This window comes from Sminthopsis crassicaudata, chromosome 2 (assembly GCF_048593235.1).
Source record: "Sminthopsis crassicaudata isolate SCR6 chromosome 2, ASM4859323v1, whole genome shotgun sequence".
Classification (NCBI taxonomy): domain Eukaryota; kingdom Metazoa; phylum Chordata; class Mammalia; order Dasyuromorphia; family Dasyuridae; genus Sminthopsis; species Sminthopsis crassicaudata.
In genome coordinates, this window is record NC_133618.1 from 234386647 (window position 1) to 234530825 (window position 144179).

Sequence of the window (144179 nt, forward strand, 5' to 3'; positions counted from 1 at the left end):
TGTGTGTGTGTGTGTGTTTCTATATATATGATATAGGTTCAAGTGTAACCTATATCAGATTGATTGCTATCTGGGGCAAAATGAGGGGAGGAGAGAAAAAAATGGAAATCAAAATCCCATAAAGTTAAATGTCAAAATTCCATAGACTGGGAAAGTAACGTGTCATTCCCATCAATAAAGAACTATGGAAATTGAATCTGAATAGAAGCATACTACTTTCACTTTTTTTCCCCTTCTTGTTTTTGTCTCTTTTGGTTTGATTTTTTTTTTTTCATAACATGTCAGACATGATAACATATTTAAAATGATTGTACATGTATCATCTATATCAGATTGCTTGGAGAGGAAAGAGAGGAGGGGAAAAATTTGGAACTCAAAATCTTATAAAAATGAATGTTGAAAACTATCTTAACATGTAATTGTAAACATAAAATACTACTGAGAAAAAAAGAAAAAAGCAAATGTCATAAACTAACAAATTTCAAAAGAAAAATTCAACTTGCTTGTAAAAACTTAAGAGGATACTGAATGCTCAAGAACAATATGGAATCTCATAAAGCAGAAAAAAGGAGAGAAAAGAATAATATGCCACCAAATGAATGAATCAGTTGGTATGTGTTAAACATCTACTTTATACCCAGTATTGCATTATATGCTGGAGTCAAAGACAAAATGGTTGCTGCCCTCCAGTAGTTTACATTCTGTTAAAGGAGATTATATGTACACACAAGTATATTAAAAATACAAACAAAGCAGACACAAGTAATCTTGGATGGGAAGATACATGTTTCTGACTAATCTACAAAATGGGGCATTTGAGATGAATCTGGAAGAGAATTAGGGACTTTAAGGGGCTAGAGGAAGGAAGGAGAACATTCCTAGCTGTGGAGTACATGGCAACAGGACATTTATCAGTTATCGTAATTAATTCATCACTTAGAAATTCATATTGGGTACTTAGGGTATTCAGGGCATTGTATCAGACCTATTTGGAGAGATAATAGGTTTGATAAGACAGTCCCATGCCCAGGTAGAGATTAAAGTCTCCCCAGTCATGCTCCTCAGGTTCCTCTGAAGCTGCTATTACCTGGTTTGTTGGGTTTCTGTTATATAGTCCCTTTTTCTAATTATAGCTTATCAACAGCACCTAGATTTTGGATTTGACAGCTATATTTGGCCTATTGTACTGTTTCCTTGCCCCCCCCCCACCCAAAAAAAAAAAAAAAGTCACAAGGAAATGGGAAAAGAAGGTTGGACAGGGATGGAGGAAGTGAATGCAGCAAAAGGGATTTTATTCCAATGAGTTCAATGATAACATCTCAAATGCAGGAAATGAAAATAAAGTTGTCAGAGCTGGGACAACAGGAAAGCATTAGGATTAGCACGAGGGCTCAGAAAGAAAGATAAAACCACCTTTGGCCCTGAGTTTGAATACAAACCCCAGCCCACATTATACATAGGCACACCTAGCTTATTTATTACTGGGGGATGGAAACCACAAAAAGACTTATTTCCTGAGTCAGCTAATAGAGAGATGGCATAGAATCTAGGGTGTGGACACCAGGTCTCAATGAACATTATTTTCACCAGCAAATTCTCATTAGTCCCTACCTAGTGGCCACAGCATCCACATTTCCCCACTCCATCTCTTTACCACATCCAAATCAAATTGGGTTGTTGGATACAATTCTACATTTCAGTTAGACCATCTGAATTTGAGGTCTAGTTCTCACCCTAACTAGCTGTGCAAACTCAGTAATCTTTTTGAACTTCAGTGTTATCTATAAAATGGTTATAATCTTATTTGTCCCACATCTTAGGACTATTGTGAGTAGTGGTGAAGAGGGCTAATATATATATAATAACTGGTAACTAAAAGTTATCTAAAATGAATATTTAGTCTGCACACTAAAATATAAACCATCCTGGAGGCAGGAATTATAGGGGTTAAGGGTAAGAGTATTTAGATTCCATGGGTTCTTAATCCTTAGTTAACTAATGGAAATCCTATGATCTCTTGGGCAGTTCTTGGAGAGGCAGCAGAGTAGACAGCAATATTAGATTCAGGTTCAGATCTTGATCCAAATCCTAATCATGTGACTTCAGGCAAGACAATTCTTCTTTTCTGAAAAATAAAGATTATCATGCTTTATACTATCAATTTTACTGGGTTATCCCAGTAAAGTTAGCTATTCTCTCTACCTACCATGTTCTCCCCAAACCTTTCTGTTTGAATGTCTACCCATCCAAAAACTCCAATTTTCTTCCAAGTAGCCTCCTTGGAGTTCCATATTCCTTTGCCTCTTCAGATTTCACAGAATATTTTGTCCTTCTCTTAAACTCCATAAGAGTAAGTGGCCATATCCTGAGAGGCTGCCAGTCACCATTACTTTTATTCATTCTTCTTCACTAGAGGGAACTTCCTAGAGGGAAGACTTTTTTTTGTCTTTGCCTGCCTCTCACAGTCTTGGTATATATAATGGGTGTTGAATGAATGTCTGCTTGATTGATCACAAACTGCTGTATAATATAGACTAAGTGTCCTTCCAACCTGATTCCTTAAGGAACTGAAATCATTTACTCTCACACCGTTTTGACTGGGTCATAGCTACGTAGACATGGTGCTTTATGCAAAACCTTATCTCTATAGTAGCATTCTCCCTCTGTACTTGGGAACTGGGCCTCTAGCCAGTTCTCAGTAATTCCTAATTGGCCTGAAGAGAAAACTTCTGGGTTAGGCCCAAAGACACATCCCTACCTAGTAAAGAGACCCAGCTCTTATTATTTAGATGTCAGTCACCAGGTATTAGACTTAATACTTCTGTGGTTTGAATCAACCCACCAGGCCCCACCCTGTTTCTGAAAACAGATCTTTCCAGAAAAGATCATGACCCAATACTGAAAGATAACCATGTGGGACATCCAAAGCACTGAGCATTGCTGTACACTGCCTAGGAAGAGACTGGGCAGCCACTGTCACCACGGGCTTCTGGTCATTGCTGATAAGGAAGTAGTATAAAGGCTAGACTTATGGCCAGAGGCAGAGGAGACATAGAATATCATCATGACTTGGGCCTTCTGCCATAGAGCTTTGGGGTTGGCAAGAACTAGTACAATTCTAAATAATAAGTGAGTAGCACCTTGCCTTTTTATAGCACTTAGTAACTTACAATTTACTTTTCTTCAGAATTCTGGCTTATTCTTGTCCCTATTTTACAGATACGGGCACTGAGGCTTAGACAATGACTCACTTACATAGATAATTACTAATGATGGAATTCAAATCTATGCCCCCAGATTCAAAGGCCAGAGTTCTACCAGCCCCATACCCTGCCACATATCTTTTTGTTTCAGCAAGTATAAAAGATGAGGAGGAAATCTCATCGTTTGATACTGTACCCCAAACACAAAACTCCAATTATTTGGGCAAGTTATTCCAAATGGAGCTTGGGAGAAGCCTGGAAGTCAGGAGGATGGGACAGAATTTGAGAAGTCAGCTCAATTGAAAGGAAGGATATGGCTGCTTGAGGCAGTAGACCACCTAAGATGAATGAATCCAAGCAGGTTCCTTGGAAAAGCATTCATCTTCAACCTAGATCTTTACTATTTCAGGAAAATGTATGACTAGATGTCTGTGATTACATCAATACTGATGTTTTGCATTATATTGGAAACTGAAACTAGATCTACTCTTTGGTAGAGTGGGAACAAAAGAGAACAACAGAACTTACAGCTAAATGACAAAGTAGATAGAGCACTAGGTCCGGAGTCAAGAAGACCTGTGTTCAAATATGGCCTCAGGAACTTACTAGCTGTGTAACCCCAAGCAAGACCCTTATTCTCTGCCTGCCTCAGTTTCCTCATCCGTAAAATGGGGATAATAATAACACCTACCTCACAGGATTGTTGGGAAACTCAAATAGGATATTTATAAAGCATTTATAAACAACATGTTTCTGGAACAATAGTAGGTACTATATAAATATTATAAAAGTTATTATTCACTTACATTTGAATAGCACTTCAAAAATTCAAAGTACTTTTAACAGGGATTGCTTCATTTTTATTTATATATCTTATTACAGTATAAAGCACAGCAGATGCAAATGCTTATAAATTGATTGACCACTACTATAGTAGGTGGCTACTCCTCTAGGATGGTACAGACAAAATATCCTATTTGAAAAAGTGAGGAGCCCAGACCTGGAAGGCTCTTTTAGCAGATTCCTCGGCAGAGCCCATCCTACCTGAGAAATGAGGCAATATAGTGGAAACAATCTAGATTTGGATCATTTTGCCTCTCTGTCTTAGTTCCCTCATCTGTAACAGGGGGAGAAGCGCACTCCCCACTTCACAGTAACTCACTCTGTAGTCCATGTGGAGCTGGAAGATCATCTAGCCCAAACTCTTCACTTCACCGTTGAGAAATCTGAGGTCCAGTTATGACAAATGATAACCAAGATCCTATAGTTGTACAGCAGAAGTTCCAGGAGTAAAAGCCAGGTGTCTCGACTCCCAGACCACTGTTCTGTCCACTTTACCAAAGATGTTTTTCTCTATTTTTATTTGGAATAGGAAGAAGAATAATGAAATGGGCATTAGAAAACTGAGCTTAAATACTAACTCATACTATATAAAATGGGAACAATAATCCTTGAACAATCTACTTCATAGAATTGTGAGAAATTTTAAAAACCTTAAAGTAAAAGTAATTTTAAAACTCAAACTGTTTCCTACAGATGCCTTAATAATTTAAACCTGTATTAGGACTTTTGGGACACCTTGTATTAAGCCATTAAAGCTTAAACCCAAATCATAACTCTTAAGATATCCTATATATGTGAGTTATTTGTGAATCAAGAAACTCTGATAATATCTGGCATCTTCCCAACATTCTTGAGGCTCTCTAAGTGCTAGTAACTTATGTTGTAACTACAGAGAAATAAATAATCTGCAAAGAGTTTTTGGAAGGAAATTCATTTAAACAACAACAATATCATTAGCTTTCCTCAGAATCATTTGATAACAACAACAAGAAGTCACCTTAGGCAAGAAGGTTGACTGTTCCCTAAGTCTGACCAAATTAATCCACCATCATCTAATAGAAAAGAAATTCAATCTGTCATTTGACCCTATTTATAAATTATTTTCACAACCTAAGTGATGGAGAGTTAAGAATTGTACAAATATATTGGTTGTGCTGTGAACTGATATGGGCATTCTGGAAAGTAATTTAGAATCATACTCAAATCTGTAAGGAATCTATGACCCAGTGATACCACTACTAGGTCTATTCCCCAAAGAAAAAGTAAAAAAGGAAGAAACCTATGTACAAAAATACTCATGGCAGTTCTTTTTGTAGTGACAAGGAAGTGGGAATTAAGGGAATGTGTACATCCACAGAGGAATGGCTGAAATAGTATGTGAATTGATACTATATCCTAAGAAATAATCAGGGACTATTTCAGACAAACCTGGAAAGGCATATGAATTGAAGCAGAACCCAGAAAACTACAATAACAAAGTTGTAAAGAAAAGTTGTCAAGATCACCAACAAAATCCAACAGCAAGAGATACAAAGAGAAATTCCATTTAAAATGACTGTTGATAATATAAAATATTTTGGAGTCTATCTGCCAAGGGAAAGTCAGGAACTATATGAGCAAAACTACAAAACACTTTCCACAGAAATAAAATTGTCAGATCTAAACAATTGGAAAAATATTAAGTGCTCTTGGATAGGACTAACGAATATAATAAAGATGACAATACTATCTAAACTAATCTGTCTATTTAGTGCTACACCAATCAGACTCCCAAGAAACTATTTTAATGACCTAGGAAAAATAACAACAAAATTCATCTGGAAAAACAAGGTCAAGAATTTCAAGGGAACTAATGGGGAAAAAAAAAAATCAAGTGAAGGTGGCCTAGCTGTGCCTGATCTAAAACTGTATTATAAAGCAGCAGTCACCGAAACCATCTGATATTGGCTAAGAAACAGACTAGTTGATCAGTGGAATAGGTTAGGTTCACAGAACAAAATAGTCAATGACTATAGCAATCTAATGTTAGACAAACCCAAAGATCCCAACTTTTGGGATAAGAATTCACTATTTGATAAAAACTGCTGGGAAAACTGGAAATTAGTATGGCAGAAACTAGGCATGGACCAACACTTAATACTGTACACTAAGATACGCACCTGTCCGATTGGCTAAGAAAACAGGAAAAGATAATGATGAATGTTGGAGGGGATGTGGGAAAACTAGGACACTGATACTGATGCATTGTTGGTGGAGTTGTGATCCAACCATTCTGGAGAGTGATTTGGAACTATGTTCAAAAAGTCATCAAACTGGGCATACCCTTTGGTCCAGCAGTGTTACTACTGGGCTTATATCCCAAAGAAGGATATAAAGGAGGGAAAGAGACTCATGTGTGCCAAAATGTTTGTGGCAGTCCTCCTTGTAGTGGACAGAAGCTGGAAACTGAATGGATGCCCATCAATTGGAGAATAGCTGAATAAATTGTGGTATATGAATATTATGGAATATTATTGCTCTGTAAGAAATGACCAGCAGGAGGGATACAGAGAGGCTTGGAGAGACTTACATGAACTGATGCTAAGTGAAATAAGCAGAACCAGGAGATCATTATACACTTCAATAACAATACTGTATGAGGATCAATTCTGATGGAAGTGGATATCTTCAACAAAGAAAAAATCCAGTTCAGTTCCAATTGATCAGTGATGAACAGTACCAGCTGGGTTACACTCAGAGAAAGAACACTGGGAAATGAGTGTGAACTGTTTGCATTCTTGTTTTTCTTCCCAGGTTATTTTCACCTTTCTAAATCTAATTTTTCTTGTGCAACAAGAGAACTATATAAATATGTACACATATATTATATTTAAAGATATCCTTTAACATGTTTAGCATATATGAGACTGCCTGCCATCTAGGGGAGGGGGGAAAAGTTGGAACAGAAGTGATTGCAAGGGCTGATGTTGAAAAATTACCCAATTATATGTTCTGTCAATAAAAAGGTATTAAAAAAAAAAACAAACAAGACTTAAATACTATAATCGATGATTTGGCTAGTCATAATTTCCAGAGTACCAAGAATGAAGCGCCTTAACCACTTCCTGACAATGAGATGATAAAACACAAAATGCTGAATGAGACATGCATCATTTTGCACATGATTAATGATGTTTTGCTTTAACTATGCATATATAATACAAGAGTTTGTTTTTTTATTTTTTCAAATTGTGGTACAAGGGGAGGACTTACATAGAATAGGTCTAAAAAGAGGCTTGCCAAATGGGGAAAAAAACAAACTAGTAAAAAAATTGTGATATCAAGGGATCAAAAATTAAAAGGATAGTCATAAATTGGGCAATGGCTAAAACGTTGTAGTATGTGAATATGTTGGTATACCATTATGCTTTAAGAAATGAAGGGGACAATTTCAGAGAAACCTGGGAAGAATTGTATGAAGTAATACAAAGTGACACAAGCAGAACAATTTATACAGTAACAATAATCTCTTAAGATTTAGGAAGTGGTCAGCACAATGACCAACCACAATTCTGGAGGATTCATGATGAAAAATAACCACTTTCTACCCATCTCCAGAGAGACATGATGAGCAAAGTGCCAACTGAAACATTTTGGTTTTGGAAATTACTTTAGTGGGAGTTGGTTTTGCTTGACTATACATATGGTGTGACAGGTTTAAACATTTAAAATAAAGGCACAAAAGAGAAAAAACTTTGAAAATAACATGTTGAATTTATGCTATATTTGGAGAACCAAACAATACAAGGTATACTTAAAAATGTATAAACTTTTTTTCTGTACTGCTTTGTATACAGAAACAATTTAATTTTGGTGTTTAAATTTAGAATAAAAAAAGACTAAAAAATAAAAATAAAAAAGAACTGTACAAAGAAGCCAAAAAAATCTTAATATTTTGTCAAACCCTACATATTTTAAAGAGTTGAAGCAGATGAAGACAATGGAAATAATTACAATTTTTAAAAGAATAATCTTTAGTTCTTTCATGACCATTATCCTGTGTGATGCTCAACCTCTAACTTTCTAGCTCTATAAGGAATTACAGATAAGGAAACTGAGGAATGAGAGTTGAAGTGACTTGTCCAAGGTCATGTAAGAGTTCTACCTGCCCAAGGTTGCAAAGATTGAACAATTGAACAAGATCCAGGTCTCCTGTTTCCAACTATTACAGTGTTTCTTTCTCCTACCCTATGGAGGAAGGGCAGGTGGTAAGTTCCCTTCATAAAGCAGAATATATTTTATGATTCATGTTTGAGTCCTATTTATCTTCACAGGGAGTGCCTGAAGCAAGGGCAAACCATACAGGAAAGGTTATATATCATTTGTGCAATATCTTGGAGCAGCTGCGGGCAGACTGCTTTCTCTAGCATTCTTTAATTGCTTCTTGAATCACACCCTCAAATTTATTTCCCGTAGCCCAAAGACAGAAAGGTCTTTCCTCTTTCCACCTCCTCATTCCTATAGTAGAGCTTGGGCTTCTGCCAAGGAAAGAGTGTAGGTGGCCTTACAAAATGAGGCAGTAGCAGAATTACCAGGTGGCTAAAGGAGAAGGAAGGGGAAAGGGCAGTGATTCTCTCAAAAGCACAGATTTTACAGTCAGACAAAGACAATATGTTTTATTGGAATAAGCCCCAAGTTCCAAAGCCAGCTGGTCTACCATTGCTGCATGTGTGACTTTGGAAAAGCCATTACCTCCCTCCTCCCACCTTCTACTCTTCACCAGCCTCGGTTTACTCAGTTTCTGACTCTGTATAGAGGGCATTGACAGAAATCATGGACAGATGAATCTTTCTATAAGACAGGCCAATTAGAAAGCAAAGTCATTCCAAGGCCCTAAATATCAAGTTAATATTAGTGCAAAATATTTTTCATCATGTGTGGGGAATGGTAGAACAGAATCTGATTCTTAAACTTAAAACTAATTGTCCTAAAAACTAAGAAGAATTCCAAAAAATATTGAATGGCTCATAGAACAACAGAACTGGATGAAACCTTAAATCTTTTCCCCTTATTTTGTAGAAAAGGAAACTGGGTGTAAAGGGAAGATAATACCAGGACCAAGGCTATCCTACAAATTAATGAGAGTACAGACTAGTATACAAGACTCCCTATTCCCAATGCAGGAAGACTGTGATTCTCAGTTCACCTTTCTCTCCCTGGCAAACAGTAATATTCTACCCCTTTATCTCTGAAAATAAGCCCTGTTCATATTTGGATCAATAGTTCAATCATACAAAAAAAAGGAGCAAGCTTCCTAGAGTTGATTAAAATCTGATTGACTCAATATTTTTGTGCCACAGACGAATATGGAAATATGGTTTTTTAATTAATTATTTTTTGCAAAAATTTTATGCATTGGTAATTTTCAAGCACTGACAATTGCAAAACCTTTTGTTTCAACTTTTCCCCTCCTTTCCCCCACCCTTTCTCCCAGAAAACAGGTTGATATGGAAATATGTTTAGAAGAATTGCCCATTTTTAACTTTTACTGAATTGTTTGCTATCTTGAGGAGGTAGAAGGGGGTAAAGGGGAAGAGGGAAAAAAAATTTGGAATATAAGATTTTGCAAAGATGATTGTTGAAAACTATGTTTGTATGTATTTGGAAAATTAAAACACTATTAAAAAATCTGATTGACCCAGGAAAGAAAATGGAAATACCTCACCCTAGCACAGCTTGTCTCAAGAGTGCAGAATTGAATCAGGAAGATTTGAGTTCAAATCCTGCTTCAGATACTTAGCTGTATGGTTCTGAGCAAAATTCCCTCAGCATCTCTCAATCTCAATATAAAATGGAGATAACAGGGTTCTTGTGAGGATCAGAAATTATAATTTTTTTCATTATAAAGCTCTCAAATGTAAGAATTTTTCTCATTAATCAATCCTAAATCAACTAGTTCCCTTCTTTCAATCCTGTCCCTAAATGAAAAGAGGTAAACAAAAACTCTAGTGGCAAATATGCAAAAGAAATCCCCACACTGGCATATTGGCTATATGATCAAATAAAATGCCTTTCATTCTGCCCCTTGAGTCCATCTCTAGAATACTCTAGAAGGAACTTTTGGAGATCGTCTTATTTAGTTCCTCACATTTTTCAGAGAATACAATGGAGACCAGAGAAAGGAACTTTCCCAAGATCGAATCAATATACCAGGGCTAGAATAGGGGGGGGTCTTTGAGCTTTCCAGCTCAAGTTTCTTTCTACTACAATAGGCTGCCTGCCTGCCTCTGTAATCAGGAAACAGTCTACTTCTCTCGTGGACTTCCCTCTTGCCTCTGACTAGGAAACAGCCTGATACTAGTTGTGCTTCATGCAGATTAGTGACTGGTTCAGAATAAGCACTTGAATGTTTGCAGACTATACTACTCAGGTCTATTTGTCACTCTGTCTGAAATATGTTCTGAATGCACTGATCCCAGCTCCAACAAGAGAAAGGGTAAATGCTGTGTAACCTGCAAAATGAAGACAAAACCAGTTTCAGGGATCCAAAGAGCTGGAACAAGATGAAAATCTGCAAAAAAAGTGATAATGGACAAACATCCAAAGCAGAACACAAAGTGATGACACCAAAGTCTCATTCTTGAATATGCATTTTTTTTTTACTGAAAAAATCATTCATAAATTAACATACAAAAATGTACAAACACATGAGTAAATAAGATAATGACAAAGGACTACTTTTGTGAAAAGTGTGTGGTCTGTTTTTTTTTTTTAAACAACTTTAGAGTTCAGTGCAAAAATGTACCCCTGGCACCTCTTAAAAACATAAAGGGCAAGTTCAAAAAACCAAGTGATGGACAAAAGTGATCTACATGATGCCATCAGAAATGGTGACTATAAGCCATATTGGGAGCTCCTGTTCAGCTGTAATAAGTGAAAGAATCTTTGGCAAAGATTCTAAACCAACTCAGAATCAAATAGTTTTTAGCCCATAGAATCCTCATATAAATTTGTAATGGGGCAAAAGTTTGAGAAGTTGTGACAGGGGAAGTAATTTCCTTTTCTCATGTGTTCCCTCCTCTTCGGTCTCCTGAAGGAGGGGGTTCATCATTGGCTGTGTAGAATTCCAGCAGCCAAAATCTCTATGAGATAGGTTTGGATTTTACGTGGCTGGTGGCTTGCATTTTTAAAATGAACCTTTCTTTTACAACATTAAGAAAACATCCACTTGCCTGTACGTTTTTGTTTGTTTTCTTAAGAATCAGTCATTCTTACTACATTTGACTTCTGGGATAAATGACTAAACAGTGCAACATTAACAAATCCCACCTTTACCAACCAAAATAACAAAGAAAGAAATCCGTGATTGCAAATAAATACAAGCAATTCCACTTTATGCAATAAAACAGACCTTTTCAGATTGTATCTCAATCTGCTCTTTCAACTCCTTCCCCAATAAAGTGAAACTTTGGGGCAAGATGGTAAATATTCTCAAAACAGAACTTTGTTACTAATATAAATCAGTTTAAAATCCTGGTATGTATATATACATTACCCACCAGAAAATATTTAAATTAAAAAACTGAAGAGCAAATCAATCCAAAAATCTTCGACCATCACATTAGATACAGGGCTCATACTTTCAATACCAATTTGAAAAGGGTCTTTGCATTTCTTGAGGGGAAGGGGTGGAAAGGAAGGGAACAAAATCAACTCTTTATTGCTATATGCTCCATGAACAAAAATCCTGTGTATCATGTTCCCTCATAAAGTTGTCGTAAAGCACGTGTGTTCAAAACACTTTAAAAAAACATGACAGCTTACCAGCTTTCTCAAGAACAGTTTCCTGCACTCTCATACAAGCTGATAAGTAGGACAATCTATAATACCACTACCAATTGAGTCCCCAAGAGACAAAAAAAAAACAGAAACAACCAGACTTGGCCAATCACACCCACAGCCCATGGGCGAGGGGATCATATATCCATGAAACCAAATACATGCAACAATGGAAAAAATAATTCTGACATATGTACACACTTATGTAAACCATGAAAGTTATGGAGGCAAACTAAGGCAAATAAAGAAAAGGAAAACATGAAGTACTCTTCAGAGAGGATTCCCAATCACAATATATAAATATATTTTTGTTAAAAAAAAATAATAAATCTGATGCTTCCCAGAACAGACATTTTGGGAGATTTTTTCAGGTCCTATAGAAATCAGTGAGTTGTACGCAAAGAAGATTTAAGATGTACTGACCAAAGTGTAATTTGGAATCAGGCCTCAAAATATAGGAGATATGAAAAGAGCACTTTCATTCTCATATTTCAAAGTTTTCTTTAACTATTGGTCAACATTGTCCTTTTAGTTGTGCTTTTGCTCACTGAAATCTATATATCATCTGCTCCCTGGCTGTATTTTAAAGATTTCAAAAATTTGTTAATGTGAAAATAACTAAAACAATTCCTTTGAGAAGAAAAAAGAGCAAAATGAAGAGAAACCACTGAAGCCACTGGTAATTTAGAATAAGCTAGTGTGATTAGTTGATTTCCGGAGAGCCCGGACTTCTCTGACAGAGCACAGATGGGCGATGGTGTCAAAGAGAGTCTTGTAGGGATCTGGCTCTGGGCAGGCACGGTCATATTTCACACCCTCCAGGGGTGGGGGAAATGATTAAGAAAGGGGGAAGGGGGAGGGGAAAGCAGAGTAAGAGTCAACATCAAAAGCCAGGACCAGCAAGGGGAAATAAGAGGAGATATCAGCTACCAAAAATATGAAACTGATAAATCAGACATTTTGTTCATTTTTGAAATGTCTCCCCACAAAGCCAAGAATTTTGATGATAAAAGACACATTACAATTACACTTAAAATAAGCCTGGCACCTGTCAACTAAATAAGTGATTGAATATGTAAACTCTCTGCTTGAATCCAAGTCAACAGTAAAATTAAATTAAAAAAAGAAGAGGCAATTTACACAGCTTATTTACATTTTCACTTCTTCAAGAAGTGAATTATATATCTCTATGTACCCTCCCCCTCTTCCCCCCCTCCCAATGTAATTAAAAAATAAAACAAAAACACCACAAATGTAGCAGGATGGATGAGGAGTGGTTCTTTTGCTCTTTCATAAAGGCAGCTGCCCTAGTAGTGGGATTAGTTCTTTGCCTCCACAAGCAAAGAAGATGAAGATATCATTCAGAAGAACAAGCTCGTGGCAGGACAACGGCCATGTTTGATCACAGTTCTGGTCCTGGAGATTGTGGCTGAGATATAGGGACTGGAGAGGTGGGGGGGAGGGGGGGTGCAGGAGAGAGAAGAGCAGCAGGATAGACCACCATCATTGGAAAATAGAAAGCAAGTCTTGATGATTGAGGCTCCCAAACTTGCTACACAATCAAACCGGAACTGGAGAGCAGATATTTTGTGTGTGAATTTTGCAATATTATTCTTCAAACCCTGTGATTCCTTCATTAGCCACTGTATTCTTGTTTTCTTCCTGTGCAGATTCACAAAACATCTCACCAGGTTATCTTGGTGATGGGTAAAGCAAACTTATCTTCTCTCCTCTCAATATTCATTCACCTGAGCCAGCTCTGGTGTCAAGTTTACAGTTATATTTTTATACAAAGCGTCATATGTGATGTTTGCAAAGTAGTTCAAGTTATTGAGGCCATCCAGAGCTTGTCTTTCCTTTGATTTTCTCAGCAGTGCATACCTGTTCAAGGAAGAAATACCAACATGTTCAGCTCTAAAGTTAAGTCCAATACTGATCTCTACATACACATATGTCACCAGGAAAGGTAATGGAGAAGATAATAGAACAGGTAACATAAAACTCAGCAAAGGGTAGCATTTTAATTTGTTTTGAAGATACCATAATGATTCTGACCAATGAGATGTATAAAATAACTATAATCAACTGAAAAGAGAGACAAAATAAAAAATAAAATTCATACTTTCTGTGAAATAGCAAAAGCTAAGCTACCAGTAGAAAAGACAATAACAAGGACACCAGAAGATCTGGATGATTGCTGAGATTTGTGAGATACACACACACATACATTACACACACCCCGTTATGGGCCAGGATGAGGTATGGAAAGATCTTCATTTTATTTGAACCTCGATAAATTCTCAAAAGATGGCACAAATGACAAAATGTGAGAAATGGAATGACTATCTTCCTTGAAAGATTTCACTGTCAATTTTCATTAACAGTCTGATACACAAGCCAGCCTTGTACTTAAAAAAAAAAAAGAAATTCAGGTAAAATAAGAGAATTGTGGGACAGCTGCCATTAAATGGATCTTAGAGGCAGAAGTGAATTAAGGCCTTTAGGAACAGATAGTATTGAGGATGTGATGAACAAAGAAATTACATTTACCTCCCTAGAAACTGCACTTCTCCTCGATGGTGATGAGGGATAGATTTATACTTTCCAGTGTCACCTTCTGGCCGGCTCACTGAGTAGCCTGCATTCTGTACTCTGAAAGACAAAAGACTGGATTTAGATTGCAGCAGAGATGTTAAAGAGAAAAGAGAAAGGGGGAGGGGAAAAGGGGGGAGAGAGAGAGAGAGACAGAGACAGAGAAACAGAAATAGAAGAGAGAGCTAAAGAGTTCAAATCACAGTTAAGTGGCTACTTCAATTTGGAGCAAATTCAAGGATCAGGTAAACTCCAAAGAAACTCCTGGTTTCTTTCAAAATTCCTGGTACTAAATTTTAATTCAGAGTTAATGACCACTCAGCATAAAAGGAATACTAGCAAGTTCTACAATAAGTAACACAACATATCTTACCCCTGATTGTACTGATAATGTATTAATAAGGCTAACACAAACTTCCCTGGCCTTAGTTAGCCTGATTCAGAGTTACAGAATCAAACATAAAAAGCCATTTACAAATTCGTTCTGTCTCCCAGCCTCACCATTCACTGAAATTACTCCTTCCAAAGCTGTTAACATTTTTGTTATTGGTGGTTGTTAAGTGATTTGCTCAAGATCACAAAGCTAATAAGTGCCTGAGACCAGATAGGAACTCAGATCCTCCTGACTCCAGATGTTTAAGGTAAATACAACTTTTGTAGAATAGCCATTTGAGCTACTTATATAAAGCCCTAGATTGTTTTGTTTTGTTTTTTAAATTAAAGCTTTTTATTTACAAAGATATGCATGGGTAATTTTTCCAACACTGACCCTTGCAAAATCTTTAGTTTGAAATTTTCCCCTGCTTTCCCCCACCACCTCCTCTAGCTAGAAGGTAGTCTTAATACATGTCAAATATGTTGAAATACATGTTAAAATTAAATATCAAATCAAAAAGGAAGAAAATGAAAGACTGTGAAAGAAAACAAAATGCAAGCAAATATAACAAAGAGAGTGAGAATGCTATGTTGTGTTCCACATTCTGTTCCCATGGTTTTCTCTCTGGGTGCAGATGGAGACCTTCATCACTGAACAATTGGAAATGGTTTGAATCATCTCATTATTGAAGAGAGCCATGTGCATCAGATTTGATCATTTGATCATTGTTAATTGCCATGTAAAATGATCTCCTGGTTCTGCTCATTTCACTTAGCATCAGTTCATGTAAGTCCTCTCCAGGCCTCTGCAGGCCTCTCTGAAATCATCCTGCTGGTTGTCTCTTACTGAACAATAATATTCCATAATATTCATATACCACAATTTATTCAGCCATTCTCCAATTGATTGGTATCCATTCAGTTTCCAGTTTCTTGCCACTACAAAGAAGGCTGCCACAAACATTTTTGCATATGTGGGTCCCTTTCCCGCCTTTAAGATCTCTTTGGGATTATAACCCAGTAGAAACACTGCTGGGTCAAAGGGTATGCACAATTTGATAACTTTTTGAGCATAGTTACAAATTGTTCTCCAGAATGGTTGGATGCATTCACAGTTCCAACAATGTATCAATGTCCCAGTTTTTCCACATCCCCTTCAACATTCATTATCTTTTCCTGTCATCTTAGCCAATCTGAGGGATATATAGTAGTATCTCAGAGCTGTCTTAATTTGCATTTTTCTGATCAATAGTGATTTGGAGCACCTTTTCATATGAATAGAAATAGTTCCAATTTTATCATCTGAAAATTGTCTGTTCTTATCCTTTGACCATTTATCAATTGGAGAATGGCTTGAATTATAAATTTGAGTCAGTTCTCTATATATTTTAGAAATGAGGCCTTTATCAGATCCGTTGGATGTAAAAATGTTTTCCCAGTTTATTGCTTCCCTTCTAATCTTGTCTGCATTTTGTTTGTACAAAAAAAATTTTAACTGAATACGATCAAACTTATCTATTTTATGATTAATAATGATCTCTATTCTTTGGTCACAAATTCCTTCCTCTTCCACAAATCTGAAAGATAAACTATCCTATGTTCTTTTAATTTGTGTATAATCTCATTCTTTATGTTTAGATCATGGACTCATTTCGATCTTATCTTGGTATACAGTGTTAAGTGTGGGTCAATGCCTAGTCTCTGCCATACTAGTTTCCATGCAAGCAATTTTTGTCAAATAGTGAATTCTTATCCCAAAAGCTGGGGTCTTTGGGCTTATCAAATACTAGAATACTATAGTCATTGACTATTTTGTTCTGTGAACCTAACCTATTCCACTGATCAACTTCTCTATTTCTTAGCCAGTACCCAGTGGTTTTGATGACCATTGCTTTATAATATAGTTTTAGATCTGATGCAGTCAGGCCACCTTCATTTGCTTTTCTCTTCATTAATTCCTTTGAACTTCTTAACTTTTTGTTCTTCCAGGTGAATTTTGCTGTTATTTTTTATAGGTCAATAAAATAATTTCTTGGGAGTTTGGTATAGTATTGTCATCTTTATCATATTTGCTCGACCTATCCATGAGCACTTGATATTTTTCCAATTGCTTATATCTGACTTTATTTGTGTGGAAAGTGTTTTGTTGTTTTGCTTATATAGTTCTTGACTTTTTTTTTTGGCAGATACAGATTCCCAAATATTTTATACTATCGACAGTTATTTTAAATGGAATTTCTCTTGCTATTGAATTTTGTTAGTGATGTATAAGAATGCTGATGATTTATGTGGATTTATTTTGTATCCTGCAACTTTGCTGAAGTTGTGGATTGCTTCTAACAGTTTTTTAGTTTAGAGATTGTTATCTAATATTTTATAATTGCCCTAATTCATCTTGTGAAATAAATGAAAATTTTTTTCATTTTATATTTTCTCATACATTTTCCATATGCCATTCTAAATTACTAATATCTGTGTTTAGGTCCACACTGTGATATCAATGAGGGCAGATTAATTACATTATCTACACTTTATACTTCTCCCAATTCTGCTTGCAAGAGAAACAAAAATGGGTGTGTATATAATAATTTGCCAAAAATTAAACATTTCCATTTGCAAGGTCCACATAGCTAAAATCTTTGATAGTCATCAAAAAAAACAATACCTGTTCCAGAGGTCATCATCTTCTCCACCCCAACCCCAGAATGCATTAGGAAAGCCATTAATTTTCTGAAACTGCTCTACTGTTAAGCCGCTCACTCCACCAAAAAATTCATTATAAGGGAGCCTAGAAGAGAAATCAAACTATTAATATTAGGTATTTTTATTTATTTAATCAGTCACTTTTCCCCAGAGTAGGATTGTTAGTATCCACTTGGTTCCAACTACAACAAAGTTTCAGCTCTCGAGCTACACAGTGAGTAACCATCTCAATTTTTCTCTTGTGCCGCTTAATATCTTCCTTCTTCCCCTGTACTCTTTATATTAAACTAAGAGAAAGTTTGATACTATCTGGTTATCATTGACTCTCAGCTTCTCCTCTATCCAGCCCCACAGCAAGTTACTAAGTTTCTAGTGATCCCATCTTCAAAATATTGTTGACATTTATTCTCTCAATGCCACTGCCACCCTAACCTAAGCTCTCTTTATCACCTGATTAGATTACTGCAATAGTCTCCAAATAAGCCATTCTAAGTCCAAACCATCCTTCACAAGCTGCCTATAAGGCCATCATTCCCCTCCTCTGGAGTAAAGTAAAATGGATTTTCTTGGCATTCAAAGGCTTCTGTAGTCCAGCAGCAGCCTTCTCTTCATATAACTACCTCCAAAGCATTCTATATGCCAACCAAATCAGACTACTCTCTTTTTCTCCAAAAATATCCTACACTTTTTGTTCACAGTTGGCCATATCTAGAATGCCCTCCCTTTGAAGACTGACTCAGATACCAACTCCTTCATGAAATCTTTCCTCATTATACACTAGTAACCTTTAATCTTGGCCTCACAAAAAGTGTGATTTTTCCAATATTTAGTGTGTTATTGCTAATAATAGTCACACGTATTTGTGTCTATCTGTGACCTCCATTAGGGCAAGAATCAGATCTTAAATATCATTTGTATAATCCTTCCCTCCCTTCACTGCTAAGCATGCTAGATATATTTAAATTGATACTCACAGATACATATATTTATCTAGCTTGGTTGCAAAATGCCTTGGCATTTGCCCACATCCATAATAGTTGCGATCATTTTCTGGTATGTGATCCACATCATGAAAAATCAAACAATCCCAATTCAAATCTCTCATTGCTTCACGAAAGCCAACGTTAAAAAGCATGGCACGATTGAAGGGTTGAGTACCGGCCTGTAAAGTAAAGTTTTGTTTTTCAGTGGATTCTCATTATACACATTACTGTCCTGGTTTTGTAAAGGAAAGTATGGTATATTATAAGCTCTGTCTCTGGTCTTGTTGATCCCTGAGGTATTTACTGGATGACTTAGGTCAAAGTCACTTGAGTTCAATTTTATGAGATACAAATTCAGGATAAGTACTTGTGCTACCTATATCACAAGGCTATTGCAAAAAGAAAAAAGAAAACAAAAAAAAACAAAACAAAAACAGGTCTAATGATACAATGGACAAGTATTTTGAAAAGCACAGAATACTATACAACTGTAAATTACAACTATTATTTCTGCTCCACATAGTCATGCTTCCACTTCATCTCTTATCATATGGGATTTGACATTCATTCTATTCAGGGTAAGTCTAATGGGGGAGGACAGATATAGAAAGGCAGAGCAAAGATGAGTCCTTCAAGAATTTGTTTCATTCTTTTTCACAAGAAAATCTGTGAAATTCATCAAGTAAAATGACAAGTTTTATGCCTCAACAGCAAAAAGACAGGGCCTTAAAAGAATTGGGAAACATAGTCTTACTTAATAAATGGTTAATAGTAAAGGTAGGGAATTTTTTCTGATTATTTCTTCCTTCAAGATATCTCCATTATGTCCATTTATTATGAGTCAGGAAGCTACAATGAAGATGCAGCATAGGTTGAGTTAACCTTGCCTATAAGAAGACTAACCTGAAACTCAGCTGAGTGCCATTTGAGCAAGGAAAATATGTATAAGGAAGCAAAAGGTTTCCAAGTCCCATAGAATCTCCTTTTGGGATCAACTTGGGTGTCATCGAATATGTTTTATGAAAGACAGAGGATGTGCTTATTTATGCCACTCCTTAGTCAAGTAACTGTTTTTCTGAATGAACCTCCAAGCTCCCAGTAATCTATTACATAGACCCAGAACATCTTTTGAGATAACACGTAATCTTTCATTCCATTTACAGATTGCACATTAATTACCTTAGAGATCTAGTGTTAAGGACTTCATTTTATGGATGAAAAAAAAAGAGACTCAAAGAGAGGAGACTTGATTAAGACTCCAAAGTTATATCTAGAACCAGGTTACCTCGGAATGAGCACAGTTCCTCTCTTTATATTGCAAGGACTCCTGTCATCTTAAAAGAGCTCCTGGAAATATGTACTTAGATACACCACCCAAAGCAACAAAGAACAGTCTTTAGCCCCAACATCACACAAGAAGCTTTTGTTTCTGGGTCACAGTTACATGATGCTAGGCAAACAAATCATCTGTCTCTTCAGAGATTTATCATCAATAAGCAACAGAAACCAGTCAGGATTATGGAACTTCTTGCTTTCCTAGAAGTCCTGTGATTGTTCAGTGGCACAGTCTACTAACAAGAGCAGAACCCACTTACTTGTTCAATAACATAGAATGCAAACTGCAGACGCTGACGTTGTAGCATAGGAATTAGGTGCCGGAAAAGAACAGGGAGATGCTCATAACGGTTTCTGAATGGAATAAGAATTGCCACCTAAAGAGACAGGAGTGCACAGTTAATCCATAACTCATTTGCCAACTTTGCATGGAAGAATGGTAGGAATCAATGACCTGTCCATAGTAAAGTTCAACTCAATTCAAACACTTATGAAGGCTTTATTTCACAGTGGGTGCTAAGGATGCGAAAATGAAAATAAGAACTTTAACATATTTAACATGTATTGGTCAACTTGCCATCTGAGGGAGGGAAAAATTGGAACAAAAGGTTTGGCTGTAAAATTACATGCATTTATTTAGTAAATAAAAAGCCATATTAAAAAAAAAAAAAAAAAAGAAAAGAAAAAAGAAAAAGAAAGTGGAAATAAGATAAGTTCCTAACTCGATGAAGCTTTAAAAAAACAACAACAACAAAAGGATGGGAAAGGGGGTGAAGAAAGACCAATGTGCATGGTGATAAGTGTAAACATCCAAGGTGTTTAATAAAACTTATAGCAGAAGGAAAAGGGTAATTGTTGAAAAGCAGGGGGAAATTGGAGAAGGCCTCCAAGTAAAGCTACCTAAGACAGGCCTTGGACCCTTTCTAGACTTTAAGTGAATTTCAAATGCTGGAAAATCAGCTCTTGGAACCTAGACTGATTTCACCCTAAATATGACCCAGCTTAGTACAATATCGTCCTCTAAGTTTATAATATTCTCCACTAGTTATCTCTATGTCTGGGCCAAAACAATATACTAATTTTTCTCTGGCATCTTTCCTAATACCAATGACTAGGACACAGCATCCATCTATCAAACTGACATCCTTCTTTTTTAAAATGGTGGAGGAAAAAGAATTCCAAAATTTTAGTGCAAAGTCACTAAACCAATTTCTGTTCATGAACAAGACAGATCTGGTTCCTGTTCTTCAGATTATATTCAGCTTTTCCATTACTAATGTTTTGTTCCCAAATGATCATTATAACACTTTGAATCTCTGGGAAGAAGTGAAAAGGTTACTGGGCATACATAGGTCATAAGGTAAAATATTTTTAAAGGAATCCTGACACTTATCTTACACCAAGTGGGGCAAAGTTTAAGCAAGTCAAATTCTTTGCATAAAAGGGTCACTGGTCAAAAATTATTTGCCCTGGAACTATCCTATCAAAACCATTAAATTTTTGTTCTTGGATCATTTGCAGTTAAGTAAATGACCAAATAGTAGTTGTAGTTTGATAATGGCAGGAAGAATTAGACTTCAGAGATCCGAATTCAAATCTGTGACATATACTAACTACACGAATATCAGTTTCTTTACCTAAAAAATGAGGATACTAATATTCAGTACCAAACACAAACGACTGTTGCAGGAAAATTTAACTTTAAAGCACCAAGAAATGAGAAATGTATTATATTATCAGGAGTATCCATAATATAAGTGAGTCCCCTAAACTGGTTTACCTAAGCCAGTTTACCTAAACACTCTAAATTTACCTTCCAACGAGGCATGCAATCACTGGGCTTCCAATGACCTCCAAGTTTGATGGCAGGGTCTCTAGAGAAGAATTCATGGATGTCATCCATTCTGATTTCACTCATATTTATATCTATTGGGCCCTCTGAGAGTAGAAAAAGAAAAAACTGAGAGTTCAGAAAATCCACATACTAATATACCTCTCTGCAGAAATCTAAAATTTTTTCAAGAACTTGAAAAAAAAAAATGCTGGAAATCTCTCATTTCCAACTCATGTGCAGCTTAATCTCTGGCTACATCTCCCACAGGATCATGACTAAGACAAACCAATATAGCACCTGAAAATGATTGCTCAATTCTCTTTTTCCCATAACCAGAAAAACCGAATTTTCTCATTCATGTCAAGTTGGTAGGAACCCTACCCAAAATCATTAATTAAGATTACTATCTGAAAAGGCAGTAATAAATACACAATAATCTAGCAGTTGAAGCAAAAGTCTGGAGTTTCTGGAGTCATGCTCTAGTGAGTCCTGAGCTCAAGGCACCAAGACTCACACATAGATTTACTATATCATTTTTTTTCTGAGGAATAAGTAGAGTTGTCAAGCAAACTGGAAAAAAGTGAAGACTATAATATAGATAACACAGATTTTGCCCTTGTAAATGACACTGTGTTTGGGTTAGGCTAAAAATAATAAAGATAGCAAATAAATTCTGGCAGCAGTTTTTAGGGAAAAAAAACCTGCCTAACCTAGTTGTTTTAGGTATCCTTGGACAAGCCACAAAGGAGACAAAATTGCCAAAATCAAAAGGGGGCTATCATTTAAACTCAAGTGCACACCCGCTGAAAGGCTTAATATATGCTATTCAAATAATGCTTTGCCTAAGTCTCTAATCCCAAGATGTCAGGATCATAAACACCCACACTTTGCTTAACCATACACATAAATCTTTCCCTATAGCGCAATGCTTCATTATGGCATATAAGTAAATTCTTGATTTCTCAGGCACACAGTATGGGCTCTGGCAGTTTTGATCAAAGTAGAAAGGCTTGGAATAAGCCTAGGAAAGGCTCATTATCATTCTTTCTGTCATCATATGTTTTTTTTCCTATTTTCAGTGACTCATGCAGCCCATCTACTAAGGTAAAAAAGAAAAGCAGACTGAGCTTTGGGTTGAGGGAATGCCCAAAGACTTTTGGGGGTACTGTATTTTTTTGGAGCATATGTATGTGCACACATTCATATGTGCATACTTATGCACTTTGAGAATCCAAAAGTTTTTTGCCTAGGGGCAAGCCCTGTGTATACTTTTTTTTTTGGGGGGGAAGGGGGTACAGAGGCAATTGGGGTTAAGTGACTTGCCCAGGGTCACACAACCAGGAAGTGTTAATTGTCTAATCCAGACTTGAACTCAGCTTCTCCTGACTTCAGGGCTAGTGCTCTATCCACTATGTCATCTAGTTGCCCCCTTCTATATTTTTAAGTATTTAATATTTCCTCTTTTGGGGGTTATTTCTACCTTGGTAGGATCTGTCACAAATTGTGCTCTGCAGGTGTTAACTTTGAATAAGCTAGAGATCCCTTCATACCATAAAGACAAAAAGGAACTTTTGAGAAGCTTTAGGGAGTAGACAGCTTAAAACCTAGGAAAAATATACACAATAACTAAAACTTATAAAGGAAAACATTAAAAGGCAGCTATATAAAGATTAAATATCATGGCCAATCTCGGTTCTAGGATTCATTATGAAATGTACTTCCATCCTATCAGAAGAAAGACAAGAGACAAGTCCGCCAGTCACTCAATTGGTTATGTTCAACTGCCTTTCTTTGCTGCAACAGAGGGCTCTATGGACATAAGTGAATATTGGGAATTACCTGTGTTGTAAAAAACAGAAGGAAATGATACAACTTTTTTTTTCCAAGAGAGTTTGTTTAAAGAAATCAAATTCAGGGAAGACTCTAGCTGGTGGAAATGTAGGAAAATGAGAGATAGGGCATTACTCACTCATAGAAGGGAGTCTTTCAGGGCAGGTATGGTTTGCAAAGTATGTAAAGTCTTCAGGAAGAAAAGTTGTGGTTTGCAGGAAGGTTTCACTGTGATTCAAGTCAAGAGGATAATCTGGAGGGAAGGAGGAGTGGGGGAAAAGGGGAGAGAAAAAAGCAAGTTCAAATGAGAAATTTTTGATATCCTGTGCCTTTTTCATACAAAAGATAAGAAGTTTTCTTTAGATAGTATTCAGGCAGAAACAGGTATTTCCCTCAAACAGGTAACATTTGTAACATATTAGATGACCAAAAAACTTAGTTATTGATAATAATATTTGAAACAGTTTTAAATATACTTACCATTTTATAATAATGACTGTTAGTCAATCACAGCACAGGATAATACCAATTTTGCTAGCTATTTCTATTTCAGTCTCTTTCCCAGACTATTTTGCTTTTAATGTTCAACTTATTTTTTTCTGAATTCTGAATCTTATCATTAAAATTACATGAAAAATAAATGGTTCCTTATTCTTTGCTTTTTTAATTTTGTTTTGTAAGGTGGGGGCAACATGGCTAATGTTGAACTACGTTTTGCATGACTTCACAATATAATTGATATCATTATTACTTGTCTTCTAAATAGATGGCAGACAGGTTAGAGGGAGTCAAAGAATTTAGTATTGAAAAAAAAAATTGGAGAAATAAGGGGAAACAAAGTATATAAATGGCTGTCTGCCTTTCCTTCTAACCCTTGAATTCTAGTACCATATTTACAATATGGATATGGTGAGAAATACAAGGAAGAAAGTTTCACCATTAAAGTATCTGACCTGCTGCTGAACCCTCCTATACATGTGCTATATTGCCCAATCAGATTGTAAACTCCTTGAGAATAAGCATTGTTTTGTTTTTTTCCTATTTATATCCCCATCATTTATGGCAAAGTACTTCACATATCATAAGCTTGTAATAAATTTTGATTGACTGATTCACTTACTCACTCACTAGGCCAAAGGATAATTTCTCTCCCACAGAAGAAATGACCTTTCCCCGCTGCCCCCTTCAGCTGTTGCATAAGATTTTTTAGTTTCTCGTTTAAATTTTTGTTTTCATTATAAATAATGTGTAAGTTATAGTTTTCTTGCAAGGCTATAAGCCCTTTGTCTTATTTATCTCAGTATTGCAATCCTAGCACAGGGGCCTGCACAGAGAGATCCTTTAAAATCATTCTGACAGAAGGGTACCCATTTATTTCAACTTACTACTCCCCACAAGTGCTGAGAGAAGGGAAGGAAATTCAAAGAAGAATCTACTTGCAGAGAATTTTAGAGGGACAACTTAGAGAGACTAAGGGAATTCTACACATTTAAAAAAAAGTTTTTCCTGGGACAACAAAGCAGTGCCTGGCCCAGAGTCAAGCAATCACTCCAAATCTGGCAAGGAATAATTCATACAAAGAACAAGAGACACTGAAAGGGAAGGGAGAACTGTTTGCACACCATCCTCTTGAGGATCTTTAGTTGTCATATCCTAGAGTCCTAGGATCATAAAGTTCATAGTCCACATAATGAACTCCCACTACTATTTTGATAAATTAGATAACATGTCTCTGTTTCTGCTTATTCTTTTAATTGATTTTGTGATTCATGCTTTGTCCTAGTACAGAATACAGTATAAGTTATTCCTAGCCTCATCCTCTGCTGACTTCTCTACATCAGGAGAGTGAGACAGGCAAAGGGAGAAAGAGCCATTCTCCAACAGGCAAGGCAACCCTGTCCAGGTCCCAACTCCAATTGGGCAAGTCAGAAACTCTCAAGAGGTCCAGGTAACTTCCCCAAGCTATATACATGGCACAACAGGTCCTGACAGGCTTCAGTGGGGAAAACTTCCCTGGGGAAGAGGAAAACCACAGGTCAGGCACTCTTCAGGCCTGCCTGGGCCCAAGTACTCCCACTGCCCCTCAGGATTAGAAGAGAGCTCCCCAGGCTCATGATCTACCTCAAGCCCTCTCCTTCAGGTATAATCTTTTCCAGTTAGAGGCTGAGATCCCAGAGTGCTATTTTTCTGCTCTGGTTTGGTTTACCCCAAACAGCATAATACCAGGCATACAAAAGGAGCTTAAATGCTTACTGATTGCCTGGACCAAAAAATAAAATTTTAAAAATTAGGAAAAACAAGACAATTAAAATATGATTAAATGGGAAGAGTACAAAGTCTCAGGCTTTGTGTGAAGGAGAGATCACTTCAAGCAGAGCGAACCAAGAAGTCTTTGAATTTCAGAAAACTTGCAGAGGTAATTTTCTTGAAAAGGAAAAAAAAAAAATTGCCATAATTACATTTCGCTTATATTGGACAAAACATCTAATACTAAAAATTAAAATAGTAAACATTCTTCATGAACAAACTAATCAACATAAAACAATGGTTTCTAAGCTTCAGAACCATAACCAACAGGAAATAGAAAAAGGGCACAATTTCCCCCAAGAACTTATCTGTAGTTAATGTACCTACAATTTTGGGGCTGGATTTTAGGTGAAAATTCCTGTATTGAAAGTCTCCTGGGGACAAGGGAGAATAATAAGCTAGATACAAAGTAGACAGAGCAGTGACCCTAAATCTGACCTCAGATATTTGACACTTACTTTGTGGGCCTGGGGAAGGAGGCAAGGAAGAGGACAAAATTCTTAAATTTTGGAAGGAGCTCTCTGAGGACACAAAGTCCATGAATCCCCTTCTACTTGTGTGAATGAATTCTTGGATAGTTGTCTAGGTTATGTTTCAAGTTTACCAGTTGCAGATTCTCTCCCAAAGCAACATGAGAATTGGTGAGCAGCTCTAATTACTAAGAAGATCCTTATGTTGAGGTAACATCTGCCTTATGAAACCTTTGCTGGTCTTAGACTCAACTCATTAGGACAAAGCACAAGACTGATTTCACTCTCATCTAAATCTTCCAAAGGAACCCTTCCCACATGCTATTCAACTCTTTAAGGATCGAGGGGGAGGAAGAATTAAGTTCATCGATTGCATTGTAAAGTAGCTTCTTTGTACATGGTTAATTGGTGGTAGGCCTACACACCTCTCAAGCAACAAAAAAACTATCAGGGAATTAAAAAAATTCAGTTGCATATCCTCTAAGTAGCACTTATCTCATCTTTGTATTCCCAAACCCAGAATGTTACCTTAAACATAGTTTTACTATGTTCAAATTTTTAAAATCTGTTCTCTACTTTTCTTTGGCAACAAACTGCATTTACTGCATGGGTGACATTTTGAAGATTTCTGAACTTTTAACCTAATCTTCCTTCCTTCTTTCCTTTCTTTTCAGAACTGAACAAGATGAGGTAAGATCTCTCAGGACAGTTGTGAAAATCGAGTAAGGCTTCATCTACTTCAGAGTTAGAGTAGACCTGAAGGTCTTTGAGCATTGATTCAAGGACATACTTAAGTCCCATGACATCATTTTCTCCCTATTTCAATCAAATATGGGCAACTATGTATTTATTAGTCAAGTTTAATTTTTTGGGTAGTTCCTGCACTTATATTCTGTTAAGACTCTCAGCCAATGAGGATGAGGGTCAGTAGTGGGAGGGGCATTTGCATTAGGGATTTAAGTGTCAAACCTGTCCCAGAAGGTGCCTCCTTCTCCTCCATTGCCTGCTTTGGGCCATACAATAAACTTTTGTTTTGCTCCTAGAGATCTCTCCAGCCTTTTTTTTTTTTTTTTTTTTTTTTTTAAATGGTGACCCCTCATCATTTCTGAGCCATACAGAACCAAGAGAAGAACATTGTACACAGTAATAATAAGATTATGTAATGATCAATTGTAATGACTTGGCTCTTTTTAACAATGAAGTGATTTAAGGCAATTCCAATAGACTTGATGGGAAAAGCCATCTGCATTCAGAGAAAGATTGAATGTGGATCAAAGCATAGTATTTTTACTTCTTTGTTTTTAACTTTTTATTCCTTTTTAATTTTGCTTTTGAACTGATTTTTTAAGTAGCATGACAAATATGGAAATATCTTTTAGAAGAACTGCACATGTTTAACCCATATTGAATTGTTTGCTGTCTAGAAGAGTATTTGGAAAAATGAAATACTATTTTTTAAAAAAGAGAGAAGAGGTCTTCTCACCTAAAGGAACACATAGTCACCATGTGGCTAATGCTAATAGCCTCACACACAAAGCTACTTCTCATTCATACCAACCATATGTGAAGTCTATGCCATGAAATAAATCTGTTTTTGGCAACTATTCCTTCTAGTATGTTACTTAAAACAATAGACAGTGATGAATGGAAAATGATAAATGATGATTCCAAGTCCATCATCTCTCCTCAGACTCCAATGTGGACAGCTCAAGGCCCTGAACACAAGAGCCTTGGAAACAGCAGTGTCCCCCAAACTATCAGACTTACTTCCAGTCCAGCTTCTGAAAGTCATAACTGAGGAAAGAAATGACTGAGGAGGAACCTACCTTTCTTATTACAACCACCACCCACTGCTGACCAACTGCCATCAACAAGCAGATAGGCACAAGAGCCCTAGATAGTAGTATTCCTTTCCCCCAGACTATGGGTCTTGCTTCTAAACCTATGCCCACAACCTTGTATGGGAAAGCAATGCCTGTAAAGAAGAAGCCAGCCAATCTCACCAACTTCCAACTAACCATTTTCACAAGTCTGGCAGCCAGTGTGGCTGATGCTAGGAAGGCATCCTGAGGGACAGATAATAGGCAGCATGTGCCAGATCAAGTCAAACCACTACCAACACCTTGACTACCATCTTCCTTTGGACTGTGATGGAGATAATCTAGGCAGCCTAGACTTCTCTCACAAGTAGCTGCCACAGTCACATCTTTTGAAGAACCAGAAAAGAAATTTCACACCACCTAACTCCTTGGAACTGTCAAATGGCTCATCATCAGAAAATGATAAGGATTTATCAGTGGAAATGACATAAAAGAAGCATTAACACCTATTCTGCAGTAGTATACCATGGACTGTGGATCCTTTCTATCCAAATTGTATCTTAAACCTTCCCGATGAGTATTAGCCCCATTTAGGATATGTGTTCCTTGAGAGTGTCTTACTTTTTTTTTTTTGTATTCTCAATATTTAGCACAATACTTAATATTTGTAAGCAATAATAAATTACTAATTCATCATTTAAGAACCCTCTTTATTGAAAAGCAAACAATTTCATTTCAGAATAAGATGCCACAAGATTAAAAATCATAAAATGTCAAGAGCTGGAAGGAACTAGACATCATCTAGTTCAAATCCCTTCATTTTAAAGATGAGAACAATTAGCCACAGAAAGTGGGCAAGGTGATTTGGCCAAGGTTATGCAATCTATTAGTGCCCCCAGGGCTGACCTAGAACCAAGGGCTCCTGATCCTTAATTCAATGCTCTTCCCATTAGCAGAGATTTAACTGGTCTAATGACCTTTTAAAAAGTCTGACTCATAATCTAAAAGCAGGTTAATGGAAGATAATAAAAAGTTATTAGGAATAATAATAACCAATTGGTAAGTAAAGATAAAAAGAAAAAATATGTTTGGAATTTGAAACTATCCTGGTGCAAGAGTTATTTCCTTATATTTTAGGAAGTATCAAGAACTTGTCTTTCCTACAAATACAGATATTTCTTAATGTCAGCAGAAAAAAATACTACTATTATTCATGTAAGTATATACTGCTGGGGAAAGACAGAATTACAAATTTAATACAGTATCTCCCCTCATTTTGATCCCTCACTGCTGTTCAGCTCTACAGTTATTTCAAATCTATTCTACCTTCAAGTCCCTAAGATCTACAATCACTTTCTTCCTACTTTACATCCATTGAATGTAATTTCCCCCCTTTCTGCCTAATACACCAAGCATTCAGAGAGTTATTCTAACATTAAGGAGAGGGGTGGTAGGTACTGAGAAGGGATGCTAACAATTAGAGTTGTAAAAAGTTATATCCCTTGACTTCCTACTCGGGGTCTCTTGGAGACCATTAATTTCTAGAGAAATGTTTGACAAAGAAAAAAATTTTTAAAGCTATATTTAATGTAGCTTATTATGGGGGCAGTTAGGTGGCCCAGTAGATAGAACATACTCCTGCAGTCAGGCAGACCTGAGTTCAAATGTGATCTCAAACATTTGGCACTAGCTGGGTGATCTTATGCAAGTCACTTAGCCTGGACTGCCATGACCAAAAATAGTAAAAAAAAATATGTAACTTATTACATATGCACAGAATGAACAATAAGTTTTCTAAACAAAGGAGTTAAAGATACCCCTAACTTTCATATTCAACAATTTGTGATAAAAGGTCCTTTTCCTATCAGAATTTCTAAATCTAATATATCAGGAAAACTACAGTACTGATAGGTTAACTCAGTAGTTAAGACAAAAGGCTCAACTTTCAGAAGCAGAGCTTTCCAACATCCTACATGTAGGTTAAGTATCTTCTAAAGTGTCCTTATTTTCATTTTGTGTTAGCCTGAACTTACAGATCATCATTTAAGAGTACTTCACTGGAAGAAATACCAAATACTTTCCTAATCACTTGCACAAGTTTCAAAAGAGCCTAGAACTTTATTTTAATTTTATCCAACTATCCCAACCCCATACACACATCCTTCCATGCTCTTCAAATCTTATAAGGTTATCAGATCCTAATTACAGAATAACTTATAATTTCTTAAATTTGAAAATTTATGCACAACACTTTGCCAACCTTGAGCCACCATGTAAATGCCAGCTTTTTTTTTTTTTTTTTTTTTTTTAATGCTAGCTTTTATTATTGGCTTTATTATTATTTCAACATGATGAAAAGAAACAAGGAGGGGAAAAAAGGGAAGGGTAAGAAAAGGAAGGGGAGGGCAAGGGAGGGGAAGAAAAGGAAAGATATCCTTTTTTCCATGCTCCATATTTTCCCCACGACTAAAAGACCAGAGAAGAGACACCTCAGAAATGTAGCAAGCAATGTGCCTTGCATTGTATCTGGCCTGAATGGGGTTTTCTTGTCCAGTGATTCCTACTTCTAACTTGCGGGTTTTTTTCCTGTTACTGTTCCTACAATTTTCAATGACCAAACAATTATTTATTGAGTACCTATACTGTGTCTGACACTGCATTATGTTAAATGGTCCATATTTCAGCTCTCTGTAACTCTAGATATACTGCTGATCTCTTTGCCCTTAGACTCCTCCAATTTGGTGGCGACAAGGACATAATGGAAACAATGTGTCCATCCTGCAAACCCTCTCGATCTCATCCATCATGTTTCCATGTGCAAACCCCATACCCACACACTCCATATTATAAGATTCCCTGAAAAAAGCACCCCTTTCATTATACTGACTATATAATAAGCTTGGAAGACAAGCAAAGTCAGAAAAGGCTCTTCAAGAATGTGAGTACAACTCTGCAAAGTATTAGAAAAGGATTGTTTGATTAACTGAAATTATACCATGGGGGAAATCCCAGATGCAAGGGGGGAATGTAGACTTTAGATATAATCATTAAGGTTTTTCCTCCAGGGAAGTATTCTATTTTATTTCCATGATCTAGGATGTTACCTCAAGACTACATGGCTATCATTAGCTAGAAACCAGCAAGAAGCTAAATAGCAATCTGCATGGAGCAGGGGTAAACTTTCTAGAGTGAACATTCAATTCAACCAGCATTTACTTGTTATTGTTCAGTCATGTCTGACCCTTCAGGAAATACTCAAGTGGTTTGTCATTGCTTCCTCCATTGTATAGCTCATTATACAGATAAGAAAACATAGGCAAACAGGATTAAGTGACTTGCTCAAGGTCACACTGAGCCTTCCTGACTCCAGGCTCTGTACTCTATCCACTACGGCACTTAACTACCCCAAGCATTTATTAAATAACTACAATAGATGTACACTAGGGACTGAACTAATTGTTAGAAATAATAAGACAAAAACCAGTTTTTTTCTTCAAAGAACTTATATTTCATTGTAGAAAAAAACAACATGTAGAGATACAAATACTGGAATAAAAACCAAGTAAAAGAGGGGAAAGGATGAGGTAGAGAAGAGACTACCACTTGAGGATATCAGGACAGGCTTTGTGTTGGAGGTTGCACTTGAGTTGAGACTAAAAGGGGTGGGGCAGCTAGGTGTGGATAGAGTGGATAGTGGATAGAGCACCAGCCTTGAATTCAGGAGGACCCCAGTTCAAATTTGGTCTCAGACACTTAACACTTCCTAGCTCTGTGACCCTGGGCAAGTCACTTAACCCCAGCCTCAGAAAAAAAAAAAAAGAAAAAAAAAAAAAGAGAGAGAGAAACTAAAAGGAAACTAAAGATTTCAAGAGGAACAAGAGAAACAAAAGCATTTCAAGAAATATGTTTAATTAAGTCATAGGCACCATAAACCTCTCAATGCTTAGGAAGCCATCCTTGTAATGGTCTTAAAAGCCCTTACAGCCCCAGAAAGGAGATGATGTCTTGGAACTATCTAGTACTATTTAGGATTATAAGCAAATCAAAAGCTCTCTCAAAAGCTATTTTTATTAGGACATTAAGTTCTTCCAAATTCTCCTCTTCAGCCTGTACCTTTTTCCTTCAAAGGTCATTATTTAAACCAAATTTACCTTTACTAGGAAGAGGACTTCTAATCACCCGAGCTTCTTAGTGAAAATATACCTGAGTCATTTACACTGCTATTCCTCCTGGCATAGGCACTCCGTACCACCTGCTCATACACCTGAGCGCCTATTGTTCTCATGTTGTCTCGGATCAGAATGCCTTGGGCTTGCATCATGAAGAGGTAGGTGTTCACTGTAGAAAACAGAAAATGAAAGAAAAAAAGGAAAATAAGTTAGTTCAAGGACAGACATTTAGCTTCATTTCAATAATCAATAAGATTCTTTTCCAATTATCTAAAATTCCAAATCTATGTGCTGGGGCCAAGATTTATAGGGTATCAACCACTGCTGGGCTGCTGCCTAGGTTCTGAGGAAGTTCTGAAAATATCTGAAAACTTACAGCTTTCTGAAAACATATTCCCTTCTGCTTTTAAAATAAAGCAATGTCCATTATTTTGATTTTTAAACATTTTGATGATCTGAAGGCAAATATAAAAGTAAGCAATGACAACTAAAATAGAATGAACTGAGGCAAGCTTTTATTTCAGGTTGACCGTGGGATTTATCATTCTTTTGGTCTTAGCAACCACCAAATTGAATTTCTTCTCTAAATGTTTGTATTACTATTTAGAGAATTATGCTACTATCCTTCCAGTAACCCAGGTTTACAAACAAGTTTTTTACTTTTTCCTCTCGCAAAGACTCCATATCGAACAGACAATATTAAGTCTCAAGTTTAAAGTTTCAGCAATCCTACCTCGACACATCTGAAATCTGGCCTCTTCTTTCTACTCCTGAAACTAATAATAACCTAGCTGAAGTACTTTACAATCGATGTAAAGATTGTAAGATTACTTTGGATCTACTTTGTTATATATCTTGTAAGTATAAAGGTCTTTGCTCCTTTGCTCCAAGCTAGTTTCCTACTGCTTCCCAAAGAAATAAATCTCTAAACAAACTACAATGCCCAAGAAAAACAAACAAACAAACAAACAAACCCTAACCTGACATTTAAATCTCTCCACAATGCTGCTTCCACTTACTTTTTCAGATTTATTTCATGTTATTTCACTTCACACACTCTATATTCTGATCAAATTGGCCATTAAGCTGTTTCCTGAACATTCCATCTTCTGAATTTGCAAAATGTCCTCCATGTCTAGAATATACTCCTTCCTCACTTCTGCCTCAGTGAATCCCTAGTCTCATTCAATTCTCAAATATGGCACGCCAGAGCTATTTATAGATTTTTGCCAATGTCCCCCACAATTGCTAGCATTCAGTCCCTCTGGAAGTTAATTTGTAATCTGTAATACATGTCTGTATATAGGTTAAATCTTCACCCCCAAGTAGCAAAACAAAGTTTCTTAAGGGTGGAGACTATTTTGGTTTTGCCTTTGTATACCCAACACTTACCATTGTCCTTTGAACATGACAGATAAGCTTAAATAAATGTTGAATAGAAGGTAAGGATTATAAAAGGGATTTACAAGGTAAAGAAATGGACAGAAGGACAAAAAAAAGTCATGGTTGCTAGATAAGATGATGATACCTAAAGATGCAGAGATCTTCTCAACTTTCATTTTACTTTTTATTTTCTTGGAAAAACTGGAGAGAAAGTGGTTAATGGGAAGCATCAGTAAAAGAATAGCCAGTTAAAGTCAAAGGCATCCTCAGGCTCTGAAATAAGGAGATGTGATTGTCAATTTGCTCTGCAAAAACTGAGAACTGAAATCAGAAAAGAACTAACATCCCTCTTTTCAAATAAGGAAACGGTGTTAAAAGCTGCAAACTATCGGCCATTAAACCTACATTAAACGAATGGAAAAGTTCAACATATAAAGGAATAATTTGTGAAAATCTAGAAGAAATCATCTTGAACCTCTGCCTTTCAATGGCTCATTCATTGTTACTATTGACACATATACTCATCTCCCCCTTCCTAAAAACCAAAAACCAAAAAAGCAAATGTCCCCAATCATTGTATTACATTTTCACATGCCAAATTCCTAAAACAAAAAAGCTAACAGCTCTGTCTCCACTTTTTGTCTTATTTCCTTCCACTCAGTTCTTTGAAATCTGACTTTCTGACCTTACTCAACTGAAATTACTCCCTCCAAAATTAATAATAAAGTCTTAATTACCAAGACTGATGGGCTTTTCTCAATCCTTATTCTTGATCTCTCTGCATTTGACACAGTTGAACAAGCTCTCCTAGATACTCCCTTCCTTTCTGTGTTTTCATGAATCTGCTTTCTCTTGATGTTTATCCTACCTATCTGGCCTGCTCTCAGGCTCTGCTGCTGGATCATCATATTTACATCCCTCAACTGAGAATATATTCTCAGGGTTTTGTCCTGATCTCTCTTCTCTTTCTCATGGTGACCTCATCAGCTCCAAAGGCTTTAAGTACTATCACCATGAAGATGACTCCTAGATTTGTATAGCCAGCCTAAGACTCTCTGCTGGGATTCAATCCCCCATCACTAACTTGTTCTTGGACTCCAACTCAACAAGTACAAAAACAAACCCATTATCCCTACTATCCACCACCTCATCCTGCCCTTCTCTCCCAATTCTTCTTCAGAACTTTCCCTTTTCTGCTGAGGGCCCTACCATCCTTCCAAGTCATCCAGGTCCACAACCTCTTTTTCATACCAATCCCTTACTTTCCTTCAACCCTCATCTTCAATTAATTATTGCTAAGTCTTGTCAATTCTACCAGACTTCTCTAGTCTCTCCCTATAGATCTACACATTAGAACTGCCATTTTCTTTCAGGACCTCATTATCTCTTTTTATTGTTAGAATAGCCTTTTAATTGTCTTCACAACCTAATCCATTCTCTATGAAACTGCCAAAGTAATATTGCTAAAGCTCACCTCCCACCTGAGCTTTAAACTACATTAGCCTCCTATACTTCTAAGATAAAATATAAACTCAATCTGGCTCCAATCTACATTTACAGCTTTATTATATATTATTTCCCTTCAGTCATTAAAGAGTCTACTAGCTATTCTTAGCACATTATCTGGCAGAAAGAGTATAATAAATACTTGTTGACTTGACTTTGAACTCTTGTTCCTCACACATGACAATTCATCTTCAGTCTAAGTCTAATACACATTCTATTTCCCAAGCCTCGAATGCACTTTTTGACCACTTTCTCTTGAATAGTTTCTTTAGAAATTCAGCTCAACAGCCATATTATACAAGAGGTCTTCCATGTGTCTTCCACCTATTAGCTATGTACCCCCAACTCACACATAAATTACTCCGTATTTTGTGTTCTTTTATATATATAAAACCTTGTATACATACATTTTCTTTCTCCCAACAGAATGTAGATTCTTGAGGGTAAGAGTTATTTCATTTTTGCTTTGTATTCCCAAGATTTTAGATGACACAAATCTAAGAGGGATAGCTAACACAATGGAAACACGATCCAAAAATATTTCAACAAGCTTGAATACCTCACTGAATCTAATAAAATGAACTTTTAACAGGAATAAAATTAAAATCATATTGATTCAAGAATTCCAAAAGCATAAAATGGGAAAGGTTCACATAAAAATAGTTCTTCACTACACTCCTTTGAAGAGTCAGAAGGACTACAAGTGTTGCACATTACACAAATTTTCATTTTTCTGATGTACTGATAAATTATATTGGGTTGGGGCAGTGAATTGATTAGGAAGATATTTTTAAAAAGGACTGCTTGCCTTGCTACAGTAAGGACCCAGTTGAAATTATATAACATAAATTTGTAGTGGGCTCAGTCAACACTATTTGGGACTTTCTCCAGTTTTTTCCAGCATCATGTGAGTGGGAGTCAAGGTAGAGAATGGTGAGAATAATCCAAGGCTGGAGTTTGGCAGAGCAAATCTTTGATCAGATAAAGGGGCAAGGAAATCATGAGAAGAGGACAGTGTAGAGCTGAACTGATTTACCAAGAAGTCAAGATGGGGAAGGAAGAAAGTCTACCCGCTGTAGGGATGATAGCCTGGAAAAGAATTGAGGGTAGAATGATTTTAGAGATTGATGTGACGATGAAGAACAGTGTTTGGAGTTATAAGGTGATCTGCAGAAGATAAATGTCGAAGTAGAGAAATGAAGAAAATTTAAAAATAATTCATTAGATTTGGCAATTAAGAGATCTTTGGTAGCTTTGAAGATGTGGTAGAAAGCTGAATGATGAGTAGGAAGTCAGAATGAAGAATCCAGTAAAGAATGAGAGGAAAGGAAGCAGAGACACCAATTATAGAGGCTTTCCTATAGATTTTATCCAAAAAAGAGAAGAGAAATATAGGATGGTATCTAGCAAGAATGAATGGATCCTATGAGTTTTTTTGAGAATAGGAAGACTTGGGGCTGTTTGTAGGCATTTCAGAAGTAGTTAATGTGAGGAATACAGAGATATGACTGAGTTTTTGTTCTTAAGAACCTTACAAAGTTAGGAGAGGAAGTTGACTCTCAGACACTTTGCCTACTTAGATGTGCTCTTCAGATATGTGAGGTAAACTGAAAAGAACTTTTTCTCTCAGTCATAAGTCTTTGAGACTCACTGTTTTCCTTTATCCACTATAGTCCCCAGGGCTAAGTAATAAGCATTATATTTAGCTTTAGATTTTCAGCACTTACAGATTTGTCCCAGCTTTTATCATGATTTGGATAGTTTCTGATTTGGGGATGTTTTTTTTTTTTTTTTTTGGAAGATTACTTTCAACAAGATTTTCAGGCATAGATTGTCGGAAATGACCATGCTTTGATTTTTTTGAGCTGATGTTGTCTTTCATAATAAACTAGAATCTACATATAAGCCCAGAATGTGCCATTGGTAATAGCACGTCAGCACAGATTTTTAAGTACAATAATCTTGAAAATGATTAGTGAGAGCAGCAATGTTGGGGAAACAAAAAGATGGGAAAGTTTCACAAGGATTTGCTATTGTTTGTACTTCAGGGACTGGAAGAGGGCCAAATGTATATAATTACCATAATATAAACTATCCTCCTCCTTCTCTTCTCTCCCATTCTGATTTATAAAAAACTTAAATGGTAGCATGTAGTTGGTCTAATTTTCATGTTGGTCACTCTTACCACCCTCATCCTTTCAAACATATCTCACATTAGACAACCAATCTATATTCCAAGGGTAGTCTAATAATGATAACATTGTGATTTTCTCATTCAAGATGTATACATTGAGTTCCAGTTCTGTACCCTGTGTCACCTTTTAAGGAAGCATAAGACCAGCTTCCAGAAACTTTCATGTGCCAGTTTGACAATAGGGCAAGTCCATATATGCAATCAATGAAAAAACTGAGGCCATTCACCAAGAGCTCCCTCTCCTCTTCTTAACACACGTCACTCAGATGCCTCCGGCCTGCCAGATGCCTACTTCTCTTCTTTCACCCATTTCAAATGAAGAAATGGTTTTCTTGCTATAACAAGCCCTTCTTTCACACAAATGATTTCATTCCATACTGTCTTCTTAGTCTCTCTATCTTTACCATTTGTATACTGCTGCTTCCCTACTATATAGAAACATGCTAATGTCTTTTCCATCCTCAAAAAAGCCTCACTTAACTCCACCTACCTATATTATCTTCTTTCTCCCCTCTTTTGTGCTAAACACTTTGAGAAAAGCATCTATAATTAATGCCTCCATTTCATCTCCTCTCACTCTCTTAACTCTTTATAGTCTGACTTAAAACATCTTAACTGAAATTGCTCTCTAAAGTTACCAATGATATTTTAATGGCCAAATCTAATCTTTATCTTTTGTGACCTCTCTGCAGTCTTTCACATAGTCAATCCCCCCCCCCCCTTCTTGAAACTCTCTTCTTTAGGTTTTCATGACACTACTCTCTCCTGTTTTTTTTGTGGCATTGTTGTTGGTTTTCTTCCATCTTATTGCCTTAAATCTCATTCTATATCTCCTTTGTAAATCTCCATCCTTTAGCAAGGAGGTCCTCCAAAGCTCTTTCCTGGGCACTCTGTTTCACTTGGTGATCTTTTTAACTCCCATGGTTTCTAGTCTCTCTACACAGATGACTTTCAAATCTACCTGTCCAGCCCTCATGTCTCTCCTGATCTCCAGTCTCACATGTCCAATTGCTTACTGAATATCTTGAATTGAATGTCCCATAAATATTGAACACAATGTGTCCCAAACTGAACTCATTATCTTTTCTGCATTACCTCCCCACCCCCCACCTCCAAACTTCCCAAATATGTCAAGAGTACCATCATCCTCCCAGTCACTCAGGCTCCCAAACTAGATACCATCCTTGACTCTTAATTCTCCAATCAGTTGTCAAGTCCTGCCATTGCAAGCCTCTTTCTTGGTACAGTCCATCATCACTTCACATGAGGACCACTTCAATGTAAAATTGTTGTTTGGTTTCCCTGCTTCAAGTCTTGTCTCCATTTCAGTCCATTCTCCACTTAAATGTTAAAAAGATGTCCTATGACACAATTCTGCTGGCCATTCTTCCCACCTTTCCATTCACTAAAACCCAGTGGCTTCCTATTACCTGAAAATCCTCTACTCGTCTTTTTTAAATCCTTCAAAATATTACCCTTTACTACTTTTCCAGTTTTCTTCCATCTTATTTCCCTTCACGTAATTGTGATGTTACTGGCTTCCTTGCTGTTCTTCACACATAACGATCTCATAATTGGGCATTTTCACTTGCTATTCTCAATATCTAGAAATCATTTCCTCTGCATCTGATTTCCCTAAAGTCTCTTCTTCTGCAACGAATCTGTCTAGTACTCCTTAATGTTTTCTCTCTGTTTATTATGTATAATTAATTTTTTATACATTTTGTTTGTATGGAGCTCACATTAGGCTGCAAGTTCTTTAAAAACAGGAACAGTTTTTTTTTTTTCTTTCTTGATAGTCCCAGGGCTTGCCACAGTGCCTTGTCTATAGTAGGCACTTAATAAATGCTTTTTTGACTTGACTCTTTTTTATACATGGGTCTTGGTTCTCCATGCTCCAAAAGGTATTCACTAACTATTGGAATTCTCTCCATTTCCTTTCATCAAAACCTCCTGGCTGTACAAAATAAAACTAAAGACCATCATCAAAAGCTCTTATGGTGACAGGGATACTTGAGTGACAAACTTACAAAACCAGAATGACATCAACACATGAAGTAATTGGAGATTGAGCTCAACTAGCATTCCCAAAATCAAGCAAGAGTTTATAACAAAAAGCTAAAATGCTTTTAGAAACAAAATGAGAGCTCTTGAGGAAAAAACTAGAAACTAAATAAGAACTATAAAAGAAAGAAAGAACAGGAAAGGGAATTAACAGTTTGGCACAAAAGGCAAAAAACTTTGTCCACACTCCCCGGAAATTAGAATAGACCAAATAGAAACCAATAATTTCATGAGACAACAAGAAATATCAAAACAAAGTCAAAAGACAAGGAAGAGGAGGAAGAAAAGGAGGAAGAGGAAGAGAAAAGAGAGGAAGAGGAAAAAAATGTACTTATAGCAAAAACAATGATCTAGAAAACAGACTGAGGAGAAAAACCTTAAGAATCACTAGACTATCTAAATTATCTAGACATTATAGTTCAAAAAAATCATAAAATAAAACTATCCAAATTTCTTAAAACTCTCAGCAACATTACAGACAAAATCCAGAATTTAGTTTCTAAGTCAGAGAAAAAATACTACAAGCATCCAGAAAGATAGAATTCAGAATCCCAAGAGACACAATAATGATCACGATGATTTAGCAGCTGATACTATAAAAGAGTAGAGATCTTGGAATGCACTAATACCAGAAGGCAAAGGATATGGGTTTACAATAAAAATAACACTCAGTAAAATTAAATATAATGATACAAGGGGAAAAAATGGACCTTTAATGAAATAAAGAACTTTCATATATTCCTGATGAAAAGACCAGAGCTGTAAAGAAAAAATGAATGAACAAAGATAAAGAACCCCTCTCTGAACCCTTGCATCATTTGGGGTCACAGGTAAGGCCTGACTGAGGAAAAATAAAGCAGAATTACAAAAAATTCTTCAATAATTTCTTTTCTTCCTTTTAACAATATAACTGCTAATTCTCTGCCTCCTCCCAGCCCCTCCCCCCTCACATCCATGCAGCAAATATGAATGTCAAGCAAAAAATCCACATTAACCAAAATATCTCCCTCATTCTATATCTAGCTGCTGTTTCATATTTGTTTTCAAATCCACAGGGCCCCAATGAGTTACCTTGCCATAGAAGATGATATGTACTGAATTGAAAGGAATGAGATTTTTTAGATGCAAAGGGTATTCGAAATAACAGTCAGAAGGATCCTTAAAAATCCACTAGTCCTCATTTTTATAGATAAAGAAACTGAGGTAGTGAGAAAAGAACTGATTTGTCATACAGTGATACAGTTACAGTGCCAGAAAGGAAGGATGACCTGCCCTGAAAGAACTAAATATTTCTTTAAGCAAGAGGGAAAAACAAGGGTTGGGTTTTCCCTATTTCTGCCTATGCTTTAAATATTCTAGTTGCTAATAGTCTGTTCCAATTGCACAATGCCTGGTATATAAAGGTTCCAAGAAGTTGAATATAATCCTTACATGTATACACCCACATGTCAAAGAGTTTAGATTACAGTAACCAGATATAAGCAGGGAGAGTTGCCTAGAGCATTGAGAAATTAAGTAACCTGCCCAGGATCACAGTGCCACTATATGTCAAAGATTCCTGGCTTTGAGGCAAGCTCTATTCACTTTTTAATACTGCCTCTCATAAAGGCATAAATGATCACTTTTCATTCACTGCCAAAAGGCTTTCCAAGCAATTTTATAATAATAATAATAACAATGATAACATTTGCACAACATTTACTAATAATATGTCAAACACTGTGCTAGCTAAGCCCTTCACAATTGTTTCATTTGATCCTCACAACAATTTTCAAGGTACTTACTATTATTATCCCATTTTTCCAGATGAGGAAACTGAAGCAAATAGAAGTGACTTGTCTAAAGTGACAGTATCTGAGATTTGAACTCAGGTCTAAATATTGCTCTTTGCTGCCATCTATTTGATTTTCTGTAAGAAAATCAAATGTCTCACTGAAGTGATGTTAATAACACTTAACTCTCTCAGAAATTGATGATGATGATCTACATTTATAAACAAATTCATTTCTCAATTGGGGGAGTCATCAGCTTGTTTAAATAATTCAGATTCAAATTGCCTCAATTATATCCTTTATTCTAACATGGTACTGATGATGATCTTTGCTCTAGCAAATTAGTGGTCTGACAGGGGCAGTTGATTTATAAATAAGTCCCAGAGACATACATACAAGTAATGTCGTTCTTCTAGATCATGTCTCATTTCTTATTCCCCAAAAATATTGTCTATCTTTGTATTAATCTTACCAAGAAGTTATGTATATATTATTTAATTTTGACTGGTCCTGTTAGTTTTTAACTGAATTCTTCTATGTCCTTATATTCTATAATAGATCTTGGCACAGACAGCAATCTAATGGGTGATTTTTTTGCATTATAATTAATTGCTGCAATATTAGATTATCAACAATTCCATGAAATTATGTTATTGCCTTTGGATACACAACAAAAGCAACTTTGCTAATTCTTTTATTAGATTCTTCTTGGAGAACTTCTGAACCAGTTTTCATATTTATATTCAGCTTCCTTTTCCTTCTGGTTTCATATATAAGAAGAATGTTAAAATTGATATGATTCGCATAATGCAGAAGTAGTCAAAAGATATAAATGGTCAGTTTTCAAAAGAGAAGCAAATTAAAACAACTCTGAAGTTTCACTTTACATCATATAGGCAAAGATCAACAGACAAAAATGGAAAATGTTAGAGGGAGATGAGCAGAGAATGAAAAGATAAGCCCACTAATGTATTATAGCCAGAACTGTAAATTGGTCCAAATATTCCTGATAGCAATGTGGAAATTATTTAAAAAAACAAAAAACAAACAAACAATATTAAAATGTATATATCTTCTGACTTGAATGATAATATAACTGGGTACAATAAAGAAGGTCAAAGATGTATGAAAGGCCTCACATATGCAAAAATATAGCAGCAGTTTCTGAGGAAAACCATTGGGTTAGGTAGATATCACTAAAAAGAGTGCATGAATGAAAGAGGATATTATTGTATCATAAGGAACAATGAATGTGAAGAATTCAGAGAACTTTGGAAGATTAATATGAACTGATGCAAAATAAGTAGAACTAAGAAAATTTCCAAAATTTCCACAATAATATAAAGGAAAATAATGATAAAAGACATCACAACTTTGATCAAGGTAGTGACCAGACAATTTATTATGATGAGGTCTAGGGTTCCTGATGGTCAGGGAACCAAACAATGAGGTTAGTGGCAAGTTCAGAGTTCAGGGAACCAAATGGCTCCTCTAGATTCCCCTAGGATTCGGTGCAGGGCAGGGAGTTGTGGAAACACCTTCTGGCGGGACAGAGGTTGTTCATAAAAGAATTTACCAACCCAAAAAGATAGACTAGTAAAAGTTTATTATTGGCATTAGGAAGGCAGCCTTTGCGATTCATGAATAGAAAGACTGAATTCCTTAGTGTCGAGCTCCTGACAGAGAGAAATAAAGTTTCCAGCAGAGAAATCCCAACAGAGAGGTATAAAATCTTGTCAGGGAAATAGGTGAGGATAAAGAGTGGGTAACACTGAAAGAGAATATCATTTCAGTGGGCAGAGGGTTGCAGGTTATGCCAAGGAAAGAAAGGTTTCTTGGCATTGCATGGCATGGCATGTTAGGTCCTCTGTAAGGACTGAGCCCCGAGGTGACTCATTTTATAATAGAGGCCTAAGCTAGCAGCTCTTGATGGGGGCTAGGTGCAGTTTGAGCTGGAATCAGAAAAAACCTTGGAATTATTCGAATGAGTGTCTCTGAGCTAATTTCCAATTCAATAGGATTGGAATCTCCAGCTCAAGACTCAACTAGCCCCACCCTGGGAGAGTTTCTCTGAGGGAGTTCCCAAGCTTTCTCCCCAAAGTCTGACAGAGAGTGAGAGAGTGTTTCAGGGCTCCCCTCCTCAATTTTAAGCTCAAAGAGCTTAAAAAGACATCAGAGGTGATCAAATCTAATTTCATTTTATAAAGAAATGAAGACTCAGAGGTTATATGACTTGCCTAGGATCACATAATTAGCAAATGACAAATACATCAACAAAATTATGTACTAAGTGCTTGACCTGTGTATGATACAAAAATAATGAAACAATCCCTACTCTCAAGGAGCTTACATTCTAATAAAGGAAACAAGTATACATAAACATATACAAATAAAAATGTATAAATATGAAATAATTATTAAAGAAACAGTAGCTTGGGAGGGAAGGCATTATGTGAGGGGAAAAGGGAGACAGAAAACCTTCATGTAAAAGGTGACTTTTGAGCTGCATCCTGAAGAAAAAGAAGAACTGAAAGAGATAAGGTGAGAAAGTGTGTTCCAGGCAGTCATTGCAAAATATCAGAGAAGGGAGGTTTGATCAGGGTCTGATTTAAGGAGCAGAGAGAAGGCAGATTTGCTTGAATCACAGTATAAGGAAGAGAGTAATTTTCAATAAGGATATAACATATAGTTTGAACCAAGGACCTATGAAGCTAAACAGAATAGTTTAATATTCTAGCAATAATAGAAACCACCAGAATACTAAACTTTTAAAAAGAGTGTGTGTATATTGGGGGCGGGGGGAGGACCATCTGTTTTAGACATGACGAATATCTCTGGAACATTCAGTTTGAAATATCCAAAAGATAAATATCTGAAAAAGGATTGAAATCCATGTCCTACCCAGATAGATAAAATTTCTTAAATGACTCGCTACTGTTTTATTCCTAATTTTTCTTTCCATCACTAAAGAGGCCTTAGTTTCATTCTCAGCAAAATAGATTTGTTTCTAAGGTCTCTGCTGGTTCTGCCACTCTCTAATTCTTTTAAGGATTAAAGATTTAAAAAAATTTTGCATGAGTCAGAAACAATAATCGGAAATTGAGCATTTAAAAAAACAAAACAACACTTTGAGGATAATGCCAAAACTCTGAGAACATGATTAAGATATTAAAGAGCTCCTTTATGATCCATACTTGTGGAGTTCAGTGCAACAAAATTCAAAGCATGTTAGCCATTTTGTAAAAGACTTGGCCTTATCTTAACATTTTCCTAAGAAGCACTTAATTATTTTTCACAAATCCAGTGTTTAGTTTGAAGGTTGTCATTTACCACTATAATTCAAACTAGGACAAGACCAACACAGGTTCACACTTTCACAAACAGAAAAGTTCCAATCAGATGCCAACGTGGGAGGCCTTGGGGAATGTGTCCAAGCCTGGAATATTTCCTGGGGGATGGCACTAGGCCTAAGATCAATCCCCTCAGGCACTCACTGGCCACATTAAACAACATTCCCCCTAGTATAGGGCTCCACCTAGAAGAACACACTACATTTCCACTAGAATAGTCTCTGTGTTTCTGCATAATCAGGTGATACAACCTTCACTAGAATGCATCAATAAATGCTTATGACTCATAAGCATTCTTCAGAAATCTAAACATAGATGATTAAATCTGGTATTTAGTATGAGGAAAATGACCTTTAAATTGAAGCTAAAGGAAAAAAGTATTAATGAAAGTTTTATACAGTTTTTATAAGATATTCTCTGAAAAAAGCAAATAACTAACAGTTATTAAATAAATTTTCTTCACAAAACTGGCCCTGAGGACCTTGAGATACATAATAAATAAAATTCAGATAAAAGACTAAAAGCTAAAGTTCATGAAACCATTTCAATTCTCTACTCACTCTGGCTAGTAGTGTGCTGGCTCCAAATCACAATGACTTCAGAGAGCCAATTATTTAAATTTTGAATGTGAGCATTTGTTCCTCCAAAATCAGTAAATACTGTAAATGAAGTCTTGACATATTGTTTTGTTGATTATTTAGATTTAAGAAAGTGAAGGATAAATTACTAATAATACAGAATTTATTGTGCCAATGATAAAGTGTTTCCCCAAAAGTAATTTGGGTACAACTTAAGAGTGACCTATAATAATCAATATTATTTTCTAGCATATATCTATCTATGTGTATTTTTTCCCCTTTCAAAGATATTTTAGGGGAACAATTTTTTTGGGGAGAGTGATCTATATCTGATCGATATGGTTTAAGATCCTTGAAAAATTAATCCCAGATTTAAATCAATGTGACCATAGTAAATTATGATAACAATAAGTAACATTTATGTAACGCTTAATGGTTTGCAAAATGCTTTACATATTATTTCATTGGATCCTTATAACAAATCTGGGAGAAAGGTACTATTATTATCCCTAGTTTACATTTGAAAAAACTGAAGCAGGAAGATATTAAGTGACTTGCTCAGAGTCACACTAATACTAAAAGTGTGAGGCTAGATTGTAATTTTAGGCTTCCTAACTCCAAGTTCTAATCACTGGACCATCAGCTGCCCCTGATAATAATGCATTTCTACAATGCAAGTCTAGTTTACAAAATGCTTTTCTCAAAACAATCCTGTGATGGACACATGAAGAGTATGACTGTTTCTATTTTACAGATGAGCCAACAGCCTTATAGAGAGGGTTAAAACATTGTTTATAACTACAGAGCTAGGAACAGTTAGAGCCACAACTCAAACCCATTTCTAAATCTTGAGATCTTTCTATTTAAAAATCCATCCTTTAAGAAACATTTCACAATATTATCTACTGTAAGATGTGTCAATAGTACAAAGTCTGATAAGAAATTAAGCATATTTTATTTAATACACTCAGAATTGCCACTAATAAGTGCTTTCGGCACATTTATCATTTTTTTTTCAGCTTAAGGAATAGTTTTTTTTTTCAATATTATTTTCTTTTCCCAAATACATGCAAAGTTTTCAACCTTCACCTCAGCTCAGCAAATCCTTGTGTTCTAATATTTTCTCCCTTCTTTCCCCTCTCCCTCCTGCCCAAAACAGCAAGCGATTGCTTAAACATATGCAATTCTTCTATATATATTTCCACATTTATCCTGCATGAGAAAAATCAGATCAAGAAGAAAAAAATGAGAAAGAAAACAAAAAGCAGTCCCCACAGTCCTACTTCTGGATGCAGATAGCTCTTCATTGAAAAGAACCTCATCCATCAGAGTTGATCATCACATAATCCTGTTATTGCTGTGTACAATGTTCTTTTGGTTCCACTCACATCACTTAGCATCAGTTCATGTAAATCTCCCCAGGCTTCTCTAAATCAACCTGCTGATGATTTCTTACAGAACAATTATATTCCATAATATTTTTATGTACCATAACTTACTTAGCCATTTCCCAACTGATGGACATCCACTCAGTTTCCAATCCCTTGCCATTAAAAAAGGTCTGCTACAAACATTTTTTCACATTGTAGGTCCTTTTCCCTTTTTTATGATCTTTTTGGAATACAGACTCAATAGAGACACTGCTGGATCAAAGGGTATTGCACAGTTTTATAGCAATTTGGGAATAGTTCCAAGTTGACGAGCAATTCTTTTAAACATAACTCCATATTTGTCATGCTGAACAAGAAAAATCAGATAAAAAGGAAAAAACCAAAAACCAAAAAAAGATAAAAATACTATGCTTTGATCCACATTCAATCTCCATAATTCTCTCTCTAGATGCAAAAGTCATTTTCCATCATGAGTCTATTGAAATTGCCCTGAATCACCTTGTTGTTGAAAAGAGCCAAGTCCATCACAGCTGATCATCATAAAATCTTGTTATTACTGTGTACAATGTTCTCTTGGTTCTGTTCATTTCACTGTGAGGCTATGATGAGCTTATATAATTGATACACTAAAGGCAAGTAGAAATGCTGTATTTAATAGAGGGACTTCTAGCAGATTTAGCAGGATCAATTCATGAAAGTCTTTCCAGGCTTTTCTGACATCAGCCTGCTCATAATTTCTTTTAGAACATATATTTATCATTCTTAAAGAAAAATAGTACTGGTTCAGAAATGCCTCATACACCTTTATTTATGTCACGAAGAATATTTCATTTCCACAAAGCTTTTTGAGAAATGCTAGTCTGTTGAACAAAAAGAAAGTACAGACCACAGGATAAAGTGGAAAGAAACACTGAATTTGTGAATCGAAGAATGCCAGTTTTATTTCTTCTTATTATTTATTTCTTATATGACATTGGGCAACTCATTCTTATTAAACTCAGATTCCCTCTTTTGTGAAAATAATTGGTTGAATGCAAACAAGATTAGAAGGGAAGTCAGTACAGTTAAGTGACCCACACTTAACACCATACACCAAGATAAGGTCAAAATGGATTCATAATCTAGGCATAAAGAATGAGATTATAAATAAATTAGAGGAATATAGGATAGTTTGCCTCTCAGACCTGTGGAAGAAAACGGAATTTATAACCAAAGAAGAACTAGAGATCATTATTGATGACAAAATAAAAAATTTTGATTATATCAAATTGAAAAGTTTTTAAACAAACAAAATTAATGCAGATAAGATTAGAAGGGAAGCAATAAACTGGGAACATATTTTTATAGTCAAAGGTTCCGATAAAGGCCTCATTTCCAAAATATATAGAGAGAATTGACTCAAATTTATAAGAAATCAAGCCATTCTCCAATTGATAAATGGTCAAAGGATATGAACATAAAATTCTCAAAGAAATTGAAACTATTTCTAGCCATATGAAAAGATGCTCCAAGTCATTATTAATCAGAGAAATGCAAACTAAGACAACTCTGAGATACCACTACACACCTGTCAGATTGGCTAGAATGACAGGGAAAGATAATGCAGAATGTTGGAGGAAATGTGGGAAAACTGGGACACTGATACATTGTTGGTGGAACTGTGAATATATCCAGCCATTCTGGAGAGCAATCTGGAACAATACCCAAAGGGCTTTCAAACTGTGCATACCCTTTGATCCAGCAGTGTTACCACTGGGCTTATATCCCAAAGAGATCTTAAAGAAGGGAAAGGGACCTGTATGGGCAAGAATGTTTGTGGCAGGGGCAGCTAGGTGGCGCACTGGATAGAGAACCAGCCCTAAATTCAAGAGGACCGGAGTTCAAATCTAGTCTCACACACTTAACACTTCCTAGCTGGGTGACCCTGAGCAAGTCACTTAACCCCAGCCTCAGGGGAAAAAAAAAAAAAAAAAGAATGTTTGTGGCAGCCCTCTTTGTAGTGGCCAGAAACTGGAAGTTACATGGATGCCCATCAGTTGGAGAATGGTTGATAAATTGTGGTATATAAATATTATGGAATATTATTGTTCTGTAAGAAATGACCAACAGGATGATTTCAGAAAGGCCTGGAGAGACTTACATGAACTGAAGCTGAGTGAAATGAGCAGGACCAGGAGATCATTATATATTTCAAAAACAATACTATATGATGATCAATTCTGATGGACGTATCCCTCTTCAACAATGAGATGAACCAAATCAGTTCCAATAGAGCATTAATGGATTGAACCAGCTACACCCAGCAAAACAACTCTGGGAGATGAGTATGAACCACTATATAGAATTCCCAATCTTTCTATTTTTGTCTGCCTTCATTTTTTATTTCCTTCACAAGTTAGTCCAATTCTTTTTGTACAACAAAATAACTGTTTGGACATGTATACATATATTGTATTTAATTTATACTTTACCATATGTAACGTCTATTGGTCAACCTGCCATCTGGGGGAAAAGGATGGGGGAAAGGAGGGGAAAAATTGGAACAAAAGGTTTGGCAATTGTCAAGTGCTGTAAAATTACCCATTCACACATCTTGTAAATAAAAAGCTATAATTAAAAAAAAAAAAAAAAAGGAAGCCAGTAAACTAGGAAAAAAATTTTATATCCAAGGGATCTGATAAAGCCTGATAAAGGCTTCATTTCTAATATACAGAGAACTGACTCAACTTTATGAAATTAAAACCATTTCTAGTTATTGAAAAAGTGTTCTAAATCACTATTGATCGGAGAAATGCAAATTAAGACAACTCTGAGATACCACTACACACTCAGATTGGCTAAGATGACAGGAAAGATAAAGATGAAATGTTGGAGATGTGGGAAAACTAGGACACTAATATACTGTCAGTGAAATTATGAACAGATATGAAGTATTACTGTACTGTAAGAAATGACCAGCAGGATGATTTCAGAAAGGTCTGGAGAGACTTACATGAGCTAATGCTGAGTGAAATGAACAGAACCAGGATCCAGATCATTGTACACGGCAACAAGATTATACAATGAACTGACATTCTGACAGAAGTGGGCTCTTTTCAACAGCAAGGTAATTCAGGCCATTTCCAATGGTCTTGTGATCTCACCTATTTTTTATATTCATAAAAGTAAAACTAAACTATCTTACATGTAATTATGTGCTAACTCTCTCAACTTATTATTCTTGACTATTCTGTTTAGAAAAAAAAAAAGGATAAAAATGAATAGCTATAGGGGCCACATATACACATTTCTACTTCTCTGTTAGTGCTTCTGATTTACTAAATTATTAAACTATACTTATCTTAAAATAAGAAATTCAAAAATTGCATACACAAATATTAATTTCCAGTATGGTCCTAAGCCACTTAGCCTTCCGGACTTCCATCTGTGAGGCTACTCCACATACTGAAATGGCAGTCTTCTCGTACAGCATCAATGTTGCTTCTCCTTTGGGAAAGCTAACCACTCAGACAAACTGCTAACATCCCAAGAAGCAGTAAATTCTAAATCAGACATTTTATCCCACTAGGGCAACTAGGTCACAGGCCAAGTACTCAATTACCAAAAACTTTAAACTGCTTTCTTGATGTTGTACGCTTTTTCATAGACTCAATTGCCCAAGTATTGTCAAAATCACAAGTACCTGTTTGTCCTCTAGGAACCTGCATCCTAAGGTAGAGTTACCTTAGAAAAGCCCAAATGCCCCATGTCTAATCTAACCTCTACTTCTCCTACATTAGAGATGAAAAAATGAAGAGTAGAAAAGTTGGCTTGTCCAAGTTCATGTAGTCAGTCAGTCAATGGCCCATTTGATGCACTATTGGTGAACTAGTCCTGCTTTTCTGGGAAACAATTTGGAAATATGTAAGAAAAGTTACTAAACTGTACAAATCTTTTAACTCAATGATAGCACAACTAGGAATGCAACACAGGGAAGCAAAAAACAAAACAAAATTGCTCATCAACTAGGGAGTTGCTAAATAAAATGCAATATTATTATACCATAAAAAATAATGAAAATAAAGAACTGAATATATACAAACTGAGGCAGAGTGAAGCAAGCAAATCCAAGAAAATTTAAACAATGACTTTAAAAATGTAAAGGGAGAAGGAGGGAGGAAACACTGAAAAACACCAGAACTTTGACTATTGCAGCAACCAGTCATAACTTCAAACTACAGATGTTGAAACATACCTTCTTCTTCTAAAATTATAGGTTCAGCATGAAACAAGCAGCATGGAGGCGTTTGCTTTCTTAATTACCCTTCTTGTGTAGGCAGGACATTAGAGAAGAAAAGGTCATTGGAAAATGAAAGCAATATTTTTAAAATGAATGAAACAATAAAACATTGGAGGAAAAAAAGACAGTAGCTAGAACTATAATCCCTAAGGCTTCTGATTTCTAGTCTGAAGTTTTTTTCACCCACTAACTGTGCTGCCCCTATATAATTCACTTCCTCACTTTCATTTGATAGATATGTTGAACATTTCTGTTAACTCATGAAACAACCATCTGGGGTTTACCCAATATGCTATTTTCTTTTTTTTTTTTTAATTAATTTTATAATTATAAAAAAATTTTTGACAGTACATATGCATGAGTAATTTTTTAAAAATAATATTATCCCTTGTATTCATTTTTCCAAATTTTTCCCTCCTTCCCTCTACTCCCTACCCTAGATGATAGGCAATCCCATACATATTTAATGTGTTACAGTATAACCTAGATATAATATATGTGTGTAAATCCAATTTTCTTGTTGCACGTTAAGTATTGGATTCCGAAGGTATAAGTAACCTGGGTAGAAAGACAGTAACGCTAACACTTTACATTCAATTCCCAGTGTTCCTTCTCTGGGTATAGTTGTTTCTGTCCATCATTGAGCAACTGGAAGTGAGTTGGATCTTCTCTATGTTGAAGATATCCACTTCCATGAGAATACATCCTCATACAGTATCACTGTTGAAGTGTACAGCGATCTTCTGGTTCTGCTCATTTCACTCAGCATCAGTTGATGTAAGTCTCTCCAAACCTCTCTGTATTCATCCTGGTTTTAATTGAGTTCTGGTTCTAATTCTTGACACTAACCCACACTAATTTTTTTCCCCCCCTGAGGCTGGGGTTAAGTGATTTGCCCAGGGTCACACAGCTAGGAAGTATTAAGTGTCTGAGACCAAATTTGAACTCAGGGCCTCCTGAATTCAGGGCTGGTGCTCTATCCACTACACCACCTAGCTGCCCCCTAACCCACTCTAATTTAAATTTCACTTCCTGGATTATTTGTTCTCTCCTTTGTAACAATAACAAAAAAAAAAAAAAAAAAAAAAAAAAAAAAACGAAGTAGTCCAGAAAATTTTTATTATTATTATTATTATTATAGCTTTTTATTTACAAGATATATGCATGGGTAATTTTACAGCACTTGACAATTGCCAAACCTTTTGTTCCAATTTTTCCCCTCCTTTCCCCCATCCTTTTCCCCCAGATGGCAGGTTGACCAATAGACGTTACATATGTTAAAGTATAAATTAAATACAATATATGTATACATGTCCAAACAGTTATTTTGCTGTACAAAAAGAATTGGACTTTGAAATAGTGTACAATTAATCTGTGAAGGAAATAAAAAATGAAGGCAGACAAAAATAGAAAGATTGGGAATTCTATGTAGTGATTCATAGTCATCTCCCAGAGTTCTTTCTCTGGGTGTAACTGGTTCAGTTCATTACTGCTCTATTGGAACTGATTTGGTTCATTTCATTGTTGAAGATGGCCAAGTCCATCAGAATTGATCATCATATAGGATTGTTGCTGAAGTATATAATGATCTCCTGGTCCTGCTCATTTCACTCAGCTTCAGTTCATGTAAGTCTCTCCAGGCCTTTCTGAAATTATCCTATTGGTCATTTCTTAAAGAAAAATAATATTCCATAATATTCATATAACACAATTTATTCAGCCAATCTCCAATTGATGGGCATCTACTCAGTCGCCAGTTTCTGGCTACGATAAAGAGGGCTGCCACAAACATTCTAGAACATACAGGTCCTTTTCCCTTCTTTAAGATCTCTTTGAGATATAAGCGTAATAGTAGCACTGCTGGATCAAAGGGTATGCACAGTTCAATAACTTTTTAAGCATAGTTCCAAATCGCTCTCCAGAATAGATCAGAAATTCTTAACTTTTTTTTTGGATCATGAATCCCAGTGGCAGTTGGATAAAGCCTATGAATTCCTCCTCAGAATAATGTTTTTAAATGAATAAAACAGAATTATAAGAAAATCAAAGATTCATGGAAATTAAGATGGCATTCTTCCCCTAGCTAAATTCATGGGTTCCCTGAAATCACAAACATACTTCGAATTAAGAATCCCATGAGCTCAAAATTGCATTTTGTTTTACTCTCCCAGATTATTCTCTTTTTCCCCCTAAACCCTCCTCCCACTTCTAGTCAGTAGAGTAAATTTTTAAATAGCTACTATAAAGCAACAATAACAATGGGTCCATAATGCTAAGTGCTCTCAACTCTAATAAATGGTTACATGAGTGATAATGTGTGCAGCTTCTCCCACCTCTGCCTGCCTTCTTGTATCACTCCAATTCCCTGTCCCTAGGCCATCTGTCCCAGTATCCCTTTTCATCACTTGTATGTGCTATGCTATTTGTCACTATATTCTTTTGGGCTTTATTAAAGCACTGATGTGGAGCAGGAACTTTAATTAATATGACTGCCATCTCACTTCCCACTGCCATCAAGGTCTTTCCCAGCCAGTACCCAAAGAACCAAGCATGCCTGCCCCATTTCATAAGTCCATACATTAATTATCAATTCTCTCTAGTACTACTAGGATTTATATCCTTTTCCTGTTTTAATGTCCTCCTTTTTAAATTTTAGTTTAGAAGAAATTGGTCTGCTCATATTTCAAGTATTTCTTCTAGGTTCTCTCCCCCTCTGGGGAATTCCATTACTCTAAACTGCAAGCTCCTAACAGTTCTCTCGTTCAAAAAACAAAGAGAAGCCATCTCCCTGTGGGATTTTTTGGTGTATGGCTGAATTACATAAGCATATATACATATCTCCCTCTCCCTATATACACAAATTGGAAAATATCTGACAAGTTTTACATCTTTCTTTTCTCCCAAGTAGAATGCTTTATTTCTGATCTATTACATTTTATATTTTGCTTAAGGATGTAAGTAATCACATTCACTTTTTCAATGAGTGGGTTCCTACAGTGAATTGTCAATCAACCACTTAGAAATTTTTTGCCCCTTCTTCCTAAATATGTACAAGACTTCAAGAAATGCTGGTTTTACCTCTCTAAGATGCAAAGGAATTAAAACCCTAATGTATCCTTCTTCCTTATCCTCTCCTTCACATTTTCAAACTCATCGTTCCTGGTAGCCACTCCCTTCACTCCCTAGACCACTTTAAGGAATTTATTCCCAGAACTCTAGCAGTTGGTCAAACTTAATAGAAAACCCAAAAACTTGAAGACATTATAATCTTCAAAGCTGCTTTGAGCATTAACATTCCAAGTTTCTCCTACCAGTCTGAAATCCCAGGCACTTATGTCAACACTTAACTTCAGTCTTATTGCTGATACCCAATGAATGTCCTGAGCAAATCACACATGATCAATTCTTTGTCTCAAAAAGATTTTTAGCAAATTAATTTATTTAGTTTGTTAAGATCAAATCCCAGCTTCTTAACATTAATAACTACATTGTGGACCTAACAGAAAAATCAGAGTAATAAAAGTATTCAAGTCACTTCCCCTCACCATACCTCGTCTATAATGAGGAATTTAGGCCAGCTGATCTCTGAGATGGTCCCTTTCTAGGAATGGATAAGCAATCTAGGAAAAAATAAACTGGGAAGAATCCCTAGTACAACACTTAGGTCTTACTGCTAATAGATAGTTGAAATCCACAGCAGGAGGATACAAGTGACACTTTTAATATATTACATTTTATTAAAAGCAAATAATTTTAAATGCCACAAAAATTCCACTCTATCGAACTTATATATTTTGTGATAAAGCAACTAGCAGATAATCCCATTGTCAAGTCTCAGAGACAGAAGTAGACAAAAAAAAGGTATAATTTTCAGGTGAGGAAGGAGCTGATTTTCAAATCTTTCATAATGCAAAGACATACTGTACTTCCACTGTGAGATGTCAAAGTTACAGAGTTAGAAGGACAAATCTGATCATGCAAAATCTTGAAGATTTTACATAAAAAAACCCAACATAGTTAAAAATAGAAGAGAAAGAATTAACTGGGAAAAATGTCTGCAAGTTTCTCTGATAAAGATCTCATACCCAAGATATATAAAAGAATTGATTCAAATTGAAAGGAAAAAAACCTAAGCTACCAATAACTGAAAAAAACTCAACAAATAACTAATGATTAAATAAATGCAAATTATAACAATCCTGAGGTTTCAACATACCTATCCCAGTAACAAAGATAACCAAAAGAAGAGAATGACAATTTTTAGAGGGGCTTCAGTAAACAGGTACGCTAATGGAGTTTTTGAAAATTCAGTTTTATTTTTATTTCCAAAGTCTCTCCATCGCCTCTCCCCCACTTAATGAAAAGGCAAGAAAAACAAATATGTATAATTCCTGTACACAGGAAGGAAGATGTGTGCTTCCATCTGCATTCTGAGTACATCATTTCTCTTTCTGAAAGTGGATAACATATTTCATCACAAGTCTTCTGGAACTGAGATTGTTCACTGGGATGACTAAACCTTACAGAGTTGCTTATCTTTACCATATTACTGTCTTATAAATTGTTCTCTGGTTCTGCTTACTTCACCTTAAATCAGTTCACAAGTCTTCTCAAAGTTTTTCTGAAGCCATCATTTCTTACAGATCATCATATTCATATAACTTATTCAGACATTCTCTAATGATGGGCATTCCTTCAATTTCAAATTCTTTACAACCACAAAAAGGGCTGCAATAAATATTTTTGATCACAACTCTTCTTTTATGTTCTCTGTGGTGTAAAGACCTAGCAGAGATATTGTAGGATCAAAGGTCATGATTTAATAGTATTTAGGGCATAGTTTCAATTTTCTTTCCAAAATGATTGGAGCAGTTTACATTTCTACCAACAGTGTATCAGTATACATGTCTACCACAGCCCTCCCAATATTTATTTTCCTTCTTTGTCAATGAATGGATATGACATGGTACCTTAGAGTTATTTTAAACTATTAGTAATTTATTATTGATAATTATTGATATGGGGCAGCTAGGTGGCGCAGTGGATAGAGCACCAGCCTTGAATTCAGGAGGACCCCAGTTCAAATCTGATCTCAGACACTTAACACTTCCTAGCTGTGTGACCCTGGGCAAGTCACTTAACCCCAGCCTCATGGCAGAAATTAGATATGGATCCACACTTAACACCATATACCAAGATAAGATCAAAATGGGTCCAGGGTTTAGGCATAAAGAATGAGATCATAAATAGATTAGAGGAACAGAGAATAAACAGACCTGTGGAGGAGGAAGGAATTTATGACCAGAAGAGAACTAGAGATCATTATCGATCACAAAATAGAAAATTTTGATTACGTCAAACTAAAAAGTTTCTGTACAAACAATACTAATGCAAACAAGATTAGAAGGGAAGTAACAAATTGGGAAAATATTTTTACATTTAAAGGTTCTGATAAAGGCCTCATTTCCAAAATATATAGAGAACTGACCCTAATTTATAAGAAATCACACCATTCTCCAATTGATAAATGGTCAAAGGACATGAACAGACAATTCTCAGATGATGAAATTGAAATTATATCCACTCATATGAAAGTGTTCCAAATCACTACTGATCAGAGAAATGCAAATTAAGACAACTCTGATATACCACTACACACCTGTCAGATTGGCTAAAATGACAGGAACAAATAATGATGAATGTTGGAGGGAATGTGGGAAAACTGGGACACTATTAATACATTGTTGGTGGAGCTGTGAAAGAATCCGGTCATTCTGGAGAGCAATTTGGAATTATGCCCAACAAGTTATCAAACTGTGCATATCCTTTGATCTAGCAGTGCTGCTATTGGGCTTATATCCCAAAGAAATACTAAAGAGGGGAAAGGGACCTGTATGTGCCCAAATGTTTGTGGCAGCCCTTTTTGTAGTGGCTAGAAACTGGAAGATGAATGGATATCCATCAATTGGAGAATGGTTGAGTAAATTATGGTATATGAATGTTATGGAATATTATTGCTCTGTAAGAAATGACCAGTAGGATGAATACAGAGAGGCTTGGAGAGACTTGCATGAACTGATGCTGAGTGAAATGAGCAGAACCAGAAGATCGCTGTACACTTCAACAGTGATACTGTATGAGGATGTATTCTCATGGAAGTGGATATCTTCAACATAGAGAAGATCCAACTCACTTCCAGTTGATCAATGATGGACAGAAACAACTACACCCAGAGAAGGAACACTGGGAAGTGAATGTAAAGTGTTAGCACTATTGTCTATCTACCCAGGTTACTTATACCTTCAGAATCCAATACTTAACATGCAACAAGAAAATTGGATTTACACACATATATTATATCTAGGTTATGTATGGGATTGCCTGTCATCTAGGGGAGGGAGGGGAAATTTTGGGAAAATGAATACAAGGGATAATGTTATTTTAAAAATTACTCATGCATATATACTGTCATAAATTTTTTTTTATAATTATAAAATTTTTTTAAAAATTAAAAAAAAAAAACCCAGCCTCAGGAAAAAAAAAGATAATTATTGATAGTTTGGATTTCTTCAGAAAACTGTTTATTCATATATTTTATCCATTCTATCAATTGGGAAATGGCTCTTATTCTTATAACTTGACTCCATTCCCCATATATTCTAATGCACTGTTAGGACTATTCTAAAAAACAATTTGAAACTCTAACCTCATTACCAAATTATTAAATAAAATTGATTTTGACCTAGAGACACCACTATTAGGCCTCTACCTTAAAGAGATCAAAGAAAGAGAAAGACTTCCCAAAGTCAAAAGCCTCTATAGCAAAAATAAAAAAATTTTAAAAAATTAAACAAAGAGTGTCATCAGCTGGGTAACAGTTGAACAAGTTAAAAGTACTGGGTTTTAAGAGTTATGCCAATGAAGTCTTAATCCTCAAGCCTCTGGATTCTCAAATACTCTTAAATTGCAGAGGTGTGCCTATTTCTAAAAAGAAGTTCCCTCAGCAGGGAGTTCCCAATGCCAGTGAAAGTACAAATCTAATTCTTATTTCAATCCAACTATAACTATTGGTTTGAGCTGTGACAACTATCAATAACATCTCTAAAGGGCTTACCAAAGGGGAAAAGTTATAGACTTCTAGGCTAAAAGTCACTTCAGGAAACAAATCAATTCCCCTGGTTACCATATATTATAGCTTGAGCCCATGGGAATAAGAACTAAAATATGCAGTTAAGCCAAAAATATTATGCTATTGATTTAGAACTGGGAGTCACATGCAAAGATGTGTAATGAGAATTTAATTACAATATACTAATAGATTTAGCATTTTATTTTAAATTATTAACAAGGCTGCCAGAGGGAGCAAGTTCATCAAGGGATTCAGATCCTAGCTGTACCTTCTAGTCCGCCTGGAGTCCAATTAACCACCTACCAATACCCAGAAGTATCATACTCCCAAGTTCTGTTGCTATGTAGGTCTGATGATTTACTAACAAATGTCTTTACCCAAATGTTTACCAAAATGATGATGATGATGTGATGATAACAATGATCATCAGCTCACACATAAAATGTTTTTCCTTATAGCAACATCAATTATGATTAGCTCTAGATGGAGCTACTTTATATTGGAGCTCAGAAAGGGCAAGTAATTTGCCTAGGTCACATTTTATTAATATGTAAACAAACCATGACATATGTTAAGGTAGGCCTTTTGCCTTCAAGTCCAAGTGTATAAGCAAAAAATGAAAATGAAAAGGTGGAAAAATTCAAAGTTGGTGGGACTATGGGAAAACTGCTAATGAAAATTACTGTGGTCCAACTGTTATGGGGAAAGAATTGAAATTATACCCTTAACTCTTTTTTTTTTCTTTTTCTTTTTCTCTTTCTTTCTTTCTTTCTAGGCTGGGGTTAAGTGACTTGCCCAGGGTCACACAGCTAGGAAGTGTTAAGTGTCTGAGACCACATTTGAACTGGGGTCCTCCTGAATTCAAGGCTGGTCCCTCTATCCACTGCGCCACCTAGCTGCCCCCTATATACCCTTAACTCTTTAGGAAAAAAAAAAAAAAAAAAGACTAAAAAAATCTTAACCAATCAAAACTAAGCTGTATCCTAAAAAGGTAACAAGACCAAAATATACAAAAAACATTCATAGTAGCATTGTGATTGGAAAAAAAAAAAAAAAAAAACAACAACAACAGGAAAAACACAGTGACTGAGTAAATTACTGAATAAACTAAAAGCTGAGTGTCGCTTAATTGCCAAATCTAATGGTGTTTTCTCAATCCTGATCTTCGTGGATGTCTCTGTGGCAACAGCACTGCATACCTTTTCCTCCTAGAACTCTTCTCTGTGGATTTTCTAGACACTGCTCTCTCAGTTCTGTCAAACTGCTCCTTGGTTACTTCTTCCTTCGTTTAACCCTTTAATTGTGGACTCTCCCCCAAAGCTCTGTCTTGGCCCTTTTTCTCCTCTCCCCCACTTCAATTTAGAACTATGATCTCATCAATTGTTTATTATGGGGTATATAGTAGGAAATCTACTAGAAGATAATGGAAGTCTGTAAAATTCTTTTGAGCAAAATTTGCCAATGTCTAACCCTCATTTAATCAATTGAAAAAATGTTTGTTTTGCTGATTATTTACCTAGCACTCCTTTCCTTACAATAAATATTACAAACTGTTCAATAAAACCAACTAACTTATCCACCAAGTCTGAGAATATACACACTATTCCATACCCATAGTCCCCTATTTCTGCCAGGAAATCAATCAACAAGGATTTTTTAAAGCTTTATGTGTTACCTAGGTGAATTTTCTCAACATTTCTCCATTTCTCTATACTTCACTTTTTTTTCCAGTTCTTTCCTTTCACATTGTTGTAATCATTGTAAATATGGTTTCCTCAATCCCTAAAAAGGCTCAAGGAAAGGTGCTATGACTTGGCTAAGATCACAAAGAGAATAAAAGTAAAGCCTAGATCTGAACTCAAGTATCTGCCATGCTCAGATGAGTACCAGGAACATAGGAGAAGCTCAATAAATAATTACAGGACAGGTTACAATCAGGATAGAAGGTAGCATATGTTCAATTTCCTACTCTTTCCCTGAAACCAACTTTGAAAGGGAGGGAAAAGGGAAGCTTTTTTAAATGGCCATAGTAAGATATAGAAAAGGAGGGGCCTGCAAATTAAATAGATAAATAAATCCAAGTTATATTTGTAAATAATTGGTTTCCTTTATAATTCTAAAGAACAGAGGCAGCTAGGTGGCGCAGTGGATAGAGCCCCAGCTCACTTAACCCCAGCCTCAGAGGAAAAAAATAATAATAATTCTAAACATCTGATTTTATGCATTTAAACCCATTCTTTTGAAAAGGGTGTCCCTAAGACTTCACCAGGCTGTCACAAGGGCTTAGGCCTCAGTAAGGCTTTGAAGAAGCTCTGTTCTCTTAAAATTAATAGAAGGCTAAGATAGGAATCAGAAGACTTGAGTTCTGGTCCAAATTCTGACACAAATTCACTTTGAAGCTATGGGCAAGTCCCATCTTTTACCACCATGCCCAGAACCTCTTTTTTAGGATCAACCTTCATTCTCTGGCCTTCAACATAATGTCTTTCTGTGAGTACCACCTCTTCTATCTTTTCAGATTTCTTTTATATGTTGTTTTTCCCCGTTAAAACGAAAAGTTCTTTGAGGGCAGGGGCTATTTTTTTTTTCTTTTTGCCTGGCACATAGTAATACTTTTTGCTGTGACTCCCCTTTTCTTTTGTCTCTAATTTCCTGATCTGCAAAATGAAACCAATTTATTTTCCTCAGATTCCTCCTACTTCTGACATTCTGTGAACTCAGATCTGAATTAATATGGTCTCAAAGGATGAAAATGACTCTTAGTGAGGTACTGAAAATATTACTGGTTTCAACATTCTTCTATTTTTAAATAATGCACTGGCCTGCCCATTTCATTGTAACAGGTCATTTTCCTTGTCAATGGAACAAATAAAGGGAGGAGCTAAAATCACTGATTTGCTTTGCTTTTCCAGGGTAGGTTAGAAGAAAAAAAACAAATAAGTAAGGAAACAATTAAATGCCTATTACATGGCAAGTACTGTGCTTTACTTTGTCTAACACTATAAGGCAACTTAAGACTTTGCCAAAAGAGAATGAGACCTAGAACAACAAAAGTATTCTTCCCCAAATATATCACAGCACAAAATCTAACCTAAACATCATCTTTGCATTGCTCACAACCTCCCTTAAACTAAGACATCTTTCAAAAACATGTTAAAATCTGCACAAGAGATGTGGCATAAAAGGACACACGACTGGGAAAGGAGAATGGCAGGTGATGTGATAAAAGCACAGGATAATAGATGGACAATCCGAGTGTCACATTGATAACCATGAAATATTAAATATGTTACAGGAAGGCTTTTACTACATTGGACATATCTAAAATGGAGAATTTAAGTAAGAAGATGAACAATATCTAAATAATATGGAAAATTTCAATCTATATTGGTGTAAAGAGTGCCTATTGTAGTGAAATTAGGAATCCATTGAAGTATAAAGGTTTTTATTATGATCTCTCTCCCCACAATGGATTATAAGTATTTGGAGAAAAGGATTTGTCACATCTCTCTCAGTAGTCCAATCACCTTTATACTCCTAACAAAGGAGTAAGCTTTGTTGAAATGCACAAGTATAGACTTTCACACTATGATCATGGTAGATCATTTTATTATGGTTATTAATCAAAGAATCTTAATTATTTTCTCTTAATCAATAGTTCTTTCTCTTCTTTTTACCTTAAAGTTAAAAGGGACCTAACATTTTACAGACTACCCAACATTTATTTCTTATAATACTTGGACTGTTACTTCTCTTTTTACATAGATTTGATCTCCTTTATAAGCTCACCTTTTTTGCATTCCCAATCATATGACATATCAATTACTTAAATGTCACTTGATGGTGATTAAAGGCATGTTCCATAGTCATTAATAACCTGAAAAAATGAAGAATTTGTTTCTATTTTATATATTTCCAGTTCTTCAAAGACCTAGGATATACAATGTATATATGGAGTTTTAATAGCATAAAACTATACGACAGTTTTTGGTACATCTTTTATAGATGAGTTCCATTCATGTATCCAAGTACCTTTTTTTATATGCAAAGTACAATGCAGAATACTGACACTTAATTTAAATAGCCTTTTTCAACCATTTTTCATATATCATAATCTTGATTTACTGCTTATTCTTTTTTTTGGGGGGGGGGTTCCTTAGGGCAATTTGGGTTAAGTGACTTGCCCAGGATCAGACAGTTAAATTTAAGTGACTGAAACCAGATTTGAGCTCAGGTCCTCCTGACTTCAGGGCAGGTACTCTACCTACTACACCAACTAGCTGCCCCTACTGTTTATTCTTTAGAGCAGAGAGGTATGCTTCAGTGTTTCCCAATAAACAGGTCACAACTACCACTGTTAAAGAGAAAATCTTTTGCCAATCTATTACTATTAATGTTTTTACTACTAAAATATGATTCCCTTTGAAACTCTCTCCTCAGTTATTTTTTGCTATTTCCTATTCTTTCTATTCCGTATTTCTGGAGTTACCATGATCAGTATCCTGGAATATGACAGTAGCAGTACATCATTTCTAGTCTTCGTTTTAAAACTTGTATAAAAATGGGAGTCAACAGTTTTATTCCACATGTGTGGCTTAGAAATGGTGAGAGGTTACCATTTTTTTTTAAAAGCTGAAGAGATCTCTAAGAGCAAAGCAAAAGTTTATTATATGTTCTGGAGAATCGGGCTTCCCACCCCTTGAGCAGGCAATTGAAGGGAGGAAACACCTTCTGGGGACAGAGTTAACACTTTAATCCCTAACGCAGAGATACTCCTCCTCCCACCATTGGCCCTCATCCTCATTGGCTAAAGGTCTTACCTTGAATCAATGTTCAAATCCCTCAGGCCTATTCCAACCCTGAAATAGATGAAGCCTTGATTTTCACAACTGTCTTGAAAGATCTCACCTCATCTAGTTCAGTCTCCCCTCTTACTTGTATACTAAGATCTCTTCAAATTTTATAACATAACTTCACATTCTCTATCTAATTCCTCGTCCCCTTCTGGCTCCTGTCGGTCTTCTTGGGCCACTGGCTCCCACCCTTTTAGCACCATTAATCTAACAGACCCTTCACCTTTCCCTTCCAACCTAATCATTCTGGATAATGAGTTTTGGACTATTCTAGTTATCAATCAGATCCAGTGCCTTAGCTGTCTGATTGGTGATAATCTTCACAACTTCTTGAAGTCTAATTATCCTATTCAACAAACATATTTGAGATTCTAGATTCTATATCCCCAACTTCCATCTTGAGCATGGATGGTTAGTCCATACTCTTTAACTATTCTTTATGGGGGGGGGCAGGTGTCACCCCAACCAGTTGCATCTGGGTTTCTAAAGATAATTTAGTCAGTTGCCATTTTATTTCTTGATTCATCCTTTCTACTTTCCCAGATGAGGGTGGATGCCAAGAGGTATGGAGATCCCAAGTGATTTCTAAGGCCCTAATCAGATTCTGCAATACTTGGGCAGAAAAATGTGTTCCCTGATCTGAGTCTAACCTCTCCACTACTCCATATCTGAGAATAATTTGTTCTAATAAGACCTTCCTTACTTTGAGGCAGTTGCTCGGGCTGAGGGGAATGCCTCCACCCATGAGGTCAGATGGTCCACTATGACTAGTAACTATTTGAGGTGACTCCCTGGTGGCAGCTCAATGAAGTCCACCTAGATGTTTTGGAATGGTCTGATACCTGGAGTCATCCCCCTTTTGGGACCTGGCATTGAGCAGCCTTGTTAGTCCTTCGACAAAGGTCCACCAGGTGTCGGGCCATACTATATAGGCCAGGGGAAACATACTTTGTCAGTACAGCATCACACAGATTTTGGACATCCCAGTGACTGCCCTGGTGCAGTTGATGAAGGATCTGCCTCATACTTGCTTTGGTCAGTACCTCTCTGCTATCAGGTAAGAGCCATCATCCCTCTAAATTCTCAACTGCTCAGGATGAGGCCTTCTCTTTTTCCTTCTGGGTAAAACTGGGAGAGGGCAGACTAGGGGAAGTACAGGTATCGAGGCCATTATAGGCGTAATCTCCTGGTCTTCAGCTCCCTTGGCCTCCTCATCTGCTAATCCATTTCCACTTGCTGCAAAAGAATTTCCCATCTGATGTCCCTTTACATGTATTACTGCTACATTCCTAGGAGCCAGAATGTTTTCCAGTACCTCTCTGACTAATGTATGGTGGACCAACTCTTTACCCTTACTATTTACAAACTCTCTTTCGTCCCCAATCTTTCCAAATACATGCACCACATCCCAGGCATATTTGGAATCAATGTATATATTCCCGTTTTGTCCCTCAATTTCAACGCTTGATTTAAGGCATACAGTTCACAAGTTTGTGCTGACCAATGGGCAGGTAGACTGCCTTTGGTAACAGTGAAAGTTTTATCTCCATCTACAATAACAAAACCATTTTTTCTTTTCCCATCTACCATTTTAGAAGAGCCATCTATAAACCAATTTCCTCCCTCAAGTATTGACGATTCTTACAAATCCTCTCTTACTTTTGTTTGAAAATCAATCAACTCTAAACAATAATGTTCCTTTCCAGGGATGGTTCTGTTCCAGGGGACAAAAGAAGGCAGGATTAAGATTAAAAGAAAGCCACTGGTCTTCTCTGCCCCCCTCTTATTTGAGCAAGAACTCCCAAAGCCACCCCTCCCCCTCAGGAAGGATCCTGATCTCTTGCTGCCTTCACTAATAAAATGCCCTAAATATTTTACCTCCCTCTCCACAAACTGCAATTTCTCTTGATACCCTAAGCCCCAATCCTCCCAGGAAATTTAATACATCAATGGTACAACTATTGGTGTGTTCCCTTGTCACCTCATCTCCTTCACACAAGATTTTCATAAATATTTATATACAATGGATAAAAGGTAGGGTGGTTATTCTATTTAAATATACGGATTCTAATCTTAATAACAGATAACCTTTTTGCCTCTATTTTTCTCCCAGAAATTTTTTCCCCCAACTAGCTGACTTCTAGAAAAGCTATCTTTTCATTTTTCTCATCAGTTATATTCATTTACCACAGTAAGATCAATTCTCCATTTTAAGAGCTGATAGAATAACTTCTCAAAACCACTTTGTTAGTTAAAAGCATTAAGTTAGATTTGAAATATCTATGGAGACTTAGCACTATAACTTCATAGATATTTCAAATCTAAATTCAGTGCTATTTTTATAATGTCATGTTGGATAGAGTGTAATGTTCTGTTGTCTCCAGAACCTGCGGATCACTCTCTGGGAGATCTGCTGTCTCAACTCAATCTCTCAGCCAGATTCTTCTTCCTGTAGAGCAGCCAACTCTGACCTAAAGTAGCCTACTCTTCCTCCAGAGAGCCGCGTCAGGTCCAGCCCACACAAGACTCTCCCCTTGCTCAATGGTGTCTTCTTTTATCCTCCCAGAGAATGGGCGTGGAATAATTCAGGGGCTTCTGGGAAAAAATACTTCAACCAATGAACTTGCTCCTCTTAAACATGCAAGCTCCTCCCCAGAAGTTCAAAGGGGTAAAACTCCCCTAAAGGCCAAAACTAGAGAATTGTTAAGTACCGACTTAGCACTTAGTAAGAACCTAACAATATCTGGTAGCTATTGAATGGGACTGATTGGATGAAGTTATTTCTCAGTACTGAATCACATGATCCCTATTCCCAGAACTGGGACCTTGGGGAAGTCATTTGTTCTCTGAAGGAATGCACTTTGAACCTGAGATACAGGAAGTTGCAGGCAGTAACGTGACCAGTGGGAGGCAGCCAGCATAGATGACCATTGGTCAAGGATAGTTACATGCTTTTAGTGTATCCAATAGAAGGCTCGTGTGTTTTGCTTTTAAACTCTGGACAAGGCGGAAGGTGGTCGGGTTCCAGGAGCACATGGTGGGAGTTGGGATGGCTCCCAGGTGTATGTCTGGGCCTTTCCCTGCAGGGATTAAATAAATGCTTTCTCTTTGTACCTCATGATGTCTCCAATTAGTTAATTGGGAAGGGGGTCTTGTACCTGACCTGTCCCACACACTATTTTATACATCTGAAACCTCACTTTCACCTTTCCCCGACTGGATTTAAGCCCTAAGCCCTGAGATCTAAATTTTAGATGAGATGGTTTTACTAAAAAGAACATTATTGCTGTAACTCCTAACAGCGAAGATAGTATTTATTAATTAATAAATAAAAACAACATTCATATATCTCTTTAAAGTTTGCAAAATGCTTTATATGTGCTATGTCATTTGGTCCTTTCCCCAAACTCGGTAAAGCTGGTTCTCTTATTAACCTTCCCCCCCCTCCCCAAGCAACTGGGGGTGGTCAAGTGACTTGCCCAGGGTCACACAGCTGGAACTATTAAATGTCTGAGATCAGATTTAAACTCAGGTCCTCCTGACTTCTGAGCTGGTTCTCTATCCACTATGCTACTTAACTGCCCCTCTATTATCTTTATTTTACAAATGAAAATTCTGAAGGTAAGATAACAAGTGACTTGCCCAGGATCCTACAATTATTTAGGCATATAAAGGAAGATTGAACTCTAGTCATAGGTCAAAATTCTATATACACCTAGCTTTAAAAAATAAAAAAATAAAAATTCTGCCTAAAAGTGCCTAGAAGTGATCAGCAGACATGACAACATACAAATATTAATAATTCTCACTAAAATGCCTCTCTCTTTTCTGGAAAGCTCTATTCCGATTAGACAGCTAGCTTAGCATTCCTATCTATCCATTTTAAATTAGGCAATGAGCTTATCCCTTGATTAAAGACATCCTTTTAAGCACAATATAATCCACCAAAATCTTGTTAGCTGGGAAGCATATCATTTAACTCTTTATTGCCAACAATGCTTTCTTTCATTAGCAAAAGAGAAATAAAGGTGACAAACTGGCTAAAAAGGTAAAAGAAGAGAAAACCTTACTAAATGTATACCACAACAAGGCAAAATTTCTGGGCTTCAGTTTTCTCCTCTCTGAGATGAAAGCACAAGATTAAACGAAACTTATGGTCCCTAACAGCTGTAAATTCAATGAATCATACAGTTAAGATCATGATTCTTTAGAATAAATAAGATTTTTGGTCAAAATAAAGATAAAAAGATCATATTTATACAGTGTTTTATGGTTTAACAAATTGCTTTCCTCCCAATTATCTTCTGAAGTAGGTAATGCATGTATCATTATATCCATCTGACAGATGAGGAAATTGAGGTTCAGGAAGATGAAACAAATTTTCCTAAGGCCTTTCCTTATTGTTTGTCCTTCCTTCTTGAAGAGGTCTTTTTTTTTTTTTTAAGTTTACTGTAACTTTTATTGTTAATTACAGAAAGCTTTAAAGCAAAACTAAAACAAAATTTTTAAAAAATCAACATTCAGTCCATTTAATAGCAACACCACGTGGCCTCCTCAAACACCTACAGCAGAGCAGAAGCTGCTATCAAGGAGAAACTGAAGCCCAGTCTACATTTGGTAACAAGGGAAAAACTTACATTTGGGTGGGTCAGATATGTTTCCTACTAAGAAGCAAGTAGGATTTTATAACCCATATTAATTTTAAAATCATAATAACTAAAAAAATCACACTGAGAAGGGCTCTACTAGCAACCTGTATAAGATAAGCCATGACAGAAGCCACCATTCCTCCAGAACTAACCCCTTTTCTGGGCTTGCCGGCCTTGGACCAAACAAGCCCCCTCTGGGCTCTGGGCACTGTGCAGGTCAGGGTCTAAGAACTAACTAGACTAGACTAACAAAACACCTCCCAAAGCACAGCCCACCCACATAGACCCAGTTAGAGATCTAGCCTGATAAGGTATAACCAAATATTGAGGTCTAGCTAAAGGATACCTAAATAAAATTAGGATTAATTGAGGTAGGGGCAGCTAGGTGGCGCAGTGGATAGAACACCAGCCCTGAATTCAGGAGGACCCGAGTTCAAATCTGCCCTAAGACACTTAATACTTCCTAGCTGTGTGACCCTGGGCAAGTCACTTAACCTCAGCCTCAGGAAAAAAAAAAGATTAATTGAGGTCTAGTGGCAGGTTCGGGGTACAATGGAGCTCCCCTGCAACCTCTTTGGATTTGGCACAAGGATATAGAGTTAAATGAGTTCTAGTGGCGGCTCGAGAGTCCCCTGTAAATGAATTTACAGACCTGAAAACCTAGATTGATTAAAAAAAAAAAAAGGTTTTATGTGGGGTTTGGAAGTAAGGTTAAAGTCTGGTTAGTAAAAGGTATTAGATAGAGGAAGAAATATACCAAAAGCGGCGGGATAGAGGAAGAAATATACCAAAAGCGGCGGACAGAGCGTCTCTGCCAAGAGATGATTCCAGCTTGGCTCTTTTATTTGTTTGAATGGGCTTGTGGACAGTGCCAAGTTCTTGGCGGATTTTTCAGATAAGGAAGAAACTGTTTGTGGGGGTGGGGGTGGGGGTAGGGAAACCTGAATAGATAGTGGGGGCTGAAAACCTAAGCCAACTCAGATCTGGTGGGGGTTGGGCCCAGATATTCAAAAGAGTGCTTTTTGACCAGGATTTGTGAATCAAAGATCAGCCATGGGGGTTGGGAAATCAGAAAGGAAATCTTAAAGGGGCTACCACCCCCATCAAGCCCACTTCCTTAGGAAAGAAGAACAATACTGTGATTTGAGTTTGAAGATGAGGTGAGATCTCTCAGAACAGTTGTGAAAATCAAGTAAAGCTTCACCTACTTCAGAGTTGGAGTAGGCCTAAACTAAAGGTAGTCTTTGAACACTGACTCAAGGGCATACTTAAGTCCCTTTCCTGCTATACTTCCATGACATCATTTTCTCCCTACTTCAATCAATATGGGCAACTATGTACTTATTGGCCAAGTTCAATTTCTTGGATAGTTCCCCTGTTTAGAATGTAAAACCCTCAGCCAATGAGGATGAGGGTCAGTGGTGAGGAATGGTTGCATTAGGGACTATTTAACGTGTAAAACCTGTCCCAGAAAGTGCCTCCTCCCTTCCATTGCTCCACGAGGTCTCGGGAGAACACACGATAAACTTTTGGTTTGCTCCTAGAGAACTCTCCAGCTTTTTATTAACTGGTGACCCCTCACCATTCTAAGCCACACAAGTTGAAAGTGAATTGGATTTAAGTGAGGGAAGATTGTAAAAAGTCAAAAGCCTTACTCTTTCCTCCCAAACTGGCTGGATCTAATGCTGAGATATAGCAGTTGGAGCCCTTAGCATAATGAATCGGCAAAAAGGCTAGGACTTGAACCAAGGGTTCCTGAATCCTAGCCCAATGTTTTTTGACTAGTGAAAGAAGAATTTTTACAAATTAAAATCAGATCTTTAAAAAAGTATATGTTACTGAAGACAGATTAAAAAAAAAAAAAAAAAAAGGCCAGCTAAAGGATAAAAGCAAAAGAGAACTATTTAAAGACTTCTTAGTTCCTTAACTTAGATCATATTCTCTTAATCAGCTAATACAGATACCAAATATGAGAAATAATAGTTTTCTTTTATAAGGTAGTTACCACAAATACAACTTAGAACTAATCTTCAAATTCTCAAAAAAAAAAAAAAAAAAAAAAAAAAAAAAAAAAAAGTGGGAGGGGAGAAGAAGGGAGAAGGAATAAAGTTCTGACATCATTATATGCCTTTTTTAATGGGGAATTAAAAAAAAAGATATTTACTATTGTAATAGTAATTACTAACTCTAACATATTACTAGCCTGTAAGATAGGTATTGTTATTATCTGTTATTAACTGGGTTGAAAAAAGTTAAGTAGCTCTCTCAGGATTCCATAACTGTAAGTAAGGAACTGATGATTAGCACTCCTTTTTTTGATACCATGTCGAACATACTATGGTGCAACCTAGGATTTGGAAAAGCACCATGTTCAATTCAATGGATATTTATTTAACACTTATTACATGGTCTGTACTGAGAATACAGAAACAAAACAAAAAAAGAGACAAATGTTGCTCTCAAGGAGTCTAACATCCTGGAGAGAGAATAAATTCTTAGGTAAAATATCAAGAAAATCTCAAAAGTTCTCAGTGGCTACTACACAATACCAAAGGGTTATAAAAAGATATGACCTTAACATCTAAAACATAAAGGAGTAGAAAGGTCATAAGAAGTCATTTTATAGATGAGGAAACTGGGATCCAAAAATTCAGGGATGTACCCAGTCATACACCTAATGACAGAAAATGTACTTCATTACCCACATCTCAACTTCTAGACAAATACAAAAATAAAAATACATTTTTTAAAGATATGAACAGAAAGATGACAACTTAGAAATAAATCTCTTGCAGATTATCAATATAGTGTGCCACTTTAAAATACTGAAATTCACTCTCCCCAAATGACTGGCTAAAATAACTGTGTCATAAATTGGGTTCATTTCTTGTTTTGGAATACTTAAGTGAGGTATATATAAGCTGATTACTACATAACTGTCTTGTTCTAATAAGATAAAATGTAAACTGCAAAAACACTACATACACGTGAGATACTGTCAATATATGGAACAATGGAGAGAGGTATTATGGATCAGTGGATAAAGGCCTAGTGCTAAAATTAACAATACCCAGATTCAAGCCATGCCTCTAGCACATACTGTGTGACCACAGAAAGTCATTTAATTGCTCAGGCAATTCTCCAAGACTATAAGCTACAGTTGCTTAGCTGTATCACTCCAAAAGGAGGCCTCTACACTAATGAAATCAAAGGTCAAATCCCCTAAACCTCTTTCCCAAACAATAGAGCTTCTTAGAAAACATACCAAATATGGTTTTTGTATCAGTTGAGAAAAGCTGTAGTATAGAAAAAAAGTTAGGTTGAATCACCCTACAGAGAACATCAAGGAAATCTGAAAAGCTTTATAAATGGTATGCTGAGTTCTTACAAAATTGGTTAAATAAGGTCATAGGCAATTTATATTTGGACATCTGCACTGCATTTAGACAAATATAAAATTGGCATTAAGCATCAATGTGTATAAGTGAAATAAACTATGGAGTGGTGAACGGTGTAAAAAAAACAAACAAAACAAAATTTTCTTGGGATCCTATGAACCAGAAAGTAAAGATTCTCATTTTTAAAAAGAATAAATAAATTGTGTTTGACTCAAAGTCAGAAAGAAGAATATTTTTAAACTATACATCTTTTATTTACAGAATTTTCTATATGTATCTATGTTCTGGATTCTCCACTAAAGCTCTACTTCCATGCTCAACTTTTCTGGACCTTGTTTTGTAAATTGAGGAGAATTGCACTAGACCAGGGATTCTTAAACTTTTCTACCTGTAATCCCAATCCCTTTGATCCCAGGCATATAGGTATATAAATAAAACATTTAGTAATAATAAATCATAACTTCATAACCCCCACATTTAATTATATGGGCCCATAAGGAGTCTCAAACTACAGTTTGAGAAGCTTCAAATTAGATCACCAATAAGTTCTTTTTTGATTCTAAATTTTGAACTATGACCTCATTATTTTATGAAAATGATCTTAAATCCCAAATTATTGCAGTCTATGCCAGAGAAACATGCATTTCTTCCACTCTTCCAAAGCTGTCAAGACTTTTGGTCATATTTCTAAAATGAACTGTGTGCCTTGCTAAATTATAAGAGGCTCAATTACCAGAACGTTGGTCATCAGTTAATGAGATCCAAGGTCACTGAACTAGTAAATATAAGTGAAGTAAATAGAACCAGGAGAACATTGTACCCAGCAATAACAAGATTATGTGATGATCAATTCTGATGGACTTAGCTCTTTTCAACATCGAGGTGATTCAGGCCAGTTCCAAAGGACTTGTGATGGAGAGAGCCATCTGCTCCCAGGGAGAGAACTGGGGGGACTGAGAGTGAATCACAATATAGTTTTTTCACTTTTTTGTTGTTGTTTGCTTTGATAATTATGGAAATATGTATAGAAGAATTGCACATGTTTAACATATATTGGATTACTTGCCATCTAAGAGGGGGAAAGGGAGAAAAAGAAATGTGGAACACAAGATTTTGCAAAGGTGAACATTGAAAATTCTTTATGCATATGTTTTGAAAATAAAAATCTTTATTTAAAAAAAACCTAGTAAATAGAGATGAAATTTGAACCCAAGGTCCTCTTTGATTTCAGTTTTCTTTTCATTGTATCATAAAGTCAAAGTTAAATGGCATTCATTGAATACTAATTGTCAAACACTGTGCTAAGCTCTGGAGATCTCAGAGAGTAGAAAGTGGAGGTGGAGAGAGAATCATCAGGAATTTTTTTTTTTTTAAATTTCCTGCAGAAAATGGGATTTTAGCTGAGTTTTGAAGAAAGCCAGAAAAGTTAAATAGTAGAACTAAGAAGGTAGATTATTCTAGGCATGGAAGAAAATAAGAGCTAAGAGTCAATGGGATTCTAAGCCAAGTTTCCTTCCATTAGGTCAGGGATGTCAAACACAAATAGAAACTGAAGCTATCAGTCATACAAAGGGTCCCCAAAAGACTGCATAGTGACTTAAAAAAAAATCATACATGGTCTTTTTTCTTTAATTAATATATTAACCTATAAAAATCAGAGAGGAACTACATTTTAATCTGGTTTGGGCTACACTCAGTTTTTTCAGTGTATGTTTGATACTCCCCATATAAATACATATTGTATTTATTTCTTATTCCATTTATGTTGTTCCTAAGGAACCCTGGCTCTGAAGGTGGGTGGCCTGGGTCCAAATTATGCTTCTTGATAGTTATTACCTATGTAACAACTTGGTCAGGTCCTCAGTATCCTCCATTATAAAAATGAGGAGACCAGTCTATGGAGCCTCTTAAGTCCTTTTCAGTTCAGCATCTATAACCCTATAGTGGTTTGGTTTTTTCTTTTAAAGTTTTATTTGCTTTCTTCTTTATTTTGCTCCTTATCTGGTATGGTTTGTTTTTTAAAGTCCCTTTCCTCCTTGGAATTCCTTTTTTTCCTCCCACTTTTTCCTTTTTTTTTTTTTTTTTTTTTTTTTTTTTTTTTGCTGAGGCAATTGCGGTTAAGTGACTTGCCCAGGGTCAAACAGCTAGGATGTGCCACTTTTTCCTTTATGAGAAGTGCAAGGAGCCCTGTTTCCTTATAAGCTCTCACTCTGTTGTCTTTACTGGAAATCCAACATTTAAATGAAGCAGTAGTTGGAGCAGAAGCAGAACTCATTATTAGTTGGACTTACAAAATGCTATCACTAGAAGGGCAAATTAGGCGTCATAGAGTAGGCTACTAACTCATTTTACAGATGAGGAAACAAGCTCAGAAGTGACTTAGCCTTTCTAATATCTACACAAAGATTCAGGATTTAAAACTGAAAGGGATCTGAGGAACAATCTAATATAACCCCTTTATTTTAAAAGTAGTAAACTTGGTCAGGAGGGGAGCTGATTTTCTCAAGGTGACAAAGATAATATTGAAGCAAATAAATAGAATCATATAGCACTGTGTTTAATAATTTATTTCAAATAATATTTAAGTTATAGACACAGCTGGAAGGTTCCTTAGAAGTGATCTGGTTCAATCCCCTTATTTTACAAATCATTTCTGGGAGACAATTGTGTTTCCCCAGGAAAAAAGCAGGAGAATTGAGTTTTAAGTAGGTTTCTTTCTATTTACCCAGACTCATCCTCTGCACCTTCCAAGACAGTAAGTTCTGAGGGCTTCTCTCAAATTATTGTCATATGCTCCTCCAGTACCTAATACATATATATCACTTAATAAATGGTTGCAATGGTTATGGCATGAAGTATAAAATTGAAAGGTTAGTCTAGAAATATCTAAGCTCTCTTCTAGCTATAAATACTGTTAAGTCTATGAAATTTTATGACATATGGGCTTAATTTAAAATATAAGAGAAAGACTCCTCATTACAATGCTATGATATAGTCTATATTATATTGAATAAGGAAAGACAATAGTAAAACAAGTCATCATGGGGACTGGATTAGAATTCCAACATTCAATGAGCAAATCCCAAACTGATCATCCACTCAACCTGCCATAAAAAGGGAAAACATTCCTAAGCTCCCAAAGATCAACATTATGAAGAGATGTGGTGAGATCTCTCGGACAGTTGTGAAAATCGAGTAAGGCTTCATCTACTTCAGAGTTGGAGTAGGCCTAAAGGTCCTTGAGCATTGGCTCAAGTCCCTTCCTGCTATCCTCCCATAACATCATTTTCTCCCTGCTTTAATCAAATATGGGCAACTATGTACTTATTGGCCAAGTTTAATTTCTTGGGTAATTTCCGAGTTTAGAATGTAACACCCTCAGCCAATGAGTGTCAAACCTGTCCCAAAAGGTGCCTTCTCCTTTCGATTGTTTGCTCAACGGGAGGGATGCCAGCTTCTTGTGAGAACATACAATAAACTTTTGCTTTGCTCCTCTCCAGCTCTTTATTAAATGATGACATTCACTCATTCTGAGCCACACAATTAGAATTAAGAGTCATGCCTGACAACTGGAAGAAAAGATGAAAAGATTTTTAATTAAAATGTCATCAACATTTAAAAATATCTAACTGATAGCTCCCATTCCAAGAGCAGTAGCAGTCCTTACAAATTTCCAGAGACAAAAATAGAGATCTATTAAAATTTGATGTCAAAAATCCCTTTAAAGGCTAAGGCTAAGGAAAAAGGGATCATCCTTTGAATTTTCAAGTACAGCCAAAGTATTCAGGGGAGGGGCTTGTGGTAGGGGACATGTGTATGGTGAATGCCACTTGAGCATTGCAGAGGGATTTCTCCACTTTGCTGCCTCTGAGGCTACGGCTATAACAACTTTCTCTGACTCAGCATCTAAGAGGAATGATGGAAGGAAGTATCATAAAAGAAAAAGTCATGCATTATTAATAAGAACTATGGCATAGAAGCAGTATGAGTTAGAAAACAGTTAGAAAAAAAAAAGTCTGCAGAGTAAAAAAGTAGCAGCTTAAATCATTTCTAGTAATATTACAGTGCTGAAACTCTTCCCCAGAACTATTTTTCTCCTACTTCCCCTTTGCCTCATTAATCCTATCTTTTTATGACACATTTATTTTCTTCCTACTCAAGACTAATTCTGTACACTTGCTTTGTGTTAGAATAATCTGACCAGTTTACCCAGAAGCAGTGGACTTGTGATTTCATTAGTATAGGTAAGGAAATTTTCTTGAGGAAGACAGGTATTTTCTCTGTTAACTTGCAGCCTTGGAGAGATGCATAGAACACTAAGACATTAAGTGACTTGCCCAGGGTGACACAGCCAGTTATGTTTCAATGGTAGCATCTGAAACCAGGTCTTCCTGACTGAGCCTGGCTCTTGATCAAGCTCCTCATCCATTTTTCCTTGTTGTCTATAGAAGCAAAGGTAATGGTGAAAATTTCAGCTGACTCTAAAAACTTTTAATTCTCATACCTACCATTAAGCATGGCATATTGGAACAATGAGTCCAATTCTGGATACCATATAGGACATTATATATAGGAAGGACATTAAAAAGTGTTCTAGAGTGTTCTGAGGACAGCAACTTAGAAAATGAGAGGCCTAGATCTTATTATGCTACATAATCTACTGATGAAGGAACAAAGAATGTTCAGCCAGAAGAAAAGATCACTGTAAGGAGAAGAGAGGGATTGCTACACAGACAAGGTAACTTTCTTCAAGTAGTTCAAAGGCAATCCTCCTTTAAAAAGGTAGTAGTTTTGTTCTTTCTGTATGGCCCAGAAAGCAGAACTAGGAGCAATGATTAGAAACTGCAGAGACATATTTTGGCTGTACTTTCTTATAGTCATAGCAGTGACTATAAAATAGAATAAGCTGCTTCAAAGGGTTGCCCCTTCACTGGGGATCTTCAAGTCTGAAGGACCATGTGTTAAATATAAGAGAGAATTCTTATTTATGGAAGAAATAGAATCTAAAGTCCCTTCCAACTCTGCAATTATAGCTTAAGAAGAAACCTGAACTTTAGTCTCTAGTTAGCAAGTCAAGTTCCCCTGTTTGGGCCTCCATGGCTGAGAATTATTAGGCAAAGATAAAGCATGAATATGGTCCAAATGCTAGATGAGTTGAAATCTCAGGATTCAATTTCCCGCTCTGGTTATAAACTAGATTCTGAAAATTCTTTCTGTGACTCTAAGAACATCAATGAAAACATTACTGAATGTTTGGGTTACACATACATAAATACACACACACACACACCACACATTTAAATATGAAATCTTCTAGAAAAGTAAAAGTATAAAAGTCTATACTAACCAGTTCACCTTTAAAAAAAGATTTGGTTTTCAAATTTATTTCTTGTTAAATAGTAGGCAGGTTAAGATTTAAACTATTATTCCAAGGAATACAAAGTTACATATACGATATTCCTATTACACGATAAACCAAGGCCATATTTTGACAATATGGGCCCCTACTACTATAAAAATCAAGATGTTGCTCTTTACAAGTCTCATTTAAAGACAGGTTAATTGATAATTACAGTATCAGATTCACTGGGAGACATTTCAAAAAATGACACTCAACAACAAACAGAGCTGTGGTCAGACACACATTGCTCCATTTTTTCGTCATACCATCTGGGGTCTTGAAATATTGAGAGAGTTTTTACTCAACGGGAAATATGCCATTATCCAACCTACAATTTGCAGAGCCAATATTTCAGCAATCACAGGGACTTTGGTGAAGAGATTTAACCTCTGAAGATTGATATTGGTAAAAGAATAATTTTGTGCCACAATCTTCAAAGTACACACCCAAAATTATCATGTCTTGAAATGACTGAAAACTGTATCATCTTACTGCAACATTATTTCTATTTTGGGGGGGCCATTTTTTTCTAATGAAAACAAATTTCGTAAAACTGGAAATTTTGATACTTACAATGAAAAAAGTTCTTCATGATTCAGGAATTTGCAAAAATATGCTTCATAAAACTTATAAAAAACATAAGAAATTTATAAAATCACTAATTTGTAGAATAATATTCTTTTGGTTACAGTAAAAGAATCTTGTACAAGTCATCCTGTCACTACTGATATTGTCATTTGTAAAAGTATTTGGCACTGTGTGACTCCACTGAAAGCTTCCAACTTTGGCTAATAACTATCTGTAACATTATCTATCAGATGACTTCAGACATACCAGGAAACAAATTGATTGTCAATGTGTTCTATTTCTAATTTTATTTAGCTAACAGTAATCTTGATTAGATAAAGAGCTGATATAGAAATATCAAAATGATTAAATGTAAAGGGTTGATAAATATAAAAATTATATTTCTTGAACTTACAAAGGGTTTATCCTTAAATTTCAAGTGATGGAAAAAGAATTTGGGGGGGGTTTCAAGGAGGAGGGAGTTAAAAGTCAAAAGACAATTATCTCGTATATAAATTAGCTTTTGAATATGAGAGGAAGGAAGGAAGGAAAAGGGGAAGGAAGAAGTAAAGGAAGCTTGGCACAACAGATAAAGTGTTGAATCTGGAGGGAGGAAGATCTGAATTCAATTTGCTCTCAGATTTACTAACTCTAAACACCTAGACAATCACTTTACCTCAATCTCCTTCAGTTTCCTCATCTGTAAAATGAGTATAACAGCATTTACCACCCAAGGTTGTTGCAAGAATAAAGTGTGAATATATGAAAATGCTTTTCAAACCCTAATGAACTATGTAACTACCAACCATTACTATTATTATTACATTATTAGAAACACTTTAGTGTTTTGAGAAAAAAGGTTTCAGGGATTGTTTGTTATTCAAATAGGAAACAGCTGTGTCAGAAAGAATGTTGTACATGGTATCAAGAAACCTGGTTCTACCATAAATTCACTAATGTGACTTCTGGCAAATCATTTCAAAAGTCTGGGCCAGTTTCTTTATCTATAAAATCTTATTCGTTGAAACAGGTGATTATAGAGGACCGAAGATAGTGGGGGAACTCTGGGTAAGGTTTAAGACCCTTCAGCCCAAAGGAAACCTGACAATATCTGGTATGGCACCCCATTTCCCTTTGGTGCCCACCTTCCTTCCTGAGAAGTCAGGGAGGGAGTGACCACCTGTGTTTTACTTGAAGCAAGGGATACTTACACAGGGTGTAGCACTTAGTGTGATTGATGAGATGATGGTTCTCTAACTGCACATACTTAATGTGCTGTAATGAAATAATCATACTGAGGTATTTACGGGCTGAGAGGACTGGAAATGACACACAGATTCCATCTTTGACCATCCTCATGAGTCTCCTGCCTCCTTCATCTTCTCCACTAAGACCAAGGTTGGTCCTGAGATCCTCCAGAGAGCCAGTCCGGACATTACAATTTGGCACCCAAATTGGGACCTTCAGAAGGACACTACAGGGGAGCTCTAAGATACCTCCTCCCGCCTCTCTTCTGCCTGTAATGTATTGAACTTTTGCAATTCAGCATTAGTTAAATCATAGTGGTGCAACCTTATTCGTTCTTTAAAATTCCTGTTTCAATGTCTCTTCTTTAGAATGTTCCTCTTTTAAGAGAAGGATTTTCCTTCAAACTCTAGTTTCTTGTGTGCACTATTTTTGACTTTGTATCATGGCACTTGTATATAAATCTTCCTTACTGAAATCCAAATTCCTTGAAATAAAGGACTGCTGCTCACCTCAATATTTCCCAACACAGGTAACTTACACAAATGAGATACCTCAAATGTTTCATTCAATTTTGTATTTATTTATTAATTATAAGTATTTATGGTAGTACAACTTTCTAAAAAATGTCAATGTTCCATGTTAACATTATTAAATTTTTTTAATGTAATTTTCAAAGTGTTCTTTGGTTGCCATTATTATGACCCTAATACATCCAGGATCACATTCTAGCTTAAAAAAAAAAAAAGAAAAAGAAAAATCTCCAATTTCATAATGAAAGACAATGTGAAAATTATGATTTAGATGACTGGAATCCATGTTGTATTAGACTTTCTGAAATGTAACTACCCTATCAAAGCAAAGCCTGTCTAATCAAAAGCATTTTTAATTGAATTTTTTCAATTGAAATTGTCAAATATAGTTAGTCATACGCATTAGTATGGGACTTTGAAGGAATCACTTAAATCTTTTGAGTTTCAATTTCATCTATAAAGTGCAAAGAATTTGTAGTATTTACCTTACAAAACTGTTTTAAGAAAAAAAAATTATACTCACCTTAAGTACTATATAAAGGTGAACCGTTTTAAATTTTGCATTATCGGCTTTTGTTTTTAGGTTGCCTACATTTTCCAACATGGCTCCCTCACTAAAAGCCAATCTTTATTCAGTGTTCAACATACATACTACTACTACCTCTGAAAAAAATAAGTGGTGCATTTTCAGATCTTCTCTGACTGAACACTATAACTGAAGAGATTTCAAATTAGATTGTTTTCTTAATATTTTTCCCAATGTAAATATATTTTTTCTGATTCTGCCTGCTTCATTTTATATTCTATTAAACAATTGTCAAATATTGGTATCTTTGTATATATTAGTATAATGCCATGAGAAAGTAAGTGTTTAATAAATGCTTTTAATTATGGAGTTCTATAAGTCAAATCCAAATAGTTCATACTATTTGCATTAAAATCACCCTGTAGTAAAACTGGATTAACTTTCCATTGTTTTCTCCACTATGTTGTAGAAAGGTAAAGGCTAAGACTTCAATAAACTACATATGTAGGTCTCCTGGACAATTTTAACATAATAACAAGATACATCTTTTCAGGGTTTCCCAAAACAGCTCCTATTAAAATTTCAGGGAAAAGTATTCTAATATATAAAAACACTGACCTCCTTATGTGATCATTTTCATCTCAAATCCTAGGACTTTGGGGCATACTAGTTTAGTAGCTACTTAGCTAAATTAGGAAGGGGCCATAAAATCTAATTTGCTTCTATTATAATGCTACCTGTGAATTTAGGAGATAAAAAATCTCCTGTAAAATGGTGCTACCTGAAAAGACTTGTTCCTTCTACTAAAAAAAAAAAAAAAAAATTGTGGTGGTATAATAAAGAAAGCACAATAGTAGAGCAGATAACCCAAAGTCATATCACAGAAGCAAAGTTGTTCTCAAGAGGCTATCAACTTCCCATACTTGAATGGTTGTTGATGACTATATTACCCTGGCAAAATCATTTCCCCATTCTGAGGGTTAATTTCTCCATCTAGAAAACAAGGATAAGAGTGTCTGTGTCAGAAAGTCTTTTTAATTTTTTTTATTTTTGCTGAGGATTCAATTGGGGTTAAGTGACTTGCCCAGGGTCACACAGCTAGGAAGTATTAAGTGTCTGAGGCCAGATTTGAACTTAGATCCTCCTACTCGTGCTCTATCCACTGCACCATCTAGCTGCCCCCCCATCAGAAGGTATTTTGATGTCAATTTAAAACTCAAAGTGAAACAATATATACATAAAGCACCATATAACTGACAGTTATTATTACTCTCTATTTCACAACACCTAGCACTATATCATTTATAATTAGTAGTCAATAATACTTAGTATTGACCCAAGTGTTTTGTAGCTCTTGAGGCCCTTTACAAGAAAGCAGCAAAACTGGAGAAAAAAAATCCTAAATTGAGGGCTGAAATATTTGGATTTGTAACCTTGAGCAAATTATTTAGTCTTAGCACAAAGTAGGTGTTTAGTGAATGCTTGGTTCCTTTCTTTCCCTGATTCTCACTCCATTTATCAAAAGATCCTCCCTTACTTTTTTTTTTCAAATCACTCTTCTGATTTACAGCTGCTGGCATATACTTAATGAACCAGAAAGGCTTGTTCAACTAAATACTACAATGGGTGAAAGGATGAAAGTATAGATTTGACTCCAATATGAACCAGGAGCTTTACATAAGGAAATTTAAAACGTCTAGGACACATCACTTCTTCTTGCCTGATACTTTCCCTTTTCCTGGGATCCTCATCATAAAGATATTTTCATCATAACTTCTAGTCTTGGTAACTGGCACCTGTCTGTAACAGCCCACTGGACTGGCATGAAAAACCCTTCTCTTCCATATAAAACCTCTAACTCTCCATATTCCTGAGCTCCCCAAACCTGAGACTAAGTATGCCTACGCTGAACTGGGTCCTTAAAGAAGACATGGCATAAATCAGGATGTGGATCAATCCATTTCTCAAAGAATTATTGATCTTTCCTGTTCTTAATCTGGTATTCCGGTTGTCATAGCACTACTGATATATGGTTGTATCTAAAATAGGGAGGCATCCTTCTCTCTTACCTCATACTCTTAAGTATCTCAGGTTAAGACACAAGCCTTCCTTTATGTAAGTTATAATACTAAATAAAACTTATTGTTTTTACCATCGTTAATCAATTTATCTCAACTATGGAAGTGTATGGTTCAGAAATGGTGAGGGGTCATCATGTATTAAAAAAAAACTAGAGAGATCTTTAGAAGCAAAGCAAAGTTTATTATACATTCTCCCCAGAAGGGCATCCCACCTGAGGAGCAGACAATGAAAGTGAGGAAGTACCTTCTGGGGCAGGGTTAACACTTTTAATCCCTAAGACAAATACCCCCTCCCACCACTGACCCTCATCCTCATTGGCTGAGGATCTTACATTCTAAACTCAAGATCTACCCAAAAAATTGAACTTGGCCAATAAGTACATAGTTGCTCATATTTGAAATAGGGAGAAAATGATGTCATGGGAGGATAGCAGGAAGGGAACTCAAGTATGCCCTTGACTCAATCTTCAAAGTCCTTCAGGTCTACTCAAACTCCTTACTCAATTTTCACAAATGTCTTGAAAGATCTCACCTCATCTCGTTCAGAAGCTTTTAATACCACTCAAAAATCACTGAAACAAAACCATTTATTAAGCATCTACAAATGCAAGGCACTATGCTAGATGCTGAAAGATAGAAAAATAAAAATGAAATAGTCTCTACCAACAATGACCTTACATTCATAGGCACAAAGTAATTTCAAGAAGGAACCAAGGAGAGGTAGTGGATATGTTATGCCACAGTCTCCTTGAGCTGTTCTATCTCAGTTTCCCTGCACTAATTTCCCTTGTCCTGACAGAGTTTCCCTGAATTGTTCTATCTCAGTTTCCTTAACTGTTCTGCCTCAGTCCCTTAAGTCGTAAAATCCCCTGGTTCATTAAGACTGAGGGACATTTGCTCTAAGGTTATAAATTGTCAATGGGAGATGAGGAGCAGATCAGACTTTCTGGCTCCTAGCTCCTTCTGCCCCCAAGAATTTATGGCACTGCCCCTCTAAAATATTCCAAAAGATAAGACTATCTCGGATACTTCATAGACATCTTTACTTCTGTTATTCAAACATTCTGACTCTGGCTTTTAGTAAGAATTTACAGCCTCCCCCTCCCTCCTGACAGAACCAAGCGGCTCTAACTTTTCTCGCTCTTCTTTTCTTTGTTTGAAAACCTATAAAAGTATTTATCATTCCCCATTCATTGCTGGATACTTTGAGATGAGAGTCCTGTCCAGTCAATTAAACTCTCCAATTAATAAAATATTAAAAAACTCTCTAATCTCTATCTTGCCTCAGTTTCTCCGGCATTACAGATAAAGCACCAGCCCTGGTGTGGTCAAAAGGACCACAAGTTCAAATGTGGTCTCAGATATTTAACACTTCTTAGCTGTGTGACCCTGGGCAAATCACTTAACCCCAAATGGCGTCCAAAAAAAAAAAAAAAAAGCAATCAAAGTCTCATGTAGGAAGCCTACATTGTTAATCTAACCTAGGGTTTCCTAAACTCTTCTCACAATTCATAATTGTAAGAAAATGCATGTGCTAGTAATATTTTGCTTCAAAAATATGAAATTATGTATTTAAAATACCTGTGATGACCATTACAACACAATGAATATTAAAAATGCACTTATTATTCCATTTTGTTGGGTTTTTTAAAAAATGTCTTCATACTTTTATCGAGGGTAAATTCTATACTAGATATCACTTGTGATTATGAAAACCACTTATGGGTTGTAATTTTCCAAAATGAAAAGAAGCTTATTCTGCTCCAAAATTTATAAAACTTTCAGAAAGGGTATATTGCATTATACCAAACCAAAATTAATAGATATATTCTAACTATATAGTTCATGCTCAAAAGTATTGTGGCCAAAGTAGATGGAATTTGATGGCTTGATTCATTAGTCACATTTTATAGATCATCAGAAGTGCTGCCTTCAGAATTCAAACATTACACCCACCCACTCCACCCTTCCCACCCACCCCCACACATATACATACCAAAAATCCAAAGCTACAGAGTTTTGGGTAAAATGGTCTCCCCAAGGAGACTACATACACTTTCATCCCAATTCAAAAGCTTTTAACAACCCAAAGTCCTGTTTCATCCTTAAATCTTTCCTGTTCTTCTAAGTGCTAATCAGCATAAATCAAAGCTACTTACTATCTTCTGTAGGAAGCAAAACTTCACTAGAAGCTTTGTAATAAGTAAGGATCTTTGGCACTTTGGAAGGAAAGCAGTTGTCTGAGTGAGTGGACTAGCAATCAAAAACCATTCTAGGACTCTCTGAATAACAAGTCACCTTTCAGGGCCTAAAATGTCTTACTGGTCAAAATGAAGAGCCACTGTCTGCCTTCTCTGAAATTTTACACTGAAAGCTTTTTTAGATACATGTGAAATCCTAAAGGAAGTAAAATCTTTTTTTTTTTTTTTTTTAATTAAAGCTTTTTATTTTTCAAAACATATGTGTGGACAATTCTTCAACATTAGCCCTTGCAAAACCCTGTGAAGGAACTAAAATCTTATGAATAGTATACTGTAATGTTCTTGGTTGGTTTTTTGGAGCTCTTTGGGCCAGCCTTCTTTTCAGTAGATTAATCGCCACGGGAATAGCCAGGGGATTAGAAAGTCCAAAGTCTCATGTTTCCTTTCCTGGGGCCTGGTTAGCTTTCTTAAAGGCCTTCTGGAGTCTTGGTTTCAGTGGACAAACTAAGGAAGAGTCTGCCACCAAGGTGGTGTGAAATGGGAGGAATGAATCTGAGTCCAAGGGCTTGTGCTTCAGCCTCCAGTCTGCTTGTCTTCTCTAGCTCTCTCAATGAACCTGGCTGAGGCTCCTAGTTTATATGTTCTACACAGAGTATAAACCAATCATTAAATCACTAGAAAACATTTATTGTAAGATTAAATCAATCAAATTGAACTTAAGAGAGCTATTAAGCACCTTGCTAAAATAGACTACCATTGTCTCATCAAATCCACTTAGTACCTTGTAAGAATCCTTGTTTCAAGTTCTGACTCATAACAGTATACCTTTTGGATTTCAAAAGTACCTAAAAAAGCTTTCAATGCAAAATTTCAGAGAGAAGGCAGACAACAGACAGCTCTTCATGTAAAGTACTATACTGCTATGTATATAAAATAAAATGATAATTGCTTTCCAATCCCTCTAGGTCTGTTACCCAGGTGAGTAGGAATGCATCAGGCAAAGTTCCAGTAATATAATAATACATGTGACAGTGTCTCTAGGGCTATCTCTAATGGGAAATGACATTTTACTTTTCCTAATTACCACTTTCAAAAATATTTTAGAAGTTCATAACCTAAAAAACTGTTGGGAAAACTGGAAATTAGTATGGCAGAAATTAGATATGGATCCACACTTAACACCATATACAAAGATAAGATCAAAATGGGTCCAGGATTTAGGCATAAAGAATGAGACCATAAATAGATTAGAGGAACAGAGGATATAGTCTACCTCTCAGACCTGTGGAGGAGGAAGGAATTTATGACCAGAGGAGAACTAGAGAGCATTATCAATCACAAAATAGAAGATTTTGATTACATCAAACTAAAAAGTTTCTATACAAACAAAACTAATGCAAACAAGATTAGAAGGGAAGTAACAAATTGGGAAAATATTTTTTACAGTTAAAGGTTATGATAAAGGCCTCATTTCCAAAATATATAGAGAACTGACCCTAATTTATAAGAAATCAAACCATTTTCCAATTGATAAATGGTCAAAGGATATGAACAGATAATTCTCAGATGATGAAATTGAAACTATATATCCACTCATATGAAAGTGTTCCAAATCACTACTGATCAGAGAAATGCAAATTAAGACAACTCTGAGATACCACTACACACCTGTCAGATTGGCTAAGATGACAGGAACAAATAATGATGAATGTTGGAGGGGACGTGGGAAAACTGGGACACTAAAGCATTGTTGGTGGAGTTGTGAAAGAATCCAACTATTCTGGAGAGCAATTTGGAACTATGCCCAAAAAGTTATCAAACTGTGCATACCCTTTGATCTAGCAGTGCTACTATTGGGCTTATATCCCAAAGAAATACTAAAGAGGGGAAAGGGACTTGTATGTGCCAAAATGTTTGTGGCAGCCCTTTTCGTAGTGGCTAGAAACTGGAAAATGAACGGATGTCCATCAATTGGAGAATGGTTGGGTAAATTATGGTATATGAAGGCTATGGAATATTATTGCTCTGTAAGAAATGACCAGCAGGATGAATTCAGAAAGGTCTGGAGAGACTTGCATGAACTGATGCTGAGTGAAATGAGCAGAACCAGAAGATCACTATACACTTCAACAACAATACTATATGAAGATATATTCTGATGGAAGTGGATATCTTCAACATAAAGAAGATCCAACTCACTTCCAGTTGATCAATGATGGACAGAAACAACTACACCCAGAGAAGGAATACTGAGAATTGAATGTAAACTGTTAGCACTACTGTCTTTCTACCCAGGTTACTTATACCTTCGGAATCTAATACTTAACGTGCAACGAGAAAATTGGATTTACACACATATATTCTATCTAGGTTACTCTGTAACACATTAAATATGTATGGGATTGCTTGTCATCTATGGGAGGGATTAAAGGGAGGGAGGGAAAATTTGGAAAAATTAATACAAGGGATAATGTTATTAAAAAAAAATTACTCATGCATATGTACTGTCCAATTATTCTCTTTCATGCATAGATCTGATTATGTCACTGCCCTTGAAAGTTCATAGTTCTCTCTGTTACATTTCAATTTAAAATTTAAAAATTTTTGGTTATAATTCAAGGTCTTCTGTAATTTGAAACTCTTACTTTCCAGTCCATTATCATACTGCCTCCCCAAATTTTTGGGGTGTTTCTTGTTTGTTTTTTGGGGGCATTCTTATTTCAAGTTATACCTTAGATATGGAGTATACTTCTTTGATTCCTATTTAATTCCAGCTCTGTCACCTCTTCAGAATCCTTCCTTGGTTTCCTCCTTTTATCATATAACAACACCTTGTTTACACTTCTCTTGTTTGGTTTAACACGTTATTTTGTATTATAGTAATAGGCTTGTGTTTATCCTAATTTCCCCCTTTTTGATTATTTGCTTGAAGAAGTCAGGGACAATTAATCTAATTATTGTATCTTCTTTAGAAACTAGTATAACCTAAGTGCTTCATATAAAATTAATAAAAAAAAAAAAAAAAAAAGTTCATAACCTATTTCTGAAACCACAGGAAACCTAAGAAATCTAGCAACAACATAACTTATGACATAAAAATCAAGTACTTAAATTCCTAAGTACCATTGTGCCTACTATTGTGAAAAATCAAAATATGATTGAAAACAACAATCCCTTATCCATAAGCAGCTTACAATCAAAATAAGGGAAACTTTAGTTTTAATGTTTATTAAAATTTTGAGCGGGAATGGGAATATAGAGGATATCTGGTCCTTCATTTATAAAAAGTCCACATGTGGAAATGACTTTCCAAGGTCATACAACTGTGGAGGGCAGATATGAAACTTGAATACTATTTTTCTGACTCGAATTCCATCTATTTAAAGCTAGAAGCAGAAATGCTGAGGTCTCACTACTGGTTCCTGGTAGAGCACTCTGATGAGCAGGGAAGTAAATTTTTTTCCCTTAACTTAAATGTATAAAGGGTGAGGAGGCAAGGTATGTCATAAGTTTGAAAAAACAAAGGAAATGATATTAGCAATGGCTCTGAGAGATGTAGCTAGACCAACCCAATCTACAGTTTTTAATAATACCTTAAATCTGTTTTGTTTTGCTTTTTTATCTTTTATAAAGCTTTCACATACAAAAACATTCTTATTGAATACTTACAGCAACACTAGGAGGTATTCAAGAGCAAGAATTCTTCACCCATTCTGAGTAATCCCAAAATTTGGCTAAGTTAAATAGATCTAGGGCTTGAAATCCAGGAGCAAAATGGAGTGGACTGAAAATCTTGTGAAATGACCCATATGTACAAAAATATAGATAGCAATTAAAGATTGTATAACCTTGTATAAAAAAAAGAACAAAAATAACAAACCTGGAAACTAAGAAACTGTTTATTAATTGAGAAATGACTGAACAAAATATGGCATATGAATGTAATGGAATACTACTATTCAAAAATTACAAAAGTAATGGCTTCAGAGAAACCTGGAGAAACTTATATGAACTGATATATAATGAAGAAAGCAGAACCATGAGAACAACTTAAACAACAACATTACAAACAAGAGCCGACAACTTGAAACATTGGGGAATTCTGCCACAAGTTCAGGAATTCCATGATGAAGTATGCTAACCCACCTTCTGACAAGTAATAAACTAAGGATGTAGTTTTTTTTAGAGATGAACAATATTTTTTTAATTTGATTCCTATTTTGTTGTAATGGTATGGTTTTACTTTTTTAAAAAAACTGGGGAAGGATGGAGGAGAAAAGAGAATTTTTTTCATTGAAAAGAAATATATATTTTTTAAAATCAGAGATGAATCAAGGCTTGAAGCCAATTAATTAGCTGATGACAAGAAGTATCCAAAATGACTACAAATTATGCTGACCCTTGAAATATGACATTGAATAAGACAAGCAGTTACAAGGAAAATGTAAATATTCAAAATAGTCAATAAATATTTACTAAGACTACTTTACCATATGCCAAGCACAGTGCTTAAATGCTAAGGATTCAAGAAAAAGGCAGTCCTAGCTCTCAAAAGACCTTACAATCCTACTGGGGAACATAATACCCAAGAGAAAGTTGAAGAGGGTGGAGCAGAGGGTACCCAGGAGTAGCTACTGGGGAAATAGAAGAGTAGGTTGGCAAATCCTGAGCCTTTTCTGAAGGAAGATATTGGTATATATAGCAAAACAGTACAGAAATATTACTTTGGAGTAAAAGATGCATATTTTACATAGCACTTTTCAAAATTTTGAATTGTGATTTTTTATGTAACAATGTAAAAACAACTTTGAAAGGCTTACCTCTTAGCAATGTTACAACCAACTACAATTCCATACTTCACAATGATAAAGCATGCCATGGACCTCCAAACAAATAGATGATGAATGCAGAATGAGAAAGATTTTTTAAAATATATCAGTGCAGGAATTTGTTTTGCCTAACTATGCATCTGTCCCAAAGGTTTTGTTTTTCTTCCCACTTCTATCCCCATAAGGGAATGAGGTGGAAAGACAATAGAATTTTATTCATTGATAGAGGTAAAATAATTTTACAAATTTATGCCAAAGAAGAATATACAATAGAAACTGAAGATGCATAAGAGAGACTTTGCAGGAGATATTAGTACCATCTGTAAGTTTTTAAAGGTCTAACACACAGAAAAGGAAATAGCTTTGTTCTGTTTGGTTCCAATAGGCAGAAAACCAACAGCAGAAATATTTTGGCTTGACATTAAGGCAAAACTTCTTAATAGGAGCCATACAAAAGCAGATTAAACTACCTTGAGATAATGACCTCTCCACCTCTGTAAGTCTTCAAAAACTGACTAAAAGTGTACTTGGTGGAGATGTAGTGGATGAGACGCTTAACTGAAAATAGTGATACTTTCTCAGATGCCCCTTCCAATTCTTGAAATTCTATGGTCCCTTGACTAAAACTCCATTAATTTCCCCATTTCACTGTTCTGCCTTCCCATATATTTTTCATTAATAAGTAATACAGGTAACATTCAGATTTTAGACTTAAAGTAAAGGAACATAGCAACTTGAAGAAAACATACATCAGCCTTAATATAATCTGTGCCTTTCCCCCAATATGATTTTCATAAAAATGAAGTATGGCCTATGTATTTGCCCTACATAAGATCATGGAGCTAGAAAACACCTCAGAATGAAGAGGGGGCCCCAAAACTCTGAAAATCCTTAAAGGAGAAAATCTTCTTCAACTCTGCCTCAGGGAGGAAGAACGCTGCCCCAAGGACAAACAGCTTCATCTTTGTTATCTGGGTAGGGTTGGCTCAGTCCTGAAACCCACTGAATTCAATTCAAATTCCAGCCCTAGCTGAAACCCATTCAGGAGTCAACCTAAGACTCCACCCACAAGCCCCCTTCAGCTTGTAGCCAAAGCCCCCTATTATAAAGAGCCAAACTAAAACCCTTTCTTTGCAGAGATTCTAAACATGCCAGCCCTATGCTTGGCATGCCAAGGGTCTCTGCCCACTGGAATACTGTTTCCAGTGTCCTCTTCTCTTTACCCTCACCTATTTCCTTAACCAGACTTTAACCTTACTTCCAATCCCCATAATAAGCCTCTTTTATCAATCTAAGTTTCGGGTCTGTAAATTCCTTTACAGAGAACCTATGCTTGCACCGAATCCCAAAGGGCTGCAGGGGAGACAAACCCTTTCATTTGACTCCCTGAACCCCGAAACTGCCACTAGACCTCATTTAACTTCCTAACCACAAGAAACCCTAATTTCATTTGGGTACCCCAAATCTAAACCTCATCAAGAACAGTACCAAAACTAAAACTAAGGCAGTAGTCATCAAAACTACTTGGTACTGACTAAGAAATAGACTGGTAGATAATCAAGACCTATGGTAATCTAATATTTGATAAACCCAAACTCTAGCTTCTGGAATAAGAACTCACTAGTTGACAAAAATTGCTGGGAAAACTGGAAAATAGTATCAGAATCTCGTCATAGACCTACATCTCACATCCCATACCAAAATAAGGTATTTGGCCAAAATAAGTTCAAAATGGATACATGATTTGGGCATAAAGGATGATACCATAAACAAATTAACTTGACAAGGGATAATTTATCTGTCAGATCTTTGGAGAAGGGAGGAATTTATGACCAAAGAAAAATTACAGAACATTATGAAAGGCAAAATGGACAATTTTGATTATATTAAATTTAAAAGGTTTTTGCACAAGCAAAACTGACGAGGTGAACTCTGTATAACCTGAGTGAGCCCTGTAAAATTATGTAAAATCACAGAAACCATGCCCCTTTTGATCTATACCTCCAAATGGTTTCAGTGTACGATAAGCTATGCCATTCAAGAGCAAATCAAGCTCTATTGATCTTGTGGGGAAGTCACAATCCCAGGCAGGATTTCACATTCAACTGAGAATTATTAAACTTCCTAGACTTACCCATAAAATGGGTCTTAAAAAAATGATTCTTTGCATATCTATCTCTCAATTGAGAAGGATATGCCTGCTAAGAGAATGCCTCTTGGTGGATTTTTAATAAAGTCTTCTCTTTGCCATAGCCTCTGGGAGTTATCAAATTCTTTTGCTTCCAAACTAATGAACTCAAATCTTGGAGCAAAAGGTACCTCACTCATTCATTACTACCTCAACAAAAACAATACAAACAAGATTCAACATGAAGTACAAAGCTGGGGGGGGGGGGGAATCAGCCAGTATTTCTCATAAAGGTCTCATTTATAAAATAAAGAACTATGTCAAATTTATAAGAATACAAGTCATCAGCAGGAGGAATACAGAGAGGCTTGGAGAGACTTACATCAACTGATGCTGAGTGAAATGAATAGAACCAGAAGATCACTGTACACTTCAATGTTGTATGAAGATGTATTCTGATGGAAGTGGATATCTCCAACATAAAGAAGATCCAACTCACTTCCAGTTGATCAATGATGGACAGAAACAACTACACTCAAAGAAAGAACACTGGGAATTGAATGTAAACTGTCAGAACTACTGTCTATCTACCCAGGTTACTTATACCTTCAGAATCTAATACTTAATGTGCAATAAGAAAAAGGAATTTACACACATATATTGTATCTAGGTTATACTGTAACATATGTAAAATGTATGGGATTGCCTGTCATCAAGGGGAAGGAGTAGAGGGAGGGAGGGGAAAATTTGGAAAAATGAATACAAGGGATAATGTTTAAAAAAAATTACTCATACATATATACTGTCAAAAAAATTATAAATAAATAAAATTTTAAAAATTAAAAAAAAAAAAAAGAATACAAATCATTCCCTAATTTATATGGTCAAAGGATATGTACTAAAACTGAAAACAGAATAAGTTAAGTGACTTGAATTTATAAATGAATAAAGAAAAAGCATTAACTAAGCATTTATCATGTGCCAAATATTGTGCTGTTGAGTCCTGGGCATATAATTATAAGCAAGCAAGATAATCCTGGCCCTTCAGGAACCTTGAATCTAATGGGAAACACAATACAAATAGGGGAGCATGAGAAGGCAGTGTGAGGCAAGAGAGAAGCTGAAGTGCCAGGGCCTGGCAAAAGTTCCCCCAAAATATGTAGGGTTCCCAGGTTGGGAATATACCAAAGAAAAGGTCAGCCTTCGAGATGGCCACAAAATGGGTTAGTATGCCAAGGTCTGGATAAGATGATGGTTGGTGTCACAGACAGGATTTGAACTCAGGTCCTTTAACTCCATAGTCAATTCTTTTCACAGATGGCTTAATTACAAAGCTCCAAGAGGCCTTTGGATGATATAAAACAGAGATAAGGACTTTTCCAATCAAAGGAAAGAAGCTTATATCCAAATTAAGACAACTGTTACACAGTGGTACTCAATGAAAACTTAGGATACTTGATTTTAATTAATAATTTTCAAGCATGAAAATAAATGGACAACTTTCTCAGCACTGGCAGGTCCCACCTGAGTTGTCTATACATTAGTAAAATTTGCCAAATTGAATGCCAAGGACAAGGGAAACACTGCCAGGAATAATCCTTATGATAAACTACAATATGTATTCACTGACAATGGAGAGAGAAATCTCTCAGAAAATATCTTACAGCATATTGATCACCAGATTATTCTAGCATAAACACAAACTACTTATCAAATTGCTCCCATTTCAAGAAAGTCACTCCCCTCATTCCATATGGTTTGGAAGCAGAATTGTACACAAAGTAAGACCAGTAACATTTTTCTGTCCTTGCTATACATGATTAATTCTGAAATGTTTTCAACCACAAACCCTGCATAAATATTGTACTAATAAGGATTGCTGTAAATTCACTCAATGATGTTTAAGAAAAAAAAAAAAAAAAAAAAAAAAAAAAAAAAAAAAAAGGTTGTTCTGCAAAAGGTTGGTATATATATATACCAATCACAAGCAAATTGTTTAGATAAGTGTATAAATGGGGCAGCTAAGTGGCGCAGTGGACAGAGCACCAGCCCTGAATTCAGGAGGACCTGAGTTCAAATGTGGTCTCAGACACTTAACATTCCCAGCTGTGTGACTCAGGGCAAGTCATTTAACCCCAATTGCCAAAGGAAAGAAAGAAAGAAACACACACACACACACACACACACACACACACACACACAAACAATACCTCAGATTAGATCAGCTATATGTCTCTGTTTAGAGGTTTGTTATTTATTATTATGACCAGAGGTTGACACAGATTCTCAAAGGTGGTATTTGGGTTTGGAATTGTCTGAGCTTCAGCTAATAAAAATAGCTTTCTGTAAAACTAAATCATAGGCTTTAAGAAAAAGCTCAAGGACACAAGCAAGCAAAAGCAAGGCACAGTGCTCAAAGTACAACAGCCCACTCTGAGCTCTAGAGATTTTGAGTATACACGAACTATAAACACCTGCGCCTGATTAAGCAGTGCTAAGCGCTACACAAGTCCAAAGTAGAAATCTCCAGAGGATTCCCCTGTTCTCATTTTTATCCAGTCTTCAGGACTAAAAGTTCAGAATTCTAATTAAGAGTACAAGTGACAATTATTAACAGGAATTCTTCAGAATTTTTTTTTTTTTTTTTTTTTTTTGCTTTTATTTCAACTTCCTCTCTCACTTTTATCTTTTTTAAAAAATTGTTAATAAAATATTTCTAATCTTTCTTTCTTTCCCCTGCTTATTTTCTGGTAAGAGATTTTCCATAGTAAGAAAATTATCCAAGGGATCAGCAGGAAACTTGCATAGATAAACCAATCTACAGCCAACTCTCAATTACCCATAAACTAGTCATATAATTTCAAGTTAGCCAGAGACTACATCTAGGCTTCCTGCTTGGTGACTACCAATGGTTGGTCCAAAAGAATGCTTTTGCAAATCCAGATAGATATACCAATCACAACAAAACTATTGAACATGCAGCCAACCTAAAAAATTGAAACTTATCATCCAGAGTTCATTCCCCCAAACTCCATTATAACTATGTTCCATCTCCTATTTGTGAGTGTATTCTAGGGCTCTTTTCTGGACTCTCCTCTGCTCTTATCAATTAAGCATTCACTAAACTACTATGGATCAGGCTTGATAGAAGGCGCTCAGAATACTAAATTGTTTATTCACTTTCCCCACAGCATCCCATCAGTTTCCCTGGGTTCAAATATCATCTCTAAACACTGACTCCCAAACTAACATAATCTAGTCCACTATTTCTTCCTGAACTGTATGTAGTCTCATATTTCCAGCTACCTGCTGGACATTCTACTAGATGTCTCAGCAACAGCTCAAAATCAAAATATTCAAAACGAAATTAATTCATTATCGTAATCTTAAGGCTATGCTCTCAACATAACAATAATACATTATTAGTGGAATTATGAAAATGTTGCAATCATTCTGGAGAGCAATTTGGAAGTATGCACAAAGAACTATAAAACTGTGCATACCCTTTGATTCAGCAGTATCTGGGTCTGTACTCTCAGAGATCGTAAAAGAGGGGAAAAGGCCAACAAGTGCAAAAATTGGTAGCAGCCCTTTTTGCAGTAGCAAAGAACTGGAAAATAATTGGATGTCCAACAGCTGGGGAATGGCTGAAGAAGTTAAGAGTATAATGTTACTGTTGTGTGGAGTAAGATATGGTGAAGAACTTAGAAGAGTGTTAAATTGCTTTTCTATATTCTATCTTCTCTAGGTCTCTGTGACCTGCATAAGTATGTTGAGTATTAGCCAAAATGTACTTAGATTTTAGATATATGTATTTAACCCAGAATGATGACATTTATCATTGTTCAAGTTATCAATGTTTAGACAACTAGTTGCCTGATGTATAGTTCCTCCCTGAACCGGAGAATCTGCTGTTTTTGTCACGAATAACATCCAATTAAGGAGGAAGGGGGCATCTATCCCTTAATGTTCCCCAACCCATGATGTAATCCTTTGTAATTAAAACCTAAAAAAATTGTATATCTTCTAGTTCTTTAGCCTTTCTACCATGAGCTTTCTCTTTTTCCCTCCTCACAGTGGAATTGCTCCTTTTCATGAGAATTTATTAAATAAAACAACTTTTCTGCTTTTTACTTCGAGAGGTCTCTGAGTAGTCATTTTTGGATAGGATTTTTCTATCCCTCACACTGTTCTATGAGAAATGATAAGTAGGCGGATTTCAGAAAAGCATTGGAAGACTTACATGAACTGAGTGAAGTAAGCAAAGCCAAAAGAGCATTGTACACAGTAACAAAATTAACGTGATGATCAACTGTGATGGACCTGGTTCTTCTCTACAATAAGGTAAATTCAAGGCAATTCCAATAGATTCAGGATGGAAAATGTTATCTGCATCTAGAACCATGGAGACTAAATGTGGATCAAAGCATAGTACACGTTTAGTCTCCATGGTTCAATTTGTTTATTTTTTTTTTCTTGTGGTTTTGGTCAGATTGTTCTTATCCAAAATGACAAGTATGGAAGTATGTTTAAAAGAAATGCACATATTTAAGCTATTATCAGATTGCTTGCTACACTGGAGATGGGGAACATAAGGTGGAGGGAGAGAAAAATTTGAAACAAAGTCTTACAAAAAATGTATGTGGAAATCTTCATATATATTTAGAAAATAAAATGTGATTGAAAATAAATTTAAAGGGGCAGCTAGGTGGCGCAGTGGAGAGAGCACCAGCCTTGAATTCAGGAGGACTGGAGTTCAAATCTGATCTCAGACAATTAACACTTCCTAGCTGTGTGACCCTGGGCAAGTCACTTAACCCCAGCCTCAGGGGGAAAAAATTTAAAAAAAAAATTTAAATTAAAAATAAATGAATAAATGTAAATGTAATAAATTTAAATAATTTTTTTTTTTTAAAAAAGGCTAACCTCTCCTGTTTTTGTCAAGAATATCATCATTCTTCCAGCATGCAGGTTCCAAATCTAGGCAATATCCTCCACCTTTCACTCTTACTCACCCCCCCCCCCTTCAATATCCAGTCTCCAAGTCTTGTTAATTCCAAAAACAGTTCTTCTGACCATGTTAATACCTTGGCCCTTTCAGTGGCTCTTCATTGTTTTTAAGAAAATATTTGGCCCTTTACAATTTAGCTTCAGTCTATATTTCCAGGCTGAATACGCATCATTCCCTTTTACTAACTCTTGTTACAGCCAACCAAATTGGTCTACTTGCCCATAAATAATGTTTCATTTTTAGCCTCCATGCTTTAGCACATGCTGGCCCCTCCTGCCTATATAATGTTCCTCTTTTCTTTCTTTCTTTCTTTTTTTTTTTTTGGAGGCTGGGGTTAAGTGACTTGCCCAGGGTCACACAGCTAGGAAGTATTAAGTGTCTCAGACCAAATTTGAACTCAGGTCCTTCTGAATTCAAGGTTGGTGCTCTATCCACTGCGCCACCTAGCTGCCCCTAATGTTCCTCTTCTAATTCGTTCAAATACAACCTTCTTCAACATGCTATTCTTCAATTAAAGCAATAATTAGGAGATATTTTGCCCAATTGTATGCCAATAAATGACAATAAGTGGAATGGCTGAATATTTACAAAAATATAGATTGCCCAGATTAACTTGAACAAAGCACCAATGAACTCCCTAAGGAAAAAAAATCACCAAAGCCAGATGGGTTTACAAGTGAATTCTACCAAACATTTAAAGAACAATTAATTCCAATACTATACAAATTATTTGGTAAAATAGGTGAAGGAATACTACTAAATTCCTTTTATGACACAGCTATGGCACTGCTATCTAAACTGCTATCAAAACAGAAAGAAAATTACAGAACCTTTGTTTTTTCTCATGTTTTTTCCCCCCTTTTGGTCTGATTTTCCCTGCACAACATGACAAATATGGAAATATATTTAAAAGAATTGCACATATTAACCTATTATCAGATTGCTTGCTACCTTCAGGAAAGGAGAGATAGGGAGAAAAATTTGGAACACAAAGTCTTATAAAAATAAATGTTGAAAACTAACTTTATTGAAAAACTTTATTTGGAAAAATAAAATACTAATGAAAAGTAAAAAGAAACAAAATTCCTAAATCCCCATAGTAAGTGATAATTAATAAATGTTTAATGATTAAGGCTTATTGTTGACATCAAGTTTATCTGGAATACAAATGCAATACAAAAGGGAAAAATCCAATTATCTCTATTTTACCCAGTCAGTAGTCAAACTGAAAATACATTATGGAGGAGTGTTTTAAGGTGATGCCATGGGAAAAAAATGATTAGGAAGGATTACAGACAATAGGTATAACACCCAAATAATAAGGTGTATTTTCAGTCAAAAGTTAAAAGTCATAGTGAGAGTCTAGCAAGAAATTAAAGAGATAAAATAATCAAAATGGAATCTTTGATTCTGGGGGTCAAAATATCTGCACTCTCACAACTTTCTAAGAGATGACAGACCAAATTTAAATTACGCATATTTAAATCACTCTATCTCCAAATACTGTAATATCACAAAGACTAAAATCCCAGGAATTTCAAACCAGTCACCAAACAATAAAATAAGAAAGCAAACCCATACCAAAACCATAACACTTCCTCTTACTCCCACAAGCAAAAGTTGGCACAATGACGGAAACCCCTGTCCAGGCCCTCCCAGACCATTAAACTGATGAATACCACTATAGCAGCAACCAGGACTCCTCTCTTTCTGTTAAAAGCATTTACAGCAAAGCTAATCTTTAGTGGGAAAAGAAAAATAATTAAGAAGATCAAATTATTTTAAAAGTTGTCAAGAAATCTCTCCCTGTATGTGCAAGAATGTTCATGGCAACCCTCTTTGTAGTGACCAGAAACTGAGTGGATGCCCCTCAATTGGAGAATGGCTGAATAAATTGTGGTTATGAATATTATGGAATATTATTTTTCTGTAAGCAGGATGATTTCAGAGAGGCCTGGAGAGACTTACATGAACTGATACTGAGTGAAATGAGCAGGACCAGGAGATCATTATATACTTCAACAACAATACTATATGATGATTAGTTCTGATGGACATGGCCCTCTCCAACAACGAGATGAACCAAATCAGTTTCAATAGTGCAGTAATGAATTGAACCAGCTACACCCAGCAAAACAACTCTGGGAAATGAGTGTGAACCACTACATAAGAATTTCCAATGTCTCTAATTTTGTCCGCCTGCATTTTTTATTTCCTTCACAGGTTAATTGTACACTATTTCAAAGTCCGATTCTTCTTGTGCAGAAAAACAACTGTATGGACATGTATACATATTGTATTTAACATATACTTTAACATACTTAACATGTATTGGTCTACCTGCCATCTGGGGGAGAGGGGAGGAGGAAAGAGTGAAAAAACTGGAACAAAAGGTTTTGCAATTGTCAATGCTGAAAAATTACCTATGCATATATCTTGTAAATAAAAAGCTTTAGGGGCAGCTAGGTGGCGAAGTGGATAGAGCACCAGCCCTGAGTTCAGGAGGACCTGAGTTCAAATCTGGACTCAGACATTTAACACTTCCTAGCTGTGTGACCCTGGGCAAGTCACTTAACCCCAGCCTCAGGGAAAAAAAATAAATAAAAAGCTATAATAATAATAATAATAATAATAATAATAAAAAGAAATCTCTCATTATTAACATGGTAGGTATATGCTTTCCACATTACACCCATGTGGATTTTGAGGTTCAAAAAGCTCCCTATCCTCATCTCTATTTAGCATATATCAAAGGCCAAAAAAAATCTCCCTTTTTAATGGCCCAGACAGAACTCATCAGACATAGTAAGAACCCTAACCTATTTCAGATTGCTTGCTGTCTTGAGGATAAATTTAGAGAGAGGGAGAAAAACATTTTGAAATACAAAAATGAATGTGGAAAATTATCTTTACATGTAACTGGAAAAATAAAATAATATTGAGTAAAAAAGTTAATAAATCAAGTTCCTTCCTGAAAAAAATAATAAAGAAAAGAAAGGATACTCTTGATTGCATCAAGTATTTGCACTTGATACTAATCATTTTACTTGTGACTATAAAATGGGCATCAATAGTCATCCAGAGAAATACACCACAAACTTATGCTTCATTCACCAACATTTTCACCAACTTTCAAACACTTAATATCTGTTCCTTAGTTCAGTGTCACAGGAATCATTCATATAAGTGCTTTGGGCTTCCAGTACTATAATTCACCTTTAAATTTTAATTAATATTTGTATATACACATAGTTTTTCAGGATTGGCTTTACATTCTTTCTTGCAAGTACTAAACCTGTGGATCCATGATGATCTGCATGGTGGAACTTTAAAGTTAGCTGTCACATTTCTCCTCTCCAAAAGGATTCATGCTGATCTCTCTGATTTCTCTCTCCCAGAAGGAGCCTTAAGCCTGAAACAATCCTGAAGATCCTTCCCCACCTTCAAAATCCTGATATGGTGACACTCCCTCCACAAAACTTGCCCTGAACCTTACCTGCTCAAAATGATCTCTCACAGCTACAGAAGATGTTTCAGAAAGATAATTCATAGCCTTACAATCTAATAAAGGAAGACAGGACACAAACAAAACATAAACCACTATGTAACAAACTGCCATCGTGCACAGGAGAACATAAATAAGACATAAAACAATCTATGTGAAGCTAGAGTCAGGAATTTCTGAATTAGTATATGGTAAGGGAAATATTTAAGAGGAAGAAAATACTTTCGCTCTGGAATGGACTAATTGGCAGGATCATCTAGTCCAAACCCTTCATTTTACATAAGAAAATTAAGCCAGAGAAGGAAATAATTTGCTCAGGGTCACACAAGTACTAAGTGGCAAGGTCCTCCTCTTCCCAGAGAGATTACAGGGAGAATCTCTAACTTCCTTCTTTCTTATTATTGTCCTCTTTACTCTATCCTCCAGTTAGGAGGCTGTTCTCCAAACAAGCCCAGAGTTTTCCAAACTTCCTGCCTTTGCTCACATGACTACTAACGCCTAAAATGTTTTACTTATTATCTCTCTTCATCTATTCTAATCCATCCTTTAAAATCTAACAAATGCCAACATCAATTCAACATTAATGAAAGATTCCTTTCCTCCCCCACCCTAGACTTCACACAGTTTCTCTCAAGTAATCTTATATTACAGCTTGTGACTTACCTTCCTAATGAGAGCCTTAACTGCAAAAGAGGGCAGAGATTGAGTCTTATCTAAGGACAAGTCCTAGGCTTACAAATTAAAACACAATAGGTGTTTAATTTTTTTTTTAACCAGAACCACTAATGTCTTCTATAATTAGAGACAAAAATCAATGAAGGTATTCACACTTCCAAGTTTTCCTGATCCATAACAAAGTTTGGTGTTTTTTTTTACTGATTAGTTTCGCTACAAATTAGAAATAGTTTCGATTACCATTGAAAGAAAAGTAAAATCAAGTAAACAAGAGAAGTTTCTTTTTCCTTTACAACAGATACTATACGAAAGCCCTGTGACTGTTAGTTGTCTTTAAAGACAATTCCTCCCCATGGAATCAAAAATACTGTACAATTATAAAAAAAAAAAAAAAAATCAGTGACATCCATACATCCAGATAAATCAATTAAGTGAATCTGGAATGAAGACAGTATAATCCTCTCCTCCCAAAAAGGCAAAGGGCTATAATTTACCATGTTTGAGTAAAAAAAAAAAAAAAAGTTTTACAGACTCTATCATTTATATTTCCTCATTCTTTTCACTTCCTGAAGACATAATCAACTAAACAAAAATTTCTCACAAGCAAAAATTAGCATCCTCTTTGATTTCCCAGATCTCCCAATACTTTGCCTACTGCTTGCCTTTAACTCATCACCTTATCAGTCACAGGGGAATTATGAAAAGGTATTAGGGAGTTTTGCTAAATATTCTCAGTTAACAGAGCATTGCCATATCCTATATGGATTACCATCTTTTTAAGTAATGAGAATAGAACACAATTAATACTAAAATTCAAGATCATGTTTCAAATCACTCAGAGTATGATAAAACTTAGAATGCTAGTTAATAGAGCTTTCTGCTTGACAAACCTCAGTTAAAAATTTATCCCTCCCCACATTCAACTTCATTAGTTTCCCTTCCTTTCATAAAGGAAGTTTTTTCAACACTTCACAAAATTCTTGCATGAATGTTGACCTCTATCCATGAAAATCAAGACCTCCTCCACCCCTTTACACAGTCTTCCTAAACTGCTCTACCTCCAAAAAAATTATAATCTGGTGTCAAACTCTCTGTATGGATTATTCTGATTCCTAATAGATGATATGCAAAAGCCTTTCCAACCTATCAAGACATACTAAAGCTTTCACCCACCCATTGCTATCTAGCATTTGAAAACCCATTAATTCTGGGTTTTCAAAATCACCTTCATACCTTGAGTAGGTACTATCCACTGTTAAAAACAACAGCAACTTAAGCTTACTTAGCATTATATTTGATTCTCACAACAACCTTATAAAAAATAGTGTAATATAGTAACCAGCTACACCCAGGGAAAGAATTCTGGGAGATGACTATGAACCACTACATAGAATTCCCAATCCCTCTAATTTTGTCCGCCTGCATTTTTGATTTCCTTCACAGGCTAATGGTACACTATTTCAAAGTCCGATTCTTTTTGTACAGCAAAATAACTTTTGGACATGTATACATATATTGTATTTCACTTACACTTTAACATATTTAACATGTATTGGTCAACCTGTCATCTGGAGGAGGGGGTGGGGGGAAGGAGAGGAAAAATTAGAACAAAAGGCTTTGCAATTGTCAATGCTCAAAAATTACCCATGCATATATCTTGTAAATAAAAAAGCTATAAAAAAAATAGTGCAATATTCTCATTTGAGAAAGACAAAATGGGCTCCATGAGATTACGTACCTTGCCTACAAATCTATCAGAAGATGGTAGCAACTCAAACCCAATCCCTTCTGACTCTAAATCTGCTATACCAGGAAGCCTCCTATTTAGCTAAAATAATCTTCCCAAATTAGTTTTGCATGTTATAATCAACTAGGAAGCATTTTCATTCATACTAGCAATCTAATTTTCCAACACATCTCCCAAGCTTTCATGTAGAGGCCAAAGCATAAAGATATATACTCATAAAGCAGAAAACATTAAAACTTTGGGACTATTCTATCAGTCATGCTAAACAAAATGAACATCATCAACCAATGCATAGAAAAACTATGGATTACAATAACATCTTTCAAGTGATGATATTGAAACCATTCCTTTAAAGCATTCATAGCATACAGTCAGTCTACATGGAAGAAGAAAAAGCACTAAATAACAGTGGAACTGTGAAGTAGTAAAGGAGATGCATTATGAAAAAAAGAAAAGTGACCAAATTGTCATTGTTTGACCCAGCAATCTCATCCTTGGCATATACCCCATCCAGGTTGAAGACAGAAGTAAAGGTCAAACACATTACACAGCAGAATTTTTTTGTGGTAGAAAAAAAAAGTGACTAGCAGCTAAAGAATGGCTGGGGGAAAAAAATTGTGATATACAAATGTACTAGAACATTATTCAGCAGTAAGAAACAAATAGTAGGAATCTAGAAAAACACGGGAAGATCTGTGTGAAGTGAAATAACCAGACCAGAAGAATGCACTAGGGAAACACAACAATATAAATGAAAAGATCACCAACAGGAATCAAATTAAAGGAGAACTCTGAGGAACTTAAAAACCACTAACTCCAAGAATCAGATAAAGAAACCTCCTCTAAGAAAAAAAGCCTGGGACTACTATGGCAGAATGCCAGGTCACTCCTGAGGTGTTTTTTCTTAACTGTTTTTATTACAAGAAAAGGTTCAATGAGAGGTTTTTGAGGGAGGGGGCATTTTTAGAAATGACTATAATAATATAAAAATAAAAAAATATCAATTAAACTTATGTTTTTAAAAATAAAGTGATATTTTATTATTATTATTGTATTCATTAACAGGAAAACTGAAATTAAAATAATTTGAAAAGTTATAAAACCTTTAAAATTTTATTCCTATCTGCTTTTTCATTACAGGATACTATAAAAATATTATCTTTTTTTTTTTTAACCATGAATCCCACCCCTTTAGGAATCTAGTAAAGCCTATAGACCCCTTCTTCTTAGAATCATTTTTATTGCTTGAATTTATAATCAAAAAGATGCTAACTTTTAGTTAGAAGTTAGTAAAAAATTAAGATGTAATATTTTTCCCCCACTTAAGTTCATTAATTCCTTTGAAGTCCATGAACAAAGTACTATCCCCACAAGAACTCTGAAGTAGGTAGCCCAATTATGATCTCCATTTGACAGATATGGAAACTTACTCTTAAGTGATTTGCTTAATTAGCTTTGAAGCTGACATAGCTGAATGAACCTAAGATGTGAAGTTCTACCTTATGACACCAAGTCTAGAACCCTTTCCACTACTGATAAGCAGAGGTTCCTGGTATAACAGTTTTTTATGAATCGTGCTGAAGGGAACATGAGTTACACAGTAAAAATAATTCACTTTTACATGCTCTTTTATACATTTTGTACTGTTTATATATTGTTTATAGACTGGACTCATAAAGATAGAAATCCCATCTCTAATACTTTCTAGCTTTGTGACCTAGGGTTAGTTAAAGTGACCTCTCTGTTTCAGTGTTCTTTTTAGTAAAATGAGGAAGTTTGAACTCCATACCTTCTAAGGTCCCTTCCAGCTATAGATTTATGAACCTATGATTCCTTACAATGACATAATAACACTGTGAGACACCATAAAAAAGCACTGACCATAAAAACATTTAACCAATGCTTGTTAAATATTCAAGTAATGTAACTAAAGTGTGTTATATGTTTTAACTTTTGATGCCATTTTTTCTTTCATTTTTGGGAGGAATTTAAAGACTCATGGGGTGGGTGCCATAAGAACTCTCAACTCAAAAAGATCAAACTACTAGATCAAAGGGAAAAAATACTTTAAGACTTGAAAAATTAACCAAGCCTTCTCTTCTATTATTTGCTGATTAATGAGTTCTAATCTTACCATTTTTGCTTGTTTGCCTTGAGGCAAAGTGGAGTAAGAGAAAGTGCTATGAAAGTAGGGGATGTGAGAACCAATACAACTTCTTAGTTTAGCTTAGTAGTAACACTTTATCTGGAAGAACCATAACTTCCTCTTCTGTCAAAAGAGAATGACATTTGTCCTATTTACATTCCAGAGTTATAGTAAGGAAACTACTTAATATACTATTTATATTAAGCAATATGTAAATGTGCTTAGCTATTATTAATTAGTCAATAATCTTTTTCCACAAGCTAACTATGTGCCTGGGTGCAAGGAGCATTCAAGGAAGACCTTGGGCATGAGGGTTTGCCAAGCCCTTTTCAGGGCTGCTCACTCACCTCTGGTGTCCATCTGTCACTCATCACCTGGGACTCCAAGAAAAGAATGTGCATTGATCATACCCCAGTAAAACTCTCTTAGCAGACAGGCTAAATCAGGTCGAAGGTAACCAACAGGCCTCAAATCTGGCAGTGAATTAGGGGAATGTCTACCCCATGCATATGAAAACTTCCCCAGGTGAAATGAGTGAATGAAAACACTTTGTTCCAATGGCCATAAAGAAGGCTGAATCAGGCACTTTGGAGTGCTTAAAAGTTTGGTTAAACATCAAAGATGCCAAAGTCATCCACTGCCAGTTGTCCTGGCTTTTATCTATTGCCATTGGATGACTAGAAGAGAGAGAGGCAGACGACTCTGTTCGAGGCAGCCACATTTAAATCCAATTTACTCTAGAATCAAGACATCACCCTATTATTTTACCGATCCTTTTCAAAAACAAAGAACAAAATAACACTGGAAATTCTGTGCCAGTCACTGTGCTAAGTGCCAGAGATAAAAAGAATGGTAAAACAGTCATATAAACAACTATGCATAAACAAGCTATTTAAGAATGATCAATAGAGCAAAAGCAATAGAATTAAAGAGGATTTATCATCATCATCATCATCATCAAAATATATCTCACACTCATTCCAGCAAAATGTATGAAGGAGTACCCGTAGGTAAGGCTGAAGATGACAATTAGGCTACTAATGATCAATGAAGAAAATGGCAGTTTTCTTCATAATTGCTAAAGGTTTTTCAAGGAACTTCTCCCAAACAATGACTAGACAGTCTTTCAGCCTCTACAAATCATCTGTTAGCATTAGTAACCAGGTGAGAAGATGGCAGCATCACCCAGTCTCTAATAACTGCTTACCCAAGCTAACAATAAAGGAATAGAAAGGGAAATCCGAGAGGAGGAAGCACTCTAAATAATTCAAAGTGATTCCCAGGGTTGGGCAAACAATGAATTCACAGGATCAGCAGGGGGTTAGAATATAAATAAAAGTTCTTTCCAGCTCTTCAGGCTTTTTGGAAAAAAAGACACAGTAAAATTACTTTGATTTTAACATCCAGCTTTATCCTGAAATATAGAAGGTAGGGTACAATATCTGTGAGATTGAGCAAAAGCGAAGAACTAAAGTCAAAGAGCTGTTTAAGCAAAAGGCCTCCACTCCAGACCTCAAAGGGTGGACATTCCAAAGACTTAAGGTGTGTTCTTTCCTGGCTGTAGCCAAAACAGATTTCAATTTCTAGCTAGCATGATCAAAACGAGATACATTTCAGAAAAGAAACAGTTTAGAGTTTTGACTTCTCATTCCAAAGGTTTAAATGGGAAAAATTATATCTAAATGTAATTTTTCCACTCATCTCAAAGAGAGGCTGTTAACAATGAAGTCCAAAAAAATTATGTCTTGACAAAATTTGGATACACTGCATGCAGCTGATAGTGTCAAAAGTATGCCAGCCAATTTAAGCAAAATTAATATATGAAAAATCTATATTTATCAAAAAACAATTATGAGAAATTGCTTTACAAAAATAGTCACACCACTGACAACATTGTTGGTGGAACTGTGCATGGATCCAACCATTCTGGAGAGCTGTTTGGAACTATGCTCAAAAAGTTCTCAAACTGCACACCCTTTGATGCAGCAGTGTTTCTACTGGGCTTATATCCCAAAGAGATCTTAAAGGAGGGAAAGGGAGCTGTTTGTGCAAAACTGTTTGTGGCAGCCCTTTTGTAGTGGCAAGAAACTGGAAAGTGGAGAATGACTGAATAAATTATGGTATATGAATGTTATGGATTATTATTCTGTAAGAAACAACTAACAGGATGATTTCAGAGAAGCCTAGAGAGACTTACATGAACTGATGCTAAGTGAAATGAGCAGAACCAAGAGATCATTGTACACAGCAACAACAAGACTATATGATGATCAATTCTAATGGACAGCTCTTTTCAACAATGAGATTCAAACCAGTTCCAACAGTTCAGTGATGAAGAGAGCCTCTACATCCAGAGAGAGGCCTGTAGGAACTGAGTGTGGACCACAACATAGCATTTTCCTGCTTTCTACTGTTTGCTTGCATTTTGTTTTCCTTCTCAGGTTTTTTTCCTAGATCCGATTTTTCTTATGCAGCAAGATAACTGTATAAATACATATACTATATATTGGATTTAACATATATTTTAACATAAGGACTACCTGCTATCTAGGGGAGGAGGTAAGGGGAAGGAGGGAAAAATTTGGAAAAAAGTTTTTCAAGGGTCAATGTTGAAAAACTACCCATGCATGTTTTGTAAATAAAAAGCTTTAATAAAAAACAAAACAAAAAAAGCAGTCACACATGTAGTATATCCCTCCTCCCACCCTTCTAATTCTGAAAGCCTCCTTGAAGTATCACCTTTTCTTTTTTTCTTTTCAAATCCCATGCCCCTTACAGTACGACACAATTTATTATTCAAATTTGTACCAATAATTTTTCACAAGTAAATCTTGTTTCCCCAATGTGTGTGCAAATGCTTATACTTCCCAATCTTGAAAAAGTTATTTAAGTCCTTCAGGCTTCAATCTTCTTAAGTAAAAAAAGAATATTGAAGTAACAAGTTCACCATCTCTTCTAGTTCTAGTAATGTTAGAGGCTTCTTATATCCCTGGCAGCAATTAGCAAAGCAAGGAACAGGGACTTACCTAGAATTTCCCTAAAGAAATGTTCACCTACTTTTATTTATAAAAATGATTTGCCTATACCTTTACAGGGACCTACTGCATAAGTCAAGACACACCTGCAGGTATGAAAATATTGTCAGTTAGCAGAGGATAACTCTGCCCACTGAGCCACATAGTCTACTTGGGGTTTGTGGTAATTTGCAAACATGCCTTGTTCACATCATGATAGGATAACTATAAATATCATTAACTTCTCTAAAGCAACCAGCTCATCTGTTGGCTTCAAATCATGCTTTAACTTTGCTCCAATGTTATCAACTACTTTTAAGTGCTTTACTGACCTAACCTCATAGATCTGCCTCCCTTACTAATTTCCAGTTATAGAGTATAAACGTTTATCACTTGTGGCAAAGTGTGTCCAACCTACTTTTCTTAGTATAAAATTTTTAAAAGCTTTTCATAAGCAAGTAATCAGAAATTACTTGAAACCTCTAAGGAATTTCCACTCTCCTAGAATTTAGCACAAAGCCTTCTAAGCTAGAATCCTTCTTCCTAATTCCCTCAATACTCTCATACCTTTGAACAAAATCTATATGCATAGATTTAATAGTTAGAAGAGACCTCAGAGATCAACTACTTAAATCTTACCTTCTAAATTTTAAGATGAGAATCCTAGAACTGAAATTGATACTATTTGAAAACCTACTTTCACAGATCATCCAACTTTAGCACAATTCCACTAGGAAAGGAATTTCATGCCCAAATCAAGCACATTATTTTAAAAATACTATTCACGAAACAGGTTAACTTTTCCTGGTTAAAAAAAAAAAAAAAAAAAAAGCATCTACTTGGTTTTATAACCCAAAATGATTCTGCACATGCATGATTGAAACAGAAGTTGGCAAAGATTTTCTGATGCAAAAATATTTCATTCCCCTCTCCCAACAAAGTCTATAAAACGAAACTACTGAGGCTTTCAGAGAATATTTTTTCATCTCTCCTCCCTTCCCTCAAAATATTTTGTTCCCAGACTTTACATTTAATGAAGTGCTACAGTTTTGCTAGATATTATAGACACTGTTATATGATTAAATTAGATGTCTATGAAGTTATTCATGTATATTATATCTTGTCTAGAATTGTGTTTAAATAATTTAAATAAATAAAAATATTAGCTATTTTTAGAAATATGTAAAAATAATCTTTAGAAAAGAAAATGATGAATGTTGAAGAGAATGTGGGAAAACTAAAATACAAAAAACATTGTTGGTGAATTTGTGAATTGATCCAACCATTCTGGAACCATGCCCAAAGAGCTGTCAAGTTCTGTATATTCTTAGCAGTGTCTCTACTGGATCTGTATCCCAAAGATATCATAAAAAAAGAGAAAAAGACCCACATGTGCAAAAATGTTTGAAGCAATTCTTTTCATAATAGCAAGGAACTGGAAACTGAGTGGATGCCCTTTAGCTGGGGAATGCTTGAATAAGTTAAGATATATGAATGTAATGGAATATTATTGTTCTGTAAGAAACATGATGAGTAGGATAATTTCAGAAAGGCCTAGAAAAGACTTACATGAACTGATGTAGAGTGAAGTGAGTAAAAGAAAGAGAACACTGTACACAGCAATATGATTACATGATGATCAACTCTAATGGACTTGGCTCTTTTCAACAAAGTGACTGAAGGCACTTCCAACAGACAGATGGATAGAAAGTGCCATCTACACCCAGAGAGAATTTAGGAGACTGAAGATAGATCAAAGCATAGTATTTTCACTTTTGTTGTTGTTTGTTTGCTTTTTTTCCCCCTCAATTTTTTTTTTCCCCTTTCCCCTTTTGATCTGATTTTTTCTTGTGCAGCATGATGAATTGATGAATATGGAAATGTTTATAAGAACTGCACAAGTTTAATCTACATTGGATTTTTTGCTATCAGGAGCATGAGGGGGAGGGAGACAAATTTGGAACCCAAGGTTTAGCAAAGATGAATGTTTGAAACTATCTTTACATGTATTTGGAAAAATTAAAAACTATTAAATATATTAGCTATACATTTCATAGTATATTTCACTGGAAAATTTCCCCAGGCATAAAGTCCAACTATTCTAAAAGCTTTTTGCCTCAAATGAAGAGATACAACAAAATCAAAAACCTGCTCAAGTTATTTGGTTACAGTAAATCAGAGGGAACCTAGATTTCAATTAACACTGCCTTCTTTCCAATAACCATATTCTCAAAAGATAACTTTTCTCCAAAGTCCAGTTTGTTAAACTGTGATTTTTGATCCCATATGGTTAAGTGAATGTGAGCATTTATTATCAGTAAATATTTGATTTATATACACTGGTCATCTAAAAAATTTTTGGGCAAAAAGGGATTGAAAGAAGAAAAAGTTTAAGAAGTCCTGGTAAAGGAAAACCTTTCAACTTTTCTTTCTTTCAAAAAGAGTGTATTATATTGGGGGAGGATGGGAAGCTAGATAGATCTCATTTTGGAACCATTTAATAGCTTAAAACTCCCACAAAGACTTTTTGTAAGACATAATATTGTCGATTACCTAGAATTCATGCCCTAAGTTAACTCTCCTCTAATCTTTTCCAAAACACTTTGTAATTTTAAATCCATACCAGGCGGATCTGCTCAAAGAATCATGTCTCCCCAAGTTCAATGATTTCATCATTGTCCAAGCAGCAGGCCAAGTTCAATCTGAGGAATTTTTCAGCTTCTCAATAGACAATATGTAAAAATTCCTATTAGCTGAACAATCCATCTATATTAATCCTTCATATAACACAGAGAATTTTCTTAAATATCTCTATTAAACTTTAACATAGTAGTTACTTGTACACATCTTCTACAGTATTCTAGATGTTCAGGAGGCAGAGAGTTCAATTCTGTTTTTGTACCATAGTATCTGCATCCCAGATACTATGTGCCTCGTACATAATAAGCACTTAAATGTTTGTTGAACTTCATTAAATTACAGCACAAAAAGTGAAGTTAAAATGTGATTCTCTGCTTTTAGCAGTTTACAAATTCTGTAACCTCAACATTATACCACCATGTAATACGATGGCCCAAAATTTATATTAAGAAGTATTCAATATCATACTACTATTTTTAAAAAAGTCACTTAATTTTCTTCCTAAGAATTATAATCTCTTAAAGGCACAACCAAAATAAGGAATTTCGAGCCCAGATAAATTTTTCTGATAATATAGATAAAATATAGATAAAGTTTTTAAATTGTAAAGAATCTTTACTATACATGTGTAAAGTACTTCTTAGATCTGAGAGAGGCCAAGACTCTTTTCAGTATATTAAGTGAGGCAAAATTAAATATCAATGTGGTGGGCTCCCTAGAAGAGCTAAAATAAACAACAAAATTCTTCTACCCTCCATTTCCAAAAAACCCTTGCTCATGATTTATTGCCTATCAATAGAAAATTGTTTAAAATAGTCAAATACCCATCAAATACTCAGCACAACTATAAAACTCCTTTTTTCTCACCTTGTATACATAGCAGGCCCATATTCCTCACTTAGCCTCATATTCTAATCATATTTTTTTCATTTACTTTCACCCTTAGTTTTCCAATGAAACCATCATGACTAATGAAATCACACTCAACTAAATTTAGAAGTAAAAATGTCTGAATATTCCAGTATTTAAGGTGGGCATTGTCAAAAACTTGGTGTCCCAATATAATTTATAATAGGATATTTCCCAATAAAAACTTGGGAGAGTAGCACTTCTCCTTATTCCAATTTCAGACATCACAGAGCCTTCATTTATTTCATCATCCAGGTCACGTATTGAGCATTGGATCTCAGAGCTTCCACATTAATATTGTGCTACTTATCACTCAACCACATTCATACACAAAAACATCCCCACCAATAGTTTATTGCTAACATGATTCTTAAGGTTGTTTGGCCATTCTGAACATATGAACTACATATCTAAGAAATAAGTAGTCCTTACCTATCTGAAACATATCTGAATTGTCTACAAAACCCAAAAAAAATTAATGAAAGAAAAAACAAAAAGCAACAAAACAAAAATCCAGTAAAGAAATATAGCCAAAAGTTTGACACTTTCTCCCATTTACAAAATTCAATTATATTACTTACAAATTGAATATATCATAAATCCATTTTAAAGGGCAGCTCAATTAAGGCATTTATCCTAAAAATGTTAACCATTCTCTCTTTTAAATCCCTTTCTTCAAGTTATTTTATCCTTAAGGAAAAAAAAAAGTGTCCATCTTATTACTAAAGAGCAGCTCAACAATGCTAAAATGGACATTTGAGATCGTAAGTCCCAAATAAGAAATCCCAATGTAGTAAAAGAAAAAAAAAATAATGAGTTTTTTCCTTGAAAAGGAGACAAAAAAGGTGCAAAGGACTCTTTTTCACCTTTTCATCTTGCAGTACTATGTACAGAATTAAAATTCTAAACTCATCTTTTAAGATCAAGAGTTAAAAAAAAAAAAAAACCCACCTCATCTTTTCTCAGTTAAAAGTAATATGGAAATATTCTGGAACAATTTTAAAATACAAAACTTTATAAAAAAGAGCCACTAATTCTAACTCAAAAAATTTAGTGTTAAGGAATTTAAATCAATCTTAAGTCATATTTCTGTCTGTTTTAAAGAATTTCATTTCCAATCTTTTAAAATAAAATAGGGATTCCAATCAAAAAAAAATTTTTTTTAATATGAGTGATCCAAATATCAGAACCTGAAAGACATGTCACATTACACATAAAAGTTGAGATGAAGTGCTGCCTATTTCCCTTTGTAATAATTTTTCAGATGGCTATTAAGAGTGAAACAATGTCAAATAGGATACTGTACTTTCTTTTCAACTAGTATCTGTAATTACTCAGCAATTCTAGTTCAGCAAACATTCTTATCACTTTCTTCCTTTCCCTCACTCACCTTTCAAAACACACTACTTTGGGTACATTTCCAAAAAATAAGCAATTTTAACCCTACTGAGGCAAATTAATGTCATATACTTTATTTCCCTAAAACATAAAGGATTCTTTAAAAGCACATTTCACACACACACACACACACACACACACACACACACACAATCCCAAGTAGATAATAGGAAACCAATATTAACCATGAGGTAAAATACCTTATTTTATTCAAAAGTGAGTGGGGGCGAATCTCCTCTTTGCTGGAAATTTCTCTTTTCAGCTAGTTCAGTGTTAGCAACAAATACTATACTCCTAAAAAAGCATGTCTCTATAGCTAAAAGGGTCTTCCCATTTTAATTCTTTGTCCCCTTCCTTTGCCCCAAATACTATTTTCCTCCTATCCTAAAACATCTGTAAGTTTTCCACAGTAGCTTCCAAAAAGTGGTTAAGCAGATCTAACCTTTTCTCAGAGTTCACAAACTAATCTCTTAGTGTTTCCAAGTCCACTTCTTAGTACTACTACAAAGTCCTTCTTTGGAGGGTGGGAGTGGGGGTAGGAGGTAGAGGTCTAAGTTTTTTCCAAAGGATAAGATTTACTTTCAATAAGACTTCCATTCTTTTTTAGTAAATTTGCATTTGGCTTAAGAGGTATGACTTAAAAGATGTCTCTCAAGGGCTACCTAACTGTACTGAACTACCCTTAAAAGCCTTCTGCTTCCAATTAATTTCCAAAAGCAGAACAAAATACCTTCTCACCTTTGGTTCACCTAGGCTTTCTCCAGGCCCAAGAGCAAACTCATCTCATAGGTCCAGGCCTACTTCCACTATTCTAGCAAATGCTGATGCAGTGCCCCTAACCTTAGCCTGAAGGGTGAGCAATAGAAGTACACATTTTAAGCGGATATTATTGCTCAGAATCAACCATCTCTCCATGTGGCTGGAAGCATGACTCCCCAAGAGGAAACTGGACAAACCAAGGCCTCTCGGCACAGGAAGGGGAAGGGGGGAGGGGGGCGCGGTAATGTGTGCCCTTGTGGGAGGACAGAACTGAGAGCACTAAGAAATATAGGGCAGGAGATAGAGGACGGAAGGGAAGAGACAAGAGGGGGAATTCAAAGCAAGGGGTATTACAAACGTGGAAGAAAGGATTTTGGAGTCTGGCCAAGACAAAAACACATCGGTCTGTGCGTTTGCCGGAAGGTCCAATGCGCACGGGCAGGGAAACTTGGGGAGGCCGGTGGACTAAGCCAGACCTGCGGGAAGCCGGTGATAGGGTGGTAGAAGGAGGTCAGAAGTAGAAGGGAATAGGAAGGAAGCCATGAAAGGTAAAGAAATTAAAGGAGATTCCAGACAGGACAGGAAAAGGATCGAGCGATAGCCCAGAGGTAGGAGGAGGAGAAGAAAACAGAAGAGGGCTGATAAGCTGTCATTAACAGGGGTTCAAGAAAACGGCCAGCTTTAGGCAAGGAAAAGAGAAGAGAAAAAGGGATGTGGGTAAGAGAGGCCAGAGCGAAAGAAATGAGGGCTGGAAGGGGATGGAGGCGAAGGGGAATAGGAAAACTCAAAAAAAAAGAAAGAAAGGGAAAAAAAGAAAAGAGTAAGAAAGAGAAGGACTGGAAAACGTAAAAGAGTGATCAGGGGCGATGAGAGCTAGGAAGATTGGAGTATGAGAGGAAGGGGCTGGAGGGAATCAAGGAGCAGCACAGAGTTAGAAAAGGGGACTCAAAAGGGAGGAGAGTGAGAGGGAAGGAGGAAGGGATGGGGGTTCAGGAAAAGAGGAAATATGGAGGTTCGGAAAAGGAGAGGTAAGCAATGAAGAGACAGGAGAGGGGATGGGAGGTCAGAAGGAAGAAACAAGGGGCATGAAAGGAAAAGGGAGGGAGATCGGAAAAGGATGGGGGTGAGAAGGGACTGGAAGGATCAGAAAAGGGGAGAAACGAGGGGGTCAGAAAGGAGGGGAGGGATGGGGGGTCAGGAAAGAGAAGGGATTGGAAGGTTCAGAAAAGGAGGGGACCACAAGGCGAAAGGAACGGGAATGAGGAAAGGAGACAGAGGAGAGGGTTTTAGAAGACTAAAGGACCACGGGGTTCGAAAGAAGCCCGAGTCTGGGGGCCAAGCGAGGCGGAGAGTGGGAGGATGGAATCCAGACCCACGCGGAGTGCGGGGTTCGAAGCGGGGTCCGCCTAGCTAGCCCGTTGGCGCGCCCCCCCAAGAGGGCCGGCCGGCGGAGGGGGGCGCACAGGGGCCGGGACTGGGGGCGGTTACCAAGGAGACGCGCGGAGCCGCCTCTGGGCCTTACCTATGCCGGGCGCCACATACACGAAGTAGAGGAAGGTAGAGGACAGCGAGAAGAAGAAGAGAGCGGCGAGCAGCGAGCGGCGCGGGAGCCGCAACCCCCGCCGGCTCCGCATGGTGCAGCCGGCCTGAGGGGGGTGGGGGCCGGCTCCGAGCCGGACGGCGGGTGTGGACGGACGGACCGCACCGCTCCTCACATCGGGGCCGACTCCTCTCCCTCCGCCTCAGCCGCCGCCGCGGCCGCCACCTCCGCCGCCTCCTGGCCGCTCCGTGCCCCCGCAGCCGGCCGCCGCGGGCCGGGCCACATGAACGGGGCGGGGGCCCGAGCCGCCCCGGAGCGAGCGCAGCGGAGAGGGCGGGGCCGGGGCGGGCCAGGGGCAGGCCCCCGGAGGCACTGTCACCAAATTCACCTTCTCCTCCTCTCCGGTTCTAGCCCCCGACTGCGGCACGCAGGGGCCGTCGTCCCCTGGCAGATTACTCACCCTCCCTTCCGGCCCTCGACTCCCTCCTTCTCCTCTCTCCTCCTCCTCCCCCCGCTTTTCTCCTAACCCCCTCCACCACACAGCCGTGATCAGGGAGTGTCGTTCAAATGCTCTTCCCGTGCTTGGGCGCCCCCCACCCCTCAGCCAAGGGGCCGTCAGCAAAGTTCTTTCCCGCTTCTCGTCCACTGCGGCACTCGGGGCTGGGGGCGAACTGGCCGCGCAGCACGGTATCCATGGAGGTTCCCCTTCAGCGCCCATCCTCTGGGCCCGGGAACCTGAGGGATCGAAGAGTAGGGAGCTGAGGTCTTCCAACTAGAAAGTAGCGGAAAAGCCATAAACGCATAGTAAATATCCCCCGCTCTTTCCCACCACCCCTTCCCTTCGCGAAGTCACGGTGGGGGAGGAAAGAGCCAGAAGAGGGGAGTGGGGGGAAAGCAGTCAGGGAACGTCACCAAATTACAAGATTCTGACGACCCTACTTGGCCCGCCTAATGTGTGCTCCGACTGATTCCTGCCCAACCCTCATGGAGCTTACAATTTACCTGCATGACAATACCTCTCCTTCTAAGCAAGACACCCTAGAACCAAAATATCACATTAAAAGAGAAAAGACCCAAATTGTAAAGCTGACTTAACAATAAAGTTCACTCTCAGGAAGAAAAAGACCGACAATGGCTCCCAAAGAAAAATATCGAGGGCAACTGGCCATTCTGTCAACTACAACCAGTAACAAAGTTCCCTGATAAGCATGGTCTTAAACTTAACTTGTGCAATCAACACCTTGTTTAAAATATACCGATGACCACGCCTTCGATGTGTTCAAACACTTTTGTGCATGGCATAATAGGTCAGTGACCCCATATGAAAAACCATATTGTAAATAGAAAAATTCAAAGACCAACAAATAGTAAGCACCTAAATGTGCCCAGTGTAAAAGTCGCCTGTCTGGTATAAAAGACAATAATCAAGCATTTCACAGGCTAATGGGAGGCAAAAATATGAAAATAACTACGAACAAGCTATATACAGATAAAGGAAATAAACGGGGAGGCACTAGATCACTGTTTAGTCAGACCGACATTCTGGGCTGAGTTTCAAGTCCCTTTACTAGCATATAGGGCCTAAGGCAAGTAACTACAGCATCCTAGCTTTATCTGTAAAATGAGGATTACTCAACTTCCTCAGGTCACGCGGTGCAGGTAAAATGAGATCATGTGCAGAAAGCACTGTGTTAAGTTTAAAATGCTATACGAATGACAGGTGCTATTATTATAAAGTACTTCATATTTTCTCAAAACACTTGGGTGTCCATTGTCTTATCTGACCCTTAAAAACACCCTGAAAGCAGGAGAGGCAGGTATCAGGCTTATTTGACCGGTGAGTAACAGCAATGAAATTACTGTGAGTAGGAAAGTTTCCCTGAATAACAAAAGCATCATTTGGCCTCCCAGGCAGTAGTCTGAGAAGAAACTTCTGAACTACGGAAGGACTGTGTGGTATAAGTGGGAATTGTAATTGTCACTGTCCCACTGAGTCACCTTTACACAAGGAACTTTCTATGTGAGGTTAGGTCAATTTCCCTGCCTACAGTAGGAGAATGTCATATTAAATTAATTGCAACTCTAGCATCTTTGCTCTAAGGCCCATTTCAGCTTGAATGTTCTGTATCCTAAGGACCAACCCTAGTTTTCTGTGTTTTAAGCTGGCTCCTACACACATGCTCTAAAGTCCCTGTTCTAGCATTCTGTGCTCTGTATTCTAAAGGTCCTTTTTCTCTCTAATGATAGTCTATAGACTCAGTCTCTCTTTGCTCTTATGCTCACTCTATTTCTGGTGGCTTCCCATAGTACAAACCAGGCTTGCTCAACAAATGCCAATGACCTCTAGGAAGTTTGGTCCGCTTTATGTGGTGTTGTCAGCATCAGCACTAACAGACTTGCTGAGGAAAGAGAGGTGTTTTCCCAGCTTGGATTCTACCTTTTTGGATAAGAGATATACTTGAAAGGGTAAACTGCTCTTAGAATTAAACAGGGCAAAAAAAAAAAAAAAAAAAAAAAAAAAAAACCCTGCTCCTACTCCCTAAAACTTTCCTTACATTTGGACTTCACATTGCAGACTACACCTCTCTCTACACCTGCCATGCAATATTATGTGATATAGTTAATATTGAAATAGTAGCCTTAGATTGTAACTAGACTTTTAGTTCCTTAAATCAATCAGCTTTTATGTTGATTGCCCACGATGAAACAACTAGCAATAAAAGTACAAAGAATAGACTATTCCCTACTCAAAAGGACTTTACATGCTAATAAGTGAGAAAACAAGTGTATATTTGTATATATATATAAAATGGGTTTAAATGTACATATTTTATATAATGTGTATTATACATGCATGTGGAAGGTAAATACAGCATAAATATAAAATGAATAAAAATATATGCATAATAGTTAAAAATACAAGAAGGAGTCAGCTAAGTGGCTCAGTGGATGGAACACTAGACATGGAGTCAGGAAAACGTGATTTCAAATTTGGACTTGGACACTTAATAGCTGGGCAAATCATTCTGTTTGCCTTAATACACTGGAAAAGGAAATGGCTAATCATTTCAGTAACTTTGCCAAGGATAATAGGGACAATATTGGCGTGCCATGATCCACAAGGTCACAGAGATATGACTGGATAACAACAGATATCTAGATATAAATATATTTGAGCACCTAAATAGCTCAGAGGATGGGGCACTGGGCCTAGAGTCAGAAAGACCAGAATTCAAATATGACCTCAGATATTTACTAGCTATGTAACTCTCAGCAAGTCAGTTAACCCTTGCCAGCATAAATAAATGATAAAAGGAAATGGCAAATTACTCCAGTATCTTTACCTAGAAAACGCTATGGATAATTGGTTTGTGGGGAACAAAGAGTTAGAATCGAATAAACAAATTTGGAAGGGATGTCTATAGTAGAGGAAATGAAGGTTTCAAGCAAAAGGTGCCACCTGAGCTGCATCTAAAAAGAAGATAGAGATTCCATGAAGCAAAGAAAAAAAGGCAAGTGGGGTGGCTACTGCAAAAGGTGGGAGATGAGAGTCATTTGTGAGGAACAGGGAGAAGGTCATTTTGTTTGGATTAAAAAGTGTGAGGGGGGGAGAAATAGCCAAGAAGAATGGAAAGAAAGGAAGGTTATGACCAGGTTGTGAAGGGCCTTAAAAACTTTACATTATAGCTACTGAAGTGATCAAGTAGGAGAGTAAGACTGTCAGATTTGCACTTCAAGAAAATTACTTTGGCAGCAATGTGTGGACTAGCCAGGAGTAGGAAAAGATTTTAGGGAGAGCAGTTAGTTGCAAGAGTCCAGATAAAATGTCATGAGAGTTTGAATTTAGAAGTATCTCAATGAGAGGAAAGAAAAAGTCAGATATTGAAGATAAAAACTAAGATTTGAAAAAAAAAAAGAAAACATTTCATAATAGCTAATATTTATATATTGCTTTAAAATTTTCAAAGCACTTTATATCTTTTGTTTCATTTTATCATACCAACCCTGTGAGGTAGGTGCTATTACTCATATTTTACAGAAGAGGAAACTGAGTCTGAGAAAGATTAAATGACCTGCCAGAATCACTCCAAGGGTGCTTTGGGAAAGATTCAAACTCATATCTTTCTCATTCATCCACTATTCTTGCTACTATATCACCTAGCCTCCCAGATCTAGCCCACTGCACTGCAACCAGAAGCATTTAAGGAATGTTAGATGAATGAATGTGGGCAAAAATATGCAATTCTGAAATAACCTAATAGTATACTCTAATTAAACTTTGATTTTTTGTTTTAGGTCTTCTACAGGGGTCCCAGTGCCCCAGCATTTGTCCCTTTGTACCATATTGTAGTATAGTGAAAAGTCCTGGATTTGGAATCAAAAAAACTCTGGATTAAATTCTTAGTATCAATACTTATTAACTGTGTGACATTGGACATTCTACTTATCTTTTGAACTTCAATCTCTTAATCTATAAAATAGGGCTTTTCCATTCAAATCTCTCTCCTATTAAGTAAAGAAATAACTGAGTTCTTGAAGGTTTTGCCAACAGATTTCAAATTTTGGCAAATCTAATGAAGCTAAAAAGACTTCCAATATGAACCTGCCAATCATCTGTGTGTGTGTTTGTCTTCACTGTCTATTTGTCCAATAAAAAGGCAGAAAAACACACACACACACACACACACACACACACACACACACACAACTGGCCATTGGGTGATGAATATTTCATTCCTCAGTTGAAGTTTCTTCCGGCTTAAGATTCCATGTTTTTACCATCCTTCCAAACTATTTACTATAGCATCTTCATTCCCAAACAGAGGAAATATCAAAATTGATGAAACTATAGGTTTTTTGAAGTTTTGAAGAAAATGAGGATAGTAATCCCTACACTACTGACTGCATTTTGATAAGAAAAAAACATTTTATAAATTTCTGACAAGTGATTTACAAAGTGTTCCTAGGTGAATTGTGAGCAGAGCCTTAATGATGGAGTATCCTTCAGTGCCCTCAGAAAGATAAAAGAAAGAGAAAAGGTATTCAAAAACATAAAAATAATTAGAGCAGCTTTTTGTGGTAGCAAGCAAATATATGGGTGACCATATATTTGGGAATGGCTAAATATATAGTATATAATAGAATATTATGCTAGAAGAAAAATTGAGAAGATTTATATAAACTGATGCAAAGTGAGCAGAACCAGGAAAATTATACAATAATACTATTAAAAACAGCTTTGAATCTCTGCGGAATTTTTTTTTTTTAAATACAGCAACCATATTCCAGAGGACTGATGCTGAAACATACTATCTACCTACTAACAGAGAAGTGTTGGATTTAGTAGAAAGAATGTGACATCTACTTTTTTGGACATGACCAATATACAAATTTGTTTTGCTTTTACTATGTGTATTTGTTTTCAAAAGGTTTTTTTTTTCTTCTCCTTACCACATGTGGGGAGAGGAAGGAAACAAAAAGAGATCTTTGTTTATTGAAATAAAATTAAAATATTTTAAAGATGAGTAAGCTTTGAATAAATAGGAAGGAATAGGGCTCATCAGGCAGAGATAACATTATACAAAACAAAGAGAATAAGCATGAATTTTGGGGGCCCAATGAAGAAATTGCCCTGGCTAGGTAAGTAGCTTATTTTAGAAAAAAGAAGGGAAAATAACATAGCTAAGGTAATGTGGTCAGATCTTAGAAATTTTTGAATACTTAGTAGAAAATTGAGAGATTATCAAGTTAGAGAGGGAAATGATAGGGATGTTAAGACTTGTGATAGCATGCTCTAAGGACAGGAAAGGAGACCCCAGCCAAAAGCTAAAAGGTCCCTAGAATAGAACATACATCCAATGTAAGCACCTGCTTGTACCTATCAATATACTCACACCCACAGAAAACATTGCCATCAGCCAGATAACTTTCATAGAGAAAAGATCACAGTAAAGAATAGTACAAACTCAGCCACAGTAGATGAATTAGGCACAAATGCAGTTCTCTGAGGTTCTGCTCCAGGATTCCAAAGGAAATGGAAAAAACAAAAAACAAGACTATAAGAATCAAACGGAAAAAACAAAAAAGACTATAATGACCAAACTTTGACCTTGTAAAAAATATATTTTTTCCTTTTCATTGAAAAGTTGAAAGACTATGGAGAGGGAACATATACTGCCAGCTTCATTTGGTACTTTTTGATTTGTCATTTAGTTTTTTGGGTTTAGCTTTTTTGTGTTTTGTTTTGCTGAATTACTTTATTCTGCCCTCTTTCCTTTTTACACTGTTTCAAGCGATGACTAGGGAAATAGTTTTCTATAACAGTCAGGCTGGTCAATGAGAGCCTGGTCCATAGAAGGTGGACAATATCTTCTGGCTGATACCAACCTGCCTAAAGTCATAGTAGTCATGGTCACATTTGTCAGGTAAGGCAGCCTGACCACATATCCGGTGCTGGTATTGCTTCTGTCTCCATCATATTTTATTGATCTTAGGGGCGTGAGTATCTGAGATGGAATGAAAGAATCAGCTAGCTGAATCTACTAGCACCAGCAGTAATTAAGGAAGAGCCAGCCCTCCCAACCAAACTGCAAGGCCCAGCCCAGAAGTGCCTTGACTCAGCAGCCATGATTTGATGCCTTACATGCAGGACTGTGGCTCACCCACAAGTAAAATTGGTGGAGACTCTAAGAAGGAAGAAAAGAACTCGAATTACTTCCTCAGAGTAGGGGGTGGCCTGTTTTATCAAAATCACTTTCAATTTGAGCCTACTCTTCCCCAGTGCCTGAAGTATACAAAAGGGAGGGTAGGCTTCCAATCTGGAACGTTTTCAACTATTAATCTTGTTATACTTTCTCTTTCTAAAAGTTACTTGAAATCAATTTATTAAAACTGATAATAGGTATCAACTGATTATTGATATTGTAGACAACATATCAGGTAAGGACTCATGAGCTACAAGAAGAGAAAACTACCTCAAATCATTTAGGGTTTTAGCTTGAAGGTAAAAGTGACAGCAACACTCCAAGGTCCAATCTGAAGCTCTGAAGATGGGCTGGGAGATTGAGCCCCAGATGGGCTTCCTGTGCACATTTAGAAAGAATGTGATATAAAGAAGCATTCAGGTGACACAATGGATATTATGCTAAACTTGGGAATCAGAAAGACCTAAGTTCAAATCCAGCTTTGAACACTCACTAGCTAGGTGACTCTAGGCAAGCCACAGAATCTGTTTGCCTCAGTTTCCCCAAATGTAAAATTGAAATTATAACAGTACCTGTCTCCCAGGGTTGGTGTGAGGATCACATGAAATATTTGTAAAGTGCCTGGTACTAGTAAACACTATATGTATGTGTATATGTATATGTGTATGCTTTTTTCCCTTCCCTTCCCTTACTAAGGTCCCCTCTAGATCTAACTTTCTGTAATTTTCAGTATAAGGTTTCTTACCACTTTGTCATTCTAGGTACTTAGAGGTAACCAGATACTAAAGAGGATAGAGCATTTGATTACATATAGATATAGATATAGATATATAAATTATAATACACACAAATTATATATCATATATATTTCTAAATATTTCTAGCTATGTATATATATTCCTAGATATACATATATAAAGAAAACCTCAGTCACTATATGACTCTAGGAAAGTTATTTAATCTATCTCAGCCTCAGGTTCCTCAACTGTAAAATGGAAGATAAAAATAGCCAGCCCCTCCTCACAGAGTCATTGTAAGGATGAAGAGAAAATAAAGCATATGAAGTACTACATCAACTGTTATTATAGTCACTATGTCATGAGGCCCCTCCTAGTGATATCATCCTTTGCTGCTATAATCAGGCACCTTAGGTAACTTAACCAACCTGATACGATTGAAGAGAAGATAACAAAGGCTTCCAAGCTTGGATTTGTGGTATGAAGAAGAGAGTCTGGTCTCCGGCCACCTGCTGCCTGTCCTCAGTGCCAAGTTCATGCAAATGGAGCAATGACTTTCAAATACCAGAGTAGAGCTCTCTCCTTATCCAAAGCCTTGGATAGGAAAATAGTGTCACTTCTGAGGGATGATGTGGTCTTAAAATATCACCTGCTCCAGACTGGCGCCAGGGCCAACCGTCCCAGCACAGGGATTCATTTTGTTAAAAATGCTCTGCTGCTCACAGGTGTCTGGGAGAAATCAGAAGTTACCACAATGTCAGTAAAAGAACAACAGCTGTTCCTTTCTTTCATGCGTATCTCCTGTTCTCCTACTCATCCACACTAGGCCCTGGGAGAACAGATTTAACCAGCAAGGAAAGAAGTAAAACTAGACTTAATTAGATTTCCCTAACTTCTGCTTCGATGTTCAGGAATGAAGGGCTGCTATTATTACCCAGAGAAATAGGAGCTAAGATTAAAATAAAGGAGTAAACCCATGGCCATTCAATTCAGAAGTCTTAATTGAGCCCTTGCAATAATAACTTATAATTTTACAGTGAGTTTATAACTAAGAGGCTTTCCTTACTGCTTTTCCCCTGCAGAGAAAACAGTTCAAGTGTTCTTATTCCCATTTTACAGATGAAGATAGAGCCACTTCAAAAACAGCAAAGTAACTTCAGTCACCAAACTCCTAAGTGGTCAGAATAGGGATTTGAACTCAAGATTCCTGATTTTCAATCCAACACTTTCAATCATACCAAAAATTGGGGGAAGACTGAACAAATTGCTGAATATCCAATTTTTTTTTAGGCATTCTCTTCACTGCCATTCTAGCCTTCTCATCCTATGAAATTCCAATCTATAAGCTTTGGGAACAAAGCTTTGGAGGCTTATTCTCTGGGCCCTTTTCAGATTTTGAAGATATTAATGCAATAATCAGGCTGTCTATCTGTTATTACTCACTCTAGATCAGGAGTTGTTAATCTGGGCTTTCCAAAGTGTTTATAAAGAGATTTCAAGGAAACTTCAGGGAGAAAACATGACATCTTTGTTTTTGCTAACCCCTAACTGAACTTAAAACTATTTCCTTCTACTATAAATGAAGGCAAATAAGTATTATCCTGGAAAGGCCATAGGATTTTCAGACTGCCAAAGAGTTCCATGATATACAAAGAGGTGAAGAACCCCATCTTCTTGTAATCTTGATATGTTACTTAGAGCCATTTGTCCAACCCCACTCATTACACAGATAAGGAACTGAAGCCAAGAAAGTTACCTGTATAAGGTAGTCACACAGTTAAGAAAAATCAAAAATAGAATTTGAACCAGGTTCTCTGACACCTCCCTGAAACCATCCAGGCTTCTTTTGATTGTGTGTCCCACTACTTTCTCCTCCTATTCAAATCTGTCTAGTTTCTTGCCCATCCACAGATATCCAAGATGTCCCAAAATACTAACTCAACTACCCAACTGCACATCATAGTTGGGCTAAGAGACATGACATTCATTCTTTTCTTTTTTTATTGTTTCTATGACTAAGTCAATATCTTTTAAAGGTTGTTGATCTCACCAAAGAGATAAGGTTTGTTCATTCAAGCTGAGTACTATAAAGAAAATTGGAAAGACAAGTCAAATGAGGCAAAGGGAAGGAAACAGAATCAGAACATACATGTGAACTATTACATAAAAACAAAACTATGGAGTCCACAATCTTTGAGAGGAGATGCAAAGCAAACTATTCTTATTTTGCTAAATTATGCATTTTAATGTCAATATTTCTGATTATGTTGTTACATTAGAGTTTTCCCCTTTATTATGGTGGATTGTTGATTAGGTTCAATGAGATTATTAGGATGATAATAAAATAGAGGGTTTTTTGGTTTTTTTTCACAGTCATATTCCATACCCAACATAACCCTGAAAATGTGGCAGGACAGAACTATTTAAAGGATTCTACGGAAACAGTATGATACAATGGAAAGAGCATTGGTTCTAGAATCCAGAGACCTAAGTTTAAATTTCAAACCTAATATTTTTTTCAATAAGTCACCCTCCCTGGGCCTCAGTCTACTCATCTTTAAAATGAGAGGACTAGATTAAATGACTCTGGGGGCCCTTCTACTTCTTTATCTGTGATTTTAGGATGTTTTCCTTTCCATATCCATCTTTCCCACAACTACATCCCAGGTTGAAGAAAAAAAAAAAAAAAAGATTCTTGATGCAGATTCCTAGACATGGGGATATTCTGACCTGAATACTAGTCCTGACTTGGCCAATAAATCACTATGTGATCTTCCTCTTTGGATTGCAGCTTTTTTCCTCTTTCAGAGGGGGTTAGATTAGATCTCTAATTTTATAGTTATTGTTTCTATCCTCTTTTTTGAAGGATACACTCATGTGAAAACTTTGAGCAATTTTGTTAGCCCTAAGAAGTCCCCTCTTCCCTCCCAGGAATGTCCCAACCCCTGGAGATTGAAGGGCTTCGGCTTTAAGTTTACCCTACACAGACCTGGACCTCTGTTAAACCTGAGGAGTGAGGGAGTGGTCAAGTTCAGGGACTCTTGGTTCAGAAGGATCACGTGGGAAAAGGCTTAGCTTGATTTGGCCGAAACCAAACATGGCCATTTGCCCTCTTGTTTCTTCTCCCTGGAGCATGTTGTTCTGGCTGGGATGACACATGCAGGTCTGGAGCAAGGAGAATGATTTACCCTTGGGCCTTTCTTCTCCCATCCACCCCACGATCCAGGAATAGGCCAGGGTCACCTTCATAAAACTCACCCTGAAGTCTGATAAGCAGTCACTATTTGATATTTCAGCCTATCCAGGTTCCTAGGTGACTTTTGCTCAGCGTTTTGCAGAGCCCAGCAATAGGGACCTTATGTACCTATAAAGAAAGCAGGAAGAAGATGATGTCTTAAGGGTCTGAAGCTTTCCAATCTCTCTAACAGAGCCATCATGAGGAGGAGACCGGTGATACTCTTGCCTTTGAAAAGTACATAAAACTGGAGGGAAAGAAAATATAATTGAAATATGCATGGATTGTCCCAACTAATCCAGGCCATTAGGATGGTGCAGGGGAAGGGTAAGTTGTCATCTCTTTGCCCTTGGCATAAAAGTACTTGGGCAGCTAGGTGACGCAATGGATGGAGCACTGGGCCTGGAGTCAGGAAGACCTGAGTGAGTTCGATCTGGCCTTGGATATTTCCTAGCTGTGTGACTCTGGACAAATAACTTAACCCCTGTTTGCCTTAATTTCCTCATCTGTAACATGAGATGCAGAAGGAAATGGCAAACTGTTCTAGTATCTTTGCCAAGAAAACCCCATATGGGGTTACAATGAGTCAGAGATGACTGAAATGACTAACAATAACAGCAAAAAATTAAGTAGTTTGAAGCTACTTATGAGGCTCCTCTGGCTCTAACATTTTCTAATTCATTCCAGTAGTTCAGTTCGTTCTTTCTTTTTGTAAGTTGCTGTGGTACCAATATGATTTATAAAGAAATGCATATTTTAAAAAATTAAGTTAAAAAAAACCAACAAGTGGTCCTTGCCTCTGTAGAAGTCACCAGGTGGATTACTTCTGGTAAAGGCAAGATATAGTTCCTGGGACAGCCTGATATCTCAAGGAACCAGTTAATCTCCCCTCCCTTCCCCACCAACTGGGTTGGTCAGGGCGAGGCAGGGCCAGGGGAAAAGTGAGATCTTGATCAGAACAGTGTTTTATTACCTACAGTTACAGCTTTCCACTGAGAACCCTGCATAACAAGCATGAGTCTCTATCCCAGGACAGAGATAAAGGAGAGAGCAAGGGCTCTGGGTTTCTCAGCCAGGGTCAAAGAAGCAGCAAATAGACCGACTTTATTTCTGAAGGACCAATCCTCTTTCTGTGTCCTTTGACACGTTCTAGAAATAGCACCTTGTGACTCTTCTACCATCAAAATCAGTGACCTACCTGTACAGGAGCTGATAAACTCATTCACATGAAACTCTTTAATTGATACAATTTTCTTTTTAGATAAAGACTTGAACTAAAGTCCTCAACTAGTAAACTGGGGAAAGAGTGTTTTTTGGGTAGAGGGCAATAGTTTCAGGGCTACTTCATTTGAATGTGTATACATCATTCTATCAAGAGAGCGATACCTGTAAAGAGAATGCTCTTTCTCTCTCATCAAGGCCTTCATCTCCACCACTGCCAGCTTTCTGGAAGAGAATTGGAAGAACTCCATTCTTAGCTGTAATAAAACTTGTAAAGCTGCTTAGGAACAGGGAAGGAAAAGTAAGACATGTGCTAAAGCTTGAAACTAGCTCTTCCTGTTAGATGATAAGTTGTCTTCCCCTTCCCAGAAATAGTGTCAGAGCCCTGGGCAGATACATAATAGAGTAGTAGAATAGAGGTTAGCAGATTGGACTCTATTATCCCTTCTTTTGACATGCAATGTTCCATTACTTATATACTACTTATGACATATGATCCTGAGTGAGTCATAATCTCTCTGGGACTCAGTTCCTCATTTGCAAAACGAGAAGGTTTTTTTAATTTTTTTTTGAGGCTGGGGTGAAGTGACTTGCCCAGGGTCCCACAGCTAGGCAGTGTTAAGTGTCTGAGATCAAATTTGAACTCAGGTCCTCCTGACTTCAAGGCTGGTGCTCTGTCCACTGTGCCACCTGGCTGCCCCCTGTTGTTGTTGTTTTTTTTTTTTTTTCCAATTCTAAATCTATAAAGCTGTTATCCTCATCTGTAAAGTGTGTAGATCAAACTGGCACTCTAAAGCTCCTTACAGAGAATAATTCTTTCACCTGAGGGTCCCTTCCACCTCTGACCTACTATATTCTATGTTCTAAGGCTCTGTGTAGCCCTAATGTTCTATATTCTATGATCAATTTATTAAAAATAGAAATAGTGTCTTCCATGTCTTTGTATGTTACTTCAGCCTAGCACAATGCTCTGCCCATTTCAGTACCTGAAAATACATTTGTTAAATGTGTACTAAGACAAAAGATTCTAAGTCCAATGTATCTGTGATTTTTCCCTACATGAATGAGATGAGGTGAGATCTCTCAGACAGTTGTGAAAATCAAGGCTTCATCTACTTCAGAGCTGGAGTAGGCCTGAAGGTCCTTGAGCATTGGCTCAAGGGCATACCTAAGTCTCCTTCCTGCTATCCTCCCATGACATCATTTTTTCCCTGCTTCAATCAAATATGGGCAGCTATGTACTTATTGGCCAAGTTTAATTTCTCTGGTAGTTCCCTGTTTAGAATGTTAAGACCCTCAGCCAATGAGGATGAGGGTCAGTGGTGAGAAGGGCATTTCTATTAGGGATTTAAGTGTCAAACCTGTCCCAGAAGGTGCCTCCTCTTTTCTATTGCTTGCATGAGGGGAAGAACTGCCCCTTCTTGTGAGAACACACAAGCTTTTGCTTTGCTCCTAGAGATCTCTCCAGCTTTTTATTAAATGGTGACCACTCACCATTCTGAGCCACACATACACATAACACCCCATCTAGACCTTTTAATCCAATGCTATTCTTATCTCTGTCCTTCTCAAGATCCAACCCAAAGGATCCACCTAAAGGTTTGGGAGAGTCTTTCTAATAATTTTTTCTTTCATTCGTTCATTCAGTTCCTTCTTTCTTTCTTTCTTTTTTTTCTCCCTTCCTTTCTTTTTTCCTTCCTTCCTTCCTTCCTTTCTGTCTCTGTCTCGCCCTTTCTTCCTCCCTAAAAGGGAGGACACTTTCTTTCCTTCTTTTCTTTCCTTCCTTCCTTCTTTCCCTCCCTCCATTCTTTCTTTCCTCCCTCCACCCTTCCCTCTCTCCTTCAGTCCTTTCCTTTTTCCTTCCTTCCTTCTTTGGAATCAATTGGAGTTAAGTACTTTGCCCAAGGTCACACAACTAGTAAAAGTCTAAGGTCCCTTTTAAACCCAGCTTCTCCTGACATTAGGGCCAGAATTCTATTCACAATGCTACTTAAGTGCTGCTCCTCAAATCATCTCTTAACATTCAAAGAATACCACTGCTTGGGAGGTTCTTCTATAGGTGATTATTCCTTTCTCTTTCTGCTTGGCTGACATCTTTCATCTTTCCTCCAGCGCAGACATCTTTGATAAAATCCTTTTTTCTCTTTTTTCCTTTGCCCTTCTTTATTTGTGATATCTTAGCCTGCTCATGCTAGCCAGATATACTTAAATGCAAAGAAGGACTGTATATGCGTGTCCACTGCTGTTGCTAAGTTCTTAAAAAAAACCCAAGTAACCTTTTCATGCCCCATGCACAAGACAGATGTCTTTCTCCAGAAAGCAACATAATCACCTGCTGTCTCCCAGAATGGGGAAACTTGAGCTTAGAATAGGCAAATTATAAGTGACTTTTATATAGCATTTTTAAGTTTATGAAGCACTTTACTTGTGGAATATCATTTGATCCTTGTAAGGTAGGAACTATAGGCATTGTTATTTATATTTTACAGATATGGACGAATTGAGTTTCAAAGAAACTAAATAACCACAAAAGATCATGGACACAAAAAAGTAATAATGGCACATGTATTAATAATAGTTCTCCCCTTTCTTGACCTGGAAGCTACTCAGACTCATAGAATGTCAGAGCTAGAAGAAACCTTTTGTTGAGGTTGGGAAGGGGACCCCAAACATTTCAGGTCATAGGCTGGTGTCGCAAGGTGTCTCAAAAGAATTTGCAGGCTTAAACCCATTTCCGAGTCAAGGGGCAAAATTTGATTGTAATTGTAATGCCATTACAAGCAAGCTAAATTCCAAAAGAAATTAGCAAAGTTCTAAGAGAGGGGAGACCCCTTTATCCAGCTTCTTATCATTGAGATGCTAATTCTATGGCCCGGAGTAGTGGTCTGTGGAATCTGGTTATCATTGACCAGATCATGAGTCAGCAATGAATTGAGGAGTGGTCTATTCAGAATCAGACAGATTGTTGTTCTTAGACTGTGAGTGTGGGAAGTCTCTGAGGGAGACTCCATTACCAGAAGATTTAGGATTTATTGACATTGTTAGAAGAGAAGTTCCCTATAATCAGGGTACCTCAAAATCCCATTACATCATTTTCCCCTCTCAAGTAGTCACCTCCCAACTTCATTTGGGACAAAGACAGAGGTATCATCTTCTGCAGCAGCTTCATGCTGATAAAGAGTGTACAGCTGTCCCTTTGCCTAGTGAGGTCCAGACGGGGAAGGGAGGCAAGATGGGGGCAGTAGCATTCAGAGCTGGGTGTCAGAATCAGTTAGCCAATAGTATTCAGGGTGAACAAATAGTTGGAAGTTCCTAGGTTAGAGGCTGGAGAAAACAAAGCTCATGAGTAGATTAAAACTGCAGGGGCCAAATATGAGCAAAAATAATTAAAAGTGGAGTTAGTATAGGGGTTAGTAGAGACAATAGCCAGGAACCCCACTCAGAGAAAGGCTGGGGTGGAGAGTGTGACATAAGGCTATCTTGAACATGTCTCATCCAAACAGCTTTTCCTAGGATAAATACCAAAGAATGATTTCCCAAAATCCCCACTTGTGTCTCCTTGAAGGGATGGGGGCAGTGTCCAAAGTAGTGGTATCATATACAGTGAAAGGAGCACTCAAATGACCCAGGGTACAAGCACCATGATGTTTAAAAGGTAGTAAAGAGGATTATAGGTTGAGGAGGGTTCCAGAAAGAGGCATTCCTTTTAAAAGGTTTTTTAACCCAATTTTATAAAGAAAAACATTCCTTAGGAGCACAGATGATACCTGAGGTCAAGTAGTACCACATAGTAGCTTCCTAGTTAAATGTCCTGGAGGATGATTATACTTTATATAACATTATATCAGTCTGAATGTTAGTTCTCAGGAGGTTATGAAGAGGCTTCAAGAAAGGTGGTCTAGAAGTACTGTGAGTGAGTTTCACAGAACAATTTGAGTGAATATCCTACAATTATTATGTGGGTAAGAGATCCTTTCTGGCAAGAAAACAGGAGGTAGTGAGGTTAAAGGTATTCTCCTGAAGGGGTAGCTAGTACAAAGGGCGTGGCATCCAGGGTACTATTTGGGAAAGGGACCTTTGCAAACAATGTATCAGGTCTCCTATGTGGGCTGCCTTGAGGATTCTGAGGGCACACTCAACAGTGCCCGCACTGCCCACAGAGCTCCCTAGCCCGGCTAAAGACTAAGGAATTATCTCCCCACTGGGAGAGGCCCACAGAATGACACTGGAAGAGCTGAAGAGAAAATACTAAGAGCAAAGCTCTCATTCTTGGAATGCTGTTAAAGGTACACCTGGAAAAAGTGAAAAATAACAAGAAAGAAAGGGGGGGGAAGGAAGGAAGGAAGGAAGGAAGGAAGGAAGGAAGGAAGGCAGAGAGGAAGGAAGGAAGGAAGGCAGGAAGGAAGGAAGGAAGGAAGGAAGGAAGGAAGGAAGGAAGGAAGGAAGGAAGGAAGGAAGGAAGGAAGGAAGGAAGGACAAAAATCTTGTGAAATAAGTAGAGCAGGCATTATTTTCCCTATAGAAATATCACTCCTCACTCTGAGGAGTTAAGAGACAATTGGGTATCACTTTGAACTCTGGCTAAGGCCACATCAAGAGACTGATTTAGCTTTCAGGGTCTTAATCAGACTGATAAGCTGTAAAGAAACTTCATAGCCCTGGGTGGGGGAGGGGGGAGGCTTGGGGCCGAACATTAATGGTTTGTATGACTGCAGTCAGAGAAGCCTCTTGGGTGGGGCTGCAGATCTAGATATCATGTAACCTATACTAGCCATGTGTATTGGGGGAGAAGGGGAGGGTTCTTCCATTCCCCTGGATTTGTCCCTTCAAGGGCAAAAAGAAATTGTGAGTCTTTATGCAATGGATTGCAAAAGAAAGCATCTTTAAGGTCTAGAGTGGAAAACCATTGTGTCCCCTGGGATACTTGCACTGGGCTCATGGCTTCTACTGACCATTTGCTCTGATTATAGAAGTTTGCTATAAGGGGAAAAAGCAAGGACATGATTATAATAGCACCAAAACAGGTCCAACAGGCCTCAGCCTGAGAGCACAGCTGATCATGCAGTAACAGTTCCACCTCATAGCCAGATGGAGGAATAATCAGATGAGAAATAAACAAAACTGCAAAACTGAGTCAGAAGGATCCCACCTTAAGCAGAGGCTAAGGTTGTTGCAATCAAATTCAGAACTCAAAAAGATATCAGTTATGGTCCCAAGAGATTTCATCTCTAATAGCAAATTTTACTAATTGCAGCTTAAGGCTAGATATATTCTTTTGAAAGTATACCAGGACTTAACCTATAAGAGATTTTGTTTAGCATGTTTTATGTGTTTAAACTTATCCTGGTGCAAAAGATCAATCATTAAACAAGCTTATAGATTCTTAGTAAATGTATTCCTTTTTTAGAAGTTATAAATCCTAAACAGGTTTATTTCTCAGGGCTGATAACCTTGCTTACCCTGATGCTTTCAAGAAAACTGGTAAGCTTATAAATTAAGGGGAGTTGACAGAAACCCCAGGGAAGGGTCTAAGCTTGCTGTTGTCCACCCCAACTATTCTTAGTGCTTTCATGGGCTGTGCTGTTTGATACGGTCCCCCCCCCCCCAACTCTGTGAAGGTATTGCACATCTCATACTTGGAAGTAAACTGATAAGGCTTAACATAATGACAATAACTTCAAGTAATTTACTAACAATTTTAGAATTTTCCTAATAGCCAAATAGTCTTAGCAGTAATTTCTGTTCCCTTAAATTAGTTTCCCTTTTGTTTTAGAGAGAAAACAAGACAATCCTTAAAATTGAAATAAAACAGTTTTTAAAATTAACTTAACTTTAGTTAATGAGATTCCCTAGACTATGATTAAATGTTTTAGACAAACTGAGTTGCAATTTGGTTATTTTCCAATCTATGCAAATCAATTCTGTTTTTGTGAGTCAGGAAAAGGGTTAAGGTGCCAGTTTTTACTGACCGGGCCCCCAGAAAAAAATTTTAAGTAGTGGCAAACTGCTTTTCTTTTTTCCTATTCTTTCTTCTTTCTTCTATTCTTTCCTATTCTTTCTTCTATTAACACTATCAATACAAATAAATCACTTAATTAGAGCTTCTTTAAAATTGCTTTTAATATCATAATCAAACAAATTTCCAAATTGCTTTACACACACATAGAAATCATTTATCTATTGGTCACATCTAAAAAAAACCCCATAAAATTATCAAATATGAAGCAATTATATCCAAGAAAGCAGTTAACATTCATATAGCATATTTTATGTTAAGCACTTTTGCAATCATGTGGTCTTCACAACAACTATTATTTCTCTTTACAAATCAGAAAACTGCTCAGAGATAACATAATTGACCATAAATTACATAGCTAATACATATCTGACACTGAAACAGAAAATGGTGGTGTTACCCAATGCAGAGGCTGACTGGCTTTCTCACCTCACGTTGCCATGCTGGGTGCTGCCAGAGGCACCCAGATTCTTCCCAGGCAGTTCCTGACAGAACCTGCTGAAAACTGGGGCAACTAGTGCCAGGATATGATGGTAGTTTCAGGTTCCAGGGCTCAGGGAATGCTGATCATGGAACCTGACCTCCTTCTCATCCCCATTTCCCCAAGCTGGGGTGGGGAGCCTTTTAGGCAAGGTTATGTGGGGTCCCCATGGCTGCTTCCCCTATTTCTACATTTGACAGAATTTGAGTTTTAACCTGATCTGAGATGAGAGGTGTTGGCAAACAGAGGGACTTGGATTTATTGATCTTGTTAGTAATCCCCACAGCTGAGATACACTGAGGACCACTCCAAGGAATGGAGTGGAGAGGGTCCCTTAATACCTTCTAGGGTGCTTTCCCAAAGGAGCAGAAGGGGGACTTCAGACAAAGTAGGAGTCAAGGAAGGGTTAACAAAAAGTTGCTATTTATCTGGTTTGTTTTTCCTTTTCTTTCAGAATGGGATAAATTCCTGGAATTATCCTCAATGTTTCAGGAATTTTTCTTACAATCTTAAAATGACTAATTACCAAACTTCTTAATCATTGCTTTCAAAAATTTGAGAATCTAAGACATTATTTTAATTTTAATTAGCTAACTTTTTGTGTAGCCCGAAGCTTGGCCAGAGCTGAAGTCCACAGGAAAAAAAAAAAAAAGTGAGGCTTTAAGAACTTTTCCCAGTATTCTAAGTATAGAGTTTTTTTTCTTGTTAGTTGTGTTTTAAATCTTTCCAGGTAACAAAATTTAGCTCACAGGACAAATTCTGTGGCATTTTGCCTAGAGATACAGACAGACAAAATGACATGAAAGAGGAGTGTCCCATCTTTACCAAAAGCCATAAAATTTTGCCAAAAGCTATTCTATAGCACTTCCATTCCAGAGAAGGTGAAAGTGTGTCAAGGTTAACTTTGCTGAAAATTGCAAGAATTTCCCAGTCTGGGCATTTACAATCAAGAAAAACTTGCTCAAGATGCTTCAGACAAGCCTTTTCTCAGTGACTTGGGGTTTCCTGCTATAGGATTGTGAGGGATAGAAAATCCTATCAAAAATGACAGAGATCACTCATAGAAAGCAGCATTATTTATTAGACTCGAGAAGCGGACCCCATCCTGGTCTGTCAGCCAGATTCACAGCAGGAGAGAGCCACTCTCTTGAAGATGTTTACAACTTTTATACATTTCAGACAAAGAACCTCCAAAATCCCACCCTCCAGAGGTTGTGATTGGTCATATTTGGTCAGTGGAATGCAGCTGACAATGTGATTTATAGCTTCTTCGGCCACGTATAGGTTAATCCCTATTTGGGCAAAGGAATGCAGCCTAGGCCTTCAAGTGACTGGGGCCTATAGGCCTGATTTTACGTTAGTTAGCAGTCTCTGATCAATATGTACTTAATCTGTAAGTTCTTCACCATGGCTTACTCCACACAGGATTGTGGGAGAAAAAAATGAGGGGCTTCACCTTGATAAGGAGGGAATCAACCCAGGGGAGGCCAGACTTTTCCCATAGGGATCACCAAATGTTGAGTCCTGCTTTCCAGAGCCCCCACGTTGGGGTGATTAAAATACACCTTTCCTTGCTATTGTCTGTAGTTTGCCACCTGGTATCACACACAGGTTGTCACCGCCCCCTGACTTCTCAGGAAGGCCGAGAGCCCTTGGGGGAGATGGGGAGCTGAACCAGACATTGTCAGCAGGTTCCCTCTGGGCTGAGGGGTCTTAAACCTCACCCAGAGCTCCCCCACTGTCTGGGACCCTTTACAATAGTCCTAACTTAGAGATATGAGAATACTCTGTCCTAGAAGTGAGGGACTAAGGGTATGTAAGACTTGGTTAACCCATTGATGAATTTTGCTGAATTGTGTTTTTTCCTCTTTGTATTCATTGTTCCAAAGTACAGAACTCTGAGTGGGGGAGCAGAGAGGCGAATATTGGGAAATAAAAGTGGTATTTAAAAAAAAGATAAATTTTAAAAATAAAGGAATGGTTATTATTAAAAATCGAGTAGCTCTTTGCTAATTATTCCCCTCCTTGAGGGCAGAAGATTGTTTTAAATTCTCACAAATTGCTGTGACTGAAAAAAAATTTTCCCTAAGGGCAAAACTTCAATCATTCTCTCTCTGCAATTAACTAGGCAGTATCACCGTCTGTTGCTGGGCCCATACCAAAGCTTTTCCAACTTGGTGTGCCCCTGCTGAACTTGGACTACACTTAGTAAGTCTAAAAGAACCTGGCATCGTATTCAGACAGCAAAAAAGACATAGATGAGTGCCATTTTAAAGGAGGCTATGACTTTATTGCCATATATAGTCCTGTTTCTGGTAGGGCAGGAAGCCTCACTGAATCTGTGCTTTGAGGGGGCTTCCCCTGGGAATTTTCAAATTTTCAAATAGCAGAATAAGGCGGTAGCTATCTGTGCCCTAAGAACTGCCCACAGCACACTGGTGGCTGTTTAGTTGTTTTTCAGTTGTGTCCCTTTTCAGCTTTCCTTTAAAGACATTAGAATGCTTTGCCATTTCTTTCTCCAGCTCATTTTACAAATGAGGAAACTGAGGCAAACCGGGTTAAGTGACTTGGCCAAGATCATATAGCCTCTGAAAGTGGATTTGAACTCGCTCTTCCTGAGCCCAGGCCTGGCACACTATCCACTTCACTTCCCAGCTGTCCTGAATGAGTCCTGGAGGGAAGAGGAATTCTGGAGAGTCAGTACTACTTTAGCATTCAACAGAATTCTTTTATCAGCTGTGGAAGAGCCCCAGTGAAGCTGGTGGTAGGACTCCTCCCAATATGGAGCCTCCTCATGCAGGCCCCTGAAGGCCTTCACTAACAGTGAACCAGATAGCTAATATTTATACAGTACTTACTTACTAGTGCCAGACATTGTGCAAAGGGCTTTCCAATAAATAATCTCTTTTGATCCCCATAACAATACTGCATTGTGGGTACTATGATTCGCATTTTATAGGAACCTTAAAACAGACAGGTTAATTGCAGAAGTGTCCAAGGTAGGATTTGAACTCAGGATTGCTGACCCGAGGCAAGTTGCTCTTTGCCACCTACACCGTCCCAGTAGTTTTTCATTAATTATAGAATGAGCCTCAGACCCTGGATTCCTCTTCCAGCTCAGTCTCTAACTACCTATTTATTCAAGTGACCTAAATCTGTAAAATGAGGGAGTTGAACAAGATAATTTCTGAAATCTCTTCTAGTTGTAAATCTTTTACCTGGTGACTCAGAATTATAGGGCTCTTCAGTGGGCAATCCCCACCCACCATTGTCCCATGAAAAAAATCAATCACCATTCTAATTTCCCAAAGCGGGAGTCCTCTAGTTATCATTTAAACATTCCAATGACAAGAGGCTCATTTCCTTCTCAAAACAAATGGTTCCATTATTAAACAGTCCTAATTGTGAGGGAATTCTAACTTTATATTTAGATGACATTTAGCTCTTCCCCCACTGGTTTTACTTCTGCCCTCCAGAAAGGGAAAACCCACTAAATTTCCTTTAAAAGCATCAGTCATTCTTCTGGGCTCCCACTTCATAACTTTGTCATTGATCTCACTGCTTGCTTTCCCCATCCTACGTCTAAACAGGTAAAAAATGTTGTCTCTTCCTATCTCTCCGGCTTCTAACCCCTTCGCCCTACTAAAGGAGCCACCGCCTCAGTTCAGACCCTTCTCATCAGCTCACCCAGAATATTTCAACAACTTCCTAACTGGTCTCTCTGTCCCAAGTCTCTCCTATTTCAGTCCACTCTACATACTGCTCCCAAAAGAGCACTTCTTAATTGTAGATGTGACCATTTCCTCCCTTTCTCAATAAACACCAGTGGTTTCCCATTACCTGCTAGACAAAATATAAATGACTTTGGCTTTTAAAGTCCTTTACCATCTGAGGGTGTAGTACTTTTCTCCAGCATTCTTCAACCCAGCCAAATGGACCTTTTTACTGTCAATGATTATCCTCCAGGACAGAAATGCAAGACTCCCTCTCCCAGAGCCCCTCTCTTCTTTCTGGACACAGCTCAAATACCACCTGCGCGAGACCTTTCTGATCCCCTCTAACTTCTGGTGATTTCTTCTCTCAACTACTTTGCATTTATTTGAATTTATTATCTTGGTTCTATATACATTTGCTTATATGTAATTATTGTTGACTGTTTTTGAAAGTAGGTTCCCAAAAATAAGGGATTGCTTTGTTTTCTCTAATAAGACCCCCACTGATTAACACTGTACCTGGACGCTGCTGACTGATACATTGATTAGAACCGCACTATAAGTGGGAGCTCCCTTTCTCCCATAATGGCTCTTCATAAATAAGAACATGGGATTACATGTCATCTAGGGGAGGAGATGGGAGGAAAAGGGAAGGAAAATTGGAATAAAAAGTTTTTCAAGGGTCAATGTTGAAAAAAATTATCCTTGCATATGTTTTGAAAATAAAACACTTCAATGAACAAAATTAATAAAATTCATTCCATTCAATAAATAAATAAGAATATAGGGAACATAGGCAAATTATTGCCTTTTTATGCCTAAGTTTCTTCATCTTTAAAATGCTTAAGTAGTAAAATAAGACCAAACAAAATAGAGAAGTTGGACTAAAATGATTTCTAAACTTGCTTTCAGCGCTAAGTCCCATGATTTTATAGTCCCACTAAATCATCTCTTCCCCCTCCCAAACATCCCCATTCCTTTAGCTATTGCTCATAGAACACATTACCAGATCCCATCAGTACTCAGATATTTGTCCACTTCCTTCTGATTTTCCTCTTTACCAGTAATTTCCAAAGTGAAAGTCATGATGTAATTAATACCCAAGGGACTAGCTGGGCCCCAAGAGGTGGGTGATTTACCCGTCCGAGGCAGGAAGCTGAGTGCAGCTCCACGCATTGTGAGGGGCTTGCCTCCAGCCAACTGTTGCCTCCTTTGTGTCCAGCTCTGTGACCCTGTCTGGGTTCTGGAGTGGTCTGCCAGTTCCCACTCAGTCCATTTTACAGATGAGGAAGTTGAGGTAAACAAAGTTAAGTAACTTGTGCAGGGTGACAGCTGGCAAGGGTGGGAGGTGGGAAGACCCCTTTTCCTGCCCCCAGTCCCAGCACTCTATCCCCTGAACCACCTAGCTGCTCTGCATAACTGCGCCCCTTTCAACAGTCTATCCTGAGCTCCTTCGAAGAGCTGCTCTTCCAGGGTCACTTAGAGTGGTGGTCCTGGGGGGGAGGGGAAGTCCCTGCATTTTCTCCAGAATCACCCCAGCGGAGCTCAGCCTTCTGGAACATGCACACTTTTCATTTTTGGCGGCCCAGAGTGCCCAGTGAAGAGGACCTCCCCAGGCGTCCTGATCTCTCCCTGGCCACCAGACCCAGATGGCTCTGGAGGGGACAGTGCCCAGCCCCCCCTCACTTGTGCAGCACAGCATCACCTCCCTGATGTCATGGTCCTCTTCCAGAACGAAGGGCAAACAACCAATAAGCACGATGGATTATGTTATTTTTACCTTTTAAACTTCCCTGTTTCTCTGAAAAATACCTTCCCAAAGTTGCAGCTTTCTTCTTTACTTCAATTCATTCAATTGAAACTGCTTTCTTCAAAGTTAGCAGTGACCCCTTAAATTCCAGAGCTGATGATCTTTTCTCAGGCTAAATTCTTCTTGACCTATCTGCCTTGTCCATCTTGTGGACCATCACATTTACTGGGTTTAGCCATGATTTGGAACAGGAAGGGCATTTAGGAAATCAGTGTCCTTATTATGCAAATGAGGAAACCTCTGGCCAGAAGGATTAATTGCCTTGAACAAGGTCACACTGCTATTATAATGTATAAAAAAATACATTTTTTACGAATGGGGAGCACTATCAGAAAGGTTTGGAGATCCAAACAAGCTACAGCTTTTCATTATCCTTGGATTTATCATTGCACTTCTGATGAATGCTCATCACTGGGAGGTGAGTGCTAACACTCCCCTAGGTTTCCAGTGACCCATGAATCACTGATAAGTAGATTCAGCCACGGAAGTTCACAGGGCTCTCCTTTGGTGTGATTGCTCAACCCCATCCTGTTTCCACTGCTCTGCACAGTCTCTGTTTGGGGAAATGTCAGGGTCCGGCTTCCAGCTCCTCCCTCCTAATACATGTTAGCCTGGCTTCCTGGAAGAGCGAGTGGTAGTCTTGTTCAACTTCTCTGCAGTTCCCTTTCCTGCTGGCTTCAGAGCCGTAGAGATGATAGCCAGAGGGAGTGACAGATGGATGCATGCAACAAAATAGAAAGGAGCGAGGGGGAAGGGACAGGAGTGGGGGAGGGGAAGATTAGTCAGTTGGATACAAACCAATTTAAAAAAAAAAATCATGCTCAGGCTTCCTGGAAATAGAGGGCCTGGGAGCAGCCAGGAAGGCTCTTCTCTTTAAGGAAACAATTTGATGTCACTGGGGTAACCAAACACTTGGAGCCTGGAGGAGAAATGCCTTCTTTGCATTTCACAGAGCAGCCTCTGTGAGTGACTGCCCCAGCTTTCGTGGGAGAACAAGGAACTCCATCCTTTCCCACAGGGCCGTCTGAGGAGACGGTTCTCAATCCCTCCTCTCCAGGAGTCCCATCAGAGACACAGACTACCAGACACAGAAGGTCACAGGTGGGAATGGGGTGCCATGGTTCCTTTTATTGTTCTGACTCACTTTCCCTAATTGTCCTGACTCAGTTTCCCTGAATTGTTTTGCCTCGGTTTCCTTGAATTGTTCTGCCTTAATTCCCCTGAGTGCAACCCCCCTCCTGATCCTTAGGACTGATATCCTTTGGGGCTAGTTACTCTAAGGTTATAAATTGTAAATGTGTAAACTCAAGATAAGGGGAGTTTAGACTTCCTGGCTCCTAACTCCTCCTAAGTCACCATGGTCCTCTCCCCCACCCCTGTCAGAACTGGATTGTTAGTCCCTCCCCCTCTCAGTGCTCTGACTCCACGCCCGCCTCTGTCTGTCCTGGCAGCTGAGAGGCACATATACATGTGTATAACGGGAAGTCAGAATTTGGAAGCAGCTTAAAACAGAATGTCAGAACCTAGAATGTCATACTAGGGATAATGTTATAAAAAAAAAAAAATTACTCATGCATATATACTGTCAAAAAAAATTTATAAATAAAATTAAAAAAAAAATCCAATAGATGTCAAGAAAAAAAAAAAAACAAAACTAGAATGTCTAAAGCACTTTAGAACCTAGAATATCAGTGCTGGGACAACACTGTATAAGACTGCCTGCCATCTAGGGGAGGGGGTGGAGGGAAGGAGGGGAAAATTCGAAACAGAAGGGAGTGCAAGGGATAATGTTGTAAAAAATTACCCATGCATATGTATGGTCAAAAAATGTTATAATTATACAATTAATAAAATATTAAAAAAAAAAAAAAAAAAGAACATAATGTTTAAACTAGAAGCATGGCCTGGTAATATAGAAAAAAAGCAGTGCTAGAAGACTTCAAGTCGCATCTGTCTCTCATCAACAAGCTGTGATATTGGAGAAGTCCTTTAATCTGAGTTAAATGACTTGCCCAGGATTACAGTGTCTAAAGTAAGTGTCTAAAGACCACATTTGAATTCATCATATCCTCTTGACTCCAGGGCTGGCATTCTCTCTACAGAACCACCTAGATGCCTCTAATTCTTCACTTAAAAAAAAGGCATACAATTCCAATAGAGTTGTGATGGAGAGGGCCATCTGCATCCAGAGGGAGGACCATGGGGATTAAATGGGGAATACAACATAGTATTTTCACCTTTGTTGTTGCTGTTTGCTTGCTTTTTTTTCTGTCTCATTTTTCCCCCTTTTGATCTGATTTTTCTTGTGCAGCATGATAAATATGGCAATATATTTAGAAGAATTGCACATGTTTAACTTATATTGGATTACTTGCTGTCTAGAGGAGGGGGATGAGGAAAGGGAATGAGAAAAAAATTGGAACACAAGCTTTTGCAAGGATGAATGTTAAAAACTATATTTGCATGTATTTTGAAAATTAAAAGCTATTCTTAAAAAGAAAAAAAAGAAAAAAAGGCATAATAATCCCTGTGATACTTTCCTCAGTATCAAATTTTATCATATATAAAAATGCTTTATAAATCATAAATTTTATTAGTTAGTTACAAAGTAAAATGGTATAAAATGTCTGAGAGGGAAAGTCATAACTAACTGGGGGCAGGAAAGGTGGCAATTGAATGACATCTAGAAATCAAAGGCAAGGAAGGAAACAAGCATTTATTAAATGCCTACTCTGGGCCAGACACTGTACTAAGTACAAACATTATCTCATTTGATCATCACAGACACACTAGGAGGTAAATGTTATTATTATCATCCTTATTTTAGAGTGGAGAAAATTAAAACAGAATCCCACAGCTAGCCAGTATCTGAGGGCAAATTTAAAGTCAGGCTTTCCTGAGAGGTCCAGCTCTCTATCCACTGCACCAGTTAGCTACCTCTGAAGAAAGGGGGAAGGAAGGCATTCCAGGCAAGGAAGCTAAGCTAAGGCAGGGTGTGAGGGGTCAGAGTACACAGGATATTCTCTGAATATAGAAAGTCATAAATACCATTTGTCAGGGGAAGATGTGAAAGACAGCAATATGAGATAAAGCTGGAAAAACAAGGTGGCAACAGATGATAGAGAACTAAACGGCAGGCCGAGCAGTTTGGACTTTCCTTGAGGGGCAGCAAAGGAGTCCCTGGAGATTTTTCTGTGAAAGAGTTTGCATGAAGAAGTTTTTAGTAAGTCAAGGCCGGATTGGAAGGGAGAGAGAGCAGATGGGAAGCTCTATTAGGAGGGGGCTAATGACCTGACAGCTCCATTGTTCTAGATCACAGTTTCTTATAAAAAAGGAGAGTCTGATGAAATGATAGACTTTAACATTCTATGGTTCTATGATAAAACAGAGACTGTTAAAGGTTGAAGATGCTTTAGACCGAGATGTTACATCTTCAGGACCACACAGTCCTATCCCTTAGTGATGAGGACTGTGAGACTCAATAAAAATCTTGATACAGAACTCATCATCAGCTTGGTCGGTTTCATAACTCATGAAGACCATTACTGAGTGAGAAATAGAAGGTCTTTGCCAGTAAAAGACCATAGATCTTTCTCTGAAAATGAGGCTCTATATTTTAGGTCATTATAGAAATAATAATTTAGTTAGTTGTTCCATTGCATATAGGCAAATCTTATTTCTGGATAGCCTGTAGGTTCTCTGAGTTCAGGGGCTGTGCCTTTTGTCTTCCTTTTCTTGCACTTAATCCCTACACTGAACACAAGGGGTAGTTATAGGATGTCCCAAAAGTTTTAGTGCAGTTTCAAGCAATTAAAGTGTTTAAGCTTGCACTGAAATTTTTGGGACACCCTCTGCAGGCATATTTGTGATGTGCATGTATCTATGCATGTGTATCTGAGTACATGTGAGTGAATATTTACATGATAGCATATCTCACAGCCTCTTTCCCCCATGCTCAGTCATGCCCAGGTTTATTAAGTTTTTGGGCTTTTTGCCTATGCAAATAATTAAATTTGAGCCCCCCAACTAATGAAGTTGGGACAGGCTAACCTAGATGATTTAATAAATTGAAGCAAAAAAGCATTTAATAAAATAGCATAATTAGGTAAATTACAAAGAATTACATGGAATATTAAGCAATTCTGGCACCTATTCCCAAATAGTTGTCAATCCACGTGTCTCTCGGGAGCATTGGCTGACAAGAAAACCCCAAATGGGGATGGTCATAAAGAGTATGAAATAATTGAATGGCAACAATCTCCCTAACACTGGGAGAAAAAACAAGTAACCAGAGTATTGTGACAAGCAGTGAAGCAAGAACTTTCTAGTCACTTCCCTTACTATTTTGGTGCAGCAGAAGTGCTGCTTTCTCAGAGCAGAACGCTTTAGTGTTCTAGAACACTAAACCCTCAAACCACAATTCTCACTTTTAGTATTGGGGTCTGAACAGGACAGTGGAATTCACAACACAGCTGCCATTTCTGATGTTGCCTGTGGATGGACTTTTACTTTCCAGATATTACCTGTTTCTATCCAACCTTAAAGACTCCTGTCCTCTTTTCAAATGAGGTATACTTGAAGCCAATTTTTGTGCAAATGATTTTTCAAGGAACATAAGCCAAACTCTTTCACACCTAGGTAGGACAGAGTTACAACACAATTTATTACTGTTTGCATGAATCATTATGTTTTTTGAAAAATCATTTGCACAAAATTTCCCAGAAACAGAGTTTGCAACATCCTAAGCAAGGCTCTTGTATTTGTGTGACTGGTCTGGGTCTGATGAGTTCATCTTGCTTTAGGGGAAAAAAGCATCAGCAGAAAACATTCTGACCTGGAGTATAGGACATAGAATGTTAGAGCTGAAAGGGACTTTAGAAAACAGAATGTAAAAAACACAAAAAGACTTACAAATAAGACATTGGGGCAAAATGATACCAGAATAGAGAACAGAGAATGTCAAAGCTGGCAGAGACCTTATAACATAGGACACAGTCTGTCAGAATTTGCAGAGACCTTAAATAGCTGAGGTAAAGTAGCGTTTTAGCTATTTACCTAGTTCTACCTAGTTGCTTGGGCAACAGTGGAAAGATTGCCAGGTTTAATCTTCCTGAGTTCAAATCTGTCCAAAAACTTTTTTATTTTCCCTTCACTTACATATAATTTAAAATTTTAAAAAATATTTTTATTTTATTTTTTTAAATTTTGAGTTCCAAATTCTCTCTCCTTGCTTTTCTCCCCTTCCCTCCTCTTTCATGGAGAACACAACACTCCAGGATGTTTTTCATCATGATGAGGTTTAGAATTGGAATACCTGAATGAAAGTAGGGTTAATTGAGGTCTAGTGGCAGGTTCTGGGTACAGGGAGTCAAATAGAAGATCCCTGCAACCCTTTTGGATTTGGCGCAAGGATACAGAGTAAATGAGGTCTAGTGATGGCTCAGAGTCCCCTGTAAATGAATTTACAGACCCGAGAACCTAGATTGATAAAGGAGGTTTATTTCGGGTTTGGAAGTAAGAGTAAAGGTAGAAAGATGCCAGGGCTGGCACTGGGCAGACAGGAACCCTTGGCATGGCCAGCGTATGCTATGTTTGGGCTCCTGCAAAGAGTGGGCTCCAGTTTCCCTCTTTTATAATGGGGGGCTTTTGATAAAGGGGCCCGTGGATGGAGTCCCAGGTTGGTTCCTCGCTGTTTTCAGCCAGAGTTAGAATTGAATTTAATTCAATGGGTTTTTAAATAAGGAACTGTTTGTGCTAGGGGTGGAGGTTGGGGAAACCTGAGCAGTTCATTAGAGTGGGGACTGGGAAAGTCCAGATATCTCCCATTGGGATTCATGGGGGCTGGGAATTAGAAAGGAATCTTAACCCACATCAACGATAACCCCCAAAAAGGATCACAAAGTGTTGTGCCACAGTTCCCTTTTATTGTCCTGCCTCAGTTTCCCTAAATTTCCCTAAATTGTTCTGCCTCAAACCCCTTAATTGCAAACCCCCCTCCGGTTCATTAAGAATGGTATAACTTACCCAGCAAGAATGAGCATCGTTTTCCAGGGAAAAAGATGGACATTTAACGAAATAAATGAATTCCATCTATTTTTGATGAAAAAACCAGACCTACATAAAAGGTTTGGTCTTCAAATACAGAACTCAAGAGATTTCTAAAAAGGTAAAAAGAAATCTTGAGAACTATATTTCTTCCAAAAAAATATGTAAAGAACATATGTACAATTTCTCTTAGAAACTAGAAGTGGAAAGGAAATTATATCATAAAAAAGTGTAAAGTGGTGGTATTACATCTCATGAAGAGGCAAAGGTAACCTATTATATCTGAGAGAAAGAAAGGAGGGAGATGAACATAGTGTGTATCAATAGACATATTCGATTTATGGTGAAACTTCTTCCACTTCATTGAAAAGTGAAAGGGAAGGAGTAAGCTAAGGGGAAGGGAATACAGAAATTGTGAGGAAAAGGGGTAAAATAAGGGGAGGATCTTTAAGGTGGGGAAGGGATCCTAAAAAGGGAGGGCTGTGGAAAGCAAGTGGTGTTCACAATTTTAATACTGGGTAGGGGGGTAAGAGG

The 144179-nt window shown here is 36.9% G+C and overlaps 1 protein-coding gene across 1 annotated transcript; it reads right to left on the reverse strand.

Moving 5' to 3' along the window:
- Positions 1-10657: 10657 nt before the first annotated feature.
- Positions 10658-113939, reverse strand: B4GALT5 (beta-1,4-galactosyltransferase 5). The gene is made up of 9 exons (XM_074288574.1): positions 113666-113939; positions 32317-32451; positions 23656-23769; positions 21666-21790; positions 20113-20229; positions 18509-18696; positions 17497-17619; positions 14415-14516; positions 10658-13745 (listed from the first exon to the last, which is right to left on the reverse strand). The coding sequence occupies exons 1-9, from the start codon at positions 113775-113777 to the stop codon at positions 13598-13600; spliced, it is 1164 nt and encodes a 387-aa protein (XP_074144675.1). The 5' UTR covers positions 113778-113939; the 3' UTR covers positions 10658-13597.
- Positions 113940-144179: the final 30240 nt, after the last annotated feature.

Excerpts from the sequence above, each read along its gene's own strand:
- B4GALT5 (XM_074288574.1), bottom strand. The coding sequence starts at position 113,777 with ATGCGGAGCCGGCGGGGGTTGCGGCTCCCGCGCCGCTCGCTGCTCGCC. Across the intron at positions 23,770-32,316 it reads TAGCAGTGTAAATGACTCAG|ATTATCCTCTTGACTTGAAT; the intron begins GTATATTTTCAC and ends CCTTCCCTCCAG. Across the intron at positions 17,620-18,508 it reads CTAGATAAATATATGTATCT|GCTCCCTTATAATGAATTTT; the intron begins GTGAGTATCAAT and ends TTTCTCTTCTAG.